At 41.7% G+C, this 144,179-nt stretch overlaps 3 protein-coding genes and 1 pseudogene across 4 annotated transcripts in view; 3 read left to right on the forward strand and 1 right to left on the reverse strand.

Moving 5' to 3' along the window:
• Nucleotides 1–4,155: 4,155 nt before the first annotated feature.
• Nucleotides 4,156–75,160, forward strand: Aldh (Aldehyde dehydrogenase). The gene is made up of 10 exons (XM_080276141.1): nucleotides 4,156–4,355; nucleotides 21,327–21,431; nucleotides 26,527–26,667; nucleotides 32,953–33,199; nucleotides 33,350–33,537; nucleotides 47,063–47,212; nucleotides 50,468–50,605; nucleotides 52,668–52,832; nucleotides 63,281–63,438; nucleotides 74,313–75,160. Exons 1-10 carry the CDS (start codon nucleotides 4,227–4,229, stop codon nucleotides 74,458–74,460), a joined length of 1,569 nt encoding a protein of 522 aa, XP_080132267.1. The 5' UTR covers nucleotides 4,156–4,226; the 3' UTR covers nucleotides 74,461–75,160.
• On the forward strand, nucleotides 30,403–30,522 carry LOC145404792 (5S ribosomal RNA; annotated as a pseudogene).
• Nucleotides 75,161–90,725: 15,565 nt separating the features above from the next.
• On the reverse strand, nucleotides 90,726–140,406 carry Gmppa (GDP-mannose pyrophosphorylase A). 2 transcript variants are annotated; one of them, XM_080276142.1, is made up of 8 exons: nucleotides 140,281–140,366; nucleotides 135,039–135,065; nucleotides 125,812–126,010; nucleotides 119,828–120,057; nucleotides 116,591–117,015; nucleotides 114,959–115,074; nucleotides 113,321–113,469; nucleotides 90,726–90,962 (listed from the first exon to the last, which is right to left on the reverse strand). In XM_080276142.1, exons 1-8 carry the CDS (start codon nucleotides 140,321–140,323, stop codon nucleotides 90,862–90,864), a joined length of 1,290 nt encoding a protein of 429 aa, XP_080132268.1. In that variant the 5' UTR covers nucleotides 140,324–140,366; the 3' UTR covers nucleotides 90,726–90,861. The 2 variants fall into 2 exon arrangements, with proteins under 2 accessions (XP_080132268.1, XP_080132269.1); XM_080276143.1 differs by lacking the exon at nucleotides 135,039–135,065 and having other exon boundaries at nucleotides 140,281–140,406.
• A 325-nt stretch (nucleotides 140,407–140,731) lies between these two features.
• Nucleotides 140,732–144,179, forward strand: part of LOC145404615 (spatacsin) — a 91,052-nt gene continuing 87,604 nt past the window's right edge. Inside the window, exon 1 of the mRNA XM_080276136.1 lies at nucleotides 140,732–140,931. Within this exon, the coding sequence (XP_080132262.1) occupies nucleotides 140,732–140,931 (200 nt within the window). The remainder of the gene's footprint in view (nucleotides 140,932–144,179) is intronic.

The raw sequence follows: 144,179 nt of genomic DNA on the forward strand, positions 1-144,179 counted from the left end.
TAATATAGAGTACAGTAGAGTCCCATGACTCGTGTAGTTTTGCATTTCTGTGTTTGAATAGAAACTGAATTGGGAAGCTGCCTGAGACTGAGCAATGTGGAGAACTGCCATTTGGTGATCAAGGTTGATGCATGCAAGCATGTTGGAGCTTTTATAAACAATATGATACAAAACATTAGCGGCAGCATTGTAACTTTATTTACCAGTGTAATTATGAGTTCAGACCTAACACGTATGAGAAAATTGCCATTGAAATGAAAAAACACTCGTATCATGTTGTATCATTTATAAAGACACCAACGTGCTTGCATGCGTTTGCCGTGGTCTCCTAATGGCAGCTGTCCATGCTGCTCAATCTCTGGCAACATCCCTTTTCAGTCTGCCTCTCACAACCCTACCCGTGACGTTAACATTTCCCACTTTTTGCACTCAGTTATCATCCTGTGTCCTTTCCACATGCTCAAACCATCTCAGTCTGCCCCTCCTTGTCACAACACCAATACACTCCAGTCCCATCCTTCCTCTCAACTCTTCAGTTGTAAACCTGATCTCTCCCAGGCCCCATGTTCAAGGATGCATTACCATCCATCCATCCATCATCCAATCCTACATTGCCCCATGAGGAGCGTAGGAGCCTGGGGCTAGGCAGTTGGTCCCGACATTTAAGATGAGAGGACGCATTACACATCCATCTATTCATTGTCATTTCTGTATGTTTGAGCCTACGAATATCCTCTTCCTTTAATGCTCAGATATCATTACCCTACAGCATTACACTCCTATCACATTCTGCATACAAAAATCCCATATTTAGAGGGAGTCTGGGAGAGCCCTCATAATGTCAGGAGAGGCAACAGCTTCCTGAACCTCCTCCAACCATTCTGTAATGCTAGGTGTTTTGGGGTTGGCTTCCCATCCCTCTAACACCTAGTGTGCAGCAGAGTTCTCTTTCTAGACCAGAGCTTAGACAAATAAGAGAGAGGCAGCACACAAAAACTCAAGGCAACAACCTTACATGTGTATTACTAAATTCTACAGTGGAACGGATAGATGTCACGAATACAGATACACTGGACAATTATAATTCGTAGGCCTAGATATGGGTTATGAGTATCACGCAGGATACTACTCAGGTCGAGGTCGCGTAAGGTGAATAGCACTGAGGGCAGAGGTTTGTATACTATTATTGCAGGGAGTCCAGATTATATATTCGTGGAGTGGGTGGTATTATTTCACTGTTGGTAATTACTACTTTAACACTGGGGTCTGTATACGAGTTAAGTATGATGCGGCATTACTAGATGGTAGCGCATTCACTGCAATAGACCCATGTTCACAGTTTCATTGTTACTTCTATTCACTCCACCACTTTTATATTGTCACTGGTGTTTGTCTCACTGACTTCCTTTATATGGTTATTTCACTGCTCTGCCTTCACATTACTAAGTCACAGACACTGTGCTTTTCACTGTCACTCCTTTCGGGTCTGGGCATCGGGGCGGTCAGGTACAAGGGCAGCGGAGGTGACCCACCCTCCCTATTGATGGGGCTGGGTTCCGCCGGGGGTCCTCTGTGTTCAGGGGCCACAGGATCACGTGTAGGGGCGTCCTCTCTCGTCCGTGGCTGCAAGTGGGAAAGGGTCCCGCGCTTCGGGGCTTGGGGCGGGAGTATAGCCCTTGGGGCTGGGGCCGAACAACTGCCTGAACTTCTCGCTCAGGTGCCTGATGGAGGACGAGGGTCTCCAGCGTCAAGGTGTAGGGAGGTCCCACCCAGGGGTCCTGGGCGCGGTCAGGAGGTTTTGAGGGCTGTGGTCCCCAGTGTTCGGAGACGCTGTTAGGAGGGGACTGCGGCGTCGGCCTATGTCAGGGTCCATCAGCCGAGTCCTCTCCGGATCCGGCTGCAGGGAGAAGAGCCCGGTGAAGGTCACGGGGCCTCTCCAGTACTCGTCCAGTCTGGGGGCTCTTTCTGGGTCGTAGGTTGATGGACGGGAGTCAGCATCTGACAGAGGAGCGACTACCAGGCGTCTCCTGCCGTAGGGCCCGGCTACTGGCCGTGGCCTTCTGGGGGCGTGCAGGCCATCGCTAAGGCCCGGCTACAGGCCGATTCAGGGGCACCTTCAGAGCGGCTGCAAGTCGTCTCGTGATGAAGGTGGATGCAGCTACAGGCCGTCTCCTGCAGGAGGGTTGAGCGGCTAGAGGCCGTCTCCTGCAGGAGGGTTGAGCGGCTAGAGGCCGTCTCCTGCAGGAGGGTTCAGTGGCTACAGGCCGTCTCCTGCAGGAGGGTTGAGCGGCTACAGGCCGTCTCCTGTTTGCCTCTGGAGCGGCTGCAGGCTGTCTCCTGTAGGAGGGTCATGCAGCTACAGGCCGTCTCGTTAGGGGCACCTTCAGAGCGACTACATGCCGTCTCCTGATTCCCTCTGGAGTGGCTACAGGCCGTCACCTCCAGGAGGGTTGAGTGGCTACAGGCTGTCTCCTGTAGGAGGGTTGAGCGGCTACCGGCCTTCTCAGGGGTCCTGACTGGAGCTGGAGTTACAGCTCCACCCGGATGTTGGTTGGGGACAGTTCGCCCGGAAGGTAGTCTTGTATTCCTGCTATGGTGGCAGCGGGTGAGCGCCAAGTCATAAGGGCACGCATCCCAGGCAGACTTACAATATGTCGTTGTTGCCCTGAGTCCCGGCGCACTGTCGGTGCTCCTCTGTGAGCTCCTTCTGAGGGTGTTAGGTCGCCCTCTGTGGCACTATACTGCATTTTAAGTCCCACCCCGATTCTGGCGAGCGTTTCCTCTGCCGGAGTGTAGTGTCCTTTTCCTGCATACTGCTGGGTGGTCTGGCTGCGGGGAAGAAGGGCGTCGGGCGCGAGGGATATAAGATGCTCTTGCCCGGAAGCTGTGATAAGTGAGCCAGCCTCCCTGTCATCTCCTAGTGGGGTAGGTAGGCCTATTGCTCCCCCGTACTCTCCTCCTGGGGTGGTGGTGTCCAGCTCACCCCGCCTCACTGGTATTATTTCAACTATATTGGCTGAAGAAGGTGTGTGGCAAGACCCACCACCTACTCTTGTTGTATAAGCACTCTGTATACCTTTTACAGCAATAAATATTTCAAATCTAATGAAAGTAAAGGAGAACTGGCAACATTATGGAAGCTTGACTCATTTATTTTTTTTTACTTTTTCAAAGCAATGTATATGATTCTTGATCTTGCAGGAGCAGTCTAACATGAATTTTTAATATCGTTTTCGTGAGACTTTAAGCTTTTCAATTAACAGAAAACAGTAATGCACCGGACCACCTGTCGCTATCGTCTTGACCTTGAGTTGCTGATAGTCTAGAAGCATACTGCTGTTGCCGCCCACCCTGCTCGAATGTCGTGCAGTCACAGGCTGAGCAGTGCTTCCACTTTAGGGTAAAATACCCCATTTTAGGGTATTTTGACCCTCTTTAGGGTACAGTTTAGGGTAAGATTAAAATATGCAAAATCTAGGGTAGTCAAGCATTTCTTGGGGTATTTCACTCATATTTTAGGGTAACTGTAAAATTTCCATTTACTAACATGTTGGTGATTCTGAGAGTAATGTAACGTGGAATAGTACCCCTGTGAACTCCCAGACATCCCCACAAAGACCCCACGGAGGAGCAGCAACCGCGCATATATATACAATGGTAACGTTCCCGCTTGCCAACTGGTGGACGGGAGTTCGCGCCTCGCTCAGGTTGCGAAAAGTTTCACTGACGAAGTGGGTGGTTACTGTTCCCCTTGAGCAAGGGGACGGGTGTGTGCGTGAGTGAAGGTCACAGCCTTGCTCTTAGATCGGACTATATGAGCTTTCAGCTCCCTTCCGGGAGGGTAAAAGCTGACGATCGCGACCATCAAGTGATCCTGACCGACCCGATGTGCGTGTGTATGTGTGTGTGTGTTGAGTCGTATTTGAGGCATTCTGCAAGTAGTCTTTTATCGATAGATTACTTTTTAAAAACTATAAACCATGAAAAATAACAGTGAAGAAAAAATCCACTATTAATGTCAGTTTGATGAATCTAGGGTAATTTGCCCAATTTTAGGGCATTTTAGGGAGAATATTTAGGGTAAAAAAATATTTCCCGTGGAATCCCTGAGGCTGAGGCCGAGAGAAGCTAGTCAGCGTTATTTGCTGTTACCAAGGCATCCGAGGGGGGAAGCGGTTGCCGTCTCGTCTGTCCGGAATCACTTTTCGTTGTTTTATTCAGTAACCATGCTGCGTTGTGCTGTCAAACCGTCCTTAGTCTTGAAGTTAATAGGAAAGACGAATCTGCCATCTGCTGCTTATTCCAGCACTGCCATTCCTCAGCCAATAACTTCTCCAGATGTTCATTACACAGGGGTAAGAAAATCTGTACAGTATCGTACATTGCTGATTACATATCTACTGATAGTTCTTTGACCACGACTGAACCCATTAATTTACTGGCACGTATTATGATGTAAGTTGAGGTGTTACAGCTTATCACTACGTTTTATTTTTACGCTATTTATCATGAATGATATATCAAGAACAAATATCTTAAAATTGTACAGCTGTAGACATTTTTTTTGCATGCAAACAAACCAAACCTAGGTTGGCTTAGTACAGGTAGGTGAAATAGGTTAGTTTGCTGGCAAAAATTCAATAGCTACCAGTACAGTACAGTGGGGTAATCACATGAAGTCGGGGGGTAATTGTGTCAGCTACCTGAAAGTGTCCATTTACCATACGAATGGTTTCCAAAATATGTAGGACTTACTGAACTACAGTAGCATAACCATTTGGAATTAATTCAGTACTGAGTGGTCTGCATAATCCCAAAACTTCATCATGTTTCATAATTGTTAGGGTGTAATATTTTTGAAGGAAACTTTTTATTATCAGTTGTTTACAAAAATATTTGCTGGAAATAGTGTTTGTTGCTAAATGAATAAACCTGCCTGCATGCTTCAAAATGTAGTCAGTAATTGTGGACAGTTTAAGGTGTGGTATGGCAATCATGTAAATGTTTTGCATTGAACATACAGTATAGTGCTAGTCCCTTACAGTATAGTGCCAGTCCCTTATATGCACCAATAGGGCAGTTTTGCCAAAGCTATATATTGTAGGGTAATTGCAACGATGCTGATGCAAGTAATGGAGATAATAATTGTTGTAAACAAATTTCAGACACCAGTTACATCTAGCATACAGACTGCAAGAGAGCTCCCATTAGCAAATTTTATGACAAGATTTGTTTTTCAAAATTGTAAATTTGTTTATAATACCCAGAGTCCCACTTACTAAGCAATCAGGCACTTTGGTCAGTGAATCACATAGATGGACTGGAGGGAGGTGACAGACATCAGTGACATAGAGCAGATGCAGGAGTGATGTCATCAGATACCTATACAAGCTTACCATAATTCTTTTCCACAAGAAAGTCAAACTGCACCATGCTGACACGCTGGATCACACACTGAATTAAGAGACTGTCACAGCAACGAAGTCTTGCATTTTACCAGCAGAAAGGGAGGCAGAGGAAAGATTTAGGAAGTGGAGAGATGGTATGGGGCACAAGGGCTTAAGAGTAAATGTAGATAAAATGGGACACAAAGGCTTAAGAGTAAATGCAGATAAAACAAGTGATGATATCTAGGGTTGGTGGCAGTATTGTCAAAGAAGAGGGAGAGTGGCTATGTGCAATTGGCCACAAGGACATTGGTAGTAATTCTGTCTTGTGCAATGTTTGTGATAAGTGGGTGCACAAAAGATGTAGTGATATTAGAGGTAGACTTAGCACCAGTCGAGCAGGGCAGTACTCCCAAGGTGGATGGAAAGCTGTTGACAGGGAGAGCTGGAGCTCCCGTTTCATTAGCCCTCGGGACTAGGTCCTGACCATCCCCCTTTACAGAATTTTTTTCAGTGTCTCAGTAACACAGAGAATAGGCCAGCATGCTCTCCAATACAAGTTTCTCTAACTATCAACACCAAACTACATGCACAGTACACACCACACTTCCTTTTCAAAAGTTGGAAAAAAAATGGCATCGAATGACATAGCCTCGGAGTCCCCAGAGGGGGGGGGGGACCATAAATGCCCCCACCTTCTGCCCCTCTCCTGGGACAACTCAAGATGCCTGGATTCACTGTCTGACTCTCTTCTTCCTCATTTCTGTAACATTCATGGCCTTTCCTCTAACTTTCGCTCTGTTGAGCACCACCTCTCCTTCTCAAAACCTCACCTTCTTTTTCTAACTGAGACTCAGCTGTCTGAGGCAGCTGACAGCAGACCTTATTCTGTATCCTCCTACTTTCTCTGTACTCATTTCAAAGCCAAAGGCTGTTGTGTATATATACGCAACAACTTATCTTTCTCTCGTGTTCCTGAACTCAGTTCTTCTGAATTCTCTACACTCTGGCTTCGGCTTTCCTGTCATTCTCTGACTAAATATATTTGTGCTGTTTACTTATCTCCTAATTCTACTGACTATCAAAAATTCTTTGACTATCTTACTTCTACGATGGAACACATTCTATCCATTTCTCCTTTCTCAGAAATCTCCATTCTAGGAGATTTTGATGCTCACCACCACCTTTGGCTCTCCTCTCCTTTCACTGATCCACCTGGTGAACAAGCCTACTGTACACTTTTTCTCTCCTTAATGACCTAGAGCAGCTTGTACAGCACCCTACCTGTATCCCTGACTGCCTTGGAGAGAGCTCCGACATACTTGACAACTTCCTTACAACTAATCCTTCTTTTTACACTGTTAATCTTTTCTCTCCGCTGGCCTCCTCCGATCACAACCTTATCACCTTAATCTATCCTATCGCTCCGGTACGGCCTGCAGACCCTCCAAAGAAACTTCGTTTGTGGCACTTTGGAGCTGTGGATTGGGAGGCCCTCAGGCAGTACTTCTTTGATTTTCCTTGGAATGATTATTGCTTTCATGGCCGGGAGCCATCTGGGACTGGGTGTGCCTTGTGCATTACGGAGGTTATTCTCTCGGGCATGGAAGCATACATTCCTTTCTCATATCCTTTAACTAATGCACGAAAGCCTTGGTTTAATCACGCATGTTCTAATGCTGTTCACAACAAGGAAAGGGCCTATATAAGGTACCGGAGCCAACTCACCCCTGAATCACATCTTTTATACTTTTCTGCCCAGCATTGTGCTAAGGCTGTTCTTTCGCTCTGCTAAAAATAATTTCATCCATACTAAATGCTCTCAACTGTCAAACTCGAATTCTTCCCGCTCCTTCTGGCACCTTGCCAAAAACCTTTCTAACAACTTTACCTCATCATCCTTCCCTCCTCTTTTCTACTCTGATGGCTCTGTAGCTATTTCTTCTACTGATAAAGCAGATCTCTTCGCTCAGACTTGCTCCTCCAATTCCACCTTAGACGATTCCAGTGCTGTTTCTCCATCACTTCCCCCCTCTGACTTCCTCATGGCTGACATTAAAATTTCTTCAGCAAATGTATATTCTGCCATCACAGGCCTCAATACTAATAAGGCATATGGGCCTGATGGAGTCCCTCCTGTTGTTCTCAAGGACTGTGCTTCTGTGCTTACACCCTGCCTAGGCAAACTCTTTCCCCTTTGTCTGTCAACTTGTACCTTTTCTTCTTGCTGGAAGTTTGCTTTCATTCAGCCTGTCCCAAAGAAGGGTGACCATTCCCAACCCTCTATTGTCCAGTTGCTTTAACATCCTGTATCTCAAAAGTTTTCGAGTCTGTTCTTAATAGAAAAACTTTAAAGCATCTTTCCTATCACAACCTTCTTTCTGATCGTCAGTATGGGTTCCATCAGGGACGCTCCACAGGTGATCTTCTCACCTACCTTTCAGACTCCTGGTCATCCTCTTTTTGGGACTTTGGCGAAAGCTTTGCCATTGCACTTAACATCTCAAAGGCTTTTGACCGAGTCTGGCATAAATCTTTAATTTCCAAACTGCCCTCTTATGGTTTCTATCTTTCTATCTGTGCCTTCATCTCTAGCTTCCTCTCTGCTCGTTTTATAGCCGCTGTTGTAGATGGCCATCATTCTTCTCCTAGATCTATTAACAGTGGTGTTCCTCAGGGCTCTGTCCTATCACCAATCCTCTCTCTTTTATTCATCAGTGACCTTATAAGCTGTACATCTAACCCTATCCACTCATACTCTGATGACTCCGCCCTTCACCTTTCCATTCGATTCCTGCAACATCCGTCTCAGCAGTTACTTCAACAAACAAGGGATGAGGCTATGGCACACCTAATGTCTGACTTGGCTCGTATCTCTGACTGGGGTAAAAATAATCTGGTTGTTTTTAATGCATCAAAGACTCAGTTTTTGCACCCATCATCCCGACAAATTCTTCAACAGGTATACCCACTAGTGTTTAAAAATATTCAGCTTAATCCTGCATCATCCTTGAACGTGCTTGGGGTTTCATTTACTTGGGACTTATCATGGAAAGATCATATTACATCTCTTGTAAAATCTGCTTCCAAGAGATTGGGTGTGCTAAGTCGACTCCATTCCTTCTTTACCCCTGCACAATTTTTGACTCTATACAGGGGCTTTATCCACCCCTGCGTGGAGTACAATTTTCATGTGTGGGGAGGCTCCCCGCATACAGCTCTTCTCAATAGGGTGGAGTCAAAGGCTTTTTGCCTCATTAACTCTCCTCCTCTTACTGACTCCCTTCAACCTCTGTCTCTTCACCACACTGTTGCATCTTTATCTCTTTTCTATCGCTACTTCAATGTTCACTGCTCCTCTGAACTGTCTGCATGCATTCCTCCACCTCTACGTCGGGCGCGTAGCACCAGTCTAGCAGCAAACTCTCATCCCTTTTCTGTCCAACTCTCTAATGCAAGAGTTAACCGTTACTCCCAGTCCTTCATATATGCAACAGGTCAACTCTGGAACTGTCTCCCTCTGTCTGTATTTCCTGCTTCCTATGATCTCCAGTCATTTAAACGCAGTGTGTCCAAGCATCTCGAAATGATCGGATCTTGAATTTGGCTCTCTCTTGTATTTTGTTTTTCTCTTGGAACGAACAGTTTTGCTGGCTCGTTGCCTTTGGTTCCTTCTTCCTTAAAAAAAAAAAAAAAAAAAAAAAAAAAAAAAAAAAAATGCATAGACTGCGAGGTAATGCTGATTTTATGTGTGTGGCATGCTGGAGAGAGCAAGTGAAGATTGTCAGGCATGAAAGGACTGAACTTGCTGGTGAGCCTCTTGAGTGTGTGGAAGAGTTTTGTTATTTGGCAGACATGTTATGTGCTGGAGGTGGGGCTGGAGCTAGCTCTGTGGCTAGAGTGAGCAGTGGTTGGAAGAAGTTTAGGGAGCTGTTGCCCCTTCTGATATTTAGAGGACTCTCCTTATGTGCTAAGGGGTCGTTGTATGCAGTATGTGTTAGGAGTGTAATACTACATGGTAGTGAGACCTGGACAGTAAAGGAAGAGGATATTCACACTCTCAAATGTACAGAAATGACATTGATTAGGTGGATGTGCAGTGTGTCCCTGTGTGCAAGGCATGGGGGAGTTGGGTTTACGATGGAAGAGTTGAGAGGTAGGATGGGAATGGAGTGTATTGGTGTTTTGATGAGGATAGGTATATTGAGATGGTTTGGTGAAGAGGATGGGGGATGATAATTGGGTGCAGAAAGTGAGCAGCATTAATATTGGGGATGGGGTTGCGAGGGGTAGACCGAGAAAGACGTGGGACGAGGCCATTTAGTGTGACCTCAGGGTTAAGGGACTGAACAGGGAGGCTGCCATAGATCAAGCAGCAGGGAGAGCCACCATTAGGTGACCAAGGCTGATGCATGCAAGCATGTTGGAGCCTTCAAAAATTAAAGCAATACAACCATGACTTTAGGATAATAATCAACAGTATTCAGTATGAAATCAGAGCTGCAAAGGAGGCTTACTACCCCTCCAGAATCCAGCACCTGAAACCTAATTGGTTTCAACAAACAAGAACTTCTCCCTCCCTTGTGTTGAGCAATATGCCAGCAGCTGCTGTCATTTGGCCACAACTCTCTGCCAGCATACCTCCCTGCCCCCTCTCCCCCTGGCAAAGTGGAGGAGTATCAAGTTGCAAAGCTCGTTAAGTCTTTGAGAAGCAAACACTCAACCACACCCATTGATCTCCCAGGTAAAGGGTACAAGGAATTTGCATTTCAACTAACCATACCCCTCACCTCCATAATCAATGCCCTATTTAGAAAAGTCAGATGCCCCAAAGAGTGGAGAATTTGCAATATAGTGAGAAAATGGCAGAGTATACGAGCATAGTGGAAGAAAGATTGGAAAGGCATGAGCTAGAGCAGATGGAAGGGTTGGAAGACATATGTACGATATTTACGGAAGAGATAGGCGCAGCGTGTGAGGTGGTTTGTGGAGTGAGGAGGAGATGCAAAGATGTGCAAGGGACAGCATGGTGGAATGATGAGGTGAAACGAGCTGTGGAACAAAAGAAGAAGGCATATAGCGAATGGTTAGCGAGTAGAGGTAGGGGAGAAGATGAGAGAGAGAAGAGAGAGGTATATGTGAGCAAGAGAAGGGAGGTGAAGAGACTGATGAAGGAGAGTAAGAGGAAAGTGGATGAAGAGTTTGGGAGGAATGTGAGTGTGAAATGGAGGGAGAGTAAGAAATTGTTTTGGAAGGAGGTAAAGAAAGTAAGGCAGTGTGAAAGGGGAAGTAGTAGGGGAGTGAAAGATAGGAATAATAGATTGTTGGTAGAGAAATTGAGGAGATGGAAGGAGCACTTTGAGGATTTGCTGAATGTAGAGAGTGACAGCAGTGCGAGTATAAGTGGTTGGGGAAAGGCTGGGAGAGGAAGAGATGAGAGGAGGGAGGAAGAGATGAGAGGAGGGAGGAAGAGATCAGTAGGGCAGAAGCAGTGGAAGCAATGAAGAAGATCAAGTTGGGAAAGGCCCCAGGAATTGATGGAGTGTATGGTGAAATGCTGAGGTACGGGGGTGAGATTGTTGTAGAGTGGATACGGAAGTTGTGTAGATTGGCTTGGGAAGAGGGAAGGCTTCCAGAGGACTGGAAATCAGGTATAATTGTTCCTTTATACAAAGGAAAAGGGGAGAGAGAAGTATGTGGTAACCGTAGGGGTATTTGCCTTCTTAGTGTGACTGGTAAAATATACGGTAGAATACTCATTGATTGGGTTAGGTGGTAAAATATATGGTAGAATACTCATTGATTGGGTTAGGCATATGACAGAGGAGCTAGTTGGAGAAGAACAAGGGGGATTTAGGAAGGGAAAAGGGTGTGTAGATCAGATATTTGTCCTAAGATGTTTAGTGGAGAAGTATCTAGAAAAGGGAAAGAAAGTGTATGCTGCCTTCATGGACTTGGAGAAAGCTTATGACATAATAGATAGGCAAGGTATGTGGAAGGTATTAAGAATATATGAAGTGGAGGGGAAATGGTTGAGTGCTGTGAAGAGTATGTATGAAGGAGCTAGCGCTACAGTGCGAGTGGATGGTGAGCTGAGTTCTTTGATCTCAATGTGGGACTGAAACAAGGTTGTGTGATGTCTCCACGGCTGCTTAAAATATACATGGATGGGATTGTAAAGGAGGTGCAAGGTAGGGCAGTGGATGTGGGGGTGGCTTTAATGAATAAGGGTGAGATTTGGAAGATTCTGGTGTTGCTGTTTGCTGATGATGCAGGATTGTTGAGTGAAGATGAATGGGAGTTGCAAGGTTTGGTGAATGAATTTGGGACAGTGTGTAGGAGGAGGAAGCTGAAAGTTAATGTAAACAAAAGGAAAGTTATGGTGTTTGAGAGGAATGAATTCACAGAATGTACAGTGAGGTTGGATGGTGAGGATATGGAGAATGTGAGTGCATTCAAGTACTTGGGTAGTGTGATGAGTAAGGATGGAACTTTGGGGGATGAAGTGCATGAAAGGGTACAGCAGGGAAGGAAGGTTGTTGGTTCACTGAAAGCAGTGATAGTATTGTGATCCCTACTCTGACGTATGGAAGTGAGGCATGGGCTTTGCAAGAGGGGAACAAGTCAAGAGTGAGAGCAGTGGAAATGAGTTATTTGAGAGGAGCATATGGAGTGACATGGAGGGACAGGTTGACGAACGAAGAAGTGAAGGAACGTTGTGGGGTGGATGTGGATGTGGTTGAGAAGATTAGGAAAAATACACTGAGGTGGTGTGGACATGTGGAGAGAATGGAGAATGAAAGACTGACTAAGAGGGTGTATGTAGGTGTGGTGGAGGGAGGGGTAGACCGAGGATGAGGTGGAGGGATGGAGTTGAGAGATATATGAGGGAGGGGGGGTGAGTTAGGGGAAGGGTAGTCAAATGGTGGGTGACAGAGTGACTTGGAGGCATTTTGTCTGCAGCCACCCTGTGTGGGATTAGGACGTCGGGCTATAGATAGATTGATGCCCTAAAGCATGGAATACATCATATGTGACTCCTCTTCCAAAATCACTAAATCCAGAACCCTCGACAAACTGTGTCCTGTGTCCTTAACACCCATACCCAATCTTATTTGTGATGGGTTTGCATTTGACTGGGCCTACACTGACATCGCTGACTCAGTAGATTCTCAGCAGTTTGGAAATATGAATTCTTCTTCTGCCACGCATTGCATTGTTGGTTTCCTGGACTTTGGTTATCAAAATTTGGAACAATGCAAACCCACAGAAGGTGGTGGACTTTGGGCTGTGAGGGAGCCTGGTTATTTGGTTGACTACAGCCTATCAGGTAGTCAGCAGGCAGTTAGATATTGCTGTGTCACCTTAACCTTCCTTCCCCTCTCCTGGGGTGTATCACAGGGCACCAAGACGGGTTCACTGTGCTTTTTCATGCTCATGATGATGCTCTGAGGGACACTGATCGTCGAGGGCAATATTTCGATGATTCCACCTTTATCACTATTGACAACACATCACCTGACTTTGGTGCTCTTCAGGTTGTTATGATCAGTCTAGGAGAGTGGACCACCAACATCAACCATGCCAGGGCAGTGGTGATGAATATCAACATGGGGACAAACATTCCACTTCCTGACATTACACTGGATCCTTATATCCTTTGAGTGGTTGAAGACGTCTAGCTCCTGGGCATTGTGGGCATCACCGTAAATAAAAAGTTGACCTGGAAGTGTTGGCAGAATCAGCAAAGCTGCATAATGCCACCTGTACCAGGGTACAGAGGTTGCAGGAATGTGTATTAATCCCTACATGGCACGTAATAGGTATGGTGTGAGCATCAGAAGTTAAGAGAGCATGGCAGTTGGACTTGATGGGAATGGGGTTTCATAGGTTGTATAGGATAAGACTTACAAATACAGTATATATGAGAGATGGAGTTGGGAAATTTATTGATGTAAAGGTGTGCACCCACATGATATGGGCACATAGTATGGACCGCTGCAATCTTACAATCAAATGAGGTGGTACCTCGGATTGCCACCACCGGCAGGGTAGGGCTGGAGGCACAGGGTCCTCCCGGTCGTCATCAAGCGACTGTGCCGTCAGCGACTGTTTCTATTTCCGGGAATGCTCGTCGGCGAAGAGGTGACGGTGCGGCCTTATTCTTTACCAACATCCGCGGCCTTACCACAAATTTAAACTCAGTTCATTTTTTCCTTCAGTCCATATCCCCTTTGGCCCTTTTCCTCACAGAACCACAAATCTCACCCTCTACCGATATATCTCCATTTTGTTTTCTCGGTTACCATCTCCTTACAAACTTTCGAAACAAGGGCGGCACCTGTTGTTATATCAAATCCCAATATGCAGTTGATACTATTTTAAACTTCAATTCATCCAGTTTTGATTACTCATTATATAAATTAAATTTCCAAAACATTACCAAATATATCTGTGTGGTTTATCGTTCCCCCAATGCTTCTTCGGAACCCAGTGTATTTGATTCCATATCCACTCAGTTGAGTAACCTTGACCTTGCCCTTGGCAATGAAATTACCATTTTGGGTGATTTTAACATACACAATGTTGAATGGTTATTGCATTCTGCCCGGACTGACGATGCTGGTCTAGAATGCGAGCTGTTTGGGGAATCGTTTAATCTCACCCAGTTGGTAAAGCAACCAACCAGAATACCTGATAATCCTGACCATAATGCCCATCTCTTGGATTTATTCTTGACAAATAATCCAGATCAATACAGGATAAAGGTACTGTCACCACTTGGATCCTCTGACCACAATCTCATCAAAGCCTCATTAGTTAACCCTCCTACACCTCCCCATTCCGAACCTGTCAGGGTGACCCGATGGCACTTTGACAGGGCAGACTGGGATGGATTTAGAAATTATCTTCCTGATGTTCCATGGCAGTCTTTCTTCTCTAGTGATCCCAATACTACCCAGTCCCACATTTGTGACTTAATACTAGCTGGTATGGATTTATTCATACCAAGTCAACAGTTCACTAAAAGATCAAACTCTCCAAAATGGTTTGATGGCAATTGTGCCAGAGCAACAGCCCAAAAGTCATTAGCATATAACTCTTACTTAAAATCAAAAACATCTGAATCACTCTCCCAATTAAAAATTGCTAGAAATCATGCAAAAGCTGTATTAAATCTATCTAAATCAAACTTTCTTCAAAAGCAAGCATCAAAACTACTTAACAACCCTAATGACAATAGAATATTCTGGTCAACTCTTAATTCTTTCAATAATAACTTCAACAAGTCATCTTCCATTCCCCCACTAAAATCTTCAGATGGCATTATTACAAATGACCCACGTGGGAAAGCAGATATCTTTGCTAGTACCTTTGCAAGAAACTCTACCATAGATGATTCCAGCCAGAATGTCTCAGTACTGGAACTTGATTCTCCCGAAATTGCCCCATTTAAAATACAGACAAGATTCGTAAAATCCATCCTAGACAATTTACCTACCAACAAAGCTCCAGGCCCAGATGGAATTCCTCCAATTGTTTTGAAAAAGTGTTCCCCTGAACTTGCCTCTGTCCTAGCCAAATTATTCAGACTATGCATACGTACTTCTTTATTCCCAAATTCATGGAAAGAAGCCAATATCCACCCAGTTCCGAAGAAAGGAAGTTCGTCTGACCCCTCCAATTACAGACCAATAGCTGTCACATCTTCTCTAGGTAAGGTATTTGAAACTTTAATTAATAAGCATATTGTTAAACATCTTGAATCCAACAACTTAATTAGCCCCTACACCGCGGGCTTGTTTACCAATGACTTGCGTGTCCTGTGGGGTTATTTGGGCTCCGACAGACTCTCAAAAAATATTTGCCAAAAATCTGTTATTAGTCCTAGAATAATAAAATTATATATGCTTATGGCACATACCTTCAGCTTTCTCCTGGAATGATTGTTGAGCCTTCGTCGGTTACCGTAGGACTTGTGGAGACCTCTGAAGTAGGGTAACGAAGTCTCCACTTTACACTTCCCGACAACCCGTAATATGATTACCACAGCCAGATACAAACACTATAAACACTATTCTACAATTTTCAAGTAGTTTGGGATCCATACTCAAAAAAAAAAACAGTGTGAAAGCAATGGAAATTACGAGCGCGTCTGATCGTCGCACTGGCACTAGTTCGCTCTTGGTACACTGTCATGTATTATTCATAAAACCCCTCACACTTTATATATCTGTTACTATATAACACTTATATATATCTACAGTCTTTATCCATAAGTTTCCTTCAGTAGTATTAGTTTATTGTCACTGTAGGGATTCAGTTTCTTTCAGAAAAATACGTAGCATTCACTTTCTCGTCCTGTATACTGGCATTGAGAGTGAATGTCACTTTCATCTTCACTCTCATAACTCATAGTATTCAGACATGCTAGAGTGAAACTTTCAGTTTCATTACTCCTAGGGTATATACTCGTATTCTTATAATACTACTCATTTGCATTTCTATTTACGTTCTCTATTTTATTTACGTTATTTACATTTCTATTTTATTTACACTGTGTTATGCACTGTCACTTGAAGTAACTTATAAAACTATTTTCCATTGTTCACGTATATTTACATTCATTACTTTCACTTGCTGTTTACACATTATTTACACATTATTTACAATTCCACTTGCACTGTTTTACTCAATAGAAAGATCGTAGTCACTCTTTTATCAATTGTCAGCCCTTTACCTCTTTCCACACGAGGTTTAGTAGGGGGTAAAGGTCACAGGGTCCTTTGCATGGGGGTGAAAAAAGGCCTTGAAGTCAGCAAGAAGAAACATAGGTACCCTCGCTTCGGAAGATGAGAGTAAACTGATAACGGAGGGCCGGGGTGGAGGCCTGCTTAGGGGTTATTCAGAGTTACCAATATTAGCTCTTGAAACAGCTATGTTTAGCACTGAAATGATTGGCAGGAAATCTAGACAATACATTATAAATTAGGTAGTTCCAGGTGAATGTAAATATCACTTAGGCTTCTCCCTTCCCTCCTTACATGTATATTTATTACGAAAATAGATTAGAGGCCTACTTAGGAGATATTCAGAGCTACCAATGTTAGGTCTTGAAACAGCTTTGTCTAGCACTGAAATGATTGGCAGGAAATCTAGACAATACATTATAAATTAGGTAGTTCCAGGTGAATGTAAATATCACTTAGGCTTCTCCCTTCCCTCCTTACATGTATATTTATTACGAAAATAGATTATACGGCATAATTCAAGGGGAAAAAAACAGCGAAAATTAGCGAACGAGTGCACGTGAGGTGTTGTCAGGTGATAATTAGCCAATTCCAGGTGTATGGCACTCTCACTTACCTTATTTCTTTCTTGTATATATTATTTGGTATAAGAATAGGACGTAGGGCTTATTTCAATGGATGAAATCAGTGAAAAATTCCAGGGAAGATTTACTTAGCGTAGCATGGCCGGTCAGGCGAGAGGATAGGGTAATGGAGGGGGGGTAGGGAGGGGAGTCAAGAACGGTGAGAAATGGCTAAATCGTCAACAATGGATGGGAGTACAGATGAGATTAGGAGTGCTGACTAGTGTTGGACATTGGCAGTACTGATAGATGATACAAGCCCCCACTTGGAAGCCCGGGTGAATTCAAAATAACACAGAATCACAAAAGCGACGCCCCGCAGTATGATCCCTTGCTCCCAAGCGTCACGAAAGTGACGCCCCGCGGTTAAGGGGTTAGTGATAGACAATACGGTTTTCGCCACGAAAGATCCACCATTGACATACTCAATCTCTTAACTCATACCATCCATCAATCAATTGATCTTTTTGGAGAAACTCATGCAGTAGCTCTTGATATCTCTAAAGCTTTTGACAGAGTATGGCACCGTTCCCTGCTGTCCAAACTCCCTTGCTATGGACTAACGTCTTTTGTTCCTTTGATTTCTTCTTATCTTAGTGACAGGAAAATAAGAGTAAAAGTAGATGATGTATATTCGAATTTCCACTCAATTAACGCCGGCGTGCCGCAGGGATCAGTTCTGGCGCCAACCCTATTTCTGGTTCATATTAATGATCTCTTATCTGTCACTCACAATCCCTTTCACTCATATGCAGATGACTCAACACTACATAGTTCATTCACACTCGGACATCCATTTACAAAGTCTGATATCTCTACCGCTCAACTCAGTACAGCCATCTCCATAAATCAAGATCTAGCTACAATCAGTGAATGGGGACAAAACAACCTTGTCTCTTTTAATGCTAGTAAAACTAAATATGTACAGTTTACTAATAGACAGATATTGCCAGATTCATACATTACCTTCAGTGCTACTAATATTCCCATCTCCAAAAGTATTGAAATTCTTGGTGTCTCACTTAACAGTGCCCTCAACTGGACCTCTCATGTCAGATCACTTGCTAAGGCCGCCTCAAAGAAACTTGGATTATTGTACAGAGTCCGTAACTTCTTCACCGATGAGCAGTTAGCTATAATTTATAAGAGTCATGTGCGCTCTCAGCTTGAATATTGCTCACCCTTGTGGAATGGTTGTGGAGAGGTTGCATTGAGACAACTGGACAAAATTCAGAATAAAGCTGTTAGAATCATTAACAACTCTGCCATTACATATAAACTACCTCCCCTGCAAGTAAGAAGGAATGTTGCCTCCCTTGCATTATTTTACAGATATTTTTTTGGCAAGTGCTCAGTCGAGGTTGTGTCCATGGTGCCGCCTCTCCATGCCTTCCCTCGTGCTACACGGGCATCTGGTAGCGCTCATGACTGGAATGTCACTCAACCATATCACAGAACTTCTGCCTATCAGAATTCTTTCATTCCCCGAACTGCATCTCTCTGGAACTTGCTTCCCCAGAGTTGTTTTCCTCCAAATTTCAACCCACAACTGTTCAAGTCTAACTGTTACAGATATTTTATGAATGGAGGACACCAGTAGTCTGGTGTATGGATTTTTTTTTTTCCCCATTTGTTTTTCCTTCCTCCGTTGTGGTATTTAAAAAAAAAAAAAAAAAAAAATGGTAGAATAGGGTGTTGTTTTACCAGTTTATGAATGTGTTTGATGATAGGAGGTAGTGTGGAAGGCTTAAAAAAAAAAATAAAAAATAAAAAAAAAATAAAAAGTCGATTAATAATATCAGTGTGTGAATAATAATGTACAATTGTATCTCCTCTTTATGGCTGATGTGTTAACCCAGTGTGTAGAATCCTTGTAAGCAGGCTTGTATAACTCATTATAATGAAGCTAATATGTTAACCAAGTCTCTCTCCACACCCTAGCTTGTCTGCTAAAAACCCCCTCTGTGACCCCAGTTAGACTACAGATGTGCTTCCGAAGGGCACAGCCTACTGTCTGGAGATAAGGGAGGCATGAGACAGTGACACAATAAGGCTTAAAGGAATTTAAAAAGTGGGAAAAGTCTAACCAGTGACCATGGTAGACTTCAAGCTGCCAACTATAGACCCTCAGTGACCTCAGTGCCTCTAAAGGGGTAGATGCTTACCTCAGACCCCTCAAATTTTTTTACAGAAATTAAGTTCCTGGCCATGATGTCACCATGTGGATATTTGAAGCACCTTATCAAATTTTGGCACATCATACGGGCACTGTGTAAACAGGGTCTGTGTTAGAGGAGGTACAGTATAGAAGTTGAGAAACCAAAAGAAATGACAAAAGCAATTACTAGATGGATGAGATATGTACAGAGGTGCATATGACGAGGGTTGCAACCCCTTTTTAACCTAACAGTCGTTCGAATGGCTCCATCTCATAGGTAATGTATTATGGAAGCACAATTTTGTGTGTTTTGCTTGGCTTGTTACTGGAACCAAGAATTTGGGGGGCCCATTAGATAGTTCTACTTTTGTGCTTTACATATTCTGAGATTCTGTCCATCTCATGTAAATGGTAAAGAGAGTTATGATGATGGTGAGGAATAGGTTACCCACATGGTACTGTATAATATTCATTAATGCTTATTAGTCAACCTGCATCTGAAGACATATGGTAATGCCCCTAAACAATTTTTGCTTATGGTGTGTCTTTGGTAAATGACTTCAGATTTGTTGTCAGGCATTATGATACAGTAGATGCTAGGTTTAACAAACACAGATTTAGAGGAAGCCTGAGGTAACGGAATTATTTTTTTCCGGTATTTTTGCCCTACTTAGTGGAAACTTTATGTTAAATTGAGCATAATTCTGTTAAGGAAATTATGTACACAATAATGCATTTCTGTGGGTATTTACTACGCTGGATGGTAACCATATAACTGTATCATGGAACCTGGTGGTTTAGTGAGTAACTAAGGTGCTCCAGTCTGATTGAGCTGGTGTATGTTTATATCCAGGGGTTGGTTGGGATTTATTGCTCATGTAAGGCCATTCAGGGATGAGCGAGACTGGTCACTCTCATCTTAAATGTCATGACCAACTTCCCTAGTCCCAGGCTCCTACACTCCTCGTGGGACAACTTAGAATTGGATGATGGATGGATGGATCAATTATGGGTTCAGACTGCTACGTGTAGCATTGAGAGTTAGCATAGTTTGCTGGGTTTGGGTTGCCTTCAAGGATTTAGTGGAAAATAGCTTGAAATACCGAAAAATTTTCCATTATCTTGAGCCTTGGTTATGGAGTTCAATTTAGCGGAAAATTCAAGATAACTGAATGGGGGTTGGCTGAATTGGTTCGTTAAGTCAAGCATCTACTGTAATTCATTGATCATGGATTAAAAGATAAATTAATTGAACTTAGTCTCCATCATCAGTCCATCCCAAAAAGAAAAAGTAGATTTTGCCAACAGTCGCCAAAAAAGTGGGAATATATATGTTCTGTGGATGCTGGGAAAATGGAAAGCAAACTCATATGGCACAGGAAAATTCATTTATGTTTAGATAATGATTAATATGAGAATGGTACTGAATTACAAAAACTGTATTTTGGAGGGATAAGAGATGTTTATTCATGAAGTAGCAAATGAGTAAGGTAATTAACCCGTTAACTGCTCTATACAGCCTGGGCTGTTCCGAGTGCAACTGCTTAATACAGCCCTGGCTGCGCAGGTGAATTTCGAATATAGTGCCATGGTGACCAAGGCCAACCCACGCAAGCATGTTTTAGCCCTCAAAACCGAAACTGAAAAAGAAAATGAAAACCATACATTCCAATAGGGAATCAGACACTTCGATGTTCATCCATGACTTTACCAAGGTAAATATCGAGCTAATATATTGTCACTATATACTTTGGCATGTGTTCTCTCAATTCCTAAGACAAAATTTGGCCTTTGGGAAATTTCATTTTTATCTCTATGTCTGCGCACCACGAACACCTCCAAATAACTGCTATGAGCAGTGAACGGGTTAAGCACTGTCATTTCTTGAAAGGGTGACAGTGATCACAATGTTTGGTTGGAATGAACTTTCAAGCTGTGTGTCATTGCTGGTACTTATGTAATTACATTAATGATCTCTCCTACAGTTCTTTATGAGAGAGGTAGTCAAGTAAAGTAACTTTTAATTTTTATGTACAGGGACATAAAATAAACTGGGTTAGGAACCACCAACATTTTAATTGATTACTGTATTATGTAATGGCCAGATGGACTAACCTTGAAAACTATATAAAATATCCACAATTCATTAAAACAAGGCAATCTGAGAAGTAACCTGCTGGAATACCTAGATTCTAGAGCCAAATCGAATTTGCAATTTTACTCAAAGATCCCAATTTGCAAGAGTGAGTGGTGTCTGGCCATTTTTACAAAATGGCTAGACACCTTTTTTGTGAATGCTAATATAGTTCTGGTACCGGTATATTGTAAAGTGTCTGCTAAGATTTTTTGATATTTTTAATACAATATAGCATCACATTGTCTTCTAATGATTGGAAATTTTTTGCAGGTATTTATCAACAATGAGTTTCATAAGGCAGAAAGTGGGCGACAGTTTCCCACAGTTAATCCATCCACCGGTGAAGTCATTGCTATGATAGAGGAGGGTGATAAGGTAAGTGCTGTTTAATTACGTGATAAGATACAAAGGAAACTCATTGCATAATGCATGTAAGCATGTTCTAGAAGTTTGCAAATACTGTAGAAAATATAGTACTGATTTTGCTGAATATTACCAACTTGCATGTACAGTGCCCACTGCCAAGTGCAAGAACTAAGACATGGAAAATGAAGAAGTGACTGTTGGTGGATACCAGTGCTGGGCAGGTGTGTAAACACTTGTGAAAAGCGTAAATGCACACCGTTGCGCTCCGGTGAATATTGTTTGTGCATTGTGCACCACACAAGACCATGTGCAAAATTGCAGTTTTTCACATGAAAAGGCAGGTGCGCAATTGCAAATTTAGTTGCACTTGCACAACTAAATTTGCACTTGCACACCTGCCTTGCACACCTGTCCTGTGGATTGTGCACTGCACAGTCCAAGGGACATGTGGTCTTGGGAGCTTCCCGTATGTCTGGACAAGGGATGGGGCAGGCTCGGGCGGGACGTGAGGGTTCTGGATTGCTGGGGAGAGGCGGGAGGAACGGAGGGTAGTAGCATTTCTGAAAATGCTTCAACAGAGATAATTTATTTTAATATTTTTAAAATTATTAGTAGTAGTAAATAATAGTAAATTACATATGCATTATTTATTAAGAGTAGCATATGCAATTCCTTACAAAAATCATTAGAACATATTATTTAAATCAAATATCCACAACCTAATAATTTATTAGGCTGTGGATATTTGATTTAAATAATATGTTTTAATGATTTTTGTAAGGAATTGTAAGCTATTATATATCTGTATTAAATTATTAAATAAAACATCTTGTGAAAATGCAGATAAAAGCAAAACTGGCAACATCACAGTCTTTGTTTTCCGTCCCTCTGCTTCGCAGCCCGCTCACTTCTCTGTTTGAACTTACACGAGTGAAAAAGTTACTACATGACAGTATTGTGATACCAACTCTAATGTGTGAAAGTAAAGTTTTGACCTTGTTGGAGGGACAGAAGTTAACAGTGAGAGCTGTGGATATAGATGAGTTATTAGAGAGGAGCAACTGGAGTTACATGGAGAGACAAACTGACAAATGAGGAAGTGAAGGATCGTTGTGGTGTGGATGTGGATGTGATAAGAAGCGTTAGGAGAAACACACTGAGGTGGTTTGGTCATATGGAGAGGATGGAGAGTGAAAGACTAACATGGAGAGTGTATGTGAGTGAGGTGGAGGGGGGGAGAGGGAGGGGGAGGCCAAGGATGGAATGGAGGGATGGAGTGGAGAAGTACATGAGAGAGTGGCGTGTGAGCTGGGAGCAGGGCAGTGATATGGTGGAGGACAGAGCGACATGGAGGCGATTTGTTGTTTGTGGCCAGCGGCCACCCCTTATGGGATTAAGGCGTGTGGCAGTAGATAGATAGATGGAATAATAATAAAAGTAAGTAAGTATGTTAATTTCTTTAAATATCTCAGTATTTCACAGCAGTTCCCACAAATATATGCTAGCGCTTTGTGACATTGCAAGCTAAATATTAGATTGAGTACTTGCGCAAAGTACAAATACTAGAAAATAATAATAAATAAAAGTAAGGAAGTAAGTATGCTATATTATGTAAATATCTAAATATTTTATTTTAAAACAATTCCCACAAATATATGCAAATGGTTTGCGCTTGCGCTTTGCGATATTGCGCAAGCTAAATATTTGTCAAATTGTGCACTTGCGCTTGTGCAAGGTAGTGATCTGTGGATTGCGCACTGCACTTGCGCAAGGTCCTTCTTCGTTTGCGCTGCCCACCACTGGTGGATACTGTATTTAGTCTGAGAGAAGGTTGGAGAAGTGGAAAGTTATATTTTGCATTGTTGTGTTGATGAATAATTTACGTAAATTACAGTGTTTCACCAGTTTAGTCTATCTATCTGTCTATTGCCAGATGCCTTAATCTCTTATACGAGGTGGCCACAAACAAATCCCCTCCACGTCACCCTGTCCCCTGCCATTTCACTGCCCTGCTCCCAATTCACACACACCCTCTCATATACCTTTCCACTCCATCCCTCCATCTCATCCTTGGCCTTCCCCTCCCTCTCCTCCCCTCCGCCTCACTCACATACACTCTCCTCGTCAGTCTCTCACTCTCCATCCTCTCCACATGGCCAAACCACCTCAATGTGTTTCTCCTAACGCTTCCTATCACATCCATATCCACATCCACACCACAACGCTCCTTCACATCCTAATTTGTCAGTCTGTCTCTCCATGTGACTCCACAGGCTCCTCTCAAATAACTCATTTCCACTGCTCTCACTCTTGACTTGTGTCCCTCCAACAATGTCCAAGCTTCACTTCCATACGTTACAGTTGGTATCACAATACTGTCATGTAAAAACTTTTTCACTTCCCTTCTCACTTCCCTGTTTCTTATCACTGCCTTCAAGGAACCAGCAACCTTTCTTCCTTGTTGTACCCTTTCAAGCACTTCACTCTCCAAACTTCCATCCCTACTCATCACACTACCCAAGTACTTAGACGTACTCACATTTTCCATTTCTCTATCATCCAGCCTCACTGTACATTCACTGACTTCACCTCTCTCGAAGACCATAACTTTACTATTCCCTACATTCACCTTTAGATTCCGTTACTTACACACACTCCCCTCATCCACCAGGCCTTGCAGCTCCCCTTTGTCTTCACTTAACAACACAGTTTCATCTGCTAACAACAGTACAGGGAGTTTCCAAACACTGCCCTCTCTCATTAGGGCCACTCCAACATCCACTGCCCTACCTTGTATCTCTTTTATGACCCCATCCATATACAGATTGAACAACCATGGAGACATGACACATCCCTGTTTCAACCCAACCTTCAGATAGAAAAACTCGCTCAGTTCACTATCCACATACACTGCAGCCATAGCACCCTCATACATACTCTCCACAGCATTCAACAACTTCCCATCTACTCCATAATTATATTCTTAATACTTTCCACAATCCTTGTCTATCCACCCTGTCATGTGCTTTTTCCAAATCCATGGAGGCCGCATACGACTTCATTCCCTTCTGTAGAAACTTTTCCACTAAAGATCTTAGAATTAATGTCTGGTCTACATAACCTCTACCCTTCCTAAAGCCTCCCTGTTCTTCTCCAACTAATTCCTCTGTTATTTCCCTAACTGTCAATAAGTGTCCAACCGTATACTTTCCCTATTACACTAAGAAGACAAATGCCCCTATGATTACCACACACTTCTTTTTCCCCTTTCCCATTGTACAAGGGAATAATTATACCTGACTTCCAATCCTCTGGGACTCTGCCTTCCTCCCAGGCCAGTCTGCACATCTTCCACATCCATTCCACTATTATCTCTCCCCCATGCTTCAGCATTTCTCCACACACTCCATCAACTCGTAGGGCTTTCCCCATTTTGACTTTCTTCATTGCTTCCACAACTTCCATCCTACTGATTTCTTCCTGTCTTCTCACCTCCCTTCTTCTCCCAGCCATTCCCCAGCCACTTATTCTTGCTTTACTTTCATTCTCTATGTTCAACAATTCCTTAAAGTGTTCTCTCCATCTGCTCACTTTTTCTCCCTTCTCAACTAGTAATCTACCATTTTTATCTTTCACTCCCCTACTAACTTCATTGCCACCCTGTCTGACTCTCTTTACCTCCTTCCAGAACATTTTCTTACATTCCCTCCACATGGCAGTCAAATTCCTTCCAGTTTAGTACTTACCGTAATTAGTGTGAGGAATTAGTTGGAGAAGAACAGGGAGGTTTTTAGGAAGGGGAGAAGTTTTGTAACTAGATCAGATATTCATTCTTAGGTCTTTCATGGAAAGGTTTTTAGAGAAGGGAAAGAAGTTGTATGCACCCTTCATGGATTTGGAGAAAGCATATGACAGGGTGGATGGACAAGGAATGTAGAAAGTATTAAGTATATATGGTGGAAATGGGAAGTTGTGAAATGCCATGGAGAGTATGTACGAGGGTGTTAAGGCTGCAGTGCATGTGGATGGTGAACTGAGTGAATTTTTCTCTTTGAATGTTGGATTGAAACAGGGATGTGTCCTGTCCCCATGGTTGTTCAGTCAGTATATGGATGGGGTTATAAATGAGATAAAAGTTGGGCAGTGGATATTTGAGTGACCCTAATGAGAGAGGGCAGTGTTTGGAAACTCCCTGTACTGTTGTTTGCAGATGATACTGTCTTGTTAAATGAAGACGAAGGGGAAGTGCAAGGCTTGGTGAATGAGTTTGGGAGAGTATGTAAGAAACGGGATCTAAAAGTGCAGCATAAAGATACGGTCTTTGAGAGAATTTAAACCACTGAATGTACAGTGTCATTGGATGGGGAGGATATTGAAAATGTGAGTGCATTTAAGTACTTGGGTAGTAATGAGTAAGGATGCAAGGTTAGATGATGAAGTGCTTGAAAAGGTACAACAGAGAAGAACATTTGCTGGTTCTTTGAAAGCAGTGGTAAGGAACAGGGAAGTTAGCATGGAAGTAAAAAATTCGCTGCATGACAGTATACCAACTCTTATGTATGGAAGTGAAGTCTGGAAACAAGTCAAGAGTGAGAGCAATGGAAGTGAGTTATACAAGAGGAGCATGTGGAGTTACGTGGAGAGACAGACTGACAAATGAGGAAGTGAAGGAGCATTGTGGTGTGGATGTGGATATGATAGAAGGCGTCAGGAGAAATATACTGAGGTGTTTTGGCCATGTGGAGAGAATGGAGAGTGAGAGACTAAGGAGGAGAGTTATGCGAGTGAGGTGGAGGGGAGGGGGGAGGGAGGGGGAGGCTGAGGATGAGATGGAGGGAGGGAGTGTAGAGGTATATGAGAGAGGAGGGTGTGAGCTGGGAGCAAGGCAGTGAAATGACATTGGACAGGGCAACATGGAGGTGATTTGTTTGTGGCCACCCCTTATGGGATTGAGGTGTCTGGCAATTGATAGAGATAGATGACTAAAGTTCAGTTAAATAATTATGTCTTACGGTTGTCCAGGTACAATTTTAAAAAGTCACTGTTGAAGGTGTTAATGTAGTAAGCCCTCTTTTCTCTAGATTGTCATGTTCTGCTTCCACAGGCTGATGTGGAAAAGGCAGTTAAAGCAGCTCGTTCAGCCTTTAGGCTCAACTCAGAATGGCGTCAAATGGATGGATCCAAACGTGGTCGTCTCCTGAACCGTCTGGCTGATCTGATAGAGCGGGATCAGGTGTACCTTTCTGTAAGCTGTCTTGGAATTTCATATTTTCTTGATTAGATTCTCGTATTTTTTCATATGCATTGCATGATTTTGTAGTTAAACATTGTACAGTACTCAGATCTTGACTGTGGTTAATTGATCCACCAGACTTCTGTGATAACCAGTTAATATAACATGATAATTAATGTAATTTAATCAGGTCACAAGATCTGTGCCCAGTTTTTTAACTGTTACCCGAATATTAACCCCCAACCAGACTGGAGGGACTGGATCGACAATGTTTGTGAATATATTGTTCTTGATTGTGAACCAGATGTCCCAGTTCTCCCATAAGTCTCATGACTAGTGAATAATTATTGTTAATCATCAATTTCTGTCTAGGCAAAGACAACATTTTTCATAATTCAAGCAAGATTTTTTCATTATTTTAGCTAAATTTACTGTTCATTAATTCTGACCACTTCAGGTTATACTTACTTACTACCCTAGTCAGTTAAAAAGCTTAATGTCTTTCACATATCTGTTGGGATACTGTACTTCGCAAGTGAGTGTGGAGTGCACAAGCCATCACATTCCCGGGTTGGTACTGTATATATATATAAATATACAGGTATATATATATATATATATATATATATATACTGTATATATCCATCCATCCATCCATCCATCATCCAATCCTACATTGCCCCATGAGGAGCGTAGGAGCCCGGGGCTAGGCAGTTGGTCCTGACATTTAAGATGAGAGTGACCAACCTCCCTCGTCCCTGAGTGGCATTACGTGAGGAATAAACCCCAACCATCCCTTGGATATAAACCTTCACTGGCTCAATCCAATTGGAGCACAATAATTACCCACTAAACCACCAGGCACCAAAATTTGGTTATATGGTTACCACCCAGCGTAGTAAATAGTTTCCTGGTGTATAGGATACCATTTGGCTTGTCACTCTGTGTAAAGTCACCCACAGGCAGAAGGAAGAGGAATGAATGACAGAAGAGGGAGTGTAAAGTCACCCTTAGGCAGAAGGACGAGGAAAGAATGAAGGAAAGAAAGACAGAAGAAGAAGGAAGGAAAGAAGGATTGAGAGGAAAAGGCAGAGACCTGAGAGCAGCACTGCATTGAATGAGTGGATGGTGAGCGCCCCCACCTACCACAAAATATATATATATATACAGTATATATATATATATATATATATATATATATATAGAGTTTTATATATATAGTTTATATATATATATATATATATATATATATATATATATATACAGGTATATATATACTGTATATATATATATATATATCCATCCGTCCATCATCCAATCCTACGTTGCCCCATGAGGAGCGTAGGAGCCCGGGGCTAGGCAGTTGGTCCTGACATTTAAGATGAGAGTGACCAACCTCACTCGTCCCTGAGTGGCATTACGTGAGCAATAAACCCCAACCATCCTTTGGATATAAACCTTCACCGGCTCAATCCAATTGGAGCACAATAATTACCCACTAAACCACCAGGCACCAAAATTTGGTTATATGGTTACCACCCAGCGTTGTAAATAGTTTCCTGGTGTACAGGATACCATTTGGCTTGTCACTCTGTGTAAAGTCACCCACAGGCAGAAGGAAGAGGAAAGAATGAAGGAATGAATGACAGAAGAGGGAGTGTAAAGTCACCCTTAGGCAGAAGGACGAGGAAAGAATGAAGGAAAGAAAGACAGAAGAAGAAGGAAGGAAAGAAGGATTGAGAGGAAAAAGCAGAGACCTGAGAGCAGCACTGCATTGAATGAGTGGATGGTGAGCGCCCCCACCTACCACAAAATATATATATATATGCTTAAAAATATTTGGAATAATAACAATTTTTCTGTGCATACAAAAATCAAACTTTATAAGGTAATGGTTAGGAGTATCTTAATTTATGGACACGAGTCTTGGTACAGCACAGTGACTATGGAAAATAAATTCTTGGTGTTTGAAAACAAAGCACTTAGAAGAATATTAGGAGTTAAGTGGTGGGAAAGGATACCAAATAGTAGAATTAGAGAAATAACGGGAGTGCAGCCGGTCGATGAATATGTTAGGTTCTCACGATGGAAGTGGCTAGGACATGTGTATAGGAGACAGGGAATAGTACGAGGTACACCAGGGTGGGTGGCACTTGGTAGGAGAGGTAGAGGAAGGCCAAAAGAGACGTGGGTGAGGACAATGAGACGGGAAGCTGGAGATGAGTGTTGGGGAGATCTTGAGGAGTTAGCACAAGATAGGAGGTGGTGGTGTGAGTTCATCGAGGCCCTATGCATCCCCGAGGGTGCCACAGGAAATGATTGATTGATTGATATATATATATATATATATATATACTGTATATATATATATATATATACTGTATATATATATATATATATATATATATATATATACTGTATATATATATATATATATATACACACATGTTCACTCTTATCTTAAATGTCAGGACCAACTGCCTAGCCCCGGGCTCCTGCGCTCCTCGTGGGACAACGTGGGGTTGGATGATGGATGGATGGATGGATATACTGTATATATATATATATATGTTGGAGCCTCTGTGGTACTGTTGTAAAGTGTGCGTTTTCATACACTGAAGAACGAGGGTTCATGCTTCGCCAGGGTAGTAAACTTTGGGAGCGTTCTTCAGGCCACATACTGCATTGGTGGACACAAGGTGCATTGTGGTTGAACCAGTGTCGCTTACTATTAAGTATGCTTGCACCCAGTTGGCTTGCACGGGCCGATTACACTTGGTTCACAGACTACACACACATCCAAAGCCACTCCAACACTACAGTTACACTTATAAGCACTTCTTACCCCACATACAATCTCTACTAGACAGCCTAAGCCACTTGGTAGAGATAAATTGGCTGTATCGTCCCCACTTCGGTCGGTATAGGCCAGTCCTGCAGAGGACACTCAAACGGCTGATGAGAGAGAGAGAGAGATATATATATACAGTAGAACCTCTCTCATTCGGACTATGTGGGGGGAAGGGTTGTCTGAGTTAGCAGATTGTCCGGACCATCAGGGTAATCTCCAGTTCATACCAAAAACTATCTACATGTGGTATGTTTGTTAATTATTAACATATGTGGCATATGTCAACCCTACATAACTGCAAATAATATAAGGATACTAAAATAACCAAAGTAATCATGTACGATAGTTTTGTATTGCATAATTTACAGGTAAGGCCATGACAAGAAACTAGCCTACATTTTAAATTGTAGTAAGTGACTAAGGCCCGTGTAGGCAGAAAAAATAAATAAATTACTGTAATTAACTGTAATATTTGGTATAAAAATAAAACTTATGTAGGCAAAAAATACATTGTCATCTTTGGCATATTGATAACGTCCATATGGGGAAGAAGCTAATGTTTGATGTACAAGTAAAGCACATTTAAGTACAAAAAATAACCTACAGTAATCATTAAACACTGCAGAATATTCTGACCCATTTTTGTGTAAACAGACTCCTCCTTTTAACACCTTTATTCATTGCAGAAGCTACACTTGCATTAAGGGGCATGGTAAGGAGGATTAACTTCTGAAATACTGTACAGCGTAAAAATATAAATGGTTGGTGAACTAGTTGATGGAACGAATGCTAGCTTGTGTTTAAACAGGCGCCCATGTTGCGACCTAGCGTGATCCGAGACTAAACGAATGACGATCGCTTTCCGCGCCGATACTGAAAATGACTTTAGAATTGCTTTCAACATATTATACCACGTTGAGTACACCGCTTCCCGTCCGATCAGCGAAGTTAAGCAACGTTGGGTCTGGTTAGTACTTGGATGGGTGACCGCCTGGGAACACCAGATGCTGTTGGCATCCCTACGTGTCAAGTGGGGTTGGTGGAGGATTAGTGCCCCTCCCTGTAAAACAATTAACTCTAAGCCATTGGCCACCCCGTCTGGGATACATGGCGTCTGGCAATTGAAAAAATTGAATTGAATTATTTTTAAATTTTGTCCGAATTAACAGAAATCCAGATCAAAGGGGTCCGGACCAAGGAGGTTCTACTGTATATATATATATATATATATATATATATACTGTATATATATATATATATACTGTATATATATATATACATTCGTCAACCTGGGGGGAGGGTAGTCAAATGGTGGGTAACAGGGCGACTTGGAGGTTTATTGTAAAATATACAAACTTTTGTCTTTAGCAACAACCAAAAAATGCCAAACTTTTACAGTACTGTTCCTTGATATATCCATCCATCCATCCATCATCCAATCCTACGTTACCCCACGAGGAACATAGGAGCCTGGGACTAGGCAAGTTGGTCCTAACATATAGGATGAGAGTGACCAGCCTCACTCATCCATGAGTGGCATTATGTGAGCAATAAACCCCAACTATCCCTTGGGTATAAACCTTCACCGGCTCAATCCGATTGGAGCGCCATAATTACCCACTAAACCACCAGGTGCCAAATTTGATTATATGGTTACCACTCAGCATAATAATGGTTTCCTGGTGTATAGGAAACCATTTGGCTTGTCACTTAGTGTAGTCACCCACAGGCAGAAGGAAGGGGAATGAATGAAGGAAAGAAAGACAGAAGAGGGAGTGTAAATTCACTTGTAGGCAGAAGGACAAGGAAAGAATGAAGGAAAGAAAGACAGGAGGTAATAGTAATATTTTCTCCCTGTAGATACCAGTACCATAATTGCCTCGGCAGTAATCATGCAACAGAAAGAAAAGTTGAAAATAGGAATACTTGGTCATACTTTATCGTTTTTGTTAAGTATGCATTAATTATATGCTTCCAAAGTTTGGCTATTTGATTGGATACACTATACCCTGTACCAGTTTGGGAGAGGCAGAAAAACCAGTCCACATACCAACAGGAATGTACTGGTGCTGTGGTTTTCCAAGAACTGGTAAATACCTCTGCATCACACCAAAACACACTTACTCACCACGTGCAGCACACTATCACAACAGACTCCTTCAGCATGACCTCAATATAGGACCTCTGAGAGCGACCAGTTGAAGTCTGTGATTTCCACTGGGTTCACCAGATGATCCTTGGATTGCAGCAACAATAATAACAACAAAGAAATGACTGTGTCACTTTTTTAGTTCTCCCAGTTTTGTACTTTCTCTTATCTCGTCCCTCTCATTTGATCGGAAAAAGGGTCAGGATGATGATGATAAGGCCATCAGCAGCAGTCATTAGTGATCATAACTCAAGCCTGACACTTGCACTTCTTCATGTCATTGTGGATCGTGCACCATTATTTGTACATTTTGCTTGTTATAGAAATACACCTGTTTATACCATAACACCAGTTTGAAATGAGACAGCCCTAACTAGCTTGTATTCATTGTGGATATAAGTTATTATTATTTTTTAATCATTTATTTATTCATTTTTTTACTATGCCTAAAGTTGCCATCTCTGCATCTTGAATGCAAAGTTGTAGCAGTAGATTAACACTGGAATTTTATGCTAGCCATAAAAAAGTAAAATTGAAAGTGTGTAGGGCCATAATAATTATTCTGCTATTGAGCTAAATTAAATTAGCCACAGAAGGATGGAAAACTGAACAAAGGTAAGGTGAAAAGAGTATAGTGCCTATTGATAATGAGAAGGTGTGCAACTATCCATTGCATGCCAGAGGACTACTGGGACACGGGATCAGACTGATGTACTGTATATGCCTAGAGTTTGGTACATTGGAATAAAAAAAAAAAATGTATATTGCAGTGTGTGACTGAGAGAAAAAGTACAGTATTGAGGGTGTGTTGGCATGAGAATTTGATGACCCTGGGAAAGTGTGCAGTGACTTGTTATATGCTGATGACTTGATATAGCTTCACCACACTCCAAAATTCACCATGCAGCAAACCAGCTCCAACATTAATTACTCACTAAAGTTTACACAGGTTTACGCAAAATCATCGTTATCTTCATTCCAAACAGACATGAATCCCAGACTTTTCCTGGTAAACCATAGTCTTGAATAACTTACTTCCGTGAGATAGATATTCCAGATTTCTTGCATTGTACATGCTTTAGATTCACACATGTCTTTTCTTTGCACACAAGCATCACCAGTGCAAAGACCTTCAATAAACTTGGTGCCTTAAACACTCACAGGCACTGCCTTTGCACAGTAGGAGGAGTAACTGAAAACAGTGCAAACAATGCATCTGGACATATAAATCATGCAACACAGTTATGTAGTTAACAGACTTGCTCCTTATTCTGTATCTGCTTCATTTCCCTGGCAGAGTCTGGAGACTTTAGATAATGGAAAACCATATTCAAGCTCCTTCATGGTGGATGTGAGACAAACCATCAACAACCTTCGCTATTTTGCTGGTTGGGCAGACAAGATCCATGGACATACTATTGACACAGATGGGCCACACTTTGCATATACTCGCCATGAACCAGTGGGCGTTTGTGGACAGATTATACCCTGGAACTTCCCACTTCTTATGCTAGCCTGGAAGTTTGGACCAGCCCTGGCTACAGGTCTATACTGTATTGGTTGTAATGTTGATACTTTTATATTGTGGCCTACATGTTGAAGTGCACATGGTATTACAGTACTGCAGTTTTCTAAATTTTTTCATTTATATCTGCAGACCTGTTCATGTTGCTCTTGTTTGTTCGTATCTTCAGGGAACACAGTTGTAATGAAACTGGCAGAGCAGACCCCCCTGACTGGCTTGTATGTGGGTAAACTAGTGGCTGAGGCTGGGTTCCCTCCAGGTGTTGTCAACATCATCCCAGGTTATGGTCCCACTGCTGGTGCTGCCATTGCTTCTCACATGGACGTTGACAAAGTGGCATTTACAGGTTCTACCGAGGTGAGCTCTGTACTCCTCACAAGACCCTGGCAGTTTCATTATGATGTAATTTTTATTTTACTCAGGATTCCACCAGACTACAGTATACAAATTAGGAAGAACTAATTGGTGAAGGAAGGGACTGTTGCAGGCAGTATCCAGTCCTTCTTATTTGATTGGTGAAGGGAGGGACTTTTGCAGGCTGTATCCAGTCCTTCTTATTTGAAGTCTCTCGTTAACGGAATAAAATTGTCTGACATTATCAGAAATAAAATAGACATCCCAGGGTGAGAAGGCTATGAACACTTGATCAGTTATTTTTTACTAGAATAACCATCCTCCCTCTCTCTCTCTCTCTCTGTCTCTCAGTTGGTGAAGGGAGGGACTATTGCTGGCTGTTTCCAGTCCTCCTTATGTGAAGTCTGTCTTTAACTGAATAAAATTGTGTGACAACAGAAATGAAATAGACATCCCAGGGTGAGAATGTTACGAAGACTTGATTAGTTTAATTTTTACTAGAATAACCATCCTTTCTCTCTCTCTCTCTCTCTCTCTCTCTCTCTCTCTCTCTCCACATTATTAAGTACATGCAGATTACAATAGTTTCGGTTCAGTGTAATATACGATTTACCGTCAGTATAGTGACAGAACTTTCTGATGGTAACTCACTGGATCAGATCTGTCTGTATTGATTATCATGTTGAATTGTTAAAAATGTAGGTAGTAGATGTGTGGGTACCATTGATCTTGAGCGTAGGACCATGAGGGTGAAGTGCAGCTACAAGTTAGGTAGCTAGACACTCATGATGTTGAGGAAGGAAACATTCAGACACAAGTACAGTCACTGGTGATCTTCTTCTGGGTTACTGTACACAGAGTTAAGTCAAAGCTGAGAATTATATTGTTATAGATTATTATTACACATTGCAAGCTTCTTTTTTCCCAAACAGCTTCCAGCAACTGTTGGGAAGTAATTACTTGTTTTGGTACTTGGTTTAGCTTCCAGTCCATAAAAATTTTCAGCTGTACCATGGCCAACCCCTGTATGGGAGATCCATACAAGAAAGCATGGTGTTATTGTTATGTTCAGACATACCCCGGTTTAACGATGCAATTGGTTAAGTAAAAACCCATCACTAGGCGGGGTATCATATCTCGGGGTAGATTTAACGAGTAAAGTACAGGGGTGCGTTTTTTAGCCTCCCCCCCCCCATCCAAAACCCACCCAAACGAGTCCAAAAAAAGTTTAAAGCCAATCTAAATGGCCTAGCAGCTGTAAAAGAAGCTAACCTAAGCCTAAATCCATTGCCTATCTCACATGTACCCAGTCAAGGTCACTGGAGAATGCGATCCTTATCAAACTCGATAGAGAAGAAGCAGCAGCATTGTATACAATCCCATCTGCAGACAGTCTTGGGGCAGCTAAATAAACAACTGTTGAGCATAATAATAATGTATGAATGACACAGTATCATCCAAGGTGTGAATTGTTGTGACGGAGACTCGTTGCTGTTTTGACGGGAAATTCTCGTGATGGGGAATGCGATCGATGGTGCGATCTGGATAAACTTTTCAGTGGCCCCTCTTTAAGTTGTTTTTGCCACTGTTCTGGTTGCTGAGCTCCTTTATTTTTTTCTCCCTTATTTTCCAACATTTATTTAGAAATTCCTTTGTATTTTCAAAGCATTTTCCCTTGAACAGCCTGAATGTAAACACATGCTTTATTGATCAATAATGCGATCGGGATAGCCCATTCAGAGGTTCCTCGTTGTGTGTGTTTTTTTTTTTTTACTGTTCTGGTTGCAGAGCCCCTTTCAGGACTCTTGTTTGGCAAGCCACAGCTCGCAAATGCGAGTACTTTTTCCCTTTGGCGAGCAAATTTTATGTGCAAGCCGCCTTTTGGCAGAGAGAAAATACATCCACTTCAAAACCCAGTAAACTACAATATAAGTACTGTAAATTTCACTTAAATGAACAAAAAATCGATTATTAAGTCTTTCCATGTCGCCATTGTGAATGTTTAAAACCTCATTATATGATTCTAATCATTACAGTGTGTAAATAAACAAACATATTTATTATAAAATACTTCGGCTTCTAGTCAGTTTGGCTACTAAAAATTTATTTGGCTCGTAAATCTGAAACCTTAGGAGCCAAGTGGCTTGCAACCGTCGTCAGTTAGCAAGAGCCCTACCTTAATTTTCTTATCTCTTATTTTCCAGCATTTATTTCAAAATTCCTTTGTATTTTCAAAGCATTATTCCTTAGCTCGAATGTAAACACATGATTTATCGATGTCACAGTTTTCATCGGTGCATGAAATATTTACTTCCTAAGGTTTTCATAATAATGTGTATCTATCTATTGCCAGACGCCTTAATCCCGTAAGGTGTGGCCACAAAAAAATCATGTTGTCCTGTCCCCCACCATTTCACTGCCCTGCTCCCAGCTCACACCCATCTCTTTCTCTCATACCTCTCCACTCCATTCCCCCATCTCATCCTTGGCATCCCCCTCCCTCTTCCCCGGTCCACCTCACTTACATACACTTTCCTCATCAGTCTCTTGCTCTCCATCCTCTCCACGTGGCCAGACCACCTCAGTATGTTTCTCCTAACATTTCCTATCACATCCACATCCACACCACAATGCACCTTCCTCCTCATTTGTTAGTCTGTCTTTCCATGTGACTCCACATGCTTCTCTCAAATAACTGATTTCCACTGCTCTCACTCTTGACTTCTGTCCCTCCAACAAGGTCCTAGCTTCATTTCTATATGTTAGATTTGTTATCACAATACTGTCATGCAGTAACTTTTTCACTTCCATGCTCACTTCCCTGCTTCTTATCACTGCATTCAAGAAACCAGCAGTCTTTCTTCCTTGTTGTACCCTTTCATTCCTTCTGCCTGTGGGTGATTCTACACTGAGTGACAAGCCCAGTGGTTTCTTGTACACCAGGAAACCATTTACTACGCAGGGTGGTAACCATAAAACCAAATTTTGACGCCTGGTGGTTTAGTGGGTAATTACGGCACTCCAATCGGATTGAGCCGGTGAAGGTTTATATCAAAGGGGTGGTTGGGGTTTATTGCTCACGTAATGCCACTCAGTGATGAGTAAGGCTGGTCACTCTCATCTTAAATGTCAGGACCAACTTGCCAAGCCCTGGGTTCCTACGCTCCTCTGTGGGGCGACATAAGATTGGAAGATAGATGGATGGATGTATCCTTCCAAGCACTTCGCCCTCTAAACTTCCATCCTTAGTCATCACACTACCCAAGTACTTAAATGCACTCACATTTTCCATTTCCTCCTCATCCAGCCTCACTGTACATTCACTGACTTCATTTCTCTCGAAGACCATAAGTATACTCTTCCTTACATTCATCTTTAGATTCCATTTCTTACACACACTTCCAATCTCATCCACCAAGCCTTGCAGCTCCTCTTCGTCTTCACAGTGTCATCTGCAAACAACAGTACAGGGAGTTTCCAAACACTGCCCTTGCTCATTAGGGCCACTCCAACATCCACTGCCCTACCTTGTGTCTCTTTTATAACCCCATCCATATACAGATTGAACAACCGTTGAGACATGACACATCTATGTTTGAATCCAGCCTTCAAATAGAAAAATTCACTTAGTTCAGCATCCACATACACTGCAACCTTAGCACCCTCATACACACTCTTCACGGCATTCAACAACATCCCATTTACTCCATGTGTTGTTAATACTTTCCATAATTATTAATATTTATTTTAGATTAATATTATGTATTCCATGATAGGTTAGATGACAGTTCAGTGGTCAAACATGAAATATTCTTTGTTGAGTCACCTAGTTGTCCACACTGTTTTGTCCTTCATCTGATGGGCGAGAGTCCTTACCCCAAATGACAGTGTTCACTCCACCTATGACTAAAACACATTAATCTAAGTCTAAAACAGTTTTTATATCAACCTAAACACAAAATTTAAGTCTAAAACATCATCAAAATTAGGGGGGGGAAATAAAAACCCATCGTAAAACCAGGGGTGGGCCTATGATAGGCGAGGTAGGATGGTATTTCTACCCACATCATTATTCTGGGGTATCGCATCTAGGGGTATTGTAAATCAGGGTTTGCCTGTACTATGTTTATATACAATGCCCTTGCACAGTGAACGTATTCAGAGTAAACGATTCGCCTAATGAACGAGCAGGGGGTAATCAGATACACAAAACCATAATGAACGAATTGAACCCCAAGTGAATGAAATCGGGGTACAGAGTAGGCCATAACCGCCATCTTCCTTATTGAACGACCTCCCTCCCCTTAGTAGACGCTGCACAAGAAGCAAGATCTTGAGCAACCTGTTGAGCAGAAACCAACAGAGGACGAAAATTTGCCTATGTCGATGATCAGTAAAATTCCAGCGGCAGTGGATGATCTGAGAAAAGAGGTCGAGGCAAATGAAACCAGCTACCATATGACACAGGAAGTGCTCAGTGGAGTAAAAACCACTTTTTGTTATTACATTGAAAGACGCAATATGGAAGTCAACAGAAGAATTCAAACGCTCATCACACGCTACTACCGAACTCAAGAACAACAGGGGCCAGTTGCTTCCACATTGCCTGCAACACTTCTTGGGGAAGACAATGATGATGTGATGTTGGTAGTGTCATCTTTGGACACTGAAGGCTTTATGGGAGAGGTGAACAAGGCAGAGGCATGTGGGGAAGTGGTTCAGTCAGGTCATGAGGACGAGACTGGTGACGGGAACGAGGGAGTGGAAGGTGATGTGGCGGGGACACATTTAGTGTATCTCCCTGTCTAGGAACCACCTGCATTCAAGCCAGTCAGGACTGCCCTCTGCTCCATTTAAGGTTAGCCATGTGTTTCATGTTTTATATATCTGTACAGTATGTGTTTGAAATGTGCAATTAAATACATCTCTATGGCTCAAAAAGTAGACTTTGAGGACGTGGTCCCGCCCATATGCTGTTTTTCCCATAAGACATGTCGTTCGCAGTGAACGAACTCATCTGCCGCCCACAAACTCGTTCATTGGGCGAGGGCACTGTGTGTGTGTGTGTGTGTGTATATATATATATATATATATATATATATATATACACTCAACCGCCTGCTATCGCGCATTCAGCTATCACGTTTATCTCCTGTCACGCACATTGCACTCACCCTAGCCAGGCGGCAGGAGGCCACCACTATCAGTTCACTGTCGTCTTTCAAGGTGAAGGTATGTCTGATTCGTTCCTGCTAACTTCCGCCGCTTTTTAGACCCATGCAAAGGGCTCTGTGACCTTTACCCCCTACTAAACCTCGTGTGGAAAGAGGTAAAGGGCTGACAATTGATAAAGAGTGACTACGATCTTTCTATTGAGTAAAACAGTGCAAGTGGAATTGTAAACAATGTGTAAACGGCAAGTGAAAGCAATGAATGTAAATATACGTGAACAGTGGAAAATAGTTTTATAAGTTACTTCAAGTGACAGTGCATAACATAGTGTAAATAAAATAGAAATGTTAATAATGTAAATAAAATAGAGAACGTAAATAGAAATGAAAATGAGTAGTGTTATAAGAATATGAGTATATACCCTAGGAGTAATGAAAGTGAAAGTTTCACTCTAGGATGTATGAATACTATGAGTTATGAGAGTGAAGGTGAAAGTGACATTCACTCTCAATGCTAGTATACAGGACGAGAAAGTGAATGCTATGTATTTTACTGAAAGAAATTGAATGCCTACAGTGACAATAAACTACTGTTACTGAAGGAAACTTATGGATAAAGACTGTAGATATATATAAGTGTTAAATAGTAACAGAAATATAAACTGTGAGTGTTTTTATGAATAATAAGTGACAGAACATCAGCGGCGATCTAGCGCAAGTGGGAAGGTCATACGCCCTCGTAATTTTCATTGCTTACACAGTTTTTTTTTTTTTTTTTTTTTTTTTTTTTTTTTTAAGTATGGATTCCAAACTATTTGAGAATCATAGAATAATGTTTCTAGTGATCATATCAGACTGTGGTAATCATATTACGGGTTGTCGGGAAGTGTAAAGTGGAGACTTTGTTACCCAACTTCAGAGGTCTCCACAAGTCCTACGGTACTCGACGAAGGCTCAACAAACACCCCAGGAGAAAGCTGAAGGTATGTGCCATAAGCATATATGATTTTAATATTCTAGGACTAATAACTGATTTTTGGCAAATATTTTTAGAGAGTCTATCGGAGCGGAATATGCCCGCGGGAGCCGCAAGAAAAAGCAAAACAACCCCGCGGTTACAGGGTTAAGCATATTCACATTTTCCAGTTCCTCACCATCCAACCTCACTGTACATTCACTGACTTCACCCCTCTCAAAGACCATCTTTTTATTCTTCCCTACATTCACCTGTAGATTCCGTTTCATACACACTTTCCCAAACTCATCCATCAAGCCTTGCAGCTCCCCTTCGTCTTCACTTAACAACACAGTATCATCTTCAGACAACAGTACAGGGAGTTTCCAAACACTGCCCTCTCTCATTAGGGCCACTCCAACATCCACTGCCCTACCTTGTATCTCTTTTATTATCCCATCCATGTACAAATTGAACTGCCATGGAGACATGACACATCCCTGTTTCAACCCAACCTTCAAAGAGAAAAATTCACTCAGTTCACCATCCACACGCACTGCAGCCATAGCACCTTCGTACATGTTCTTCACAGCATTCAACAACTTCCCATCTACTCCATATATTCTTAATACTTTCCACAATCCTTGTCTATCCACCCTGTCATATGCTTTCTCCAGATCCATGAAGGCCACATACAACTTCTTTCCCGTCTCTAGAAACTTTTCCACTAAAGATCTAAGAATGAATATCTGATCTACACAACCTCATCCCTTCCTAAAACCTCCCTGTTCTTCTCCAACTAATTCCTCTGTTATTTCCCTAGCTCTGTTAATAGGTATCCTACCATACACTTTTCCTATTACACTAAGAAGACTAATGCCCCTATGATTACCACACACTTCTTTTTCCCCTTTTTCATTGTACAAGGTAATAATTATACCTGACTTCCAATCCTCTGGGACTCTGCCTTCCTCCCAGGCCAATCTGCACGTCTTCCACATCCATTCTACTATTATCTCTCCCCCATGCTTTAGCTTTCACCTCACACTCCATCAATTCCTGGGGCTTTCCCCAAGTTGACTTTCTTCATTGCTTCCACAACTTCTATCCTAGTGATTTCTTCCTGTCTTCTCACCCCCCTCCTTCTCCCAGCCATTCCCCAGCCACTTACACTCGCATTACTTCCATTCTTTATGTTCAACAATACTTTAAAGTATTCTCTCCATCTGCTCACTTTTTCTACCTTCTCCACTAGTAATCTACCGTTTTTATCTTTCACTCCCCTGCTAACTTCACTGCCACCCTGTCTTAATCTCTTCACCTCTTTCCAGAACATTTTTTTTACAGTTCCTCCACTTAACACTCAAATTCCTTCCAAATTCCCCATCCACTCTCTTCTTACTGTCCCTTACTAATCTTTTCACCTCTCTCTTCCTTTCTACATATAACTCTCTCTTCCGCCTCTCAACTTCTTCCATGCCCCTATTTCTCATCCATTCACGTATACATACATATATATATATATATATATATATATATATATATATATATATATAAATATATATATACAGTATGTATATATATATATATATATATATATATATATATATATATATATATATATATATATATATACAGTATACAGTATATATATATATATATATATATATATATATATATATATATATATATATATATATATATATATATATACTGGTATATATATATATATATATACAGTATATATATATATATATATATATATATATATATATATATATATATATATATATATATATATATATATATATATATATATATATATATATACAATATATATTTATATACAGTATATATATATACAGTATATATATATATACAGTATATATATATATACACAGCAGTCCCTCATTTATCCGGACACTCAGTATCTCGATGTGTTCATTATCCGGATGCTGGACCTTGGCTCTGTTAAACCATTATCTGAATTTATTTGCTATTATCCAGACATAAAAGTCTCTGAGAACCTCAGCCGGTCAGCCGATGCTCAAACATTCGGTATCTTGGCTGCTGGGCTCGCAGGAAGTACAATGGGCTCGCACAGTACCCGTGATCACAGTGTGCGAATCGCATAGTACACGAGTGGCCAAAAATTATAACCATAAAACTTTGAATGCATGAGTTTAGCCCACAATACACGAGTCAGAGGCAAGGAGTGACCCAAAACCACTATTTTCCCAGACTACGTGACCCCCCTCCCCAGACGACACACCCATCATGACTTAGAGGCTCGTGGGGAAGGTGCTCAGGAGGAGTCTACAGTAAGATCTCGCCAGTAACAACTTCGGCAATAATGGTACATTAGAATAGATACCCAGTTTCTATAATAACATTTGGGTTCACTTGAATAACATTTATTTTGCAAATGCTAAGTTGTTATACTGCAAATACATCCATAACTAGATGAGGAGAGAAACAGACAAACAAGAAGAAATGAAGGAAATTGCCGAAAATGTGAGCAGTAACGAGGAGGAGATGGAGGATCCTCCCCTCGCCACCTTCCCTGACTCGCCCACCACCATCCCCTCCACCTCCACTGCCCCACGTTCCTCACCAGCCGCCTTCCCCTCCACCTCCACAGTCCCACCTGCCCACCTGACTCACCTGCTTCACCTGCCATACCTGCAACCCCCACCATAATGACTTGCTGCATTCAGGAAGAAATATAATATTCGACAAACTTTAAATTTCTTAGTCAAAGCCTGGAATAATATAATGCTGGCAACCATTAAACACTCATGGTGTGGCCGGGGCGGCGGGGACATTCTAAGTGTGTTGCCGCGCATAAAACCTCTGATATTTAAGTCCATTAGGCCTGTCGTGTACTGTTTTTAAGGCGACTGACCATATTTTTGTTATTTTAGGTATATCTGTACTACAAAAAAAGTCCTTTAATCCAGACTGCAGCAGCCCACAGACTGTCCAGATTATCAGATTTTCCGGACTAGCAGACAGATACCAGAAAATGTTTATCCATTCAATCTTCAAATTTCTTACAGAATTGTTTGGCCTTTTCAGTAATCATTAACCCATTGAAAGGCTTGCCCTCACATCATTTTCCACAAAACCATTTATAAAGAACTGTGTCTAACTGTGCTAGTGCTGGTTTCTTAAGTGTTTTCCTTTTCTCACATCCCTTCATAGACTGTCCACACGTGGTTGACCGGCCTACATTAAACTCCCGCATTAAGTCCTTCACCAGTGCACCCTTCTCCAGCCGTTGTATTATTTCTAATTTCTTACCAGTAGTAACTGTAACATGCTTCCTCTTCTTACCAGTAGTAGGTGGTGTAGTAGGAGCCATTCTAGTGAAATACTGAAAAAAAGAACATGCAAATTCAGTAGACAACGCATGGAATGTACAACACGCACAATCAGCTGGGTAAACATACAGTTGGGAGGATTCGGAACCTCCAGAATGTTGGCGCGGGTTGTTGACTAAGCTTTGGGTGCAGAATTGGATAGTTCGGCACACCACTTTTGGCTGTTTTTCGATAGTTCTTTATTTTTTTTGTATTTTATCTCAATTTCATACCCCAAAAAGCTAAAAGTGACCCTGGGTTGAAAAGTCCGAACCATCAGGATTTCCAGACCATCAGGTGTCGGATTAGGGGACTTTTACTGTATATTTTTTTTAAATTTTCCCTTTATTATATCTCTAATGTTAAAAAATATCAAGGTTTGAAGGGGGGGGGGTCCCCACCCATATGTTATTTTTCCCATAAGATAATGTATTCACAGTACACGAAATCACAGTGTGAGAGGTCATGGACCGCCCATCCACTCGCACAATGTGCGAGTCCACTGTAGTCCATAACCCACAACCAGAGCTAAAATGTTTGTCCGCCCCTGTACTGAATGGTCAAAGCCGCACGCTCATCTGATCAATCCCAACGAACCTCCAGTACCCGAGTAATACAATAGAGGCGCTTGGAGGGAAAGCCAGGTAAGTGCCACCCTGGCCAGAAATGGGGTTACATATACCACTTTATTCCCCAAATCCTCTTCTATCACTACAACAAGGGTTTAAGTGAAAAATATGTCCCTAAGATGGTTGAAAATTACGATTTTTAAAGGGCTGTGAACGACCGTACTGCTATTGATAGCCAACCACTCCATGACATTACCATTAGGTCCATTTTGGCTTAGTATTTTCTTCTCCCAAGTACTGCATCCTTGGAAACCAACATCATGTCCGGTTTTCCTACTTGAGTTAAGGTGATTTTACCATAGTATTCATGTCAAAACACGCACTTATTGTAAGCCGCATGTATGTGAAGCTAAGAGTGAGAGGGAAAACCAGGCGAGCGCCACACAGCAGGAGGTGGCTGCAAGACGCGCCAATTGCGTGGCTCGACGCATACCACCAAGTTTTTTTTTTATGACACCACCATAAAGGCACATGTCCTTACTTACCTACTGACATATTTTCAGTCTCAATATCTTATAGCTAACCTACAATAACACATATTATGGGTAAAAGTACTGCTACTTTGTCGTCGATTGTTGTCTAACAAGAGGAGAAAGAAGATGTTATTGAATTTTTTCATTTAAAATACCACTAATTATCAGCATCTGAGTATCATTACGGAAAAGTAGATGAATTAGGCTACAAGGAAAAAAAAACAAGAGCAAAATATCTTCATTGGTTGAAAAGTTATGTCATATTTAAAGTACACAAATTTTAACAGCGTTTTTTCCTGTTATCTTTTTTTGGCGCTTACCTGGTTTTCCCTCTAACAGCCTCAATTGTAACCCGCCAGCGGTTTCAAAATGTTTGTAGGCATCCCCACCGAATGTCCAATATCATGTGGCCACTGGGCTAAGTCTTTTTCAATCACCACCATCATTGAAAACAGATCACAAGCCATGAGCACATGTTCTGCGACAGCAACCATCCACCTTTCTACCGAGTGTCCAAAGTCCCCTGGGCAAGGTGAATTGTGTTTCCACATGGCCACTCGGCGTCTAACGGATCGCAGGCCATGAGTAAATGTACAGTAAAAGCGCCTGTCCTCCTGTTGGCAGAATGGGTAGAGTCCTGCCCACAGCCCCACTTCTGCACCCTCCCGTCCTTCCTTCATACCCTCTCAGCTCCCCCCTCACTCCCTCAGTCCCTACCCTCCCCTGTGATGATAACACTGACTCCTGAGTTTTCAAAGTTTTTCACGATTTATTTGACTTTATTTGTCATGTTGAAATTCTGCAAAATCCACGAGAAAGCTCATGAAATTCTGCATCTAGACATGTGCTTAACTCTTGGATAATGCTGGCAAAATTTTGTACTTGGATGGTGGGAAGTTATATGAAGATAAATATTACTCCTGAACACTTTATTCTCACTGCATTTCTGTACTTTTACTTATCAGTTTTATGTATTTTTATTAGCTTATAGTATAAACACCAGCAAAAATGATGGTATACCATTTTTGCCAATATAACCAATTTCCAGTGGTATATTTGGCCATTAGTGGTAGGTGATGGTGACCATCATCCACTCACTTGATGTAGTGCTGCCTACTTCTTCCTTAGCCTTTATCATTCTTTTTCTGTGCCTGCCCTCCTCTCTTCCTATTTCTCCTATCTTTCCTGTCACTACTTATTGCCTTTCTTTCTGTTACAGGTGGCTTTACATTGAGTGACAAGCCAAATGGTTTCCTGTAAGCCAAGAAACCATTTACAACGCTGGGTGGTAACCATATGACCAAACCATACATGCTCCCTACGTGTCAAGTGGGTTGGTGGAGGGTTAGTGCCCCTCCCTGTAAAACAAATAACTCAGAGCCAAATGGCCACCCCGTACGGGATTATGGCGTCTGGCGATAGATAGATAGATAGTTAGATATTTGGCCATGGAATTTTTTTTCAGCCCCAGGAGCAGTCACTCGTCACAGACAACAGAATTTCAAACCGTCATCAGGTTTTTTGTGGATTTTTGTTGGTTATGGATTGTTTTCTTGATGTTTAGTATTAATATGGATAGTCCTATGTGTTTTTTGGTGTCTCAATATGGCAGAATGACAGGAAAACAGAGTCAAAATTAGGAGGGGTACTGTACGTACAGCAGTGTATAGGTCTGGCGTTTTTTGTTTTTCAGTTTTTGTGTTTTTCATGGTTTTCTTGGTGTTTAGCATTAATATGGATAATCCTATGTATGTTTTGATGTCTCAGTATGGCAGAATGACTGGAAAACAGTGCCAAAATTAGGAGAGGTTATGTACAGCTGGCCGCACTCCCGCGAGGGCCACAGCGTTGTCAACGCTGGCCAAGATATTTACTCTGAAACACTAGTAGAGAGATGCGTTCGAAGCATCCACAGCCAGTAAGAGAGAGTCGTACAGAGAGAGTTTCGGGGGGAGGAAGGGGGTTTGAGGAGAGTGGGGGGATACCTATGCACTTTTCTGTCGCCTCAACAATTGTCATATCTCGCCTCTCGTGTACAGGCACCCACCTACCCACCTCAAACCCGCTCCCTCCCTCAGTCCTGTGAATGCTTCGATCAGAGCTCACTACTAATGATTCGCGGTTACTATCTCGGCCAGCGTTGACAACACTAAGGTGGCCCTCGTGGGAGTGTGGCCAACTGTACATACAGTAGTGTATAGGTCGGGTGTTTCTTGGTTTTCGATGGACTTTTCTCATAGTTTTCTAGGTGTTTAGCATTACTTTGGATATTCCTACGTGTGTTTTGATGTCTAAATATGGCGGATTGACCTGAAAACAGTGCCAAAATTAGGAGGGGTACTGTACATACAGTACAGTGGTGTATAGGTAGGGTGTTTTTTTGTTTTCAGTGTTTTTTTTGCATGGTTTCCTTGGTGTTGAAAATTATTTTTGATAATCCTATGGATATTTCGTGTCAAAATACTGTATGGCAGAATGACCCAAAAACACTGCCAAAATAAGGAGGGGTACTGTACATCCTGTAGTGTTTGGGTAGGGTGTTTTTTGGTTTTTGTTAGTTTTTCTCCATGGTTTTCTTGGTGTCGAGCATTACTTTGGATATTCCTTTATGTGTTTTGATGTCTAAATATGCCTGAATGACTGGAAGACTGCCAAATTAACATAGGTATTGTACAAATAGGTTAGGTAGAATTTGGAGGTTGGGTGTAGGTAGAGTCTGAGTATGGTAGGGGACTAGTGTTCATTATCTGGATGTTGCCACTACCCAGACATGCATTTGGCTGTATTATGTCCAGGTAAATGAGGGAATACTGTACAATATATATATATATATATATATATACACACACGCACACAAGCATACTGAAGAATCCTGGAAGAGGGTCATTTATATAAATGTGTATATATTTTTTTCTTTCCTTTTTTCCCTTTTCTGTAGATTGGTCATCTGATCCAGCAAGCAGCAGGCAGCAGCAACCTAAAACGAGTAACTTTGGAGTTGGGGGGGAAAAGTCCAAACATTGTCTTCAAGGATGCTGACCTTGACCATGCAATTGAAACATCTCATTTTGGGTTGTTTTTCAACCAGGTTTGTAATGATCTCTAGTTTTCCAACCGTACTTTGAGGGACTTGTTATACTGTTAAGACTGCAATGTTCCCACCCTGTCTGGTCTCAGAACTGCATTTAGGGTTTAGTTTTCATCTTTCACCAAGGTAAATTTTGGTCTTATGGATTTCAAGAGCTTGATTTACCCACCAGAAAATGTATATTGCACTCTCAAATGCCTACTGGTTACTGCACTGCAAATGCCTAATGGTTACTGCATTGCTGACTGTCAAAGAACGTCAAAAATAAAAATTGTTATCCCTCACGTATAGGGTGGGAAAAAAAAAAAAAATGAACCAAAGTAAATTTTGGTCTTATAGATTTGAAGAGCCTGATTTTACACACCAGAAAATGTATATATCACTCTCATATGTCTAATGGTTACCGCACTGCCAACCATCAAAAATAAAACAGTCACCCCTCGCTGTGAGTGAGAATGGGACATCACTGAGGTGGAGGGAGTGTAGGAGGGAATCAAGAGGGGGGAAGAGGGAGGGAATACGCCTGCCACACACAGCCAATACAGTTTAGAGGGGGTATGGAGGGTTATATGGGTGGGAGGAGACACTGAGGACAGGGCCCAGTGGAGCAGAGGGAGGTGAAGAAACATCAGGGGACAGGACCCTTTCCCACTGCATCTGTGGGGACCAGTCAGGTCACACATCTCCAAATATTGTACTGTCCATTGGCTAGGCTCCATATACATCATCAAAGATGGGAGGGAGGAGTACCTTGCATCAGTTTTTGCAGCTTGTGTACGATTGATGATATTTGAACTATGTAGATGATCATAGAGCTTTAGGGGTTAACATAGAACATGCATTATATGACTATAGTAAAACATGATCATTCTGGACAATTTTGGGGAACCAATCCATATGAAGCACATTTTCTGAATAAACTGGGTTCTTGAAGGGGAAAAAAATGCATGCTCATGACACACACACACACACACACACACACACACACACACACACACACACACACACACACACACACACCATTAACCCTCTTGTTATCAGTCAACGCAGGCTGCGTCCAACCATGACTGAGTACAGTACAGCCACTGCTCGTTTTCTGTTAATTCGGTATACGATAATTAGCTGCAACGATAACAGAAAAGTTCCACCCCAAAATCCTCTTTCCGATGAATTTCCTGCCATAACGATATTGCCCTCGGAAAATATCGTACAAAGCGCCAGGCACACGCAAGGCGACAGTTACTTGTCTCAGGCAAGATGTCGGCCCCAGCGTGCAGAGCATTGTTTTGGTTCAGTTGCAGTTCCGCCATCCCTTCAAAGCCCTGTCTTTTCCACTCGTTCATGTGTACCCCCCCTGCTATTGTCACCTCTCAGCCAAGCATCGTGCTACAGTAGGCCTATACATTGTGTAGTACCAGGCCAACGTTACGCAAGTGTGATTGTTGTGTTGTTGCAACAATTTACTGTATGTGAGTAACGCCGCCTGTATTGGTGTGATAGTATTTGTTTTGGTCTTGGAGACGACTTGGACTGGCACAAGAAGTGATGAAGGTGGGTTGTCATTTTTATTTCAGTCTTGGGTAGGTGACTTTGGGAAGCTGAGTTGACGTAACCCCCCTTTTATAATGTGTTTCAATCTCCCGATTTACGATAAAATCGGTATACGATAAGGTATGACCTGACGTAACCCCATCGTAAAACGAATAGTGACTGTACTCAGAAGGGGGGCCTCGGGGCCCAAGGCCATACACTGAGAGACCTCTCCTGTCGCTGCGCTATTCCCACGCAGTCAGTAGTTCATAAACAATTTATCCTCACACTCTTATTTGTGCTTTGATAATCGTAATTTTTTTTCACCATAATCCTGAACGTGTGTACTGTACTTGCCTACAGTGTAAAACAAATCTGCCGAATGTAAGTTTTGCCTTAATTAATTTATTGTTTTAACTTCAGCTTTTTTCTTCCTTTTTTTTCACATAGAAATATAATTTTTATGGTAAATGTTACTGAGAGAAATTTAGAGAATTTATTTGGCTACATTTTGGTGTATAAAGAATTACTGTAGGCCAACTAGGGATGATTTTACGGAAATCAAAGGAAATCATCTTATGCTCAAGCATGGCATGTAGCACACTGACTAAGGCAGTGGGGTGACGCTGGGTGCGGAGTGCATTGAGTGTGGCAGAGGGATACGGGGGGACGCAAGTAGTGCTTTTTTCTCCCCCAGAAATGGATGCAAAATCATTCCATAACCAAAAAAACAGGGGCCATTTCGTTGAACGCAACTGGCATCGAATGATAGTGAGCGGTTGAAATGTGTACAGAAGCAGCTCGCATCATATGGTAACGAGTTCTTGAAATTTGCACTGCACCCATCAACACCAAAGGGTTAACCAAGTAACTGTGGGCCTAACAAAGACTTCAACTGTTTAAAATACAGTTCTGCTCATTACAGTCGTCCCTTAACATCTGCAGTTTTAACATACATGGTTTTGAATATCCACAGATGGCTACAGAAAAAAAAAAAAAAATCTCACTGAACTCTGCTGACACTGTAACATTATACTAGGTACAGTTCGTGGCTGTTTTAGTACAGTAATGGCATTATCCAGTGAATGAAATATACTGTAACACACTTTCTTTTGGAGGGAGCTGGAATAAGCACAGTAGTCAGAAGAGGCCATGCAGGAGTACACTATTCATTATTTTTAACTTTTAGTGTCCTTGTATTAAATAAAGTAGTTGTTTAGTGTTCTTGAATTAAATAAAGTACAGTAGTTGTAAACATGCACATAGGGTTTTCTTTAGTTATACAAGGAAATGGGGGGTCCAGAGGTGTTTGTAAGGGGAGGCAGCAGATATCCTTGGATTTTTAACATCCACGGGTGTCTCTGTTACCTAACCCCTGCGGATGTTAAGGGATGACTGTACATGTTTTTCTCTACCTATGATTTTACTGTAATGTGCAATGAACACTACAAAAGGTCTTAATTCTTATAAAATTTACAATACAGACAGTGGAGAATTTTCAAGATTTGGAGGAATGCACTGTAGTTCCATATCACCAGACACTGTTAGTTCTTGTACCATTGAACTTTTCTGTACTTACTAAACCTGTTTTAGTTTTTGTACTGTTGAGCTTTTCTCTGCTTACTAAACCTGTTTTATATACTGGTATTAATTTGAGTGTGTAATGTATAATTTTCTTGTATGACATTTGCATAGTGCAGTACAGTAATTTTATAAATCATTCAGGGCCAGTGTTGCTGTGCAGGTTCCAGAATATTTGTTGAAGAGTCTGTTTATGATGAATTTGTTGAGCGAAGCGTTGAGAGGGCCAAGATCCGAACAGTTGGTGATCCATTTGACATGAAGACTGAGCAAGGGCCGCAGGTGAGTAGTTTATCCATTTCTCTGTTTCCGTTGGAACAGAGGATACAGAATATCAGACATCTAACATTTAAGGGTTTTATAATTACAACCAAAAAGTTTAAGAATGAAGTGCTGAAATTACCCTACCTCTTGAGATGTGATGACCTCACAGTCTATCCCTTCAGTGCTGGTTGTATTGATTCTATGTCTTAATCATTAAAGATTTGATGTTTCTTTTAGGTGAATAGTAACATATAGCAGTAGCCAAAATAAAGTCCTAAGGTGTCCCAACAGTTCTGCAGTGTCATAGATTTAATCCAGCCCTTTAGGTGCTTTAGGAAGCTGATTAAAAAATATTTGGTGGTTGCTAGAGAATATTCCTAAAGCATCCCAGCCAGCCTGTAGGATGGTAGGAGATAAGGGAGAGATTATATCTGTAACTGCCTTCATTTTCTGATTAATGTCTTAAGAGATTATTGGGCCTTGCAGAGTCTGTGCTTGCCAAATATTTTATGATAAATGGAGTTAGTTTATATTTGCTTATCCATCCATCAACGATCCAGTCCTTTATTGCCTCTTGGAATCTAGGGAAAAAGTAATCACTAAAACCCTTACATCTGTGTGTTTGAACTGAGGTTTAGTGTTTTGCAGTTACTGGTTAATGGCAAAAGAATTGGTGAAGGAGTTATGTACTGAGATGCAGTAATAGAAAAAGATGTAAATGTCCAAAAGAAATATGAGGTAGATTGTTACAGGGAAGAAAAATGATTGGTAGTATGAAGGCCTTCATAGTAAACAGATGTCCGAGTGTGGCAGCGGTAAGAGGATTGCTTGAAGATATTTGAGTGCCCATATTAATTGTGGGTATGAGACAAGTGTGGCATGAGAAGGAGAATTTAAGAATGGGGCAGTGGAAATTGGGTTTTGAGGAATGTGTTTGGAGGGCAAAGTGGATAGGAAAGAAATAATGTAATTAATGAAAGATGTTGGTGGTAGGTGGGGGCTCTCACCACCCATTCACTCGATGTAGTGCTTCTCTTGGGTGAATGCTCTTTCTTTTCTTCCTTCCTTCCTCTTCTGTCTTTCTTTCCTTAATTCTTTCCTCTTCCTTCTGTCTATGGTTGACTCTGCACAGAGTGACAAGCCAAATGGTTTCCTGTACACAAGGAAACCATTTACTGCACTGGTTGGTAGCCACATAACCAAGTTATGACGCCTGGTGATTTAGTGAGTAATCAAGGCACTCCAGTTGGATTGAGCCTGTGCAGGTTTATATACAAGGGGTGGTTGGGGTTTATTGTTCATGTAATGCCACTCAGGGATGAGTGAGGCTGGTCACTCTCATCTTAAATGTCAGGACCAAATTGCCTAGCCTCAAGCTTCTATGCTCCTCGTGGGGCAATTCAGGATTAGATGATGATGATGATGATCTTGAAGTGTTAGAGTTGAAGAGAGTGTGCTTAGATGGTATGGTCATATGGAGGGAATAGATGTAGATTGGTTGGTGAAAAGGGTATATGTGAGTAAAGCATGGCAGGCCAGGAAGAAGGTGGATGGATATGTTAAAGGAGTGTGAGAAAATGAGGTATGGAGATTGATGAGGCTAGAATTGACAGGGATTTGTGTTGATTGGATGAAGTTTGCATTACAGATGATATGGGATTGACACCCTTTTTTAACTTTATAATTAATAGACTGGCTGTCTGGCAAGTAAAGTATGTATTAAAAATAAAAAATCGTTAGGCTTTAAGGTGGAGCCAGAATTCAAGGGGATTGAATGAGTGACTCACCCATTTCACAGGCCTAGCCATAGATGGTACTCCATCTTTTGTACTTTCCTTCCCTTATTTGTTTATTTTAAAAATACTGTCTTAATCCATAGTTGGGAAAAAGGGTCAGGAATGATGATTAAAGTGAGAGAGAGTTTTATTTGGGTTACATTGTAGTTAATTCAGATGTGTACTGTACTGCATATATTTTATTAAATAATTGCAGCCATTTTAGAATGGGGGATTAAAGAAACTATAAAATACACCTATAGTATTGTGTTCGTTAATGCCGTTGTTTGGTTATGTTGTCTCAGGTTGATGAGGAACAAATGAACAAGATTTTGGCTCTTATTGAGTCTGGCAAGAAAGAGGGAGCCAAGATGTGTACTGGAGGTGGCAGGGTAGGAGATGAGGGCTATTACATTCAGCCAACAGTATTTGCCGATGTCAAAGACCACATGCGTATAGCAGAAGAAGAGGTGAGTCATCATTTTATCTTGTTAATATTGATGAAGTATATATTTATATACCGCTTCCCGTCCGATCAGCGAAGTTAAGCAACGTTGGGTCTGGTTAGTACTTGGATGGGTGACCGCCTGGGAACACCAGATGCTGTTGGCATCCCTACGTGTCAAGTGGGGTTGGTGGAGGATTAGTGCCCCTCCCTGTAAAACAATTAACTCTAAGCCGTTAGCCACCCCTTTTGGGATACATGGCGTCTGGCAATGAATGAATGATATATATATGTATATATATATATATATATATATATATATATATATATATATATATATATATATATATATATATACAGTAATCCCTGTACTTTCCGGACTCCCCACTTACCAGACATTGTGGGCCTGGACTTTCAGAACCCAAAAATGGCCAAAAAAAGAAAAAAATCCCTCCAAAATCCGTATTTTTTCCCACCTGTAATTTGAAATTGCCACGCAGCACCGAACAGCTATTTACACCTCGGCCCCTTCACCCCTTCCTTCCTTCCCCCTCCCCTGTCAGGGTTGCCATTTGGTATTTTTCATTACCAAATGTGGACCAATTTGGTACTGAAAAATTTGTTTGGTAATGAATCAGAATAATGCATTACCAAACGGATTTTTCACATGTATGAGGATACACAAGATGGAGGTGGTGGATTGTTTGCTATCTCTGATTAATCTGCTAGCCTACATAGCGTGAAAATAATCAACACACTGTTAATTATAAGTAGAGTGATTACATGTATTTCCACTTGTATATATAATTAGTGAAGAATAAATGCCTCCTTTAAGAATTTGGTAATGAAAAGTTAAATTTGGTAAGGAAAATTGAGGAGTTTGGTAATGTGGCCGAGTTCAGATCTGGCATTCAGGGAAGACGTCCATAGTAATCAATGCCACATGTGCTCGTTATTTATGAATAAATAGTGAATAAACTGCAATACCTCGCCACTAGGCCACATGGGAATTTATAGTGTTGTGCAGTGTTCAGAAATTAGAATTTAGAGTGCAAAGGATTAAGTGTGGAGTGAGTGTGGAGTTCAAAGTGGCGGTTGAAACTGGCGTGGTTCAGTTAAGAAGAATGTGCAGTGTTAAACAATTATAACTCACAATGCAAAGAAGTAAGTGTACAGTAGCACAACACTGGATCACTGTATGTGCTTCAAGAGCATTTTCACAACTACCAGAGCCTTACAGAGTTAGAGGAGGCAGCCACAGACATGCTGTAAGTACAGTACCCTGTACACTGCTAGGCCTAAGTATTTTCCATACACACTTCTAATTCCTCATTCTTTGGTTCCTTTTCATTTATTTCATTCTTTATTGTGTGAATAGAGTCTTAAATAGGTTTAAATAAGTGCTACGGATATCCGGTAGGGAGTTATTTAGGTGGCTTTCAAAGTTAGGCTGGGTTAGGGTCCTTAAGTACCAGTCCAGCAGTCAGAGGCCCACTTTCCGGACGGGACCATTTTCTGGACATGCCTTTGGCTCTGTTACATCGGATAGTGGAGGGATCACTGTATATATATATGTATTATCATCTGGACCTCCATTCCCACCCTAAGGCAGAGTGAGGAGTAGCAGTGTCCAGACAGCCCAAATTTGCCCAGTCCAATGGGCCACACTTCCATTCACTCATATTCAAGCCCCCGGAATCCTGGCTCTTATCAGATACGCCAAAACCATTCACCACGTTCTGTAGCTTCACATAATCATATCCGATAGAGTCAATCTGGATGCTACAACATTAAAAAGGGGTGCCAAATCCCTGATCATGAACTTCTCCTCACAACATTCATCCAGCCAGCTCGATCTCCTGTTAGTTCCCTAGCCTTTCCGACTTCCTACCCTCTCTTCTTCACGCACTCATCTGTCATATCTCTCCACCTTCTCCTTGGCCTACCTCGCCTCCTCCCTCTTTCGAATTCACTAAGATATACCTTTTTCACCACTCTGTTGTTACCATTCCCTCCACATAACCATACCATCTCAGTACATTCTCTTTGATTCTGGTGTCCACAGACTTCCTCACTCCACATCTTTCACGAATCACATTATTTCATATCCTATCCACCCTCTGTACCCCACATACATTCCTCAGCAGTCCCATTTCCACTACTCTTACTCTTGACTTTTAATTTTCATGCCACACCATAGTCTCACATCCTTATGTTAAAGTTGGCACTGACGCTCCTTCATGTAAGCCTCATGCAGCTGCAACACTCAAGCCTCTGTTTCTTATCAAGGCCTTCATTTCACCAGCTACTTTCCTTCCTTCTGTCACTCTACTTTCAACCTCTTTTGCACATTTTCCTCTCTCTTCTGTCACTGTACCTAGGTATTTGAACTCTCACCAGTTCCAGTCTCTCTCCATTCATTGTAACATCGCAGTGGGAGTCATCTGCTCTCTGTCAGTAACCATCACTTTACTCTTTTCTACATTTACTCTCAAGGCATGACGCTCACAGACATCAGCAAATCTCTGCACTAGCCTACCAGGTTCTTGTCCGGTACTTGCAAGTAGCACTGCATCATTAGCAGAGAACAGATTTGAGATATTCCATCCATCACCATCCATTACCAACGCCATCCCCCTCTCCATTACTCGTGCTTTTACTTCTTTCATTACCCCATCCATACATGTACTGAACAACCATGGGGACACCACACAACTGTGTCACACACCCACACTGATCGTGAACTATTCACTTAGATGCCCATTTACCCTTATACATGCTTCACTACCATCATAAAAACTCTTGACGGCACCTAGCAGCTTACCAGCTACAACATACATGCGCAAAACCTTCCATGATCCTTCTCTGTCTACTTTGTCGTATGCTTTTTCCAGCTCCATGAATGCCATAAACACCTTATGGTCCTTCTCACAAGCCTTCTGCACCGTCAGTCTCACTGCAAATATTTGATACACATCCTCTGCCACTCCTAAAGCCACCCTGTTTATCACTCACTAGGACTTCTGATATCTTACTTTCTGTGTAATAATTCTTCCATATACCTTCCCTACCACACTCAATAAACCTGTGCCACAATAATTCTTGCACTCACTTCGCTCACCTTTACTTTTGTACAGGGGTACAATCACAGCCTTTTTCCACTCCATTGGCACAGTTTCACACATCCATGCCTTCTTACTTATATCCAACAAGCCCTCCATTCCACTCTCTTCACTGCACTTAATCATTTCTGCATACACCTCATCAACCACACTGCTTTCCCATTTTTCAGCTGCCTCATAATGCTCTTCACCTGGGTGAGTGTCACATTTCCTGGCACTGTATTCCTTCTCAGCACACTCTTAAAACCAATCATGTTTGCAGTGGCTCTGCTTTTTGTATTCTCATGCATCACTCTTTGAAAATATTCTTTCCATCTGGTTCTTACTTCACCCCATGGGGTAATAATCTACCATCTACATCATTCACAATTTCACATTTCTTTCCACTTTCACGTCTACATTTCTGCACCTCTTTCCAGAATAACTTCCTATTTTCAAAATAGTTTGCATTCATTTTTCTACCTAGATCATAATTTACCTCCATCTTTTACCTCTTCACTAGTCTCTTTACATGCTTCTTGCTCTCAGTATATTCAATTCTTATTTCAATTGAACCATTATGCTGTAACCACTCTAGCCACTTCTTTCTCATTTCCTCCACTGCTCTCTTGACCTCTTCATCCCACCATGTCGTACCTTTCTTCTTTGTTGTTACTCTTGCCACACCACACACTGCTTTAGCATTACTAACTTAGGAATCCTTATTTGCCTTCCACAGGCTGTCCAGATCCATTTCATTCCAATTCACTGATTCTAACTCCTCCCCTACTTTGGTCCTGTATTCACCTGCCAGTTCTTTGATCCTCAGCTCCTGACTCCTCCACTCTCTCCTTGTCCACCTCACTCCTCTCAGCTTGATCTTGCATACCACAATCATATGATCTGATAGACCTCCACACTGTCCTTTCATGGCCCTCCTATCAGCAACCATTCCCAGCATCGACCTCTCTATTAGCACATAATCAATCAGGCTCCATTCAACACAATCCCTGTTCCCTCTGTACCACGTACGGTAGTCCCCTATTTATCCGGACATGTTCATTGTCCGAGTGCTGGACCTTGGCTTTATTAAACCACTATGTGAATTTACTTAATGTTATCCGGACATAAAATTCCCCAAGAACTTCTGCCTCCGGCTGACACGTTCACACGTTCAGTATTGTGGCCGCTGGGCTCGAGCCGTGAGCGGGAAGTAGTCCATAACCCACAACCAGAGCTAAAATGTCCGTCCTCCCCTGTTCTGAATGGTCAAAGCCACACACTTATTTGATCACTCCCAGCAAACCTCCAGCACCTGAGTAATATGACTGTAACCTGCAAGCGGTGTCAAAACGACCGTACGCATACCCACCAAATGTCCAGTATCACAGCCACCGGGCTAAGTCATTCCCAACTGCCACCACCATCAAACACAGACCAGAAGCTACGAGTACACGTTCAGCGACAGTGGCTGTCCACCTTTCCACCGAACGTCAAAAGTCCCCCAGTCGTGGTGAGTTGTGTTTCTGCATGGCCACTTGGCACCTAACAGACTGCGAGCCACAAGTAAATGTAGGGTAAAAGTGCCCATCCGCCTTTTGACAGAAAGGGGAGAATCCTGCCCCCTGCCTCACTTCTTCCTCCCCTCCAGTCCCTCCTCCATACCCTCGCTCCCCTCTCACTCCCTCAGTCCCTACCCTCCTCTGTGGTGATAACACTGACTCGTGAGTTTTCAAAGTCTTTTGCGATTTATTCGACTGCTATTGGTCATATCAAAATTCCACACATTCCATGAGAAAGCTTATGTAATTCTGCATACTGACATATGCTTAACTCTTGGAAGGTGCTGGCAAAATTTTGCACTAGGATGGTGGGAAGTTATATGAAGATAAATTTTACTCCTGAACATCTTTTTCTCGCTGCATTTCTGTACTTTTACCTATCAGTTTTATGTGTTTTTATTAGCTTATAGTATAAACACCAACAAAGATGATGGTATACCATTTATGCCAATATAACCAATTTCCAGTGGCATAAGCAACGTTGGGTCTGGTTAGTACTTGGATGGGTGACCGCCTGGGAACACCAGATGCTGTTGGCATAACGTTCTCCCTACGTGTCAAGTGGGATTGGTGGAGGATTAGTGTCCCTCCCTGTAAAACAATTAACTCTAAGCCCTTGGCCACCCTGTTTGGGATACATGGCGTCTGGCAATGAATGATGAATGAATATTTGGCCATGGAATTTTTTTGAGCCCTGGGAGCAATCACTCGTCACAGATAACTGATTTTCAAACCGTCTTCAGGTTTTTTGTGGATTTTTTTGGTTATGCATTGTTTTCTTGATGTTTAGCATTAATTTGGATAATCCTATGTGTGTTTTGATGTATCATTATGGCAAAATGACCAGAAAACAGTGCCAGAATTAGGAGGGGTAGTGTATATACAGTAGTGTATTGGTCGGGTGTTTTTTGGTTTTCACTTTTTTAAAAAATGTTTTTCTTAGTGTTAAGCATTAATATAGATAATCCTATATGTGTTTTGATGTTTAAATATGGCAGATTGACCTGAAAACAGTGCCAGATTTAGGAGGGGTACTGTACATACAGTGGTGTATGGTAGGGTGTTTCTTTGGTCACTGGGTTTTTTGCATGGTTTTCTTGGTGTTGAAAATTATTTTGGATAATCCTGTGTATGTTTTGATGTCAGAATATGGCAGTTTTTTTTTTTTTAGTGAGGAAGAAGGAACCAAAGGCCATGAGCCAGCAATAACAGTTCCCTCCAAGAGAAAAGCAAAATACAAGAGAGAGCCAAATTCAAGATCCGATCATTTCGAGATGCCTGGACACACTGCTTTTGAAAGACTGGATATCATAGGGAGCAGGAAATACAGACAGAGGGAGACAGTTCCGGAGTTGTCCTGTTGCATAAATGAAGGACTGGGAGTAACGGTTAACTCTAGCATTAGAGAGTTGGACAGAAAAGGGATGAGAGTTTGCTGCTAGACGGGTGCTACGTACTCGTCGTAGAGGTGGAGGAATGCATGCAGACAGTTCAGAGGAGCAGTGACCATTAAAGTAGCGACAGAAAAGAGATAAAGGTGCAACAGTGCGGCGAAGAGACAGAGGTTGAAGGGAGTCAGTAAGAGGAGGAGAGTTAATGAGACGAAAAGCCTTTGACTCCACCCTATTGAGAAGAGCTGTATGTGGGGAGCCTCCCCTCACATGAGAGTTGTACTCCACACAGGGGCGGATAAAACCCCTGTATAGAGTCAACAATTGTGCAGGGGTAAAGAAAGAAAACATTGCCAAAATACTGAGGGGTACCGTACATGCAGTAGTAATTAGGTAGGGTGTTTTTTGGTTCATAGTGGTTGTTCTGCATGGTTTTCTTGGTGTTTACCATTACTGTAGTTATTCCTTTGTGTGTTTTGATGATTAAATATGCCTGAATGACCGGAAAACACTCCAAAATTAGGGATAGGTGCCGTAGAAATAGGTTAGATATAGGTTGGAGGTTGGGTATAGGTAGGGTCAGAGTATGGTAGGGGAATAGTGTTCATTATCCAGATGTTGCCACTACCTGGACATGCCTTTGGCTCTAATATGTCCGGATAAATTAGGGATTACTGTATATTTATGTGCATCTTTGTATTTGAAATTCATCCATCCATCCATCTTCTACCCCTGTGTTGCCCTGTGAGGAGCATAGGAGCCCTGGGCTAGGCAATTTGGTCCTAACATTTAAGATGGGAGTGACCAGCTTCACTCATCCTTGAGTGGCATTTTAGCAGTAAACCCCAACCACCACTTGGATATAAACCTGCACTGGCTCAATCCGATTGAAGCAGCTTAATTGCCAACGAAACCACCAGGCACCATAATTTGGTTATATGATTACCACCCACATAGTAAATGGTTTCCTGGTGTACAGGAAACCATCTGGCTTGTCACTCAGTGTAGTCACCCATAGGCAGAAAGAAGAGGAAAGAATTAAAGCAAGAAAGACAGAAGAGGAAGTGCAAAGCCACCCATAGGCAGGAGGAATGAATACGAGTTACAAATGCTTAGTGCCCTTTCCTGACACATCCTTTAGTCGCTTCCCATTATCATTTTATCCTGGTATTCCATTACAACCCATTATGTCATGCTCAGGACCAGTGCTTACTCTTCCATTCATATCGCCCATTATGGTCACTTCATACCTCGTGGGCATTTCTCCTACTACTTCATCCAGCTCATCCCAAAACCTGTCTTTCTCTCTGTCTTTGTCTCTCTCTCCTATCATCACACGGTGCATAAACTACGGTCACAGCCACTTTCACTCAAACTTAAACTTGACATACACACATCTCGAGCTGACACATTTGTAATGTCTCAGTCCACTCTGCCACACATTCATCAACAAAGCTCCTTCCTTGCATATTCCTTGCTTAGTCATGCCCAATCTTACACATTTCACACCCTCCAACTCCTCCACTTCACATCTTTTCATCTTTGTTTCACACAGTGCCATCACGGCTTATCCTGCATTCTTGAACACATTCATGACTTCCACCCTCTTGCTCTCTTCATTCACACCTCACATTCCACATGGCCATGCGAATCTGCCCATTTGGTTGGGACCCTGGGCAGGTATTGAGCCTTCCAAGACTCTCTGAAACAACTCCCATGATTAACTCCTAAAGACTGCAGTTATTTCAGGCAGGGTACCTCCCACAACTGCAATATGGGGGTGTATTGGCGACTTTCACCAAGGGCGAATTGATTGTGTTCTGGCTAAAGAGGAAGAATTTATACACCTGACAGTGCAATCCGCACCCTCGTAGGCCAAATGGTTACTGCACAATCGGGCGTCAAAGTTAGAAAAGTTTATAATAGTTACCCCTCGAAAACACTGTAAAACGTGAAAATTTTGATAACTACAGTACATATTTTTCTTATTGAAACAGGTCAATTCTAAGTGTTTTGTCACACCAACCGTGAAAACAGGTGTATGTAGGTGTGGGGTGATTACTAGGCTGTGGGGAGATAAAGTAGGCTGTGGGGAGTAGACCTATAGGTATGGGGGTTGGAAAAATAACCAACTTTTCGCATGAAAAGAAAGCACTTCAGTGTGTTCTGTAACATCTTGGCAGCCTGATATCTCTCGGGGGTCTGTAGGAGCTGGGAGTGTAGTGAGGCACAAGGAGGGAGAGATGGGGTGGGGTTTGGGGGGGACACAGGGCTAGCAGGGTGGGAGGAGGGACAAGAGTGGGTGGGAAGGGACACAGGTGGTGGTGGGAGGAGAGATGCAGGTGTGTGGAGGGGTGGAAGGGTGATGGGGAACAAGGAGGGAGTGAGGGAATGGGGTAGAGGGTGGCATGGAGGTGGCCCAGAAGGGGGGTGCCCCCCCACTGCTTGAGTTGGTCCGATCCCCCCTAACACCACTCAGGGATGAGTTCTCATTGACCTGAAGCCATGTACGTCATAATTGGGGCGGAGGAAGTGCTCCACAGTTTTTTATAGGCCCTGCTCAGATGATGCATAAAACTCAAATCACATCAGTTGATGTGATAGGACTTTAGGGGTTAAGTGATTTTAGACGGGAATCGGGGGGACACTTAATCTGGCCAAAACCCCTAGTTATATAGGTACCACCCAGCGTATTAAATGGTTTCCTGGCTACAGGAAACCATTTTGCTTGTCACTCAGTTTAGAGACCAAAGGCATCCCTACATTGAGTGGGTCATGGGCATCCACCGACCCCCCACCACCGTCGGATATTCCTGAAATTTGACTAAAGAAGGGAAGAAAATTGTCAAGTCCTAATCACCACCGTCCCCTTCAAAGTAGTCTCCATGGGGATGCAGACATCTATTCCAGCGCTTCACCCATGATCGGAATGCATTCTGGAAGCCCTTGAGCATCAGCTTGTTTAGGACCTTCTGGGATTCCTCCTGGATCTCGTCGTTGGTGTCAAATCTTAATCCTTTCAGCTGGATTTTAATTTTCGGAAAGAGGAAAAAATCACAAGGGGGCCAAATCTGGTTAAAACCGTGGATGAGGGACAACCGGCATGTTTTTTTTTTTAATGCCAAAACTGCTGAACAACAAGGGCTGTGTGCACGGGTGCATTGTCATGGTGAAGCACCCATTTGTTTGTGTGCCACTTGTCTGGACATTTTTGCTTCACGTCCTCCCAGAGCCATCGCAGAATGTCACGGTAGAACTCTGCATTGACAGTCTGTCCTTAAGGAACAAATTCCATATGAGCAATGCCCTCCATGTCAAAGGAAGTGGTAAGCATTGACTTCACATTACACTTGACCTGACGTGCCCTTGGTTGGGGCAAAGCTGGGTTCTTCCACTGCGATGATTGTTGTTTGGTTTCCAGGTTGTACCCATAAACCCAGTCTTTATCAACAGTAATGACACTTGAGAGAAAGTTAGGGTCATTTTTGGTCATTTCTTGAGCTCAATGCAGATCTCCATGTGATGCTGCATTTGTTCATCAGTCAGGAGCCTCGGGACAAACTTGGCGGTGAATCATCTCATGTCAAGGTCGCCAGACAGAATGCATTGGCAAGTTCCACATGGTAGGCTAACAATGTCACAGACTCCATGGATTGTCCTGCAGTCTTTGAGGATGGTTGCATGAACTATGGCCACATTGTCAGGAACTGAACTGGTGAAAGGGCGACCAGAACATGCATTGGCATCTGTTGACATTCATCCGTTTTTAAAACTCATTAACCAGTTATAGGTTTGTGTATCCCCCAAAGCACTGTCACCAAATACATGTTTTAACATTTTGTGAGTTTATGCCGTGTTCTTTCTGAGTTTCACACAAAACTAGGTGCATACACATTGCTTTTTCACATCCTCCATTTTTTTAGATCACAGTATTTGCAAACTAACCCAGCACAACAATAGAAAAAACACACGTGCAGCAAATGCATCCTCCCTACACAATGCCACTTGATACACTAACAAACAAAGGATGTGTGCACAGCCGCCTAGCATCCACACACTGTACTGTTTCTGCCCTGCTTTCAAATTGCGGGAACTTTTGGGTAGCACCTCATATTTGTATTTATAGCATCACTGTCAAACTACTGGCCCAATAATGTCAACTGCCATGGTTCAAATCCTGGTGTGGGCAGTTGATGTCATGCAACTTGGGTGTCCATCCACCATTTGTGTGTTGGTAGGTAAAATGAATACCAGTGGGAGGTAAATGGTAACCTGGATGATGTTATGGCCTTGTTTCACAGGCTAGTTGGTGAAAACAAGCCACAAGCTTAAAAGCGTAATTTACTAAGATGATCACTGTTGCCAAGTACCACAACACATCTACCCCACCTTTACCTTAACCTTATTCATATTTTTCAGATATTTGGGCCTGTGCAACAAATTTTGAAGTTTAGAGACATCAGTGAGGTGATTGAGCGTGCCAACAACACCAAGTATGGGTTGGCAGCTGCAGTTTTCACCAAGGACTTGGACAAAGCACATCTGTTTTCCCAGGGTCTTCGGGCTGGCACAGTTTGGTATGTAGTTAAGTGGTTGTGTTGTTAACACTAAATACACAGACAGACCAGCTAGGTAAATGCAAATAGTGTACCTCCACCATCTTTGTCATCAGTCATCATGTAATCATCATCATCATCATCATCATCATCATCATCATCATCATCAGTGTTCACACTGTAAAAAAAAATGGAGTGAGGTAGGATGCAGAAGCAGAGAATGCATGAAAGTTGGATAACTGTCAAAAGCATATACAGTGAAATGATCAAAATGATACTCCACAAAATTCTCAAGCCATTGGAATCCTGGTGATACCACACAAACAACCATCTGTACCTGGATTTTTAAATTTTTTATGAATGCACTTTTCATGCACCTGTTGGACACAGTCAGTTATCGACCTTAAAAAAAAGGGGGGGGGGGGTACCTGGCTTATCATGTGCTTCTTCATACTTACTTCATACACCCATTTTGATGCCTTGTCAGTTCCTCAGGTTCATCTGCCTCTTGACCTTGATTTTTGATTTGCTCGTCCTCCATTTTTGGCCTATGATTCCTCTCCTCCCGCGTTTAAACTTGCTTGTGTTTCAGATCATCTATATACAGTACAGTATGGCATGTCCTAGTTTTAAGATGCATTATTTGACATTCATTTTGTTATTAAGTATGCAGCAAGTGACAGGAATTTGTTATCAGACATTCCATTGCTACCTATGAAGTTGATTTGCCAGTTTCTCCATCATTTTGAGTACCTGTTGTATGGTAAAAGTTTGGGTATTCTGGCACACATCCATGACTTATGAGGACTGCCTGTTTATCCATTCTCTGTATGATTATGGTGTGTAAGCACATTCTTCTTCCCTTTTACCAATAGACTTCCATACTTATGTTTCACTGATTACAGGGTTCTTACCCTAGACATCCTGCACAACCCACAGACTGCTGTAATTACCAGTATATCAAATACTGCACTTTGATCTAAAGTTCATAGCATTATCCAGTTGTTGTGTTTGTTGTTTGTTGTTGTTGTTGTTGTTGGCTCAGCTGCATGTGACTCTGATGTACTGCTAAAATCCATCCATTTCAGATGACCATTCCTACATTAAAGCAATGTTGAATGGTTGTGTTTTGAGAGAAGGCACAGTGGAGTGTTTGCAAATTGTTTTTTTGTTGCTAGCGAAACAGAGAAGGGCGGTGATGAGATTAACTTTTTTAAAGATTAACATCCAGAGGCATGTGCCGAGCAGTGGGCTAGATCTAAGGTGATTTGTGTTTGGAGATATATGAGGGAAAATAAAATAACATGAGGAGGAGGAGGAGGCTGTAGCACGGGCCGAACAGGATGGTACTCCCGAGGGGAATGGGAATGCTGGTGATAGGGAGAGCTGGAGCTCCTGTTTCACCAGCTATCTAACCATCCCTTTTTGCTGACCTTTTCAGTGGGACAGTAACATGGAGAGTAGACCAGCATACTCTCCCAAACATTTCCTCTATCTTATGCACTACACCACATGCACTTTACATTTCACACAACGTATCCCACTACGTTACAGGGGTTGGCACCAGCAAGGGCATGCGGTCAGAAAACTTTGCCCCCTATACCTAGTGGCGGACTTCTGGGGGGAGGCGTGACGAGGGTTCCGCCGGCATTGATCATGGGTCCAGGGCGAGATGGGGCTCGAGCCTATGCTAGAGGGTACAGGGTATTGCGATTCCCAGGCTGCCGCTTCTGCCCAATAGAGAGGGGCCCGAACCTAGGAGTAGCATCCCAGGAGGCTGCCCTATCAGTGGGTATATAATGGCGGGACATTTGCAGTGCCAAGGCACGCTTGGAGGGTGTCTCTGCAGCTGTCCTGGCAGGGTGCCCCGAGGCCACTACCACAGCCACTGGTAAGCTGGTGGGCTAGGGATCTCAGATCCATTGCCTGGACCTGGGACTGTGCAGTGAGTGGGGCCTGTGGTATGTCTATCCCTCTTTATTAATACTGACTATGACAGAACACAAGAATAAGTTTCAAAGCAAGCATGAGGACAGTAAATCACCCAGGGGGGTGAGGGTGGGTTCATGGAATGTGGGAAGTTTGAGGGGAAGAGTGGGGGAAGTCATTGAGGCATTCAGTAGGAGGTGGGTGGATATGGCATGTTTGCAGGAAGTCTGGTACAGGGATGGATTAGCCAGAAAGATTGTTGGAAAGGACTGTTACTATAAGTTGTTTTGGCAGGGGGGGACATGGATATGGGGGTGTTGGTGTGATGGTTGCAGAGAAATGGGTGGAATACATTATGAATGTTATGAGACTAAGTGATAGGATACTGGTAGTGAAAATTCTGTTCGGTAGAAAGATAACTGCAATTATATCGGCATGTGCTCCACAGGCAGGATTGGATGAAGTAGAGAAAGATAGATTTTGGGATGATTTAATACGTGTAGTAGGTGGTATGCGGGATGATGAGATAGTGGTTTTGGGAGGGGACTTAAATGGTCATGTAGGTGAAGCAGCACACGGTTATGAAGGAGTACATGAGGGATTTGCGTATGGTATAAGGAATGTGGAAGGGGAAAGGATACTCAAGTTTGGGGAGGCAACGGACATGATTGTGTGCAACACATTTTAGGAAAAGAGAGAGTAGGTTAATTACGTATGAATCTGGGGGAAATAGCAGTCAGATAGATATTTTCTGGTTAGGAGGGCTGATAGGTTAGTAAGGGATGTTAAAGTTATAGGAAGTGAGGAGTGTGTGCAGCAGCACAAACAACTGATTTGTGGTATGGTGCTTAAAGAATGAGTGATGAAAAAGAGCGACTTATGTACCTAGGAGGAAAATATGGAAGCTGGAAAACCAGGTAGTAAGGGATGCGTTCTACAGCGAGATGAAGAGAGTGGTGGCTGAACAGGGAGCTGTAGACAGAGGTGTTAATGAACAGTACAGAGCCCTCCAGAACAATCTCTTGAGAGTTACTGATGTAATATGTGGTTGGACAAGAGGCCCACCAAGACATATAGTAACTTGGTGGTGGGATGAGGGTGTAGAAGCTGCAGTCAAGGAGAAAAGAAGGCATTTCTGAGAATGGTAGAAGGGTGGTAGCAAGGAGGAATACTTGGCTGCCAAGCATAGGGCTAGAAGAGAGGTATACAGGGCGAAGTCTGGGTCACAGAGACTTTTACATGATAACCTAAATCTTGGGGAAAGGAAAAATATGATATTTAAGGTGGCAAATCAGATGAAGAGGGATAATCGGGATATTATAGGTGAGCGAAGAATGATGAAGGAAGGGTAGTGGTGAACAGCGAGGATATTAAAGATGCATGGAGAAAGCATCATAGCCAGTTGTTGAATGAGGAGTTTGACTGGGACAGGGAAGGTTTGGAGCCAGCAGATCCAGTGTTTGGCCCTTATCTTTTGATTGATGCTGCTACTGTGAGTGAGGCAATAGGCAGGATGAAGGTGGGAAAGGCAGCAGGTGTGTCTGGATTGACTGCTGAAATGTTGAAGGCCTCAGGAGATATAGGGGTGAGGTTAGTCACTTACCTGATAAATGATTATTTATGAGTGTGTTGTCCCAGATGATTGGCTAAAGAGTGTAATTGTAATTGTGTATAAAGGGAAGGGTGATGCTCTGGAAAGAGGAAATTATAGAGGTATAAAGCTTTTAAATCAGATAATGAAGGTAATGGAGAGAGTTTTAGAAGGTATGATTAGAGAAAGAGTGAATATTGATGAGATGCAGTTTGGGTTTATGCCAGGTAGGGGGACCACTGATGCCATATTCATTGTTCAATAGCTTCAGAAAAAATATATTGGGAAGAAAAGGGATCTGTATTTTGTTTTTGTTGATTTGGAAAAGGCCTTTGACATAGTCCCTAGAGAGGTGGTGAAATGGGCAATGAGAAAGCTTGGCCTGGAGGAGTGGCTGGTTAGGGTGGTTATGGCTATGTATGTGGGTGCTCACAGCCAGGTATGAGTGAATGGAGGTTTGAGTGATGAGTTTCCGTAAACGTTGGTGCGCATCAGGGGTCAGTTTTGAGTCCCATGTTGTTTATCATGGTACTTGAAGCCCTCTCACGTGACTTCAGAAACGGACTCTCGTGGGAGTTGTTGTATGCTGATGATTTGGTGTTGATTGCAGAGAATGAAAAGGAGGCAGAGGAAGGATTTAGTAAGTGGAGAGATGGTATGGGGCACAAGGGCTTAGGGGTAAATGCAGATAAAACAAAAGTGACAATATCTAGGGTTGGTAGGGGTACTGTTAAAGACGAAGGAGAGTGGCCATGTGCAGTTTGCCACAAGGGCAATGGAAGTAATTTCATCTTGTGCGGTGTTTGTGATAAATGGGTGCACAAGAAATGTAGTGGTATCAGAGGTAGACTGCGAGATAATGCTGATTTTATGTGTACGGCGTGTCGGGGAGAGCAGGTGGAGATTGTCAGGCGTGAAAGGATTGAACTTGCTGGTGAATCTCTTGAGTGTGTGGAAAAGTTTTGTTATTTAGGAGACATGTTGTGTGCTGGAGGTAGGGCTGGAGCTAGCTCTGTGGCTTGGGTGAGAAGTGGTTGGAAGAAGTTCAGGGAGCTGTTGCCTCTCCTGACATTGAGAGGACTCTCCCTACTTGCTAAGGGGTCTTTGTATGCAGCATGTGTTAGGAGTGTAATGCTGTATGGTAGTGAGACCTTGACAGTAAAGGTGTCAGGACTCCATATTATAATTACAAATCACAATAGATTGATAGATAAATAGATAGATAGACAGACATAGAAGCAGCAAGTCAGAGGATGAGAAGGTATTGTGTTTGCGAGAATCGAGCAATGCTAATCATGCTTACACACTCTAACTCAAGGAATGCTTGATAGGCACACGACAGAGCCTCAAAACCATACACACACATACTCACACACAGGCTTCTAGAACATTTCAACAACAGTGTAACACACGTGATATGACCCCTGCTACACCAGAATTTAGGAAGCAGAGCTCAGAAGGAGACAGGCCATAGAACCGACAGGTAGTAGGGAGAAGGAGCCTAGCAATATGGGCGAGAGGGTGGAAGAGAGAGAGAGAGAGAGAGAGGGAGAGAGAGAGCGAGACTGGGAGGATAGCTCGCGGGACTCTATACTTCACTCGTGTGTGAGAGACTTTGTTAATATTTCCAAGACAAATAAAAATAGTCCCATACTAATCTTTACCTCTCCTGTCATTGCATGACAAAAAGGGAACGAAGATTATCTACTTACAAAACTACTCACGTATAACAACTGCTCGTCCACGAGTCTGATATATGTATAACTGATTTACAAAACTTCACTACAAGAAGCTACAAAGTCATTGTAAGAGGATATTCGCAGGCTCAGACGTACAGAAATGACAATGATTAGGTGGATGTGCAGTGCGTCCCTTCGTCCAAGGTCTGGGGGGGCTGGGTTTACAATGGAAGAGTTGAGAGGTAGGGTGGGACTGGAGTGTATTGGTGTTGTGATGAGGAGAGGTAGCTTGAGATGGTTTGGGCATGTGGAGAGGATGGGGGAGGATAATTGGGTGAGGAAGGTGAGAAGTGTTAATATTGGGGGTGGGGTTATGAGGGGTAGACCGAGAAAGACATGGGACAAGGTCATTAAGTGTGACCTCATGATTAAGGGACTGAACAGGAAGGCTGCAATACAGTAGATCGTGCAGCATGGAGAGCCACCATTAGGTGACCAAGGCCGATGCATGCAAGCATGTTGGAGCCTTTTAAAAATGAAAACGATCTCCTAGGTACGAGTATAAGGAACTTCATGGATTGTGGAATAGTGCCCCACTGCAAGAATTACAAGGGGATTTTTAATGTAGTGCTGTGGTAGAGACTTTAGGTAGGGGACTGATTGAAAGTGATACTGGGTAATAAGGAAGTACAGTATAAGCACATGCCAGTATACCTTAAGGAAACAAAGTTGTTGTGTTGATCGGGTGTTGCGCTTTGTGGTAGAGTTTGCCGGAAGTGAGTAGGAAGTTGTCTGCTGCATTCATGGACCAAGAAGAAAGAGTAAATCTCCTAAACATGATCCATCTAGATAATTACTATATTAAATAGCACCCAGGTAGTACATGGCTGGATACCAATGACCTAGAAGATACTATGATGTGAAGCATAGTGAAGTGTGACAATAAACTGGTAATTAGCCACAAAACCTTGTATTCTAGAGGAGAGAAAGGAACGGCATATATGACATCAGAGTCCAAACTGAGATTCCCAAAGGTAGGCGAGGGTGCTCACCATCCACTCAGTGTAGTGCTGCTTTGGGTGTCTGTCCTTTCCTATCTTCCTTCCTACTTCTTCTGTCTTTCTTTCCTTCTTTCTTTACTCTTTCTTCTGCCTACGGGTGACTTTACACACCCTCTTCTGTCTTTCTTTCCTTAACTCTCCTCTTTCTTCTGCCTATGGGTGACTGCGCTGAGCAACAGGCCAAATGGTTTCCTACTGAGCGACAAACCAAATGGTTTCCTGTACATCAGAAGACAATTTACTATGCTGGGTGGTAACCATATAACCAAATTATGCCGCCTGGTGGTTTAGTGGGTAATTAAGGCGCTCCTATCAGATTGAGCTTGTGTAGGTTTATATCCAAAGGGTGGTTAGGGTTTATTGCTCATATCCTCTGACTAATGCAAGAAAGCCTTGGTTTAATCACACTTGTTCTAATGCTGTCCGCAACAAGGAGAGGGCCTATAGAAGGTACCAGAGCCAACCCACCCCTGAATCACATCTTTTATACGTTTCTGGCCGGAATCGTGCTAAGGCTGTTCTTCGCTCTCCTAAAAATAATTTCATCCGTACTAAATGCTCTCAACTCTCCAACTCGAACTCTTCCTGTTCCTTCTGGCACCTTGCCAAAAACCTTTCTAACAACTTTACCTCATCATCCTTCCCTCCTCTTTTCTACTCTGATGGCTCTGTAGCTATTTCTTCTACTGATAAAGCAGATCTCTTCGCTCAGACTTTCACCTCCAATTCCACCGTAGACGATTCCGGTGCTGTTCTTCCATCGCTTCTCCCCTCTGACTTCCTCATGGCTAACAGTAAAAATTTTTCAGCTGATGTATTTTCTGCCATCACAGGCCACAATACTAACAAGGCATATGGGCCTGATGGGGTCCCTCCTGTTGTTCTCAAGAACTGTGCTTCTGTGCTTACACCCTGCCTAGGCAAACTTTTTCGCCTTTGTTTATCAACTTATACCTTTTCTTCTTGCTGGATGTTTGCTTTCATTCTGCCAGTCCCAAAGAAGGGTGACCATTCCCAATCCTGTAACTATCGTCTAATTGCTTTAACATCCTGTATCTCAAAAGTTTTCGAGTTAATCTTTAATAGAAAAATTTTAAAGCATCTTTCCTATCACAACCTTCTTTCTGATCATCAGTATGGGTTCCGTCAGGTTTTGATCGAGTCTGGCATGAATCTTTAATTTCCAAACTGCCCTCTTACGGTTTCTATCCTTCTATCTGTGCCCTAATCTCTAGCTTTCTTTCTGGTCGTTCTGTAGCTGCTGTTGTAGACAGCCATCGTTCTGCTCCTAGATCTATCAACAGTGGTGTTCCTCAGGGCTCTGTCCTATCATCAACTCTCTTCCTTTTATTCATCAATGACCTTCTAAGCTGTACATCTAACCCTATCCACTCATATGCTGATGACTCCACCCTTCACCTATCCATTCGGTTCCTGCAACGCCCATCTCAACAGTTACTTCAACAAGTAAGGGATGAGGCTATGGCACACCTAATGTCTGATTTGGCTCGTATCTCTGACTGGGGTAAAAATAATGATTGTCTTTAATGCATCTAAGACTCAGTTCTTACACCTATCAACCCGACAAAATCTTCTACAGGTATACCCACTAATGTTTAATAATATTCAGCTTAATCCTGCATCCTCCTTGAACATGCTTGGGGTTTCATTTACTCGGGACTTATCTTGGAAAGATCATATTACATCTCTTGTAAAATCTGCTTCCAAGAGATTGGGTGTGCTAAGCCGACTCCGCTCTTTCTTTACCCCTGCACAATTGTTGATTCTATACAGGGGTTTTATCCGCCTCTGTGTGGAGTACAACTCTCATGTGTGGGGAGGCTCCCCACATACAGCTCTTCTCAATAGGGTGGAGTCAAAGGCTTTTCGTCTCATTAACTCTCCTCCTCTTACTGACTCCCTTCAACCTCTGTCTCTTCGCTGCACTGTTGCATCTTTATCTCTTTTCTATCGCTACTTTAATGATCACTGCTCCTCTGAACTGTCTGCTTGCATTCCTCCACTTCTACGACGGGCGCGTAGCACCCGTCTGGCAGCAAACTCTCATCCTTTTTCTGTCCAACTCTCTAATGCAAGAGTTAACCGTTACTCCCAGTCTTTCATTTATGCAACAGGTCAGCTCTGGAACTGTCTCCCTCTGTCTGTATTTCCTGCTGCCTATGATCTCCAGTCTTTCAAACGCAGTGTGTCCAGGCATCTCAAAATGATTGGATCTTGAATTTGGCTCTATATTGTATTTTGTTTTTCTCGTGGAGGGAACTGTTACTGCGGGCTCATGGCCTTTGGTTCCTTCTTCCTCGCATTAAAAAAAAAAAAAAAAAAAAAAAAAAAAAAAAAAAAAAAGGCAAGCTGTGGCTGTGAACATTGTTAAGAGAGGTGAATGAAGAATGTAAAAGAAAAAAGGGAATTAAAATGTTCAAGAGAGGAAAGTATAATGTCATAGCAGTGTGCAGACAAAAATGAGAGGAAGATAAATAGATGAATGCAAATTGTTTATGTTCATACAGTATATAGTTTCAATATGAGCACACTTGGACAGAGTAAAGAGGGGGAAAAATTATTTTAAATTTAATAAGGTACGTGTTTATTGAATGTAAGTTTAAGGTAACGAAAGTGGCTCTGATTATTTCACATATACATAGTAGTGGTACATGGGACAGTGAAGAGTAGGACTGAGGATCATCTGGATAGTAATAGAACATAATATGCCAGAAGTTAAAGAGTGACTGTGATGGATGGAGTTTCTGAACGAAAAGAGCTGGTACAAGTCCTGTAAGTGATTTCATGTATTATTTTATGTACCAGTGAAAATGATAATGGGTGGTAACCGAGGAACATATACCGTTATACTTTAGGGAAGACATTATCTGTTTGTAATTCATATTTCAAGGAGGTACATAAATATATATATGTAGGGAGATTGGAGAGTGTTGAAGGTAACCCCATTAATGTTTTCGCTTTCTGTGAATGCAAGAAGTTATTTTACCCAGGCTACTGGAAAATTATTTTGTTCAGTTAGGACAGTTCCTGTAATCGTGGGGCAGAAAAGTAACTTGTATCATAACCTTTATGATGCTCAATACTTAGTCTAGCAGTCCTGTGTCATCAGATCCCATATTTCCCTTACCAGGGACATAGGGGCCAGAGATTAGGTTAAATTTACTGCTCTGAATATATTGTTTTTGTTCATCATCATCATCATCATCCAATCCTATGACGCCCCAGAGAGGAGCATAGGAACCCGGGGCTAGGCAAGTTGGTCCTGACATTTGAGATGAGAGTGACCAGCCTCACTCATCCCTGAGTGGCATTACATGAGCAATAAACCCCAACCATCCCTTGGATATAAACCTTCACCAGCTCAATCCGATTGGAGCGCAATAATTACCCACTCAACCACCAGGCGCCAAAATATGGTTATATGGTTACCACCCAGTGTAGTAAATGGTTTCCTGGTGTACAGGAAACCATTTGGCTTGTCATCAGTGTTGAGTCACCCACAGGCAGAAGGAAGAGGAAAGAAAGAAGGAAAGAAAGACAGAAGAGGGAGTGTAAAGTTACCCGTAGGCAGAAGGACAAGGAAAGAATGAAGGAAAGGAAGACAGAAGAGGATGGAGTTTTTGTTAACCTGAATAAAATGCCCAGGTGTATCCATGGCAGTTAAAGGTTGAACCCCTTAACTTGAGGAGTCTTACTTAGTTTATTCCTGTTACCAATGGATTTGCTAAGAGGAGGAAAGACAAAAGGATGGTTGTAGCTTTCATTTACCCTATCACGACTAAAAATCTCCACTAACTTGAAGAAAAAAGTCTGGTAGTAGCAAGGCTAATTATACGCTTGAAGGATCCTTGGGTTGTTGCATGAATGTTCAGAGAGGGCAGTGCAGAGGCTTGTGTGATCATTTGATTTAAGATGGTAAAGTGAAATTGAGAGGAGCTTGGACAAAAAATGCTGAAAGGAATGCTACATATGAGAGAAGTGAAATGGAAAAGCTGAGAAACAAAGCATTGGCTTATGCAAATGATATTCAAGCCCCTGCTGCCAACATGCATAGATTGTATGACTGTACAGGGCAACGTGAAACTGAGAGGGACATGGAAGAAAAAGGATGAAAGGAATGCCAAGAATGAAAAGTGAAATGGAAAAGCTGAAGAACAAAGCAGTGGCTTATGGTACCCAAGCACAAGCTGCCTACATTCATAGATCATTTGATTGTAGAGGGCAAGGTAAAATTGAGAGGAGCTGGAAAGAAGAAAAGATGACAGGAATGTATGAACGAAAGAAGTGAAAAGGAAAAGCTGAGAAACAAGCGATAGGTTATGCACATGGTACCCAAGCACCTGCAGCTGAATTTTGGATACCAGTATTACAAACAGGGCTGCATTTCATGCCTAAAGAATATGTTGGAGAGCCAGAGCCAGTGTAAGAGGTAAATGTGCAGATGAATGCTCTTAACTTTGTGTGGGTGACAGCAATCATATAAGATGAAAATGACTGCTACAGTCATCTTTGCATGTAAACAGCATGTAGTGTATACTAGTATTGGTACAGTATATTCAGTTAGGTTCATCATGAAAGTACTACCTGCTAAATATCTTACTTTTTTATCAACAGGATCAATTGCTATGATGTTCTGAATGCACAGACACCATTTGGTGGTTACAAGTTATCCGGACAGGGGCGAGAAAACTCCCTGTATGCTCTGCGCAATTACTACGAGGTGAAATCAGTCATCACAAAAATACCTGTGAAGAATTCTTAATCAGATCCCACATATTACCACCTGTACTAAGGTGTTAGCATTTTGTCAGTTATGGCAAATAAAGTCAGATCCATCATAACAAATATACCCATGAAGAATTCTTAAGCAGATGACATATTTAGTCATATGTTTCAGTATGTTTGCAGAACTTAGTCAGTGGTGCCAAATATTGTTGCTGCACTATTTTTACAGCTCATTTATTGATGTTGACTGTGCTTATTTTGTATTTTTGTACTGGGAGTGTGATTATAAACAGTTGCATTATTTCCTGCAGATGTTGATAAGGTTCCTGTTTGATGTAGTTTTTCAGTTTGTGGTCAGTTTACAGAATGGGTGACATGTTGGCAGTAGAAGCAAGCTTTGCATAACATGTATTGTTTATTGCAGTGATGCATCATGCTTAAATAGTAAACTCCACATTATACTGCTTGTCATTAAGAGTTTTGTTAATTAAAACCACTTAGTTTTAAGGTACAGTTTTGTTTGCCATGTATTACGAAAGTAAAGGTTTGGGAATAAATTGCAATTAATTAAACTTTTTAGAGATCTTTATATAGAATACATACCTGTGTGTAATATAATCATTTATCAGTTTATTGTCTCCTTTAGTTGAATAAATTATTCAACAAAAAAAGGTAATGGTTGTTATATAGGACTAATCATACATACAGTACATATTACAAAAATAGTATCGTGCTTCCTTTAACCCCTGAACCCCGGATGATGACCATAGTTGCTCTTGCAAAACATGCTCAACATCCCAGGTGACGACTACAGTAAAGTCGATCTAGCATATTTTGAAAACGACGGGTGTTTTCCTCCCCTATGCCACCCTCCACCCTCACAGTCAATAGGTATCTTAGAAAATTTGGTGTGTGTGTGTGTGTGTGTGTATATATATATATATATATATATACATCCCTTTTCTGTTCAACTCTCTAATGCAAGAGTTAACCATTACTCCCAGTCTTTCATTTATGCAACAGGTCAACTCTGGAACTGTCTCCCTCTGTCTGTATTTCCTGCTGCCTATGATCTCCAGTCTTTCAAACGCAGTGTGTCCAGGCATCTCAAAATGATCGGATCTTGAATTTGGCTCTCTATTGTATTTTGTTTTTCTCTTGGAAGGAACTGTTACTGCGGGCTCATGGCCTTTGGTTCCTTCTTCCTCGCATAAAAAAAATATATATATATATATACAGTACCCTCGTGTACAACACACGTTAGTCCAGCACGATTCACGTCCAGCACGGAGAGCAAATTAGTATTATTTAATACGATTTAATTACTGCAACACGAGTGTGTTAGCATAACACGCACAGAGCTCCGAGAAGTGGGCGAAATCCGCAGAGTTCACCTCTAGCACGATCACCCCCGGTCCAACACGGTCATACTCGACATTCCCATGATGATGATAGCCAATGAAAACTTCTGATCAAGTAGCCTTCCCCGCCCGCTATCGTGATGTGATCGTGATGCCGCCCAATTAAAAACGCTTCTGGTGTCACGTGATGTTTTGTTTACATTTCTCCCGCCACAGAGCCACTCAGTCGCATAATTCCATTGGAAGGTGCTTTTTTCTTGCTGCATTTTCTGCCCTTGTTACTGCATTTTACCCTGCTGATGATGCCCAGGAAGCCTTCTGAGAACCCCAAGAAGCGTCGGCACCTTCCTCAGGCCACCAAGCTAGAAAGCATCGAGAGGAAGAAGAAAGGGGAGAGGAAATTTGACATTGCCAAGGCCTACGACATGAATGAAGCCAACGTGATCATAATAAAAAACTTAAGACAAGATCCTGGCAGCCGAAGGCTATCACACGGCACTTCATACCAGGTTTGCCGAGGATACGATGGTAAATCGGAACGGTAATGTGGTAAAATTGCCGACGATACCACGGGCATTCGGAATTCATCTAGATGGATTCCTGCCGAGCATACGACGGGGAAAACAGTGTGACCAAAACCCAGACGACTCGACAGAGAATGTACCGTACTACAGCATTGAACATTTAGCCTGACACTGAATACATATTAATATTTTAGAATAAATATCAATCGTTTTGAAACCCTTCTCATCGGCGTGCGTACCAGTTTATAAACAAAGTTGCTTCTCCTTATTCTCTACCGCGTCAGCGACAGCAATCACTTTCCACAGTCACGAGACTGGGCTCTGGCAACAGTGTGAGAAGCATGCACTTTGCCGAGGATTACAGGGCTAGGACAGGCAGAAGCAGGACCTTCCATGGCTGTGGACGAAGATAGTGATTCTGAGTGTGATTTCGAAGGATTTATGAGGGAGGTTGAGGAGGAGCAACAGCCATTACCCGCTAGTGACGCCAGCAGCCATCCTCTGGGGACCCAGTAGGAACTACAGCCTTGGATACCACCTTCCATTCCCAGCAAGCCCACCAACACTATCCTAAAAGGTTAGTTATCATTCATAGCACAGTACCATTTATTATAATTACAATAGTACCAATATATGTATAGGTATATGTAAGGTATTTAGGGTGACTTTTCCAAGGGTTGCTGACATAATTCATTTTTCCCCATAAGTTCTATTGTTAGTCCAACACGTTTTTGGTCCAACACGTGACCCATGCATGACAATATTACCGTGCTGGACACGAGGGTACTGTATATCGGTATATATATATATATATATATACAGTAAACCCTCTCTGATTCAAACCGAAAAATTTGGAAATCGGTTAAGTCAGATCTTTTTTGACCACCAGACAAATAATTTTAATAAGGATAGCAATTCAAATTAAGCGAGACAAGTCCGAAAAGGTTCCAGTGATAAGTGGGCGTGAACAGTTTTTGTAGTGATAAGTGTAGTAATAAATGTAATTTTTAAGAACTGTACAGTGCCTTCGGTACAGTTAAATGTACTGTACTCTACTACTGTGTTGCAAGACTTCATTATCAAGGTTTGACACTATTTTATTTATTGTATTGTGCACTCTTTGAGTATAAAGTAATAATATACTGTACTGTTTGATGTTTTTGTGAAAAAGCCATGTGTTAGAGAGCATGGGTGTGATTTAGGGATTTAGGCAAGCAAGAGCTCCTGTAATTTGGATTTTTGGATCATTCGACATACGGTTCCCCCAGTTATAATATATATATATATATATATATATATATATATATATATGGTAGGTGGGGGCACTCACCATCCACTCACTCGATGTAGTGCTGCTTTCGGGTATCTGCCCTTTCCTTTCCTCCATCCTTCCTTCCTTCCATACTCTTCTGTCTTTCTTACCTTCATTCTTTCCTTGTCCTTCTGCCTATGGGTGACTTTACACTCCCTCTTCTGTCTTTCTTTCCTTCATTCTTTCCTATCCCTTCTGCTTGTGGATGACTCTACACTGAGTGACAAGCCAAATGGTTTCCTGTACACCAGGAAACCATTTACTACACTGGGGGGTAACTATATAACCAAATTTTGGCGCCTGGTGGTTTAATGAGTAATTACAGCACTCCAATCGGATTGAGCCGGTGAAGGTTTGTATCCAAGGAGTGGTTGGGGTTTATTGCTTACGTAATGCCACTCAGGGATAAGTGAGGCTGGTCACTCTCATCTTAATGTCAGGACCAAGTTGCCTTGCTCTGGGCTCCTATGATTCTTATGGGGCAATGTAGGATTGGATGATGAATGAATGAAATTTTATATATATACACACACACACACAGTAAGACCTCACTATAACGGACTAATTGGGGCCGAAACCATTCTGAAAAATGCGAAATTTCGATAGAACGACATCCAGACTTCCCCCTGCTAATCCAGACTTTTTCCGATATATAAGGCATTAGTCCAGATCGCATGAACAGTTTTTAAACTGTTTTGACTGCCATTGCGGTACTGTACTGTGTTATAACTTCACTACATTAAGCAAATGGCATAATATATATAATAATACTGTATTATACACTGATAAACATGTCCTTTATTTACCTGATCATGGTGAACACAGCTGAAGTGGTCAGGCAGTCCGGACTGCTTCTGGCTTTATCGGACTTTTTCCAATATATAGGAATTTAGTCCTGTAGCTCCTTGAGTCCGATAAAACCGAATTCCAGTCTATTGAAGTCCGTTATATTGAGGTTTTACTGTACACTCAACCCTCGGCTATCACGGGTTCCGCTATAGAGTATGTCGCCATCATGCCTTTATAAAAAATTACCCAAATACCTTCATCATGCACTAAATGCCTGCTATCGCGCACTGCAAATGTTCGAAAATTTCAAAAATGCCAGGCTCTAGTGCTCCGCCCAGCCAACAAAAGCTTCACTCTGTGATTGGTCGTGTGACGTCAGCGCCAGCTGAGAGCTGATTGGCCGCCTGACTGAATCTCCTGCCCACCAAACCATTCAAATGTGCGCCCTCAGACCGTGAACAGTGATAGCGAGAACAATAACCTTTTTTATGATATGACCATCACCAACGTACCCCCTCCCCGTCCCCCTACCGTCACCCAACATAATGCTGCGGGACCTGGCAGGGAAATAAAGAAAAGGAAGAACCTAAGTTATGCAGATAAACTGGAAATGTGAAACTTATAGAGAATGGTGAGACCAAGTGAAGTGTGGGGAAGAAATGTAACATCATTGAATTAAATGTGAGAGGTATTTGTAAGAATCGTGATCACATCTTAAAACACGCTCATTTTTAGACTATTATATATTAATATGTGGTACAAAAAGGGTATCTTTGGGGTAAATATTGAGGTTATGGCACCAATTAGAATTATTACCATAAGTTCTTCAATTCGGCTATCACGGTTTCGGCTATAGCGCAGCCATAGCGGGACCAATTGGGAGTGATAGCTGAAGGTTGAGTATATATATATATCTATCTATCAATTGCCAGATGCCTCAATCCCATTTGGGATGGCCACAAACAAATCGCCTCCACGTCGCCCTGTCCCCTGCCATTTCACTGCCCCGCTCCCAACTCACACCCCCCTCTATTGTATACCTCTCCACCCTATCCCTCCATCTCATCCTCGGCCTCCCCCTCCCTCTTCCCCCCTCCACCTCACTCACATACACTCTCTTCGTCAGTCTCTCACCCTCCATCCTCTCCACATGGCCAAACCACCTCAGTGTGTTCCTCATAACGCTTCCTATCACATCCACATCCACACCACAATGCTCCTTTATATCCTCATTCGTCAGCCTGTCTCTCCATGTGACTCCACAGGCTCCTCTTAAATAACTCATTTCCACTGCTCTCACTCTTGACTTGTGTCCTTCCAACAACGTCCAAGCTTCACTTCCATATGTTAGAGTTGGTATCACAATACTGTCATGTTGTAACTTTTTCACTTCCATGCTCACTTCCCTGTTTCTTATCACTGCTTTCAAAGAGCCAGCAACCTTTCTTCCCTGCTGTACCCTTTCAAGCACTTCACCCTCCAAACCTCCATCCTTACTCATCACACTACTCAAGTACATAAACGTACTCACATTTTCCAATTCTTCACCATCCAACCTTGCTGTACATTCACTGACTTCACCTCTCTCAGTATCAGAGGTTTGTACTTTCATCTGTTTATTTTTTGACTAGGTTATTTATTTATTTATTTTTTTTTTTAGGGGGGGAGGGCAAAAAAAAAAAAAAAAACTGATTACCCCAGGCTGGGGGGGGGGGGAGGCGGCTGAGCTCTGTGCCCGTGGTTAAGGGATTTAAGGAATCCTCTTGTTGGGGTTGGCCATGGTACAGGTGATGTTTTCTACAACTTGAAGCAAAACCAAGTGCCAAAACCAGCTACAGCAATTACTTCTCAAATGTTGCTGGAAGCTGTTTGGGGGTGGGGGGGAGCAGTAGTCTCAGCTTGGACTTTGTCTATGAACAGTTACAAGAAAGAACAGGGAGACTGTGCTTGTGATGGAATGTTTTATGCATAAGTGTAATGTCTGTGTGGCTAGTTACCAAACTTGTGGCTGAATTTCACTCATGGTTGTGCCTCCCATGGTCAGTGGTAATCATCCATCTCTTTGTTATGAAAGAGAAGTCCCAGTGCATGACTGTTTGATTTCAGAGGACATAAACCAGAGGATGAAGAAAGTCATAGGTACAAAATCTATGTCAAAACTTTCCTTGCAGTATGAATATGTTGGCTAAGTTAGGTCAGTTGCATTCCTGCCAAAATAATTGTATTGTACACAGGGTGAAATTAGGATTTTTTAAAAATGGGGTGGCCAAGAATAATTATGGAGTGGCCAAGGCAGAACTCATTACTGAGGTCTACTGGTATTTAAATCTGGAGTGGCCAGACACATTTCAGTAAATAAATAACGGTATATTATCTGCTGGTATAGAAGAAGCCTATCACCTGTATCCCGTTTATGGTACACTTGACCATTTGCCACCTACTGGTTCTGACAGGGCATCAGTCATTACAAACTGTAGTTGAGGGACCAGAAACAAGTCCTACCTCAGTAAACTACATTGGATTTCAGGGTTACCCAAATTTGAACTACAGTACTGACTTTCCACACATCTCAGGGGATGCTGGTCAGTTTCTTTCATAATGATGCAAGTCTCTTTAGCTGTGTCAGAATAAACATAAGGGACCTGACAAACATCTCTGTAGAGAAATTCAAGTGCCAGCTGGACAAGTGGCTTGCTGACATCCGAAACCATCATCCAGTTGTGGGATACAGGAGCTCCAGTGACAACATTCTACCTTAGGTAAATCAGGAAGTTAGAAACAAGGAATTACCTGTACCTGGACCAAGTGGAGACTCACCTCAAACTCTGCCACTAGTAAGATTCGTCAGAGATATCAGAGGTAAAGGTAAGTTAAGTATAGGAACTAAATATCACCTCTCCCTCTCCTGGATGCACTTGCACACTCATTGTATTGGTGGACTGGGCCTGCCTAGACCTGCTCCTGATGGGGATATCACTGGGGGGGGGGGGATAAAAATCAAGATGCTACTTCTTGGGTGGCTTGGAAACTTCTCCATGTACACGGTATTATGGTGTGGAAAACCATGTGCTGTCCATCTGAGAGTATTTTAATTTTTCCCAATGTTAACCTAATGCAAATAGTACTTTTCATTTTGCTGTCATTTCCTCTTACTGTTCTTTGATTGAAACTGATCTTTCTGCAGTACCGTCTGTACTGCTCTGTATCTGTCCTGTCCCTCTTAATTTTCCTAACTTTTCCTCACTCCTTCATTCCCTTCCTCCTGTGATTCTTCTTGGTGACTTTGCTAGCATCCTCCAAGAGGTGGCTCTGTAGCCACCACGAGAGGATGCATTTAGAACAGATCTTTTCTCTCAAGGCCCTTAACACTGGCATCCCACCTCACTTTGACCTACATACTCATTCCTTCTTCTGCTTGATCTCCATACTAATTCCCTGTCTTGCTTGGGTCTGTCATTTTGTTCATCTTTGATTTTCTCAGTTTCCAATGGTAGGTATTAGAAAATCATTTTTTGTGATCACTTCCCTGTCAGACTCACTCTTGCCTGTAATTGCCTTAATGACCTCTTCCTCTTCCTCAACCCCCCTCCCCCCCCATTGGCAGATCCATGCAGCTGACTGGGAGTTCTTTTCTTCCCTTAAAGTGAGGCTGGAGCTAGCTCTGTGGCTAGAGTGAGGAGTGGTTGGAGGAAGTTCAGGGAGCTGTTACCTCTCCTGACATTGAGAGGCTGTCCTTCCTGTGTTAAGGGATCTTTGTATGCAGCATGTTAGGAGCATAATGCTGTATGGTAGTGAGACCTGGACAATGAAGGAAGAGGTTATTTGTAGCCTGAAACAGAGAAATGACAATGATTAGATGGTTGTGCAGTGTGTTCATGAATGCAAGGCCTCGGGGGGGGAGGGGGGGGGCTAGGTTTATGATTGAAGAGTTGAGAGGAAGGATGGGACTGGAGTGTATTGGGGTTGCAGTGAGGGATAGATTGAGATGGTTTTGGCATGTGGAGAAGATGGAGGATAACAATTTAGTGCAGAAAGTGAAGTGTGAACTCACATATCAGGGGTAGGGTTGCGAGAAGCAGAATGAAAAAGACCTAGGATGAGTGTGACCTCAGAGATAAGGGACTGAATAGGGAGGCTGTTAGAGATCGAGCAACATGAAGAGCTGCCATTAGTTGACCAAGGCTGACACATACAAGCATGTTGGAGCCTTTATAAATGAAACAGTAAGACAGTACTCCCTCTTCTTCCATCCTCTTTTTTTTTTTTTGCTCCTCACAAGCTATGTTGTCCTTCTTGTCCTGGTTTTAGGTGCTACTATAACTGCAAGTCCCCATGATACGCAACCATCTACTGCTAGACGTGTTCCTTGGTGGACCACTACTTGGTCACGGGCCCTCTGTATGGAATGTGCCACCTGGAAGAGTTTTCAGTGTAAACAGTCCCCACGCCTGATCAGATTCGTAGTCTCCTCATATTTCGCTAAGCTTCTGCTGCCTTCCGTCAGACCAAACATTCTAGTTGGAGGGACTATACGGTACTTTTTTTTTTTCTGAAAATACAATTGTTCTGACAGTTTGCTCTCAACATTGTAGGATATCAGGTGAACACATCCCATCCAAAGCTTCAGTTCTTAATATCAGTGGCTGGTTCGTGGCTGATTCTCCATTTGTTGTGGATGCTTTCAGTAATTATTTGTCATGTTAGTAGTGGGTCTCATCTATCTCCAGAATTTATCAATCTATCTATTCCCAGATGCCTTAATCCCGTAAGAGGTGGCCACAAACAAATCACCTCCATGTTGCCCTGCTCCCAGCTCACACCCCCCTCTCTCATATACCTTTCCACTCAATCCCTCCATCTCATCCTTGACCTCCCCCTTCCCCCCCCCCACACCTCACTCACATACACTCTCCTCACCAGTTTCTCGCTCTCCATGCGCTCCACATGGCCAAACCACCTCAGTGCAATTCTCCTAACACTTCCTATCACATCCACATCCACAACACAATGCTTCTTCGCTTCCTCATTTGTCAGTCTGTCTCTCCATGTGACTCCACATGCTCCTTTCAGATAACTCATTTCCAGTGCTTTCACTCTTGACTTGTGTCCCTCCAACAAGGTCCAAGCTTCATTTCCATTCGTTAGATTTGTTATAACAATACTGTCATGCAGTAACTTTTTCAGTCCAGAATTTCATTGCCTTAAATCTGATTCTGAATCCGTACCAATCTCTCTTACTTTTTCAGCTGAGGGAGTTCTTAATTTAACTACTGTATATATCTACAACTCTCTCTCTCTCACTGCTCTTTTATATACTGTATATAGCAACTGTGCAATTTTCTTGATCTATTATAAGATGAAAACTGCATACCCATAATGAGAGCAGTAAGTATACTGTATTTAGGAAACTTGACACAATGCACTAAACTTTTAATTTTAATAAAATAATGTAGTCAGTTATAAATATATATTAAGAAAATATATCGAGCAATACCAGCATTATTCATATGGCCATGATTATGTACATCTTTACACATCACTGAAGTACTGTTCAGGTATACCAAGCCTGTATTCTTTGGATCTGCCTTGAAATGCAAACCACATTAAGACAACTGACCACAGCAGTCTTGCCGTAAGTTGAAATTATACCATCTATATATCTATAGCCATTCTTTGGATTTGCCTTGAAGTGCAAACCACATTAAAACAACTGAACACAGCAGTCTTGTCGTAAGTTGAAATTATACCATCTGTCTATCTATAACCAGATGCCATAATCCCATAAGGGGTGGTTGTTTGTCCTTTAGTTAGTTGTTTTATGGGGAGGGGCACAAACCCTCTGCCAACCCATTTGCTGACATATAGGGAAAACATATGGGTTGGTTATATGGTTACCACCCAGCAATGTAAATGGTTTCCTGGTTTACAGAAAACCATTTGGTTTGTCACTCAAAATGCCATCTAAAAATGAAACAGGAGAAATAGAAAGTGACAGGAAAGATGGGAGAAACAGGAAAAGAGAGGGCAGACAGAAAAACAGTGATAAAAGTGAAGTAAGAGGTAAGCAGCACTACATCAAGTGGGTGGAAGATGGTTGCCACAACCTACCACCTAACAAAAATAATTATTAATACAAATACAATCTTTAAAATTATACAGTATGGTATATGTATATAAACTCATTCATGACATTACCAGAGTACTGGTAAGTACTCATTATAGATTTTTTTTTTTTTTTTTAATCCACAGTAGTTATGGCTACAGTGTTTATTAAAGTTTCGCAGTACTAGTTGTATTGAAAATGTTTTTGGATCAAATCCTTGACTTATAGGCTAATGAGGACTGTGTGTCTAATGTTTCTCCAAATGAAAGTACACTCAGCCTCCAGCATCAACAGATTAAAGCCCCACATCTCACTTTATTTTGCAACTGAGGATAATATTTCAAGTAACATAAGGGAAACTCCATTCTGCAGAGCCACTCATTACAAGTAAAATATTATACATAGTGTAATATAATAGTGTAATGTCAGTCCACACATGAAAAGAACAGAAAATATCAAGTCCACTCATACAAAAGATCAGAAAATCATCTTATACTTCTGCCCTTTGTGACTGCAGTTTGCTTTATACATACAGACTGTTCTGAGCCCAAGTTGTTCCTCTGTCAACCTCTTGTTCATATATGATAAGACTGAGAGAGAAAATTTTACAGCAGCCATAAAACATCCCCCCCATAAACACATGTAAGACTTCAGTGTAAACACTAACCAGCTGACAGAATCAGCATTCAGGTTTAGCTTAGCCATTCTCATATATCTGTGAAAGTAAAATTAACTCTTCCACTTTCTGTGTATGCCCTGTTACTTTAATTAGGGTACCACAAGACAGTTTTCTTCAGTTGAGGGAACTCTAGTATTCATAGAACTGAAAATGATCTTGGTTAACCAAATGCTTCTATGACATGGAAACTACTAAAGAAAATAATTATTGCTCATGAATGAATGTTTAAATCAGTAACATCTGCTCCTGGTGACAAAACAAACTGTTTCCAGCAACTAGCTGACAATTGGTACTGGGACCAAAGGTGAGTGAATACTCCCCATGTACATGTTTCTAAGCCATGTAAATGTTGAGTTTACTGCTACTGACTATTGCCCCCTTATAAGAAGCCTTGTTTCCTTCCTCTTCCTTCTGCCTATGGGTGACTCTACACTGAGTGCCAAGCCAAATGGTTTCCTGTACACCAAGAAACCATTTACAATGCTGGGTGGTAAGCATATAACCAAATTATTGGTGCCTGGTGGTTTAGTGGGTAATTAAGGCGATCCAGTTGGATTGAACCTGCGTAGGTTTGTATCCAAGGGGTGGTTGGGGTTTACTGCTCACGTAATGCCACTCGGGGATTAAGTGAAGCTGGTCACTCTCATCTTTAATGTCAGGACCAACTTGCCTAACCCCAGGTTCCAATGCTCCTCATGGGGAGACATAGGACTGGATGATGGATGGAAGGAAATTATGAAAAATAATATGAATAAATTTTGCTGGTCATCCATAACTAGATGTTTCCATACCGGTAGTCAAAAGAATGACTCTCGGCACCAAATGTGAATATAACTTCCACTGTACAAACTGATAGGAAGAATACTTCAGTTAAATCATAAACAGTGATTAGTCTCTCTTTGGCTTCTATCAAAATTAGAGAATAAGATAAATCAAAGCTTAGGCCGAAACTAAGCACAAAACTTCATCAGCATGGTAAAAGTTCTGTATATTGGTATTTAGCAACATTCTTTTCTTTATGATCAAAAGTTCCTGGAAGTAGTGTCATGACTAAACTTTGTATATCATCCATGATTCAATGTTTACAGAGGAAAAGGAATAACTCGTATAATAAAAGATAAGAAAAACTTTCATTTTACAAATACAGTACTTAAGTCTTGTAAGTGTTAAGGTTTTTGCTTCTTCATTCCACTCCCTTGTTTTGGAGGCACCCTAGAAAGTGGCTTTGATATACAACACCATGCAAACATTAGATGTCAGGATGGAAGAATCAGTCCAGATTTAGAGGTTTGGCAAGTGGACACATTACTTTCTGTTTCTAATTATAATGGCATGAAGAAAAGTTGCCTTGTCCAATTTTTTAAAAGTGCGTGATGAAATGTCCCACATCTTGGGTCACAGGGCCACCAGGAGCCCATGCTTCACCACATTCTTCCATGTTGTATCACGTACATACCACTGGACTTTCTGCTCAACTTCTTTCATGTGCACTCTATCCCAACACTTGAGTCTCCAGCCCTTTATGGGAGTCTAGGATGGTTGCTTTGTATTAAGGTGTATTATTTATATAAATTTTGAGCTGAGGTGGACCATGGTGCGCCTTAGATGGGTTTCTCTGTTCACCTTTTATTTCCCCTATATCCTACCCGCAATTATACTGTTTCATTTTATTCCTGACGTTATTCTACCTGGCTAGCAAAAATTTTATTTGTAGCCACCACTGTAAGCATCACATACTGACAGCCTGCAGTCACTATTCAAGTTGCCATGATGCTCACATTATTCAAGTTCCCATGTTTACTACTATTCTGCTTCATATGTGCATCTGTATCCCATCTGGCTTGTTTTACTATTACCTAGATACCCAGGCATGACCATTACAACAGTGCACAGGTAATAAGTTAACCAAACAACATTCTGCAATTATAGTTTCACTCTCCCACATCCTTAATTAGGTAGAGTGTCATGAATTACCCTTGTTGGCCACAAAAGCACAGTTCATGATGTTTCTTATCCTTCTAATCATGGTGTCTCAGACTGACATTATTCTTAAAATGGGGCATACCTGGCCAGTAGGGTCATTTTGCCAGCAAGCCTGGAAGACGGTGACCTAGTATATGCGATTTCATTCTGTTCATAATCCAGTTAACCCAAGGGATGCGACTTACCTCACATAAGCGAGATTTTTAACAACATACCAGGAAGTTTCTCAGAGTAGCATCACACAATTTTTGTGACATAAAGCTATCTGTTATCTCTCATCCCCACCCTCAAGGTAAAGCCCAGAAACAAAGGAACAGTTGTTTTTGTTGTTGTGCTACCCCAGTCTGTCAGATCGGGTAGACCCATCAACTGCACGTAATCTAACACACCCGCAGGGGCCATCTATGCAGTGAACTGATGTTCCCATGCAGCTAACAGTGCTTTGCCACAGCATGGTGTGGGAATCAGTGTGAAAGTTAGGTTCCAGGGTGGATGCTGAATTTGTATGTCTCCACCCAATTAACAGGGATGCCACAGTGGGTTCCAGGTCACCCCACTGAACAGTAGCTACTGTGAATGACATTTGTGAACTTGCTGATCCAGTACCATGGTTTTAGCAACCAAGAAAGGCTCAAATGTGTCTAGAAAAATTGGTTTTTGATGCATGGCTGACCATGGCTATGGGAAGAGAGGCAAATATTAAATAAATTATTGATAACAGTAAATCACACTCATAGCTTGTTAAACTAACTGGCAACTCACTCGGGTTTTGACTGGCGTGAGTCCCATTTGTGTATCTACTAGTTTTCCACCAGCTGGGAAATTTCCAACCACAGTAACTTTAACTTGGGTGTATCTGAGCACAAATATCTCATGGGCAGGTGTGTCATACTACAGTATTTCCATGACAATGAAGTCATTTTGTGATGGCTGCCAAACTAGCCATATGACTGCAATCCTGGGTTAAAATTTGCATGTCTTCTGGTCTGAACACTGCTATTTATATTAGTTCTACCTTCAATATATGTATGTAGAGTTATAATGTGATCACTCATCTATTAATGTCTGGCATTCCATTCCAAGAAGAGGTTGTGATGTGCCTAAAATCTCCAGGCACTGCATAATCCTGCCTAGTTATGAGTCCTCTGTCCTTCTCACCTTCACTTTCATGGGACCCTTGAGAATCGCTACATCTCACCACTACAGTCAACCACTGCCCTTCCCAAGCCCCCATTCTGGGTGCCTTTGGAGGTTATGGGTTCAGTATCAACCACTGTTACTTCTGTGCTCTGCTTGCATTCACACTTAGCCTACCTGCAGCAAGATGGCCACTGTCCCCCATGTCATGGCCAGTGTTGTTACCCGCAGGAACATATTACACCCCTTTCAGGTGCAGGAGTTCATGGCAAGGCTACTGTTAAATGTAAAGACTGACTGACTAGCCTACTTCCAACACCCAGCATACTTCTTTAGGTGGCATTACATTATCAAAAAAACTCCAGTCACCTCTTGGGGACTGAACCTATGCAAGACTGTCAGTCTAACTGGGTATTTATAACCACTAAACCAGATGCCAAATCAAACCATTATATGTACCTTGATTCTGTACACCATTAACTCTTTGCTACGTGTTATTTAGGAGTTACAACCAATGTCCATTCATTCATATGTTGTGCTGTACTACCGACTATGCTGCATGTATAAGCTCATTTGGTTGTTCAAGTATATCCCATAAGTTACCACCTTACACTGGGCAGCCCTGTATGCAAAAGAATGAGAGTATATTCCACTGTTCCTGAGAATGTAGAGGTATCAGTTGGAGTTCACCGTAGTTCATAAAACATACTAAAGAACATAACTTCACAAGTTACTGAAATGCAAACTCTTGCACATTATGCTGTCCGTCTGTCCTGCCACAGTCAGCTTACTGGAGACATAAACACCACTTGTCTCTACCTAATTACATGACATATTGGTACTCCTTTCCTGTCTTCCGTCCTTCCTCTTCTGTTTTGCTTTCCTTCTTTCTTTCCTCTTCCTTATGCTTATGGGTGACTTTACACTCTCTCCTCTGTGTTTCTTTCCTACATTCTTTCCTCTTCCTTCTGCCTATGGGTGACTCTACACTAAGTGATAGGCCAAATGGTTTCCTGTACACTAGGAAACCATTTACTATGCTAAGTGGTAAACATATAAATAAATTATGGCACCTGGTGGTTTAGTGGGTAATTAAGGTGCTCCAATCGGACTGAGCCTGTGTAGGTTGTATCCAAGGGATGGTTGGGGTTTATTGCTCACATAATGCCACTCAGGCATGAGTGAGGCTGGTCACTCTCATCTTAAATGTCAAGACCAACTTGCCTAGCCCCGGCCTCCTACGCTCCTCATGGGGTGGAACAGGATAGGATGATGGATGGATGGACTGGGACTCCTTGTTAAGTTCTACTGACATCTGTCTTGAGCACTTTTCCAAAGGTGCCTTCAAAAGATGGAAGCGTAATGGGCAACTTCAACCTGTGGTCCATTGAGTTCGCATCCACATGAGCCTGGGACCACAACAAAAACGACACAAAGTTCATATCGTTTTTTGTTTTGTTTGTAAAGGCTCCAACATGCTTGCATACATCAGCCTTGGTCATTTAATGGCAGCTTTCCATGCTACTCAATCTTGCAGCCTCCCTATTCAGTGATATACAACTTTTTGCACAGCAAGAAAGCCATTTCTTATGTAAGTGAAGAGAGACTTGGAGATAAGCAACTTACCAGGCCCTGCTTGATGAAGCTTTGCCCCTTTACTCTATGTTGCACCAAGTGAACCTACACAACAGTAAAATTGGCATAAAACAAAAATAACAGTGGCACTACTAACTTCATCTTCTGACAGCGATGAAGCAAGAACATCAGCTGTGCCCATAACCCAAGGTGCAGGGACCCAGTATTAAGTGCCCTTTTCAAAGAGCACATAAGACATCAGCAACTTCAGGAGAAGGTCATTATGCCTAATGAGCCATAGGAATTGGAGAAAAGTAAAGCACCCATTCCTTAACTCTCCAAATCTGGGGTGATTCCTCCCATCAACACCACTAATACATGTGGGGTTTCATAAGTGATTTGAAGCCACTTTTTAAAGTGCCTACAACAGTAAATCACTACAAGTGAAAAAGCCCCTCTGGCTATGCAAAAGCCAGTTATTTACCAATAGTAGCACTTCATTCTGTTTAAAATAGTACTTATATGGTAGTAAAAACTAGTGCATGGGGGATGAAAATTATGCAAGAGAAAACTCAGGAAGCATGTTTAGGGTACCGTATTTTTTCCCCATAAGTTATTAACACTATTGGATACCTTTATTTGAAGGTACAGAATGTGGTGAAAGTTTTTGGCCTATCAGATAAAGCCAGGATTCCGGGGGCTTGAATAAGAGTGAATGGAAGCATGGTCCATTGGAGTGGGCAAACTTGGGCTGTCTGGACGTTGCTACTCCTCACCCTGCCCTAGGGTGGGAAAGGAGGTCTGGATGATGATGATGATGATGATGATGATGATGGTGAAGTTATTAACTACTACATATGCAACATTATGCTTTCTGGCATCTCTTGCTTACCATACCACACAAATGTTGGAGGCTGTGTGAATTAAACCCTAAAGAATGTGTCATTAAGCACAAGGTCCCATTGTCTTCATATTTCAGAGGATGATCTCATTCTTGTAGCTGTGGGGCAGGTCCTTGTAGGGCAGCACAATAGAGTTCAAGACAATTACTTCGGCTGGCACATTCACATTACAACCTAAGAAAAGGACAAAAGTTAGAGTGAATGCATAGATAAAGGTAGAACTTAAGGTCTAAGCCAAGCTGGAGTAGCATAAATCAAAACTTCAAAGAAAATAAAGAACAGGGAGCTGAGGTTCTTACATATGAGTACTGTATGTACATTTTGCAATGTAATATTCCATACTTGCAGGGTGCATCTTTCTGTCATCTGATGGATGCCTTCTATGCTGCATAGTTTCATGAAGCATTATGATAAGGCCTCTGACCCACAGGTCCCATCTCAAGAACTTTATCTCATATTGTCTCTGATCTGCCAACAGTGGCTGTGCCTTCCATATTCAGGAGCAGCATTTCACCAGTTACTCTAACACATTCTCTCCTTATGTCTATGCCACCCCAGCCTACCCATGCACATCATCCCACTAACACTCTCAATGCCCAGACACTACACACCTATCTCAACACATCAGCATGCTCAAATCTGTGAAGATCTTATTTTTTTTACTGCCTTACCATACAGCAAAACACTTGAAACAGTGTGTGTGTGTGTGTGTTTGTGTGTGTGTCTGTGTTTTTTCCACATACAAAGACTATCCCATCACTGTCAAAAGGTGTAACAGCTCTCTAAACTACTTCCAGCCACTTCTGGCTCTAACAACTAAGCCAACTTCTGCACCACCATATTGTTAACTGAAATATTTATGACATGGGTTCTGGGATCCCTGATTACCTCTGCTATAAACCAGTGTAAATGAATATACCGTACTGATGAAAGACACTTCAGGTAATGTGACATTAAAATCTTACTACGCTATGCTGCAATTACATTTATATATGCCCAACAATGCCAGTATTTTATGCACTTTACAGCACAAAAAATATTAATATTAATTATAAATCTTAACTCCAAGTTATCTTTCAAGAAAAATAATGTTGTTAACTGGAAAAGGGAGTAAAAAATTTGAACCAGTAGTGCTAAATATAACAGGGTTACCCAATAACTGAAATATTACTTAAGGGACAACCCTAGGACATTGCAAATACTGTAACTACACAGTATACTGATCATATGATAACAGCCAGTTCTGTAATATGTACTGTACTGTACTTGTAGTTCTTGTTGTTGCTGTTCAACCCCAGTCCATCTAACTATGCAGACATGCTGAGTTCATGTAAGCAACTGCACTGTGGGGTTGTCCCAGGTACCCTAACCCACTGATGTTGTGTATGCATCTTGGAGTGGTTTGTGCAGTGCTCCATTATGTGTGCTACGTTGTGTGGGCCTATTCTACAAGCTAGGCATGTGTCAGCTGTGATTCCATCCAACCCACCTCTTAAGCTGGTAGCTGAGGAGGGCTGGGTGATGTCTTGTTATAAGCTTAGTTATATGAACTCAATCATCTCCACTTAAGGACACTTCTAATGGGTGAATATCAAGAGGGGGATCTTGTAATACTGTGCTCTGATCAAGGTGCTGTATTACTCTAAGTGAAATGAATGTGTTTTCTCATTGCTGATACTGGAAAGTCTGGGGGTGGGATACAGTACTGTTGAAAAGGGTTTGATAATATTGTGTGGAGATTGTGTGTTCTGTGTCTTTGTCAGGTAATGACGGGGGTGTTGCATACTGGCACAAGCTGCTACATAGATTTGTGTGCCACTGAAGGTAGTCTCTGACAGGGACTACTTCTTATAAGGTGTAGGAACTAAAGACCAAAGCAATGAGGGTAGGTGGTATTACAATGACCCTTTCATGGTCCCATATACCCTCATCTTGTCAGTTTATACAAGCTAATACCAGACAAATTTACACTCCACAGAGTGCATCATAAGAGCGAGTGAGTTAATAATGTTACCATTAAGTACAGTATTTACTTTCAGCCAGTGCCACTCTGCAATATTTTTCTTCTACTATTTTTTTGCATCTGACTGTGGCCACAGACTACTGAGTCCATGCATCAAAGGCCCAACTATCCCTCTACATGCATCAGATGGCACCATATACCTTATCATGTCACCTCTTGGGTGTTAATACTCAATATTAACACTTAACACATGTTGTGGCAATCACATTTTGGACTGGTGTGATGGTATTATTGAGGTGTTTTATGACAACTCAATGGGTCTTTTCGAAGATCAGTTCAAACTGTTTAAAAATCCCTGTTTCCTGCCCCAACTTTGGGTCAATCTCATATCCTTCCTGTTAGCAGATCAATTCTCTATAACTTGACTGCCATCTCCCCAATTTGAAATACCAAGGCTCTGATTCAGTTTGTTTCATTAGTCTGTAGTGTAGTTAAATACAGTATTTAATTCAAATTTATCCACCTGCTTAATACAAGTGTGTGTCACCTGTAATAATTTATAAAGCCACATGTGATGATGAGGGAAGGAATAACCAGGAAAGCTGTAGTGGCAGGCTTTGATATAAGGAAGGAATAATAAAAAATAAAAATAATAATAATTTGTTTTATGCCAGGTATCCCCGAAGGGCTAAGGCGTTGCCTCTGTGTAGAGGACTTTTGGACTGGAGCGTGTAGCATTTTATGACCGGATGCCCTTCCTGATGTCTACCAATGACCCTTGGGTGGATTCGATCCTCCGACCCTTTGGTCAGAGCGGAGCGCTCTAACCCACTGAGCCACGGCTGCTACGATATAAGGAAGGAAATAGTTATGATGTTTCATGAGTACGGTAAACTCTCAATTATCTGTTGTCAAAATATCTGCCCAAACAAAATATCTGGCACTTTTAGCTCAGCTCCATTAAAGCAACATCCAGGGAAGTTATACAATATCCAGAAATGGGAAGCAATTGGCCCTCTGGCTCAGACACGGGACCCAATCAGTACACAGACAGACCCTGCAACATGCCACCCAGTCACAATGCATTGTGGGAGAGGCCCACCCAGCGTGCCGAGCCTACCGTCATTCTCTCAGTCTCTCCCGTGGATGCTGTACAATAAGGACGTATCTGTGCGCTCTGTTCTTGTGACCCACGAGGGTGCTAAACCCTAGTGCTGTGACTTAGTCTGTGGTCTCCCATACCCATGCCTCACTCATTGCTGTAGTGCTGTGACTACCCTTGTGGCCCCCTCAGTGCTCTGTGCCCCAGTGCTCTCACTAATGTACAGTTAGATCTCACTATAACAGACTAATTGGGGGCCAAACCATTCCGATAAAAGCAACATCCGGACTTCCCCCTGCTATCCCGGACTTTTTCCAATTTAACAGACATTAGTCCGGATCATACCAACAGTTTTTAATCCCCCGCATCCCGGCAGATTTTCCACCACTGACCCCCCCCCCCCCCAATCCCAGCAGATTTCCCCCCCCCCCTGAAACCCCCCCCTTTTTATGAGAGACATCAAAAATTCAGAGAGAAAGTGCTCAGTTGAGTTTAGAAATACCAAATACAGGTAACAGTAACCCCACCTTGGTACCGTGTTCTCTCAGGCCAGGCTCCAGAGAAGACGTTCTCTTGGGAGGGGTAACTATTCCAAACCACTCATTATATGTAAATATTTATTTATTTGGTACGAATTTATATGTAGTATAAGAGTACAGTATATTGGTTTTCACACAATAATATAGGCGATATAAGCATTGTTCACTCACCAAAAACATCAACATATGGCACCTTCCTGTACGATGTTACCGCCTCATCACTTCCGCTTGTTTCTTTCTCTGGCTTCTTTCTTCCTTTGTCCTCCACCTCGGGAATCACTTTTGCCTTGAATTTCATCACTGGAGAGACCGTGGTGCGACATGTCTATACTGGCCAGGTCACTGCTAACAGGTGAGTTGCCGAGAAAATGGCATGCGGGGATGGAGGAGGGGTCAAGTGGGGCCATGCATTAACCCCACCTGGCGTTGGGTAGAGGAAGGACTCCCACATATGCCTACCAAAAATAACCCGTGAAACTTGAAAAATGTGCAAATGACGGACCTCGCAATTGCAAAACGTATGGATACATTGTCAGGTGTCACCGTGACAAAATGTGGCAACGTATCCATACATCATCGGGATGCCTTGGGTTAAACTGTTTTCACTACCACTGCAGTATTGTACTGTACTATACCTTCACTACAGTAATCGAACAGTATACTATATAAAATAATACTGTACTATACACTGATACACATGTCTTTTATTTACCTTATTGTGGTGAACATAGCTGAAGTGGTCAGGCAGTCCAGACTGCTTCTGGCTTTATCACTTCTTCCGATATATAGGAATTTAGTCTGGTAGCTCCTCGATTCTGATAAAAGCGAATTCCGGTCTACTGAAGTCCATTATATTGAGGTTTTACTGTATAGCGAGGACATCCCTGTGCATATATACCCACCATCAATGCCAACACTAGGTGAGTACAGTATGATTATGTTATATACTTTATTACTGGTAGAATACTCATTGACAGGGTGAGGCATATGACAGAGGAGCTAGTTGGAGAAGAACAAGGGGGATTTAGGAAGGGAAAAGGGTGTGTAGATCAGATATTTGTTCTAAGATGTTTAGTGGAGAAGTATCTAGAGAAGGGAAGGAAAGTGTACGCTGCCTTCATGGACTTGGAGAAAGCTTATGACAGAATAGATAGGAAAGGTATGTGGAAGGTATTAAGAATATATGGAGTGGAGGGGAAATTGTTGAGTGCTGTGAAGAGTATGTACGAGGGAGCTAGGGCTACGGTGCGAGTGGATGGAGAGCTGAGTGAGTTCTTTGATCTCAATGTGGGACTGAAACAGGGGTGTGTAATGTCTCCATGGCTGTTTAATATATATATGGATGGGGTCGTAAAGGAGGTACAAGGTAGGGCAGTGGATGTCGGGGTGGCCCTAATGAATGAGGGTGAGATTTGGAAGCTTCCGGTGTTGCTGTTTGCTGATGATACAGTATTGTTGAGTGAAGATGAATGGGAGTTGCAAGGTTTGGTGAATGAATTTGGGACAGTGTGTAGGAGGAGGAAGCTGAAAGTTAATGTAAACAAAAGTAAAGTTATGGTGTTTGAGAGGAATGAAGTCACAGAGTGTGCAGTGAGGTTGGATGGTGAGGATATGGAGAATGTGAGTGCATTCAAGTACTTGGGTAGTGTGATGAGTAAGGATGGAACTTTGGGGGATGAAGTACGTGAAAGGGTACAGCAGGGAAGGAAGGTTGTTGGCACACTGAAAGCAGTGATGAGAAATAGGGAGGTGAGTATGGAAGTTAAGAAGTCACTGCATGATGGTATTGTGATCCCTACCCTGACGTATGGAAGCGAGGCGTGGACCTTGCAAGAGGGGAACAAGTCAAGAGTGAGAGCAGTGGAAATGAGTTACTTGAGAGGAGCATGTGGAGTGACATGGAGGGACAGGTTGACGAATGAAGAAGTGAAGGAACGTTGTGGGGTAGATGTGGATGTGGTTGAAAAGATTAGGAGAAATACACTGAGGTGGTTTGGACATGTGGAGAGGATGGAGAATGAAAGACTGACTAAGAGGGTGTATGTAGGTGAGGTGGAGGGAGGGAGAGGGAGGGGTAGACCGAGGATGAGGTGGAGGGATGGAGTTGAGAGGTATATGAGGGAGGGGGGGGTGAGTTGGGGGGAGGGGAGTCAAATGGTGGGTGACAGAGTGACTTGGAGGCGTTTTGTCTGCGGCCACCCTTTGCGGGATTAGGGCGTCGGGCTATAGATAGATAGATAGACTTTATTACTGTACTATATACAGTATACTAAATCAAGACTGTACTGTATTTTATCATCATCATTATTGTATTTGATGCTTAATTTTAATAGTTTGCTCAAGGGTAATATTGTAGGAAAGTTTTTAGGCTCAAGGGTAGAGATGGACAGTAACACATTATCCACCTCGAAACTGAATGGATAGCTGAAAGGAGGGTACTATGCAATATCTGCCGCGGGGGTTGGCTGAATTATGCCAGATAACTGAGAGTCAACCATGTTTGTGTGTATTTACCTAATTGTATTTACCCAATTGTGATATACAGGAAATGAGCTACGCTTGTGGAGTCCTGTCTCCGTTTCTCAATACGTCAAATTTAGCTTTAAACTCGTTTCAGTTTTTAGACTGGACGATCTCTTTGTCCAGGCTATTCCACAGATCTATACATCTATAAGGAAAACTATATTTCTTGATATCCTTCAGGCAGCTTGGGGTCTTCAGTTTCGTTCCGTGTCCTTTTGTTACTCTCTTATCCCATAAAGACAGATCTTCTTTGTCAATTTTATCTACTTCCATCATGGTCCTGAACACTGCAATCATATCGCCTCTCTTTCTCCTTTTTTCTAAGGAAGGCAAATCCAGCTTTTCCAGCCTCTCTCTGTATGACAGATCTGCCAGACTGGGGATCATTTTGGTTGCTGTTCTTTGTATTCTCGCAATCTTGTTTATATTTTTTCTTTTTGTGTGGGGACCACACTACTGCTGCATATTCTAACCTGGGGTGAATCATGGCCACTATCAATTTTTTCATCATCTCCTCATCCATATAATGAAAAGCTACTCTTATATTAGTCAGGAGTTTATACATCTCTCTAACTGTCTTGTTAATGTGTTTTTCTGGTGACAAATTGTCCTGGATCAGCACTCCCAAATCTTTCTCTTCTCTCGCTTTTGTGATTGGTTCATTACCCATCAAATAATTCAATGATGGTCTCTTGGTACTTTTACCCATTTCCAATATTTTACATTTCTTTGCACTGGATTTCATTTCCCACATCCGGCTCCATTCGTATATCCTATCCAGATCCTCCTGCAGCATTTTACAATTCTCCTCAACCTCTACCTTCCTCAAGATCTTTGCATCATCAGCAAACAGACTTGCATAACTATTCATCCATTTACGTAAATCAGGAACATTACTGGCACCAACACCGAGCCCTGTGGGACTCCACTTGTTACTTCCCTCCATCCAGACATCCTATCCTTTATTACTGTCCTCATTTGTCTCTCTCTCAAAAAGTCTCTCATCCATTCCAGGACGTTCCCCTTCAGTCCTCCTATATGCTCTAGTTTCCACATTAGTCTCTTATGGGGTACCTTGTCGAAGGCCTTCTCCAAATCTAAATACACACAATCCACCCAACCATCTCTTTCCTGTAGCACGTCAGTCGCTCTTGAGTAAAAACTCAACAAGTTGGAAACACGTGACCTTCCACTTCTAAATCCAAACTGACTATCAGACAAAATATTCATCTCTTCCAGATATTTTATCCATCTATCTTTCAGAATTCTTTCGCACAATTTTGCGACCATGCTGGTTAGGGACACTGGTCTATAATTCACGGGTTCTTCCCTGTTTCCTCTCTTATAAATTGGTACCACATTTGCCCTCTTCCATTCTTGAGGCACTTTCCCCTCTTCCAGAGAACACACAATTAAACTGTGAATCTTATCCGCCAGTTGTTCTCTGCATTCCTTCTGTACCCAATTAGAGATTCCATCAGGTCCTGGGGCTTTCCTTACATCTTGAGTTTCCAGTAATTTATACACTTCCTGTATTTCCACTTTTATATCTTTTATCACTACATTTCTAGTCACTCCCTCCCCTTCCACAAACTCCGTTTCATTAGTGAAAACTGATTGGAAACATTTGTTCATTATTTCTGCTTGCACTGCAGCATCTTATAGACCTCTCCTTCTACTTTCAGTTTGGTGAATCCTTCCTTTTGTTTCAGTTTGCCATTAACAAATCTAAAAAACAGTTTGGGTTCATCCTTACATTTGACTATTATACCTTTTTCAAAATTCCTTTCTTCTTCTATGCGTGTTCTTGTGTATTCATTTCTAGTTCTTTTATATTCTTCCTTTGTTCTGTTGTTACCTCTCTTTCTCTAATTGTTCCACTCCGTGTCTCTCTCTTTTTTTTTTTTTTTGGTATCATACACTTTCTATTAACCCGCCCCATCCCGACGTTTTTGGACCTTTTTTTTTTTTTTTGCCCAAACATCCGCTTTTGGCGAGAAACATCGAAAATTCACAGAGAAATCGCTCACCTGAGGTTTAAAATACGCGATTTAGGTACGTGTACTTCCTTACCTGACTGGGTTTTCTAACAGGCTGGCACCAAAGAAAATGAGTTCTATGGGAGGGTAACTATTTTATCCACTCATAAACAGTATTTATTTATTTACTTGGTATGAATTTATATGTAGTACAAGAGTCTATTGGTTTTCAAACAGTAATATAGGCATTATAAGCATTGTTTCACTCACTAACTCATCACCATTCATTACCTTTTTTTTCCCACATTACCTGATCATCATTTCTGACTGTTTATTCCTCTAATGCTATGTAAACATTGTCCTCCACATTGTCATTGATTGGGAAATCACTCTGGCCCTGAATGTCTTTATTGGCCAGGTCACTGGTAGCAGGTGAATTCCCGAGACAATGGCGTGCAGGGGAGGAGGGAGAGATTATGCGGTGTAAGGCATTGTTCCTGCTTGGCATCTTGTAGATGAATAGAGGAAGGTGTCCCATGTATACATGCCAAAAATCACTCGTGAAATCACTAGCAAAAATTGAAAATTGTGCAAATTAGGGACCTTGCAATGTTGCCGCGTTAATTCATGTCGCCGGGACGGTGCAGATTAAACCACTCCCTTTTCCTCTGTGTATTTACCTACAGTATTTGTATTTACCTATTTGTAGTATACAGGAATTGAGCAATGCTCGTGTTGTCCTGTCTCCATATCCACATTTATCAAGTCTACCTTTACACACATGAATGTTTTTCTCATGCACCACCTCTTTGTCTAAGTCCTTCCAAATATTTAAGAATATACCTAATTGTGATATACACGGAATGTACTATGCTTGTGGGTTTCCGTCGCTGTTTCTCAATAAGTCGAATTTAACTTTAAACTCGTTTAAGTTTTTAGACTGGACGATCTCTTTGTCCAGGCTATTCCATAAGTCTATACTTCTGTAAGGAAAGCTATATTTCTTGATATCCTTCAAGCAGCTTGACTTTTTCAATTTCATTCCATGTGTTTGTATATATATATATATATATATATATATATATATACACACACACTGTACTGTACTGTATGTATCATCCAGACCTCCTTCCTTACCTTAGACTGGTTTTGTGTGTGTGTATTTACCTATCTGTAGTATACAGGAATTGAGCAATGCTTATGTTGTCCTGTCTCCAAATCCACATTTATCAAGTCTACCTTTACACACACGAATGTTTTTCTCATGCATCACCTCTTCGTCTAAGTCGTTCCAAATATTTATGTTTTTACCTAATATACCCAGTTGTGATATAAACAGAATGTGCTATGCTCGTGGGTTTCCGTCGCTGTTTCTCAATAAGTCAAATTTAGCTTTAAACTCGTTTCTGTTTTTAGACTGGATGATCTCTTTGTCCAGGCTATTCCATAAGTCTATACTTCTGGAAGAAAAGCTACATTTCTTGATATCCTTCAAGCAGCATGACTTTTTCAATTTCATTCCGTGTCCTCTTGTTGCTCTCTTATCCCATAAAAACAGATCTTCTTTGTCAATTTTGTCTACTCCCACCAAGGTCCTGAACACTGCAATCATGTCTCCCCTCTTTCTTCTTTCCTCTAAGGAAGGCAAATCCAGCTTTTCCAGCCTCTCTCTGTATGACAGGTCTGCCAGACTGGGGACCATCTTGGTTGCTGTTCTTTGTATTCTCTCAATCTTGTTTATATCTTTCTTTTTGTGTGGGGACCACACTACTGCTGCATATTCTAACCTGGGGCGGATCATGGCCACTATCAATTTTTTCATCATCTCCTCATCCATATAATGAAATGCTACTCTTATGTTAGTCAAGAGTTTATAAGTCTCTCCAACTATCTTGTTAATGTGCTTTTCAGGTGACAAACTATCTTGGACCAGCACTCCAAAATCTTTCTCTTCTCTCATTTTTGTGATTAATTCATTACCCAACAAATAATTCAGTGATGGCCTCCTGGTACTTTTACCCATTTCCAATATTTTACATTTCTTTACATTAAATTTCATTTCCCACGTCGGGCTCCAATCGTGTATCCTATCCAAATCCTCCTGCAGCATTTTACAATCCTCCTCAACCTCTACCTTCCTCAAGATCTTTACATCATCAGCAAACAGACTTGCATAACTGTTCACTCCATCTACCATATCATTTACGTAAATCAGGAACATTACTGGCGCCAACACCGAGCCTTGAGGGACTCCACTTGTTACTTCCCTCCATCCAGATATCCTATCCTTTATTACTGTCCTCATTTGTCTGTCTCTCAAAAAGTCTCTCATCCATTCCAGAAGTTTCCCCTTCAGTCCTCCTATATATTCTAGTTTCCACATTAGTCTCTTATGAGGTACCTTGTCAAAGGCCTTCTCTAAGTACATACAATCCACCCAACCATCTCTCTCCTGTACCACGTCAATCGCTCTAGAGTAAAAGCTCAACAAGTTAGGAACACATGACCTTCCACTTCTGAATCCAAACTGACATTCAGCCAAAATATTCATCTCTTCTAGATATTTTATCCATCTGTCTTTCAGGATTCTCTCACACAATTTTGCGACCATGCTGGTTAGAGACACTGGTCTATAATTCAGGGGTTCTTCCCTGTTTCCTCCCTTATAAATTGGTACCACATTTGCCCTCTTCCATTCTTGTGGCACTTTCCCCTCTTCCAGAGAACACACGATTAAACTGTGAATTTTATCCGCCAGTTGTTCTCTGCATTCCGTCAGTACCCAATTAGAAATTCCATCAGGTCCTGGGGCTTTCCTTACATCTTGAGTTTCCAGTAATTTATACACTTCTTGTACCTCCACTTTTATATCATTTATCACTGGTACATTTCTAATCACTCCCTCCCCTTCCACAAACTCTTTTTCATTAGTGAAAACCGATTGGAAACATTTGTTCATTATTTCAGCTTGCATTGCTGCATCTTTATAAACCTCTCCTTTTACTTTCAGTTTGATGATTCCTTCCTTTTGTTTCAGTTTGCCATTAACAAATCTATAAAACAGTTTGGGTTCATCCTTACATTTGTCTATTATACCTTTTTCGAAATTCCTTTCTTCTCTACGTATTCTTGTGTATTCATTGCCAGTTCTTTTATATTCTTCCTTTGTTCTGTTGTTACCTCTCTTTCTCCAATTGTTCCATGCCTTATCTCTCTCTTTTTTTGCTATCATACACCGTCTATTTAAACCACTCCTTTTTCCTGTTTTCTTTTCCTCTTACTCTTGGTACAAATTTTTCCACTCCCAAATTATAGAGGTCTAGAAAGATATCCCACTTCCTCTATATCTCTCTTGTTTCTCTAAATTTTCTCCAATCTGCATTTTCAAAAAAGTTTCTCAATCCTGTAAAATTTGCTTTCCCAAAGTTGTATCTTCCCTGTCTATGAAGCTTGTCTCTTGGCTCGACGTTCCCTATTATCATCTGGAACTCAATGACCACATGATCACTTTTTCCTAATGGACAGAGATATTTCAATGATTCTATAACATCGGGTTCTTTGGTAAACAGGAAATCTAACCTTGCTGGTGTGTCCTCACCTCGAAACCATGTCTCTTCTTTGACCCATTGCGTCATCACATTATTCATTTCCTCCACTGCCCTCTCGCCACCTACCTCTACCCCAAACCTTTTGTTCCCTCTCCCCCTCCCTCACTTGTGACTGGACTCACAGCTCATCCTATCAACCCTATAAAGCTGATTATTCCATCCCACACTCCTCCCATCACCCTCCCTCCACCTTCCTCCCTCATTCTCCCCCCACCTTCCTCCCTCCACCCCTTCATACTCCCTCCACCTCTAGCTACTTTCTTGCTGTGGCTATGTGGTAAACATTTGACATATGAGAATGATACATACATTTTCTGGTGTGTAAAATCAAGCTCTTTCAATCTTTCATTCTATATTACCAAAACTAATGTTGGTGCATTTTTTTTCTCTCTCTCCCCATATGCAAGGGTTGCCAGTGTCAATTTTTGATGATCTTTGACAGGCTATAGCTCGGTAACCAGTTGGTCTAGAATGCTCTGGTTTGTGGCATAAGGTGTGTAAATTCAAGCTCTAAACCTTGGGCATAAAACTTTTTACTTCTGTAAGAGCTGAAAAATCAGCTCCATATACCGTACAGGTTTTCAGGGAAGTTCGGTCGATTGAATTGCGTATCCTAAGGGTTAAGCTTGGTACTCATCTTGTAGCTGCCCTTTGTAATTTTTCAATCTTATCTATGTATCTTTTGAGATGTGGATTCCTCACTACTAATGCATACTCCTGGGTTGGCCTGATGAATGATGTTATTATCTTTCTCAGCATGTCTTCATTTATATGTGAATGCAATTCTCGTATTAGCAAGCAGTGTATACATGTTCCGTACCTTTTCACTGATGAGGTCAGCCAGAGGCAGTCTGTTAATGATAATTCACTGATGAGGTCAGCTGGAGATAATCTGTTATTGATGATAATCACTCCTAGGCCCTTCTCCTTTTCTAATATGTGTAGGGTTGTACTTCCTAAATCCCAGTCTGGTCTTTTCCCACTTTTACCAAACTTAATTATATGGCATTTGTCCACACTGAATTCAATTTACCACCTACTGCTCGAATCACGAAGCATATTTGATTCTTCTTGTAGCTCTTTGCAAGAGTCTGTGTTTGTAATTCTTCCTTGTATTTTTGCATCATCAGCAACTATATTAAGATAGCGTCCATTTCCAATGTTGCTGTCAGTGTCATTTATATATACTAAAAACAAAACCGGAACCAGCACTGGGCCTTGTGGAACTCCACTGGTCACTTCTCTCCATGATGAGTAGTTTCCCCTTAATACTGTTCTCATTTCCCTTTTTCTGAGAGACTCTTGCATCCACCAGTACATATTACCTTGCATTCCTCCTTGATGGTACAGTTTCCATGAAAACTTTTGTGCGATACTCTGGTGAATGTTTTCTTGAAATCTAAATAAATACCATATACCCATCCTTTTCTTTTCTGTAGTGTTTCCACAACTCAGTCATAGTAGCTTAATAGATTAGTAACACAAGATTCTCCCTTTCTAAAACCGAACTGTCTTTCTGTTATCATGCTGTATTTTTCCAGATGGTTTACCCAAATTTTTCTTGTCAGCTTTTCTTGTATCTTAGTCACAACATTGGTCGGGGATACTGGCTCGTAGTTAAATGGATACTGTAATTTCCTTTCTTGAATGGAGGAACAATGTTTGCTTTCTTCCAGATATCAGGTAATTTACCTTGACGTTTCCTTGAATATTCTTTCCTTCCTTGTCCTTCTGCCTACGAGTAACTTTACACTCTCTCTTCTGTCTTTCTTTCATTCTTTCCTCTTCCTACTGCCTGTGAGTGACTTTACACTAAGTGACAAGGCAAATGGTTTCCTGTACACCAGGACACCATGTACTACGCTGGGTGGTAACCATATAACCAAATTTTGGCGCCTGGTGGTTTATTGGGTAATTATTGCACTCCAGTCGGATGGAGCAGGTGAAGGTTCATATCCAAGGGGTGGTTGGGGTTGATTGCTCATGTAATGTCACTCAGGAATGAGTGAGGCTGGTCACTCTCATCTTAAATGTCAGGACCAACTGCCTAGACCCAGGTTCCTACGCTCCTCATGGGGCAATGTAGGATTGGATGATGGATGTATGGATGGATTAAAGATACTGGTATGCTTAACTCTTCTGAACATTCATGTAGTGCCCAACCTGAAGTTTCATCAGGACCATTTGTTTTTCCTTTGTCTACTTTACTCAACTTCTTTTTTTTTTTTTCTTTTTTTTTTTTGTGCGTGCGTGCATGCGTGTGGGTGTGTTGCTTGCCCAGATGAATGGATCACATTCTCATTCAAGCTCCTGGAATCCTGATAGGTATGAAGTTATTTCACATGTAGCTTCACATTCTCCTATCTCACAGAGTCAATCTGACAAGTGTCAAGTTAAAAAGGGGTATTAATCCAGTCAGCTTGATCCTTTGTCATCTATCTATCTACATGTGTGTGTGTGCGTGTGCTAAGAGATCTTCGTAAGCAGCATGCATTAGGAGTGTAATGCTGTATGGCAGTGAGACCTGGGCAGCAAAAGAAGAGGATATTCGTTAGCTCAAACATACAGAAATGATAATAATTAGGTGGATGTACAGTGTGTCCCTAAGTGTGAAGCCTGGGGGAGCTAGGTTTACAATGGATAAGTTGAGAGGTAGGATGGGACTGGAGTGTCCTGGTGTTGTGATGAGAAGTAGATTGAGATGGTTTGGGCATGTGGAGAGGACGGGGGATGATAATTGGGTGCAGAAAGTGAGAAGTGTTAACATTAGGGGTTGGGATGCGAGAGGTAGACTGAAAAAGACTTGGGATGAGGTCACTGAGTGAGACCTCAGGGATGAGGGAATGAATAGGGAAGCTGCCAGAGATCGAGCAGCATGGAGAGCCGCCATTATGTGGCCAAGGCCGACACATGCAAGCATGTTGGAGCCTTTAAAAACAAATATATATATAAGTCTGCTGGTCTGCACTACAGTCCAAACTACAGCCAGTGTCAAACGTTAACAGCATGGTACAAATATAAATGACGGAGTCGTACACACAAACTTATATAAGTAATACCTGCCAATTACATTACAGGTTCCAGCAGCTAATATAAAAAATGTCTTAAAAAGGAATAAGAGTTAGTCAGTTCAGTGTTATGTTAATAGAGAGGAAGTGCAATAACTTGTGACAAGTGTCAAATAAGAAGGAAGAAAAATGCCCATGATAATTAAGCATGCAAACGAAACAGATTACAAGGTTAGAAATCACTAAAATGCACAGAAGAAATTATTAATGTTACACTTGGATATCTTGCTATACACACAAGAACACAGAACTCCTGAGGCAGCACAAAACACTAACATAACTCAAAGGATTATCTCGTTTTTGGTGCTAGAGGAGAGCTCTTTGTATGGAAGTACTATTGCATTCAGAACCACCACCTCAGAAGGCACTTTGACGTCATTACCTGAAGTGAATAAATTGATGACATCTCCTTAATATATCATAAATCATGACAACTTATAAATATAATACAGTAATGTACTCCCAGGAAAGTTGGCACTGAATATAACTGCTAAACACACATTTGTCTTAATCAAGAATGCAAACAACAAATGCAGCAAATAACAGCAGACACCAAGTGCAATGTAGCACAGTTTAGCAATAAACTTAACTGTGATCTGAAAAAGGACCTCAAATAATCAGATAAGTTCTAACCGCAACCACCAGTAACAATTTTGTACGCCATATATCATTTGCAATGCTCCCATTCCCAAAACAGTATGTCTTGATACTGACCTAATCACTTGTAATTTATGACAACTACTGGAAAAACACAAGACCATGGGTGAATGGTACAGCACTCACATGCACAGTACTGTTAATGGGTGTCACTAACTTATTTTGATATAGTATAACATGATGAAAATGAAACTTATTTTTCATTGACAGGAGTAAGAGAGAGATACCTGAGGAAATACTTATAAACAAGTTTTACATGGTGGTCAGGATGATCAGGAGAGAAAAAAAATCCAGCTTTAGACCTCACCTAACATCAGAACACCAAAATCACTTTTAATAAAGGTGGTCAAGTTTACCAAGCAAAATACAATTTATATGGAAAACAAGAACAAATAAAATAGGGCCTAACCAATACTAGACTGAAATTACACAGACTAATATTCTCTTATACAGCACAATGGAATAAGCTCACAAAAGGATTGGCTTCCAAAAGTAATCAGTTACAATGACTGCACAAAACATCCAATAACAAATGGGCTCTGTATGTAATCATTGACAAGAAAAGGTTGTAATAGTAACCAGTGACAAAAAGATGTGAGAATGGTAACCAAAGACAGAACAGATGAGAAACTAACAATAATGAGTTGCACAAGTAAACAATGACAATGTGCACTCTCAAAAAGATCAATGGAAAAATAAATCCAGAAAGTAACCCACAACCTCCACCCTCCATGTGAGATAACAGCACTCCACAAAGAAGCATTACAATGGTACTCTGTATCCAATCTCCTTCTCTTCTATTATTTCTGTGCTTTCAGACGATACAGTTATAAAATCTATTTGTACCTCCGTTTAGTCAAGAGTTTGAACTTCAGTAATGACAATACTAGTCTGTTGTGAAATCATTATCATCATCAATACCTTAATCCATGGCAACTCCCTAGCCATGGCTACAGGCAGTACTCATTACTGGAGAGTTCTAAAATATCACAACTGATAACCGTTGTTGCTGTTGTGCTACCCCAGTCTATGTGATCAAGCAGACCCATCAACTGATGGCAATCAACTGCAACTGCTGGGCCATCCCCATATAGCATACAGGACTTCACCACAGCAAGGCACATGGATCAATGTGGATGTTTCGTTCCTGGGTGGATGCAACATTTTTGTCTCTTCACCCAGTTAGAAGGGACCCTACAGTAGGCTCCATGTCACCCTAATATTTGACAGTATATGGTTACCACCCAGCACTGAAAATGGTTTCCTGAGTTACAGGAAACCATGGCTTGTCACTCTGTGTAGTGCAACCTGAAGTGGAAAGAAGATCAATTAAAAAAAAAAAAAAAAAAAAAAAAAAAAAAAAAGGGGGGGGGGGAGGGGGGGAGGACAGACAAGGGAAAGGAATAACAGACATGAAAGAAGATGTAGGCAGCACTACATCAGGTGAGTGGAATATCGGTGCCCCTACCTACCACCACAACTGATACTGTAAATCAAGGTAACTGGCAATGCAACATCACAGATAGCAATGGAACTATTTACAAATGACCAGAATACTCAGTTGAATTTAAAGCTTTGGGGTCACTAATAAAGTAAACCTGAAAGATCCATACCAGCGAATTTTCGCTGTACACTGGCAATTTTAAAATATATTCTTGCTAAATCCAAGCAGCAATATTAACCCCTCTGTGAGGCAATTCAGAATCCGCAGACATGCCCCGGGAGGCAAAAGTTTCGGGAAATTTGACATGTCATATTTTTATGATTTATGTGTTTGGGATGATGGATAATGATGAAATATCAATAAAAATAATAAAATAAATATATTTTACCTACCCATTACTGAAATTACAGCTGATGAAGCTGATGAATGCAGTATGGGTAATCCATGAGGATGCCGCAGAAAGTAAACAAACAACTTTTTTCTATCTGGTGTTTTCACTTATAGCTTGAACAGAACATTCTTTCCTTATTAGAAAAACTTATTTCTTGCTTCTGTGTACAATTATTTTCAAAACAGAACTTGTTTCCATATTCAAAAAATTGTAATTTCAACTTCTGAACTTTACTTATGCTACCAGTAATTATAACAGAACTTATTTCCTCTCATTCAACAAAACTTTTCTTCTTCTTCTTATAGTTTGAACAGAACATTCTTTCCTTATTAGAAAAACTTATTTCTTGCTTCTGTGTACAATTATTTTCAAAACAGAACTTGTTTCCATATTCAAAAAATTGTAATTTCAACTTCTGAACTTTACTAATGCTACCAGTAATTAGAACAGAACTTATTTCCTCTCATTCAACAAAACTTTTCTTCTTCTTATAGTTTGAACAGAACATTCTTTTCTTATTAGAAAAACTTATTTCTTGCTTCTGTGTACAATTATTTTCAAAACATAACTTGTTTCCATATTCAAAAACTAATTTCAACTTCTGAACTTTTACCTGTGCTTCCACTAATCAGAACAGAACTTATTTCCTCTCATTCAACAAAACTTTTCTTCTTGTTATCCATTACTTCTGTTTGGCTAGAACTTTGCAAGTGTGTGGTAGTCACGCCAACACTCAAAACATAGTGCGACACCACATTCTTTACACCATGTGCTCACTCGGTTGTTCTTCCGCGGCTTTCTCACAGAATGAAGGCAGACATGACATGATCGCTGTCCAGTCTTTCGGGTATGTGTTGAAGGCAGCTTTTGTAGATAGTGCCTATTGGCGAATCCCGTTGCTACAAGTCTGTCAGCAGCTAGTTCAGAGTGGCGTCCAGGACGGTCTTTGTTCAGTGTTCCATACTTGGTGAGCAGTTGTCTCACCACTTCCAGAACAAAGTGCCTCAGTGACTTCTTCTTTTGGGTTTCTGCCTTGTACATATGGTAGGCATTCAGCATTGACAAATCAACCATATGAAAAAATAACTTCTTGTACCATTTTACGGTACGTCTGATACACTCCACAGTACCTATTTGGGCATCCGACTTGTCAACAAGTCTCATATTTTTTGTGTAATCAGTTACTACGTCCGGTTTGAGGACTGGTTCTTTTGTTCTATAGTCCACTTTTCCTGATGGAATCAAGTTGCCACGATGGAAGGTGCTCAGCATACAAACCTCCCGTTTATCTGTCCATCTGACACACAGCAGAGGATCACTTCTGTAGAGCTCACAGGTTCCTCGAGCACTACGTCCTCCAAACTTTGGAAGATATTTCCTGTTCTTCCGGACTGTCCCACAACTACCAGTGTTATGATCATGAAGGAAACTACACAGGGATGGGGAAGTATACCAATTATCAGTATACAAAACATGTCCCTTGTTCAGAAATGGTGCCATCAATTTTTTTACCACAGAGCCAGAAAATCCTAGGGGATCTCTTGCAGGTACATCAATATCAGTGCCAGTGTACACTATAATGTCTAACACTATGCCAGTCAGGCAGTCACAAATAACAAAAATTTTTATTCCAAATCTGTGTCTTTTGGAGGGAATGTATTGCTTGAATATAAGTCTGCCACGGAACAGAATGAGACTTTCATCAATAACAAGTTTCTGATAGGGTGCAAAGAAGGAGCGAATACGCTCCCTTATCTTTTCAATTACTGGACGAACCTTCCAAAGGCGGTCATCAGTACTGGGATGGTTGTTGTCTGTGAAATGAATAAATCGCATGAGTAGCTGGTACCTGTCCCTGGGCATGTACTTGGGAAATATTGGGGTATGAATCAGTGGATCTCGGTTCCAGTAGTCACGAACATTTTGCTTCTTTACTTGTGGCATCAGAAGAGTGAGTGCAAGAAATGTGTACATTTCAGGTACACTGGTATCATACCAACGTTTCATTTTATTGTGTGGAGAAAAAGGATGTTTGTCCTTCATGAACTGATAATATCTATTGGTTTCTTGTACCAAATAATCAAGAATTTCACCATCAAAAAACAGGAGAAAATACTCCATTTCAGAACTGTTTTTGTCTACTCCAGCAGCCCTTGTCACTCCACTGTGAGTTGCATCAAATCTATAGCAATTTGGTATGAATCTATCACCATTTGCCCAGATAAACCCAGATCCACCAGCACTACCAATACCACCAGGCCTACGGGAGGGTCACACACCCTGGGATCATCATCATCATCACTTAGGTCTGAATCATCATCACTCTCGTCACTCACGGGAATAAATCCATCACTGTCACTGTCTGCCATCCCCTCACTGTCACTACCACTCTCCTGTGCCATCCCCTCACTGTCACTACCACTCTCCTGTGCCATCCCCTCACTGTCACTACCACTCTCCTGGTCATCACTATCGTACTCCAAACCTGGCGATAACTTACGTTTCACGCCAGCACTACTCACTGATACCCCTGAGGTTGACGGAGTTTGTGTATCACTGTCGGAAAATCCTTCAAAATCGGTGATGTCATGCACTTCCCTCTCTTCATCAAGTCTACTAGTCACTTCAGAGTTCTGCAAATTGCTGTCCGGTTCTGCCATCTCATCTGAATACTGTGCTGAGGGCGAAAAGTGAAGACTTCCCATAACTCCACGCTACGCACAATCGCGCTGCCTAACCTCCGCGCGTTGCAGACGTGAAAAAAAAATCGGTCACATGTACTGTTATTACAGCATATTTTTGAAGGATTTTAGGCATATATTTGTTTGTAGAAAATTATCTTATGGTTTATGAGTCATTTTTAGGTAATTATTTGAGCATAAAATGCGAAAATAAAAAAAAAATCCACCCTAAAACCCGGTACATTTGTACCAGCAGGTTTGTTTACATATGACGTCAGAGCCCAGACCCCTCTGAGTGCAACGTGGAAGGTTGGGGGTATCAAACGATGCCACCCGTTGCCTGAGGCTCTTTTACTCAAAAGTCCCGACCCGGAATCCATCAAGAGAACCCGTCTTAAGACCCGACCCGGACTTAAAGGGTTAAGGCTTAGACTTGAACTAGATGGATTTAGATATAACCTTAATCAATTCCTTTATAACTCGAGTTGATTAAAATATAGCTGTCTGGTGGTACTGGGATTAACCCGCCGCGTGCCAGTGCTGTTTTAAAACGGTCTGACATAATTCCGCGGCCAGTGCCAGTGCCGTTTTAAAACGGTTTAAAATAAAAAAATTCATTGTGACTGCATTTTTCAAGATTCGTGGGTAAAAACTGGCAGGCATGTATGGTAACTGTTCACCTACCATCCTCCAGGCTGTCAAGGCCATACACTCACTCGCTCTCCCCCCTCATGCTTCCTCTGCCTCACTCTGCCTGTGTGCCTCACCTAATGCTGTACATAGTTATGGCATTTTGTAAATATTTTCATGTAAGTGTAAGTTGTAAATATTTTCTTGTAAGTGTAAGGACTATATAGTGAAGTTGTAAATACCTTTGTGGTAGGTGGTGGCGACCATCATCCACTCACTTGATGTAGTGCTGCCTACTTCTTCCATAGCCTGTATCATTCTTTTTCTGTGCCTGGCCTCCTCTCTTCCTATTTCTCCCATCTTTCCTGTCAGTTCTTATTGCTTTTCTTTCCTTTACAGGTGGCCTTACATTGACTGACAAGCCTAATGGTTTCCTGTAAGCCAAGAAACCATTTACAACGCTGGGTGGTAACCATATAACCAAACCATACGTGCTCCCTACGTGTCAACAAGTGGGTTGGTGGAGGGTTAGTGTCCCTCCTCGTAAAACAACTAACTCAAAGTCAAATGACCACCCCTTACGGGATTATGGCGTCTGGCGGTAGATAGATAGATAGATAGTAAATACCTTCTTGTAAGTGCCAGGACTGTACGTAATGAAGTCAGGTTGTACCTATCTTCAAGTAAGGGTAAGATAATGCATTCACAATGAGAAAGACATGCAAATTGTGATAGATGTTGAAGTAATAAGTAATCAGAAAAGTGTACTGAACATTGCTATACCTTCCCAGCATAAATACCTGAGTATACCTTACACAGAAAACGGCTTTCTTACATATGTGGCGAGCATGAGAGAGTGGCGCTACCTGTAAACAAGTATGCAGGACTCAATAAAATCCATTTCCAAGCCTCGGTCAGCATTTTAATGGTGAAATTCGATGTTTCCACATCAAAATACTGTATATCATTTTAGGAAAAAAAAAAAAGGCTGGCACTAGGGTGACCTATAGTATAAGGCTAAAAATAGCTGGCACGCTGCGGGCTAACACTATACCGCGCCAGCCTTGGGTAACTTTTCTACCCTGTTCCTGGGCCGTGCTTGAGTTTCAAACAAAATACTTGTGCATGTCAGGTGTGTTCACCAAATTGTTGTGCCACGTATTTGAGCCATGAAAAATCGCTAAAAAAAATGACATGCTGCCAAGTCATTGGCCTGGAACTGGCTGGCCAACAAAGGATGCATCGTCAGCCCAGAATAGTGTTAATACAACACATGCCTTCAATGGGATGGCTGTTTTGGCATGTGGTGGTTCTGTGCTTGTCTTCTGGTAGTTATGCTCTCATCTTGGTGGCAGAATCGGTAGAGAGGTGGCCTGCAGTCCTAATGGACCCAGGTTTGAATCCTGGCTGGGTCAGGGAACAGTTTAAGGATTTGAATTTCTCAAGAAGCGAATGTTTCTGATCTACCAGATGATCCATTGACATGTCATAAAAGTACCCCAACTAATACCACTACACCAGTCCTGTATGAGACTGTCCTAGCATGTATTCAATAAGGATGGTGGGTGTTAGCACCGAAGTGGTGACATGTGGAGATGTAGGAGGACTACAGGGACTTGGGAATAGGCCCTGAAGCCTTTGCCCAGAGCTGGACACATAAAAAATAAAGGGAGGGAGGGCTATAGAATCCTTTGTAAAGGCCCAAACTGAAAATTTGAAATGGGATTCTTAAAATACCAGGTCCAGGTACATGCACAGTGATTTTCAGACAAATTAGGCCAGAAATAAAGACACCAGGAAAGCGTGCTAGAAAGAAGAGTGAAAATACCAAACAAGAGTAAACATAAAACATTTTCCCTTCAGGAAATATAAAAAGGCCTATTTATAATGAGGACTGCCTGTACTTTGTTTTACATTCTGTACAGTGGTAATATAATTCTCTCTTACCTAGGATTGTAATGGAAGGATTTAGCTTGCCATCATTGTTGAAAAGAGGAACATTGTCCATCTTAGCGAAAGGCTTGTTGGGGTTGGGGTCACATGGCGTCCCTTCTAATCTTGTCCATGCACCAACAGAAGAGTTCCAACCCACCACTCTGCATCAGAGGAATCATATGGGAATGTAAGCAGAGAAAAAGACTGCCTTCTTCATCAAAAATACTGAGCAACTGCTGATTACATATACACTACTGTATAGCACTCATACTCATCATTGTCTTGACCCTTTTTTTCCCCACCTAAGGAAAGGTTAAGGTTGCAAACTGAGCAATACTTACGTAAAAAACATACTACAGTACTTCTTAATACAGTAAATTTTTAAAGCCAATTTTCTGCACAAATAATCCTCTAATTACAAAATTAAGTGGTTTATGAAGTTTGTTCATAAGTACTGTACCATCCATCGCACAATCCTACGTTGTCCCATGAGGAGCGTAGGAGCCCGGGACTAGGCAAGTTGGTCCTGACATTTAAGATGAGAATGACCAGCCTCACTCATCCCTGCGTGGCATTATGTGAGCAATAAACCCCAACCACCCCTTCGATGTAAACCTTCACCGACTCAATCCAACTGGCGCGCCGTCATTACCCACTAAACCACCAGGTAACAAAATTTGGTTATATGATTACCATCCAGCATAGTAAATGGCTTCCTGATGTACAGGAAACCATTTGGCTTGTCATTCAGTGAAGAGTCACCCGCACACAGGAGGAGGAGGAAAGAATGAAGGAAAGAAAGACAGAAGAGGGAGTGTACAGTCACCTGTAGTCAGAAGGACAAAGAAAGAATGAAGGAAAGAAAGAAGAGGATGGAAGGAAAGAAGACTGGAGGAGAGGAAAAGGCAGACACCGATAGCAGTTACACCTTTAACAAAAAATTGTATTAAAGTACATCAACAAACTTTTAATAAACTAATACATATTGTATTGAAAGTACTGTTTATAAAAGCTCTAACAGGCTTGCATATGTCGGCCTTGGTCACCTAATGGTGGCTCTCCACGTTGCTCAAACTCTGGCAGGCTACTTATTCAGTCCCTTACCCTGGAGGCCACACTCTAAGACCTTGTCCCAGGTCTTTTTCTGTCTGCCTCTTGCAACCCTATCCCCGACATTCACACTTCTCATCTTCCACACCTGACAGTAATACAGTACTTCATTCTCTCAACATCCCAAACCATCTAAATCTACCCCTCCTCATCACAACCCCAGTACACTGCAGTTCCATCCTTCCTTTCAACTCTTCAATCATAATCCTAGCCCCCAGGCCTCACATTCAAGGATGCTACACATCCATCTAATCACAGTCATTTCTGTATGTTTGAGCCTACAAATATCCTCTTCCTTTACTGCCCAGGTCTCACTACCAGACAGCATTATATTCCCAACATATGCTGCATTCAAAGATTCCTTAGCATGAAGCAGGAGCCCTTTCAATGCCAGGAGAGGCAACAGCTCCATGAGCTTCCTTCAACTACTCCTTACCTTAGCTACAGAGCTAGCTCCAGCCTCACCTCCACCACATAACGTACAAATATACATTTCTTTAAAGTTTTTAGATTAGCAGGTGAAATAGAGGAGTTACTGACGTGTACAGGATGCAGCTGTGTTCCTGAATGGTGGTGTTGCCAAGGATGATAGACTCTCGGATGCGCACACCAGCACCTATCACAGCATTCTTCCCAATACTTACATTAGGGCCGAGCTGCAAGAGAGACAAGTCAGCAGTTAGGCACAAGGGTTCACCTACGTTTCCACCACGACTACTTCACATTTAGGACATGTCCATCACCTTCCTCTCTGACACTTCATATCAAGAGCATCATTTAGAGGCAGAAAAACATACCAATCCTCTCTCAGCTTAGAAATCTTAGCTAGTAGAGGAAAATGAGAAGTAGATGAGGTGAAACATCAGGTGAAATTTTGTCCCTTACTGGGCATCATCAAAGCACCAATATTCTTGTGAGGCATCAATAACAGTCTCATACTGCTTTCTAAAATACAAGCATACAATCTGACAGTTATTGAAAGCATGAGGGAAATCGCACCACTCCCAAAGTGGAAACTACTGTACCGTACTAACTTTTTTTTTCCCCTCTAAGAACAAGAGGAAATCTCAGCAGAATAAAATCATATGGCATCAGCTAGAACTGAAATACAAGATATATCCTAACCATAAAGGGGGTATTAAAAAATAAAAATAATGTAGCAAATTATGTGCTGTACTTTCATGAGTAAATGGGGAGTGTGTCATCCATTTATGCTGTCTCTGGAACTCGATGTTTTTCTAAATTGTATGTAGAGTAAGGAGATTCATAACAATAACAGTTCACCTACAAAATGGAATTATATTACTTTTTGCAAATATACAATCACTGCCAGTAAGATCCACACACCCTATTCTCACAGAAGAGAGGTAATTATGGTTTTCATCATCCTAGTCAAGATATGTTAATGCCTGTAATTATTTGCCCACCTTAGCTTTTTAGTTCATACAAGTGGTTCATGGCCCTACATGCTCCTGAGGAGGGTTCTCAGATTTCATCTTTGAATCTCAATAACTTGCAGCTATACAAGTTCACTTTCAATCATCTTGCAACTGCAAAAGAATGGCTGAATGTATTGTGAATCTGTTTACACAGTCAACTGTGTATCACATCAATGGTGCCAACAGTGCCAGATTATATTCTTATACAGTACCTTATTTAAATTTCAACTGTAAGATGACCCATTTTCAGCGATATCATGTTTTCCCTCCACCAGCCAGAGTTGTTTCTATAACATAACTGGCCCAAAAAACTCTGCATGTGATTGCAATAGTTTTTGCAACATTGCACACAGAATTGTGTATCTGTGGCAATTACATAATTTTTTTTTAACATGATTTTGTGCAATATCTGACACTTCAAATGAGGGCCATTTTTCAACCATCCCTCCCACTGCTCAAAACTGCTGAACTGCTGCTTCAGTGTCAGACACTCCCTGCTCCATGCATTTCACATAATGCAAACCCTATGGGCACACTTATTAGGGGGCAAGACACCCCTTTAGAAAATTTCAATAGGCATGAAATTGAAATGGGCCCATCTATGACCCAACTGAAACCATCCTGCCAAGTTTCATCTCAATCCTTTTTCCAGTTTTGAATTTACTACAGACAGACAGATACATGGCTAAAATTACAGTATAGTAAATACAAATAAAGAAATTAGGGTGCTCACCACAGCAGAAGCATCAACTGTGGCTGAAGGGTGGATGTAGACATCTCCTACAATGGTGGGTTTATCAGGGCCATTTGATGCCAAACGCTCACTCTTGGTTGTGTGGTAAAGCTGGAGGTAGTGGCGGTTGGCATAGATAGCAGAGCCTGCAGTCTTAATCTGTGACCACCATCTATCTGTGTTGTAGACATAAGCCTGTCCAGTACCAGCAATAGGCATTATGATGTCCTGTTCAAGTTGAATGCTTTCTGATCTTTCCCCATCCTCACAGTTGTAAAAATCAGGCTGTCTTGAGTTGAAGATTTCTCTGACTCGCTTGAAAACATAGGGAGAGCAGATATATACTCCACAGTTGATAAGATTGGAGACAAATGTGGATGGCTTCTCTACATAGTGAAGAATTTGGTGTGTTTCTTTGTCCTCAACTGTAGATTAGAAGCATAAACATCTGAATAAATAAGGTGCAGTAGTGTAGATCCTTGCTTTAACAGACCTTTGACTGACTGATATTCTCCACAAACATAACATCACTACTGAATTGTGGTAAGTTATGATGAAATATTTTTTTGTTCATTATAATATCAGTTTTACAGAGTCTCTGTCTGATTCCATTCCTCTAAATATGGGTACCAGTATTTATTACAGTACGAATTCTTAGTGTGCCACTTTTCCAGTTTATCAATAACACTGTAATATACTAACCATTCATCACATGACCATATAGCTATCTTAATTTTACACGTGCTTCAGTTCCCTGCATCTACTATATATAACTTGACAGTAATTCATAATAAAGTACGGTTGTACTGTATTTGCTTTTGGTACAGTTCACTATAATGAACTAGACAGCCTTCAATACACTTTTATTTTATTTTATTGCTTCAGCCATCATCCTGCTTCTGCAGTGTTACACTAACAGTCAGTCATAAATACCACTGGCAGAGTCATATGGCAACAAACACTGCACCTCACCAAACTGACTGACAATTCTCATTTGAGTGATCAAAGAAAGCAGTAATGAATTCTTGGTTTCTGAAGGTACAAGTAATTAAGTAGTTACTCATGTTCCTCCCTCTGAGATGTAAGAATATGTGACTAACCCACTCCCCTTAGAAACATTACATGATCAAAAAACCTTCAAACCCCTCTTGAGTATCAAACCTAAGCATTCTGGCAAGACTATCATTCTAACTTGAGCATTTTAAGCACTATATCAGTAAGCACCCACCTTTACACTTCTTTTACAGTTCTTTTCATTATTAAGCAAAAATTGCATATAATGTTTTTAATTATTAATCAATATATAACTACAGGTATTGTATACTGATCCCACAGACGTACATCTGTAAAAGGCAGAGGTATGTATCTAAAAAAAAAAAAAAAAACTAATTTATAAGATGGAGCTACATTCCTGAAGGACTTAAGATGTGTTAATGATTTTGTTGCCCATTTCACTGGGCATGCCATAGGATAATTACACTAATTTTGTGCTCCTTCTATTTGGATTATATCTCACCTTTCAGGTAGGAACTACAATTGGGCTGATGATGCTGACTTTTTCCAAGCTAGAATTACTTAATTAGTTCTACTGTATATTTGTATCTTCTATATCTTCATTAATAATAAATTTAAAGTCATACAATGTGCAAATCATCCTTGTTAAAGAATCAACATCATCATCAACATCATCATCCAATCCTACATTGCCCCATAGGGGAACATAGGAGTCCAGGGCTAGGCAACTTGGTCCTGACATTTAAGATAAGAGTGACTAGCCTCAATCATCCCTGAGTGGCATTACGTGAGCAACAAACCCCAACCATCCCTTGGATAAAAACCTTCACTGGCTCAGTCTGATTGGAGCGCTTTAATTGCCCACTAAACCACCAGATGCCAAAATTTGGTTATATGGTTACCACCCAGCATAGTAAATGGTTTCCTTGTGTACAGGAAACCATTTGGCTTGTCACCCAGTGTAGAGTCACCCACAGGCAGAAGGAAGGGGAAAGAATGAAGGAAAAAACAGAAGAGGGAGTGTAAAGTCATCCGTAGGCAGAAGGACGAGGAAAGAATGAAGGAAAGAAAGACAGAAGTGGCTGGAAGGAAAGAAGGATGAAGGAGAGGAAGAGAAAACCTGGGGAAAATGTAAATCAGAAATTATAACTGAAATGTAAAGGCTAAAGCCAGGGCCAAACCCAATGACCAAATGGATGCTCTAAATAGATCCCTGAAGCAATCCAACCTCCACTGAGGATTTATCACGCAGATGTTCAACCTCTCTTGGGTACTTGCACCCTCGTAAACTGTCAGTGGTTCACTAACAATCCACTCCTAACACTTAATTTCTTCACTGCCCACTGTACAACCTTTCTAGTTATCACTGATAGCTTTCTCAAGGGCAACAAAAACAAAGTAAAGCTATCTTTTCTTATCTAAGAACTTTTCCTAGAGTTAGGATAACTATATACAGCATATACTAGTGTGTCACTGATTCCTCTGCTAGGTACGAAACCAAGCTGCTTTTAAATGGTAGTCACTGTCTCCCTAATCATACACTCTAAAACTCTCTCCATAACTTTCACTACTTAAAATGACCATTTCAAGCCTTTTAGTCACCCCAGTTGGGAGCATCACCATTCTCTTTGTATATGTTCACAGTAACACTTCAACAGACTAGAACAAAGCTCTCATTTTATACTCAACTGAATGGGGCAAATCTTTCATTTACTGAATCAGTTTCTAATTTCAATTCAGTAACCAGTAGCAATCAGCAGCTTTTCCTGTTTTCATTATACTGTACTGGTCAATCTTTGCTACTGTCCTTAGAATCGATCAGTAGTATGAACTTAACAACGGTTAGTTATCATTATTCCAATAAAACACATGAAGCATATGAATGTAACATTCTCTCCATGAGTCCTTGATATATGCTGCTATGGTGGAATACAAAGCAATACTGTTAATCATTGCTACAGACCTAAGAATCGAATGGTGGTATGAACTTAGCAAAAGTTAGTTATCGATATACCAGTAAAACACATCAGGCATATGAATGTAATGTTCCCACCATAAGTCCTTGATACATGCTGCAATGGTGGGAAACAAAGCAATACCATACTAAAAGGAAACACTTCTCACTGCTATAATACTGAAAACTTGAAACTCAGCTTCAAGCTCTGTATATCTCACAATGACAGATGTAAATTAACCAGAAAGTAGACTGTTGATGTGACTGACCAATACATCCATAATTGGTGGACTGGTGTCTGGTGGCTTCAGTGCCCATAATGGTGATGAGGGAAGGTGTAGACAGACCGGTGTGGAAGTCCAGCATCTCCTGCAAGGGGAAGTCCCCACACACATCCCCATTCAGGACAAAGAAGGCATCAGGATTGCCTGAGCTGATCTGGTCTCTGAAGTGATAAATGCCTCCAGCAGTTCCAAGTGCCTGGTATTCCTGCAAGTACCTGGTCCAACCACCACCAATGCCAAAATTAGGAAATATGATACACATATACAGTATGCACACTTAAATACAGTACTAAAATTAGTTTTACTGTATACAAGCAGTACCTTCATAGCTTACTTATCATTTGCTATCACTGCATGGTACTGTAACAGGTTACTGTACTTAAAATCTTTCACCAATTCTTCTCTTCATACACTAAACCAGTCACAGAATGAGTTACCTCTTCTCACAACCACCACTACTTTATGGTAATCTTACCTACATTAATTTTCAAATCTCACTGCTCTTCACCAGACCTGCATTTCTGTCTCTAATTGCTATTGTAATGATAAATGTTCATCTAAACTTTATGGCTGCATCTTTCCTCTATTGTGGCTGGCACACATCAGCTGACTATACAGTAATACAGTAGCTACAAACACACACCCTTTCAGGTAAACTATCTATCTATCTATCTATTGCCAGACGCCATAATCTCTTAAGAGGTGGCCATTTGACTTTGAGTTATTGGTTTTATGGGGAGGGGCACTAACCCTCCACCAACCCACTTGTTGACACGTAGGGAGCACGTATGGGTTGGTTATATGGTTACCACCCAGCGTTGTAAATGGTTTCTTGGCTTACAGGAAACCATTTGGCTTGTCACTCAATGTAAAGCCACCTGTAAAGGAAAGAAGAGCAATAAGAAGTGACAGGAAAGATGGGAGATATAGGAAGGGAGGAGGGCAGGCAAAGAAAAAGAATGATAAAGGATAAGGAAGATGTAGGCAGCACTACATCAAGTGAGTGGAAGATGGTCGCCACCACCTACCACCATCAGGTAAACTCTAGGGCAAAATTTAAACAGCATTTTCAGTCCTTCATTACTGTATAGAAATGGTCAACTCAGAAACTGAATCTGTATTTTCCTCAGACTGCTAATTATTTTACATACAATGTATCACAGCATCTCAAAATTGATGGACTTTGTTTTTTTCTCTTTTATTAAAATTTCTTTAAAAAAAAAACAAGTTTGTGAAGGTTCTCACTTTTTTTTTTTTTTTTTTAATAAACTCACAAATCTCAGAGCCAATCTATAAAAAATCCTATGCACCATTATAATAGAACACAGAATTATCTGCATTCATCAGACCTGAAACAATTCATGTCTCATCATTCATCACCAGCTACACTAGTTGTTGTTATAAGTCATTATCTCAATTATTGAGGAAGGAGTAGTTGCAACAAGAGTGGAAAGGTTACAAGAGGATGAGAAAAAGGCAGAGTATAAGAGAGAAGTGGAGGATCGATTGGGCAAATATGAATTGGAGCAGATGGGGGACGTGGAAGGTGTGTGCAGGATATTTACAGAAGAAATATGTGCAGCATGTGATGTGGTGTGTGGGAGGAAGAGAAGACGGAGGGGGGGGTGCAAGGAACAGCGTGGTGGACTGAAGAAGTGAGACAGGCTGTGGCACAAAAGAAGAAACCATACAATGAATGGATGAGAAATAGGGGCGTGGAAGAAGTTGAGAGGCGGAAGAGAGAGTTATATGTAGAAAGAAAGAGAGAGGTGAAAAGATTAGTAAGAGAGAGTAAGAAGAGAGTGGATGAGGAATTTGGAAGGAATTTGAGTGTAAAGTGGAGGGACTGTAAGAAAATGTTCTGGAACGAGGTGAAGAGAGTAAGACAGGATGGAAGTGAGGTTAGCAGGGGAGTGAAAGATAAAAATGGTAGATTACTAGTGGAGAAGGGAGAAAAAGTGAGCAGATGGAGAGAACACTTTAAGGAATTGTTGAACATACAGGATGGAAGTAATGCGAGTATAAGTGGCTGGGGAATAACTGGGAGAAGGAGGGAGGTGAGAAGACAGGAAGAAATCAGTTGGATAGAAGTTGTCGAAGCAATGAAGAAAGTTAAATTGGGGAAAGCCCCAGGAATTGATGGAGTGTGTGGTGAAATGCTGAAGCGTGGGGGAGAGATAGTAGTGGAATGGATGTGGAAGATGTGCAGATTGGCCTGGGAGGAAGGTAGAGTCCCGGAGGATTGGAAGTCAGGTATAATTATTCCCTTGTACAAAGGAAAAGGAGAAAAAGAAGTGTGTGGTAATCATAGGGGCATTTGTCTTCTTAGTATAATAGGAAAAGTGTATGGTAGGATACTTACTGACAGAGTTAAAGAAAGAACAGAGGAATTAGTTGGAGAAGAACAGGGAGGCTTTAGGAAAGGAAGAGGTTGTGTAGATCAGATATTCATACTTAGATCTTTAGTGGAAAAGTTTCTAGAGAAGGGAAAGAAGTTGTATGCAGCTTTCATGGATTTGGAGAAAGCATATGACATGGTGGATAGACAAGGATTGTGGAAAGTATTAAGAATATATGGAGGATGGGAAGTTGGTGAATGCTGTGAAGAGTATGTATAAGGGTACTACGGCTGCAGTCCACGTGGATAGTGAACTGGGTGAATTTTTCTATTTGAGGGTTGGGTTGAACCAGGGATGTGTCATGTGTCCATGGTTGTTCAATCTGTACATGGATGGGGTTATAAAAGAGATACAAGGTAGGGCAGTGGATGCTGGAGTGGCCCTAGTGAGAGAGGGCAGTGTTTGGAAACTCCCTGTACTGCTGTTTGCAGATGATACTGTGTTGTTAAGTGAAGACGAAGGGAAGCTGGAAGGCTTGGTGGATGAGTTTGGGAGTGTGTATAAGAAATAGAATCTAAACTCGAACGCAGGGAAGAGTAAAGTTATGGTCTTAGAGATGTGAAGTCAGTGAGTCAGTGAATGTACAGTGAGGTTGGATGATGAGGAAATGGAAAATGAGGGTACATTTAACCCAACAGCTGCTACATACATCATATGAAGAATAGTGTGCAACTGCTACGTACATCATGTGATCAAGCCCTTTTTTTTTTTTTTTTTTCCACACTACATTTTTAACCCAAATGTCCATAAATAGCGTACCATGACCAAACTAAGGTAAATAACGAACTTATATCTGGTTTTCCTATTCTTTTCCATGCACTGGAAGAGCAAAAATTATTTTTGAGGGAAACAAAAAAAATCCCGCTTTTTTGTGCACAGGGGGATCGACCACGAAACCTAATGCCGCAGTTAATGGGTGGGTAGTGTGACGAGTAAGGATGAAAGTTTGGAGGGTGAAGTGCTTGAAAGGGTACAACAAGGAAGAAAGGTTACTGGTTCCTTGAAGGCAGTGATAAGAAACAGGGAAGTGAGCAAGGAAGTGAAAAAGTTACTACATGACAGTATTGTGATACCAACTCTAACGTATGGAAGTGAAGCTTGGACATTGTGGAGGGACACAAGTCAAGAGTGAGAGCAGTGGAAATGAGTTATCTGAGAGGAGCATGTAGAAACACATGGAGAGACAGACTGACAAATGATGATGTAAAGGAGCATTGTGGTGTGGATGCAGATGTGATAGGAAGCGTTAGGAGAAACATACTGAGGTTTGGCCATGTGGAAAGGATGGAGAGTGAGAGACTGACGAAGAGAGTGTATGTGAGTGAAGTGGAGGGGTAGAGAGGGAGGGGAGGCCAAGGATGAGATGGAGGGATGGAGTGGAGAGGTATATAAGAGTGCGGGGTGTGAATTGGGAGCAGGGCAGTGAAATGGCGAGGGACAGGGAAACGTGGAGGTGATGTGTTTTTGGCCACCCTGTATGGGATTAAGGCGTCTGGCAATAGATAGATAGATAGTAAACAATAACTACACAGGCAAGTTCCATCCCATGCTGTACTCAATGAACACCAAATTATTATTAAACTTTGCCATATATATGGCAAAACTTATTATTCTGGTATGTATTATTATGATTAATATTTTTCTTTGCACTTTTTTTTTCTTAGATCTTGATGATATTGTACAGGAAAGTAACTAGGGTAACCAAAGTAATTGTGCTGAAAATAAATGACCTTTACCTATTTTTGAAGGTCATATACTCATTTATGGTGCAAAAATGGCATACTTGAAATTGAAATATTTCAGAAAATAATTAAGATACAGATATCTGTTGAAAATCCTATGATAACAAAGTTTGCTGAGAATTTTGGCAGAATATTTTGCCATTTAGCCTTGTGGAAAGTATCAAATTAAAATCTAAGTGTTTTCTTTGTAACACATTTTAGAGAAAACCACAAGAGCTGTAATGCTGTAACTTTACAGAAACATATTTGCAGTCCCTCTTATTATCTGAAAGGATTATGGTTACAGTTAGGCATACAGTAAGTCTGATACTGAGACAAATGATAAATGTACCCATGCTTCATTTATTTCTTCCACATCTTTGTCTTCAGATCTTGCTGATATTAGCTGAAGTTAGTTTAGGTTAATGTAAGTAGGCTACATGATCCAGATATAAATGACCCTGAACAACTTTTAAAGGTCACAGACTTGTGTATGGTACCAAAATTTTATACCTTATATGCCATAAATAGTTTTCCTTATTGTGGCTACGCAGTAAGTTAATAGGTAAATACTGTAGTTTTCATTATTATTATTATCATTTTGTGGTAGGTGAGGGTGCTCACCATCCACTCACTCGATGTAGTGCTGCTGTCAGGTGTCTGCCCTTTCCTCTCCTCCATCCTTCTTTCCTTCCATCCTCTTCTGTCTTCCTTTCCTTCATTCTTTTCTTGTCCTTCTGCCTACAGGTGACTTTACACTCCCTCTTTTGTCATTCTTTCCTTCATTCTTTCCTCTTCCTTCTGCCTGTGGGTGACTCTACACTGAGTGACATGCAAATGGTTTCCTGTACACCAGGAAACCATTTACTACACTGGGTGGTAACCATATAACCAAATTTTGTCACCTGGTGGTTTATTGGGTAATTACTGCGCTCCAGTCGGATTGAGCTGGTGAAGGTTTATATCCACGGGGTGGTTGAGGTTGACTGCTCATGTAATGCCACTCAGGGATGAGTGAAGCTGGTCACTCATCTTAAATGTCGGGACCAATTGTCTAGCCCCGGGCTTCTATGCTCTTCATGGGGCAGTGTAGGATTGGATGATGATGATGAAGATGATGTTTATAATTTTTATTATTATTATTATTATTATTATTATTATTCAGGTAAGTAAAATAATAATAATATTTGTGGTAGGTGGGGGCACTCACCATCCACTCACTTGATGTAGTGCTGCTCTCGGGTGTCTGCCCTTTCCTCTCCTCCATCCTTCTTTCCTTCCATCCTCTTCTGTCTTTCTTTCCTTCAATCTTTCCTAGTCCTTCTGCCTATGGGTGACTTTACGCTCCCTCTTCTGTCTTTCGTTCCTTCACTCTTTCCTCTTCCTTCTGCCTCTGGGTGACTCTACACTAAGTGACAAGCCAAATGGTTTCCTGTACACCAAGAAACCATTTAGTATGCTGGGTGGTAACCATATAACCAAATTTTGATGCCTGCTGGTTTAATGGGTAATTATTGCGCTCCAATCGGACTGAGCCGGTGAAGGTTTATATCCAAGGGATGGTTGGGGCTTATTGCTCATGTAATGCCACTCAGGGATGAGTGAGGCTGGTCACTCTCATCTTAAATATCAGGATCAACTGCATAGCCCTGGGCTCCTATGCTCCTCGTGGGGCAACGTAGGATTGGATGATGGATGGATTATTATTATTATGATTATGATTATTATTATTATTATTATCTATTATTATTATTGTTATTTTTATTATTATTATTATTATTATTATTATTAGTGCAGTTATGTTACCTGTACTGACAGGATGTGACCAAACTGATTACAAAAATTTCACCTTATTTTGATTTTGTATGCAGCAATCATATCTGCCACAAACTGCTGAAGCTGTTGTGCGGGAAAGTAGCCGAGGAGAAGAATCTCACGTATGTTTGGGACAGCAGCACATGCCTCAATGTGGTGCTGCACCATGGGAAGCCCAGCTACTGGGAACAATGGCTTTGGTACATCAAGAGAAAGTGGCCGGAACCGCGTGCCTAAGAAAGGAATGAGATGATACAAGGTAAGACTGAGCAAATGCATTATCTGTGTATGGATGTTGAGGCCATTTCATGGTCTCTTTATTAACAGTTTTCCTAGTTATATGCTCTCATTTTCCTAATTCTGGATCCTGTCCCCCTTATTTACTTGTGTGAAATAGGTGTAATGATGAAGAAAATATTGCTGATGGTTATGATGATGATGATGAGGAGGAGGATAAATGAGAGATTAATACAAGTATCAAGGTATGACAGGTTATGGGAGGGGTATTTTGTACTGGATGAGAAAGGGAAAGTTGGGCAGGGGAGTTACTTCACATGGAATGAAACCGGGAGGTACCAATACTGAGAGTGGAGTGAAAGGAGGCACTGTTTGGATAGAAATGGGGAAACGAGTGCGTGCAGGACCTCGAGCATGCATTTGTTACAGCTAGTCACATAATTACTGTATCCTCTTCTGGTAAACATTCTAAATGTATATGAACTGAAGTGAAATAATAATAAATCTATAAATAACTACTTCACCTGCCTAGTGTAGTGAGGATTACTCTCACCAGAAGTTGTGTGGAACTGAATCTGGGGAGCTATGAGAGTTGGTATGTGAATTCATGGAGTGTGCTGGCATGTAGGGACTGGTGTGTATTGGTATGAGGGAGTTGTGTGTGTGTGTGTTGGTATGTAAGTGAGTGGTGTGAATTAGTACATGAGGGAGTGGTATGCATCGGTATGTTGCAGAGTGGTCAGTGTTAGTATGTGGTGGAAAGATAATAGTATGTGATGGACTGCTATATATTGAAATGTGGGTGTGGGAGCGATATGAGACAGTTAATGGGGGGAGTGGTATGAGTTATAATCGCTGCGCGCAACTCTGAAGTTGTTATTATCGTGCCCTGGCAACCTACCCCTCAACAATGCATCTGATTTTGTGAATAATATGAGACTCATGTGATTCGTGTATAATAATATTCGTATACAATATATTCGTGCATAATAATATGATTCGTGTATAATATGATGCAAATCAGATGCACTTTTGAATGATAGGTTGCCAGGGTACAATAATAACCTCAGAGTCGTGCACCCAACTATAGTAGGGACATGGTATGAGTTTACTTCCTGAGGGGAGTGGTGGAAGTTAGTGTGTGACAGAGTGGTATATATGTCTGTATACAGCAGTTATATGCGTTGGTATGTAGCACAGTGGTAGGGTTAGGGTTGGTATGTGATGGAACGGTATGTGATCAGGTGGTATGTGTTAATAAACAGATAATGTGTGTATTTACCTAGATGTGATATACGGGAAATAAGATACACTCGTAGGGTCCTGTCTCTTTTTCTCATTACGTCAGATTTTGCTTTGAACTCGTTTAAGTTTTTCGACTAGATGATCTCTTTGTCCAGGCTGTTCCACAGGTTTATGTATCTATACGGAGAGCTATATTTCTTGACATCCTTCAAACAATGTGGCTTTTTCAGTTTCATTCCATGTCCTCTTGTTACTCTCCCACCCCATACAAACAGATCATTTTTATCAATTTTATCTAGTCCCATCATGGCCCTGAACACTGCAATCATGCTGTCTCTCTCTCTCCTTTCTTCTAGGGAAGGCAGGTCCAGCTTTTCCAGCCTCTCTCCGTAAGACAGATCTGCCAGGCTGGGGACCATTTTGGTTACTGTTTTTTTTATTCTCTCAATCTTATTTATATCTTTCTTCTTGTGGGGACCACACTACTGCAGCATATTCCAAACCTGAGGCAGATCATGGCCACTATCAATTCATCATTAGTCAAGAGATTGTATGTCTCTCTATTTTGTTAATGTGTTTTTCTGGTGACAAACTATCCTGGACCAGCACTCCCAAATCTTTCTCTTCTCTCACTTTTTTTTATTGGTTTATTACCCATCATGTAATTCAGTGACGGCCTCTTGGCACTCTTACCCATTTCCAATATTTTACATTTTTTTGCGTTAAATTTCATTTCCCACATCTGGCTCCAATCTTGGATCCTATTCAGGTCTTTCTGCAGCATTTTACAGTCTTCCTTGACTTCTGCTATCCTCAAGATCTTTGCATCATCAGCAAACAGACTTGAATAACTGTTCATTCCATCTACCATATCACTTACGTAAATCAGGAACATTACTGGCGCTAACACTGAGCCCTGTGGGACTCCACTTGTTACTTCCCTCTATCTGGACATCTTGTCCTTTATTACTGTCCTCATTTGTCCATCTCTCAAGAAGTCTTTCATTCACTCCAGGACGTTTCCCTTCAGTCCTCCTGTGTTCCAATTTCCACATTAGTCGCTTGTGGGGTACCTTGCCAAAGGCTTTCTCCAAATCTAGATACACACAATCCACTCAGCTGTCTCTCTCCTGCAGCACGTCAATCGCTCTTGAATAAAAGCTCAGCAAGTTGGAAACACATGACCTTCCACTTCTGAATCCAAACTGGCTTTCAGCCAATATGTTCATCTCCTCAAGATATTTTATCCATCTGTCTTTTAGGATTCTCTCACACAATTTTGCAACTACGCTGGTCAGGGACATTGGTCTATAATTCAGGGGTTCTTCCTTGTTTCCTCCCTTATAAATTGGTACCACATTGGCCCTCTTCCATTCCTGAGGCACTTTCCCTTCTTCCAGAGAACACACAATTAAATCGCGAATCTTACCTGCCAGTTGTCCTCTGCATTCTTTCAGTACCCAGGTAGAGATTCCATCCGGTCCTGGGGCTTTCCTTACATCCTGAGTTTCCAGTAATTTATACACTTCCTGCACTTCCATTTTTATGTCTCAAACACTACATTTTTAGTCACACCCTCCCCCTCCACAAAATCTCTTTCTTTAGTGAAAACCAATTGGAAACATTTGTTCATTACTTCAGCTTGCATTGCCACATCTTTGTAGACCTCTCCTTCTACTTTCAGTTGGGTGATTCCTTCCTTTTGTTTCAATTTGCCATTAACAAATCTATAAAACAATTTGGGTTCTTCCTTACATTTGTCAACTATATCATTTTTAAAGTTCCTTTCTTCCTCTCTGCGTATTCTTGTATGTTCATTTCTAGTTCTTTTATATTCTTCCTTTGATTTATTATTACCTCTCTTTCTCCATTTGTTCCATGCCATGTCCCCTTCTTTTTTTGCTATCATGCACCTTCTGTTAAACCAGTCCTTTTTCCTGTTTTCTTTCCCACTTACTCTTGGAAGATGTTTCTCCACTCCCAAATTATAGAGGTCTAGAAAGATATCCCACTTCCTCTGTCTCTCTTTTGTTTCTCTGTATTTTCTCCAATCCCCATTTTCGAAAAATTTCCTCAGTCCTGCAGAGGTTGCTTTCCCATAGTTGTATCTTCCCTGCCTATAAAGCTCAACTCTTGGCACCATGTTCCCTTTTATCATCTGGAACTCAATGACCACATGACCACTTTTTCCTATAGGACACTGATATTTTAAATTTTCAACTACATCAGGTTCTTTAGTTAGTAGTAAATCTAATCTTGCAGACATGTCGTCTCCTCTGAATCTAGTCTCTTCTTTGACCCACTGGGTCACAACATTATTCATTGCAATATTTAACAATATAGTGCCCCAGGAATATTCATTGCTTCCCGAGTCCCATTCCTCCCAGTTCGCCTCTTTACAGTTAAAATCCCCCATCATAATGTGGATGTGACAGGAAGCATTAGGAGGAATACACTGAAGTGGTTTGGCCATGTGGAGAGGATGGAGGGTGAAAGACTGATGAAGAGAGTGTACTGTATGTGAGTGAGGTGGAGGGGGGGGGAGAGGGAGGGGGAGGCCGAGGATGAGATGGAGGGATGGGGTGGAGAAGTATATGAGAGAGGGGAGTGTGAGTTGCGAGCAGGGCAGTGAAATGGTGGGGGACATGGCAACATGGAGGCGATTTGTTTGTGGCCACCCCGAATGGGATTGACGCGTCTGGCAATAGATAGATAGATAGATAATTATTGCTTTTCTCAATCACTTTCTTGAGATAGCTAACCATGTCTGACAACATCTGATACTCATCATCCTTCCATGCCCTTGTCTTAGAGGGAACGTATACCACTGCGATGTCTCTCTTGCCATTCTCTCCGGTTTCTAGTTTCATACAAGTGCTCGTGGACCCTTCGGGCCCCTCGCACTTGTTCCTGTGGAGGGCTTTCGCGCTGCTGTTACTATGGTCAAAAAATTCTACGGAGACCCTATGCCGGGTGCCGAGAGCAGCATTTTTGGGTCAAAATGTGATCACTTATAAATTATAGTAAAAGTATTTCAATTGTGATGGGACCAAATTTTTTCACATCAGCGAATTTTCTGCGATTTTTGTACCAATTTTGGTGCAATTTGAATGTGTAGTTTTGGCTGCCCAAAATACACACACACACAGACACATGGCTAGTGCCATAGTATATTAGATTTATCACTTCAGCCTACCCTCTCCCAGTTCCTCATTTTTCCACACTGATGTTCTTCACTGCTATTATCACTCCTCCTCCCATTTTTTCTTTTCTGTCTCTTCTCCACAGTTTGTATTTGCCATCTCCCATTTGGATGTCAATATCCTCTCTTAACTTGGTCTCTATAAGGCACATAATATCTGGTTCATGTACCCTCAAGTAATCGTTGATTTCTAACCTTGCCAGTAATAAACCATCAACATTAGTATATGCCACTTTCCAACTTTTTTTGCTGTTCTTTTTTCCCTCTTCCCTTTCTCTCTCTGTCAGTACCACTTCCTCAATTTCTGATCCATTACTCTCCAATAGAACACTGTCTTCTCTTCCTCCGTTCTCTGTTCATTTTTTGCCTTTGCTTCCTTTAATAGCTCCTTTATCTTAGTTCTTTCCTCCTCATTTGCATCTCTCCTTATCCAAACATTCTTGAGCTCTTCCTTTTCTGATAAATTCATTTACCATTGCTTGAGACTTAAGCTTTACTTTAAGTGGCCTCGCCCCTCCTTCCTCGTACTTTCCTAGCTTAAACACTTCTTCAGTCTCTTAATGAGCTTCATTGTTGCCCTCCATAACTACTAATACTATCTCTTTTGCCTTATTCAGCTCTTCTCTTTCCCTTTCTGACCTTACTGTCATCCATTTTTTTTAAGTCCTGAAATTATCACGCATTTTTTCTTGTCTGCTGCATCCCTAACTAAAGATTCTCTACTTTTCAGTACCCTAACCACTTCCTTTTCCACCTTTTCCCTGCTTTGTTGTTCTATAATCTCCTTCAAATTTATCTTTCCTTCCTCCTGGATTTTCTTCCACCCCTTGTGCTTCTCCTTGATTTCCTTAATATGTTCATCAGGCATCCTTGACTTTGATTCATACTCATCTGGTTTTCTTTTCATCCTGTCCCTTTCTTCTTCCAACCTCTTATTTTCCCTCTTGAGCTGTTTTATTTCATTTGAGGCAGATTCATTAGTCAATTTTAATTCCGTAACTTGCATTTCTTGTTCAGCATTGCGTGTACAGCCTTTATCCAACTTGTTCTGAAGTATCTTAATCTCTCTATCCTGTTCTAAGGTCCGTTTCTGTAACTCACTAATTATTGACCATACCTTCTTTAATTTCTGGACATTCCTCTCTGCCATTTTCTCCACTCCTGCAATTCTTGTTTGATTCAGTTTAACACTTCCTTCACCCTTATCCTCGTCGGTAAAGCCCTCAAACTCACCGCCATCAGGTGTAAACAAAGAGCCACCTCCTTCTGCCATGATGCAACCTATGAAAACTTTACACTTTCACTGTTTTTTGTACTCTTGTTGGTCCAAACTCTGAACTTTTTTCACTACCATCAGACGGGACCACCATTCATGTATTCATTTACATAATCACAATAGGCTGGGTTCCTTTGTGTGTGTGTGTGTGTGTGTGTGTTAGTACTGCATGTGAGGCAGTCATTATGATTATAAGGGGAAAAAAGTTGTGTCTTTGTAAATGAGGGAGTGATGTGTATTTTTTGTTCAAAATGCTAAATCAGTAAGGATTAACTGAAATAAATTAAATTTCAAATATCATAAAGAAGAAAAAGAAATAATATTAGAAACAAATATATATATATATATATATATATATATATATATATATATATATATATATATATATATATATATATATATATATATATATATATATACACTGTATACATACAGTAATAAAGCAAATTACTGTGGAAGATGACCATTCAGTTTTAGTATACAAACTGAAGGACAACAGTGGGTTACAGTATGCTGTCATTATGACCTCAGGCTAACTGGATGTGAATGTGGTGGGGTAGGCCGAGGTTACCCATGTCTTGCAGCCCACCATTCTCGTTTTGTGACTCTGTGAAGGAGTTAAGAAGTGTTTGTGTAACCTGGATGCTCCAGCACCTGGATATATCAATGTCACTGGATGAAGGCATTTCTGTGTAGCATCTAACAGTGTATCATGCTGATCAACTTCTCCGAAAAACAGTAGCAAACCACAGACAGTGAAACATACGTGGAGCCATTATTAATTGAAGCAGTGCTTACAGCTGCATGATACAAAGTTTTTACTAGATAGCACATTTAAAACACGGCACAGCCCTACCCCGCACAGATTTCTAACTGATAGCACAATGCTGGTCTAGTGTTCCTCCAAAAATGTTTTGCAATAATGTGATTTTCACATATGGTATAGTAAAATACAGCACAGATATGGAGGTGGACTGTACTGGTGGAAAAAAAAAAAAAAGCTACAGTGAGATCTTACACCACATTACACTGTACCACAAGTCTTAATGTATAAATACCCAGAAGACAAGCAGAGATCTACTCTGAGCAACTACTTTATCTAAATCAAACATTTGTTACATTTTTTTTCTAGTGCATAAGAAGACTGATATGGATATAGGGCTAACAGATTATACTTCTAAAACTATGAAACAAATGGCAGAAAGGCTTTAGTAGAGCTCAAAGCCCATTTTTCACTCATAATCATACAGGGTGAATATGGAGCCACCGTTTGGAAGAAGCATCAAGCCACTAACGTCACCACCCAGGCATTATTATAGTGTCAGTGGGAATCACCCTAAACTCAGACAAGTAAGGATTGGGTGCTTTACTTGTCTCCAGTGTGACATAGCTGATATGGGGGAGTGTAAGGGAAGCAGATGTGAGAATGGGAGTGGTAGCAAATGTCAAGGGAGTCTAAGGCACCAAGTGTGGAGTAGTGTTAGGTGACAGAAGTTGGGGAGTGTGAGGCAGCAGATGTGGGGGTGTGGGTAACAACTGTGGGGGAGTTTGGGGCAGCAGTGTGTGGGAATGTGGGTCAGCAGTGTTGGGGAGTGTGGGTCAGCAGTGTGGGGGAGTGTGGGTCAGCAGTGTGGGGGAGTGAGGGCCAGCAGATGTAGAGGAGTATGGGGTAGCAGGTGTGAGGGAGTGTGGGTCAGCAGATGTGGGGGAGTTTGGTGTACCAGGTGTGGGGGAGTTTGGGACAGGTGTGGCGAAGTTTGGGGCAGCAGATGTGGGGGAGTGTGGGACAGCAGGTGTGAGGGAGTGGGGCAGCAAGTATATGGCAGTGTGGGGTTGCAGGTGTGAGGGAGTGTGGGACAGCAGATGCGGGAGAGTTTGATGTACCAGGTGTAGAAGAGTTTGAAGCAGCAGGTGTGGGGGAAGTTTGGGGCAGCAGGTGTGGGGGAGTTTGGGGCAACAGGTGTAAGGGGAGTGTGGGGCAGCAAGTGTTAGAGAGTGTGAGTTAAGAGGTGTGGGGGAGTGTGAGTCGGCAGGTGTGGCAGGAGTGTGAGTGGGCAGGTGCATGGGAGTGTGAGTTAGCAGATGTAGGGGAGTCTGAGTCAGCAGGTGAAGGGAAGTGTGAGTTAGCAGGTGTAGGGGAGTGTGAGTTAGCAGGTGTAGGAGGGTGAGTTCACAGGTGTGGGGGAGTGTGAGTTGGCAGGTGTGGGGGAGTGTGGGTTGGCAGGTGTGGGGGAGTGTGGGTTGGCAGGTGTGGGGGAGTGTGAGTTAGCAGGTGTTTGGGGAGTGAGTTGGCAAGTGTGGGGAAGTGTGAGTTGGCAGGTGTGAAAGAGTGTAAGTTAGCAAGTGTGGGAGAGTGTGAGTTAGCAGGTGTGGGGGAATGTGAGTTAGCAGGTGTGGGGAAGTGTGAGTTAGTAGGTGTCGGGGAGTGTGAGTTAGTAGGTGTCGGGGAGTGTGAGTTAGTAGGTGTCGGGGAGTGTGAGTTGGCAGGTGTGAGGGAGTGTGAGTTGGCAGGTGTGAGGGAGTGTGAGTTAGCAAGTGTGAGGGAATGTGAGACACCAGTTGTGGGGGAGTTCGAGGCAGCAGGTATAGGAGAATGTGGAGCAGCAGGTGTGAAAGGTGGTAACAGAGTACTGTACATCCCCCTAGTACGCGCCTATATGGGTGGCAGAGGACGTCGCATACTAGGAATTCACGTACTGTGAATACATAAACTTATGGGAAAAATTACATATGGGTGGCACCCCCCTTCATGGGCAACCCTTGAGATGCCTTTCAGACCTAAGTATTGTACTATACAGGGAAACTATCTAAGACATATTACCTAAGATAAAGTAAACCAACAAAATTATGGCTTTACTAGGTAAATCAACAAGGATATGGTTAACTAAACCAACAAGAATATGGCTGCTCACCTTTACCCATTACACTTCCTGGGGGGACATATGTCGCATACTCAGAGTAACCCTGGATTTGGGCAACGCTTCGCTGCCCATCTTGCTTACAAGTTCAATTCGCGTACTAATAAAAAATACACTAAAAAAAAATAATAATAATAATAGGTCCTCGCGTACAAGTGGGATCGCGTACTCGGAACTCGCGTACTGTGGGGATGTACTGTAGCTGGTACGAAGGGTGCATGTGGACACCTTGCTCATGCACCAGTGACCAGTAAGGGATTTTCATAATTATGATGACAAGATCTGAATACAGTACAGGTACCACTCTTTCATATGTTGGGATAAGTTAACTTTCTACAATACATTACAGCACCACAGCCTACTATTTCTGCAACAACACTCACCAGTAAAAAGTCGTGGTAATATCCTTTCTGAGGAAACAATGAAATTTTGTTAGTCTGTTACATGTCTGTGATTTCTTAACAGTTTGTACCATTTACATAAAGCTGTAAGTGGGTGAAAACAAAACAAAAAAAATACTAAGTACAAAAACTAACATTACCGTATTCAATGCGTATGCAACAGCCACCCACACCATGCTTCGGTAGTGCAGACTATTGCAAGTTACCCTGCCTCGTACCATGTACTGCACGGTAATCATTCGTTCATTCATTTTTGAAGGTTCCAACATGCTTGCACGCATCGGCCTTGGTCACCTAATGGTGGCTCTCGATGCTGCTCAATCTCTGGCAGCTTCCCTATTCAGTCCCTTATCCCTGAGGTCACATTCAATGACGTCATCCCAGGTCTTTTTCGGTCTACCTTTCGCAACCCTACCCCTAACAGTAACACTTCTCACTTTCTGCACCCAATTATCACCTCCCATCCTCTCCACATACCCAAACCATCTCAACTCTCTCCTCATCACAACACCAATACACTCCAGTCCCATCCTACCCCTCTACTCTTCCATCATAAACCTAGTCCCCCCAGGCCTCACACTCAGGGATGCACCCCACATCCACCTAATCATTGTCATTTCTGTGTGTTTGAGCCTGAGTATATCCTCTTCCTTTACTGTCCAAGTCTCACTAATGGGTATATTTAATGCTACCCATATACTGTAACTGTGCCTTTTTCTTTTTTTTAATGCATGAAAGAAGGAACCAAAGGCCAGAAGCCCGTAAGATTCTTCCCTCAAAGAAAAAACAAAAACATGACTGGAAAGCACTCAGAGGACGCACATCCCCGCCAATGTCGCTGCCATTAAAAAGGATCCAGATCTGGATCTGCCTAAAAAAATTTAATCAATTCTTTTGTGATCCTTAGCCCACCTTTCCACAAAAATTAATTGAAATTCACCATGAACTTTTGGAGATATTGTGCGGAATACTCCAGACCCATATCCACCCCCAAATTTAAACATTTCTTCCGTGGCCCATGGCACACCCTTCCACAAAATTTCAACAAAATCCATTCATAACTTTTTGAGTAAAGTTGCTAACATACAGACAAGCAAACAGACAAACAAACAAATGCTGACAAAACCATAACCTCCTTGGCGAAGGTAATAACAGAGAGCCAGTTCAAGATCTGTTCACATCGAGAAGCCTAGACACACTGAGTTTGAAAAACTGGAAGTCATAGACAGTCGGAAATACAGAAAGAGGTAGACAGTTCCAGAGTTGACCTGTTGCATACATGAAGGACTGGGAGTAGCCGTTAACTCTTGCATTAGAGAGCTGGACAGAAAAAGGATGAGAGTTTGTTGCTAGATGGGTGCTATGCCCCCACCATAGTGGTGGAGGGATGCAAGCAAGCAGATAATTCAGAGGAGCAAAGACCAGTGAAATAGCAATAGAAAAGAGATAATGGTGCAACAGTGCAGCGAGGAGAAAGAGGTTGAAGGGAGCCAGTACCGGTAAGAAGAGGAGAGTTAATGAGATGAAAAGCCTCTGACTCCACCTTGTTGAGAAGAGCAGAATGTGGGGAGCCTCCCCATACATGACAAATGTACTCCACATAGGGGCAAATAAAATCCATGTATAAAGTCAAACTGTGCAGGGGTAAAGAAAGCACAGAGTCAGCTTAGCACACCTAATCTCTTGGAAACAGATTTTACAAGTGAGGTAATACGATCTTTCCAAGACAAATCCCGATAGAATGGAACCTCAAGTACAGTATGCTTAAAGATTGCACAGGATTGAGACAGATATTGTTAAAAATTACAGGGTACTCCTGTAGAAGACTCTGACAAGTTGAAAGATGTAAGAACAGAATTTTTGAAGCATTAAAAACAAGATTACTTTTGCCTAAATCAAAGATATAAACCAAGTCAACCATTAGGTTTGCCATTGCCTCATCTCCTGTTTGTTGAAGTAACTGCCGAGATGGATGCTGTGGGAAACGAATGGAAAGGTGAAGGGTGGAGTCATCAATGTATGAGTCGATAGGGTTAGATGTACAGTTTAGAAGGTCACTGATGAATAGAAGGAAGAGAGTTGGTGGCAGGACAGAACCCTGGGGAACACCACTATTGACAGCTCAAGGAGAAGAACATGACAGCGGCTACAGAATGACCAGAAAGGAAAATTGAGATGAAGGCACAGATAGAAGGACAGAAACCATAAGTGGGCAGTTTGGAAATTAAAGATTTATGCCAGACTCGATCGAAAGCCTTTGAGATGTCAAGGGCAATGGCAGTGCTTTTGCCAAAGTCCAGCAAAGAGGATGACTAGGAGTCTGAAAGGTAGGTGAGAAGATTGCCAATGGAGCTTCCCTGGCAGAACCTATACTGACAATCAGAAAGATGATTGTGATAGGAAAGGTGCTTAAAAAAATTTTATTTGTTAAGAACTGATTAAGAAATATTTGAAATACTGTGTATATAATACACACACACACACACACACACACACACACACACACACACACACACAGAACTCTCGGTTATCCGGTGTAATTCAGTCATCCCCCACACCGAATAAAGCGAAATGCCAGATATTACATAGTACCCCTCATTGGCTCAACATCTGGCTTCAAGCCAGATATTGTTTTACTATCTGTCTTGACCCTCTATCCTATAATCTTTCCCATGTGTAAAAGATGAAAACTAAGCATAAAATACAGTATAGTAATGATACAGTACAGTAATATAGTTCTGTACACAGTGTTGCGTGGTTTTCCTGGGCGTTAGTTGGCTACCTCGCACAAGCTGGTTGATACGCCTTGCATCCGGATATTGCATAGAACCATTGGTTACTTCCCGTTTCAGCACCGGATGCTGCATAATTTCACTGGATATTGCTTTAACAGAGCCGAGCAAAAGGCGCCGGACGTTGTGACAATGGATAATTGACAGTTTAACCTGTTAACTGCTCTATACAGTCTGGGCTGTTCCGAGTGCGACTGCTCAATACAACCCTGGCTGCGCGGATGCAGGTCAAATATAGCACCACGGTGATCAAGGCCGACGCATCCAAGCATGTTGGAGCCCTCTAAAATGAAAACGAAAACAATACATTCCAATAGGGTATCAGACACTTCAATGTTCTTCCACGGCTTTATCAAGGTAAATATTGAGCTAATATTTTGTTACTAAATACTTCGGCATGTATACTCTCAATTTCTAAAACAAAATTTGGCCTTTGGGAAATTTCATTTTTACCCCTATGTCTGCACACCAGAGACACCTCCAAAAAACAGCCATGCACAGTTAACGGGTAAATATAAAGGGAAGGGTGATGCCCTGGAAAGAGGAAATTATAGAGGTATAAAGCTTTTAGATCGGATAATGAAGGTAATGGAGAGAGTTTTAGAAGGTATGATTAGAGAAAGAGTGAATATTGATGAGATGCAGTTTGGGTTCATGCCAGGTAGGGGGACCACTGATGCCATATTCATTGTTCGACAGCTTCAGGAAAAATATATTGGTAGGAGAAGGGATCTTTATTTTGTTTTTGTTGATTTGGAAAAGGCCTTTGACAGAGTCCCTAGAGAGGTGGTGAAGTAGGCAATGAGAAAGCTTGGCTTGGAGGAGTGGCTGGTTAGGGTGGTTATGGCCATGTATGTGGGTGCTTACACCCAGGTAAGAGTGAATGGAGATTTGAGTGATGAGTTTTCTGTGAATGCTGGTGTGCATCAGGGGTCAGTCTTGAGTCCCATGTTGTTTATCATGGTACTTGAAGCCCTTTCACGTGACTTTAGAAACAGACTCCCGTGGGAGTTGTTGTATGCTGATGATTTGGTGTTGATTGCAGAGAATGAAAGGGAGGCGGAGGAAAGGTTTAGGAAGTGGAGAGATGGTATGGGGCAAAAGGGTTTAAGGGTAAAAGCAGATAAAACAAAAGTGATGATATCTAGGGTTGGCGGTACTGTCAAAGACGAGGGAGAGTGGCCATGTGCAGTTTGCCACAAGGGCATGGGAAGTAATTTCATCTTGTGCGGTGTGTGTGATAAATGGGTGCACAAGAGATGTAGTGGTATCAGAGGTAGACTGCGAGATAATGCTGATTTTATGTGTACGGCATGTCGGGGAGAGCAGGTGGAGATCGTCAGGCATGAAAGGACTGAACTTGCTGATGAATCTCTTGAGTGTGTGGAAGAGTTTTGTTATTTGGGAGACATGTAGTGTGCTGGAAGTGGGGCTGGAGCTAGCTCTATGGCTAGGGTGAGAAGTGGTTAGAAGAAGTTCAGGGAGCTCTTGCCTCTTCTGACATTGAGAGGGCTCTCCCTACATGCTAAGGGGTCTTTGTATGCAGCATGTGTTAGGAGTGTAATGCTGTATGGTAGCGAGACCTGGGCAGTAATGGAGAAGGATATTCGCCGGCTCAGACGTACAGAAATGACAATGATTAGGTGGATGTGTAGTGCGTCCCTGCGTGCAAGGTCCGGGGGGGCTGGGTTTACAATGGAAGATTTGAGGTAGGATGGGACTGGAGTGTATTGGTGTTGTGGTGAGGAGAGGTAGATTGAGATGGTTTGGACATGTGGAGAGGATGGGGGACGATAATTGGGTGAGGAATGTGAGAAGTGTTAATATTGAGGGTGGGGTTATGAGGGGTAGACCGAGAAAGACATGGGATGAGGTCATTAAGTGTGACCTCAGGGTTAAGGAACTGAACAGGGAGGCTGCAATGGATCATGCAGCGTGGAAAGCCACCGTTAGGTGACCAAGGCCAACGCATGCAAGCATGTTGGAGCCTTTATAAATGAAACAAAATGATGAACCTGGTGTTATGGTTTGGTAAACATTACTCCTATTTTCCTGACATGCTGACTACTCCACCTTCTTGGCCTCCATGTGTTTTCAGATAAAATTTTCGGTAGCTACTTTGACTTTTTTTTTTTTTTCTTTTTTGAGGTACTCAGTGGTTCATGTGCTTATTTTGCCTATTTATAACACCTCTTCCCAGCTCCAGCAGCAAAGTTTAAATTGATAACAACTAGTTCTGTGTCGAGTTAGCATGCTTCTGGTTACTCTGTGGGTGGCTACGTATGCATTAATACACAAATGATCAGCGACGACCCATTAAACATAGTTATGTTAATGGACTGCTGACGTGTAACTTTGCGTACTTTGCGATATCAGTATAATCCCAATCACATTTCTAACTTAAACAAGTGCCACAAGTTTGCTTATATTACCTTTCTGTGGTCCTCCAATAAGAATAACAGCTTTAAGCATCATCTTGCTAAGATTTTTTGCAGTTGATTTCAGGTCTCCACTGCCAATTTTTTAATGTTACACATCAAGGGAATCGGACGTCGACGTAGACTTTCGACTAGTGTTCGAATTAGTGTAATCATTTGAATAACTACAAGAGACTGACTTATTGAAATGTTCATAAATCAGAGACTATTTCTGCCTTGTGCTCAGAATAGGCAGTAGTATAATTAAAGGCATCACAAGAAATTTGGTCAGGTTCTAGTGTACAGACATAAGATTATAAACCCAAACTATAAAAAAATTATCATTTTATAATTCACACAAACATCTGTTTATGAAAATGTAATTAATTAAAAAAAAAAAAATCAGGCATCTTGCCTTGACTCACGAGTCAGGCCTCAGGCTGTCAGCTGACTTTCGTAAACAAAGATGTCCACCCACCGAAACGTCAACAAATTGGTGGTAGTGAAAAAACTTACAGATTCGTCCATAACTCTGGATAATATTCTTAGGATTGACTTAGAATCCAATAATAATGGATTTCTGGCTCTTTTGACTGATGGAAGACTGGTGTTAACGACATGGGTGAAGAAAAAAATAAGCTCCAAAGTTATCGCTGACGCATCAGAGTAAGTGCGACTGTTAACCAGCACGGTTCTAGTTTACTCACCTGGATAGCCAATGATCCGGCTTTGTGCTGGATTTTGGTACTAGGTTCCTATTGTTCTTCTTCACTTGGTTGACTACCCCAAGTTTGAACCGTCAGGTTCAAGTGTCAAGACGATATAGGCAGCCAGCCCAGAGCTGCTGGCACGGCAGCCCACTAATGAACAAACCACAGTGAAAGTTATTACCATGTAGAATGGGCTGATGTGTGCCATGTGCAGACTGATTGGTATTATCTTAGTTTTGGACATCTGGGGAATTTTAAATATTAATCCTTCCCAATTATTGGATCTCCTTGGTATTTATTTCCTTTATTGCCACTTCTTTAGTGGGCAGTCCCATACCCAATGGATTTGTGCTATCATATAGTGTATGCCTGTATGTGTGTTTTTCTGTGCAAATGAATATTTCTATTATTTATGAATATTTTTAATATCCATGATCTTGGATTAGGTTAGCCTATGTAGAGATAGCTTAGCTTAGCTTGTCGGATGAGCCAAAAAGGACCATCAGGGTAAGTTAGGTTACTTTAGTTAGGTTAGGTTACTTTTGTTAGGTTAGTATATGTTAGGTTAGGTGGCAGTCAAGAGCTCCTGCAGGGTTAGGAGGTAACTGTAGCACCAGTCGAGCAGGGCAGTACTCCCAAGGTGGATGGAAAGCTGAAGACAGGGAGAGCTGGAGCTCCCGTTTCATCAGCCCTCGGGACTAAGTCCCGACCATCCCTCTTTGCTGAACTTTTTCAGTGTCTCAGTAACACAGAGAGTAGACCAGCATGCTCTTCAATACAAGTTTCTCCAACTATCAACACCAAACTACATGCACAGTACACACCACACTTCCTTTTCAAAATTTTCAAAAATGGCATCGAATAACATAGCTTCGGAGTCCCCAGGGGGGGGGGAGACCATAAATGCCCCCACCTTCAGCCCCTCTCCTGGTGATGACTCAAGGTGCCTGGAACCACTGTCTGACTCTCTTCTTCTTCATTTCTGCAACATTCGTGGCCTTTCCTCTAACTTTCGCTCTATTGAGCACCACCTCTCCTTCTCTAAACCTCGCCTTCTTTTCCTAATTGAGACTCAGCTGTCTGAGGCAACTGACAGCAGACCCTTTTCTGTATCCTCCTACTTTCTCTGTACTCATTTCAAAGCCAAAGGTGGCTGTTGTGTACATGTACGCAACAACTTATCTTGCTCTCGTGTTCCTGAACTCAATTCTTCTGAATTCTCTACACTCTGGCTTCGGCTTTCCTGTCATTCTCTGACTAAATATATCTGTACTGTTTACTTATCTCCTAATTCTACTGACTATCCAAAATTCTTTGACTGTCTTACTTCTACGATGGAACACATTCTATCCATCACTCCTTTCTCTGAAATCTCCATTCTTGGAGTCTCAATGTTCACCACCACCTTTGGCTTTCATCTCCTTTCACTGATCCACCTGGTGAACAAGCCTACACCTTTTCTATCCTTAATGACCTAGAGCAGCTTGTACAGCACCCTACCCGTATCCCTGACCGCCTTGGAGAGAGCTCCAATATACTTGATCTCTTCCTTACAACTAATCCTTCTGCTTACACTCTTAATCTTTTCTCTCCGTTGTGCTCCTCCAATCATAACCTTATCACCTTAACCTGTCCTATCGCTCTGGTACGGCCTGCGGACCCTCCAAAAAAACGTCGTCTCTGGCACTTTGGAGCTGCGGATTGGGAGGCCCTCAGGCAGTACTTCTTTGATTTTCCCTGGGATGATAGTTGAAAGTTGGAATACAAATGTGGGCGATTGTGTGTGTGTATGCGCCAACGCAAGATCGTGCTAGAAGAGTGAGAGAAGAGTTCTGGACAAATGTGGAAGTGTGCATGGAAAAGTTTGGAAAGAAAGAGAGAGTGTTTTTGATTGGTGATATGAATGGTAAAGTTGGTAATGTGAAGGTGGATGGAATAGTTGGTGAGTGGGGTGTGCCTGCTGAGATAGATGAGAATGGGAGTGCGTTAGTGGACATTTGTGCTGGGAGGGGGTTGGTGATAGCCAATACCCTCTTCAGGCATAAAATGATCCACAGGTATACATGGCGAGTGATGAGAAAGGTGGGTGGTGAACTGAATGAAAGGAAGGCAATGATTGATTATGTGTGTGTGGATGAAAGGATGCGAAGATGTGTAAAGGATGCAAGAGTGTATAGAGGTTGGGGGAGTGGACTTTCTGACCACTACTTGGTGGTGGCCAGAATTAGGATGCAAGTAAGATGGAGGAATAGAAGAAGGGAAAGACGAGAGGAAGGAGTAGTTGCAAGGAGAGTGGAAAGGTTACAAGAGGATGAGAAAAAGGTAGAGTATAAGAGAGAAGTGGAGGAACGATTGGGCAAATATGAATTGGAGCAGATGGGAGACGTGGAAGGTGTGTGTAAGATATTTACAGAAGAAATATGTGCAGCATGTGATGTGGTGTGTGGAAGGAAGAGAAGACGGAGGGGGGTGCAAGGAACAGCGTGGTGGACTGAAGAGGTGAAACAGGCTGTGGCACAAAAGAAGAAAGCATACAATGAATGGATGAGAAATAGGGGCGTGGAAGAAGTTGAGAGGCGGAAGAGAGAGTTATATGTGGAAAGGAAGAGAGAGGTGAAAAGATTAGTAAGAAGAGAGTGGATGAGGAATTTGGAAGGAATTTGAGTGTAAAGTGGAGGGACTGTAAGAAAATATTCTGGAGAGAAGTGAAAAGAGTAAGACAGGGTGGAAGTGAAGTTAGCAGGGGAGTGAAAGATAAAAATGGTAGATTACTAGTGGAGAAGGGAGAAAAAGTGAGCAGATGGAGAGAACACTTTAAGGAATTGTTGAACGTAGAGGATGGAAGTAATGCGAGTATAAGTGGCTGGGGAATGGCTGGGAGAAGGAGGGAGGTGAGAAGACAGGAAGAAATCAGTAGGATAGAAGTTGTGGAAGCAATGAAGAAAGTTAAATCGGGGAAAGCCCCAGGAATTGATGGAGTGTGTGGTGAAATGCTGAAGCATGGGGGAGAGATAGTAGTAGAATGGATGTGGAAGATGTGCAGATTGGCCTGGGAGGAAGGTAGAGTCCCAGAGGATTGGAAGTCAGGTATAATTGTTCCATTGTACAAAGGAAAAGGGGAAAAAGAAGTGTGTGGTAATCATAGGGGCATTTGTCTTCTTAGTATAATAGGAAAAGTGTATGGTAGGATACTTATAGACAGAG

This window comes from Coenobita brevimanus, chromosome 64 (assembly GCF_032717465.1).
Source record: "Coenobita brevimanus isolate Jiangsu-jjx chromosome 64, ASM3271746v2, whole genome shotgun sequence".
Classification (NCBI taxonomy): domain Eukaryota; kingdom Metazoa; phylum Arthropoda; class Malacostraca; order Decapoda; family Coenobitidae; genus Coenobita; species Coenobita brevimanus.

Bases quoted from the DNA above. Each gene is read 5' to 3' on its own strand.
- Aldh (XM_080276141.1), top strand. From the start codon at position 4,227: ATGCTGCGTTGTGCTGTCAAACCGTCCTTAGTCTTGAAGTTAATAGGA. The intron at 33,538-47,062 runs GTGAGCTCTGTA...CCTTTTCTGTAG, and splicing joins CATTTACAGGTTCTACCGAG to ATTGGTCATCTGATCCAGCA. The intron at 52,833-63,280 runs GTGAGTCATCAT...CATATTTTTCAG, and splicing joins TGCGTATAGCAGAAGAAGAG to ATATTTGGGCCTGTGCAACA.
- Gmppa (XM_080276142.1), bottom strand. From the start codon at position 140,323: ATGATGCTTAAAGCTGTTATTCTTATTGGAGGACCACAGAAAG. The intron at 135,066-140,280 runs GTAATATAAGCA...TTGTTTCCTCAG, and splicing joins TATTGGAGGACCACAGAAAG to AAAGGATATTACCACGACTT. The intron at 120,058-125,811 runs GTGAAATTTTTG...TGGTTGGACCAG, and splicing joins GCATACAAAATCAAAATAAG to GTACTTGCAGGAATACCAGG.